The following is a 127,409-nucleotide window of genomic DNA, read 5'->3' as shown; positions in this document are numbered from 1 at the left end:
CCTATTGCAAATCCTTCATTCCATATTGTTCATAATTGTCCTATTTCCTTAGCCAAAGCATAATTAATACAAAACATTATTTCAATGTCACAGTATCAATTGGTATAGAAACCAAAGGGAAGCTGATTCAAACGGTAGTGTTTAGGGTCAACGCATGAATCATAAGCATGTGAGATCCTTCCTTGGACCATCATCCAGTGCGTTGGGAGGTTTAAACTTAACAAATAACTTCAGAATGTGTCCATTGGTTTGGGAATACCTGTTTGGAATTAACTTCCTAGGGCAGAGTAAATGATACCTTCAGTTGATCTAAGCCCGACAGCTGGGCAGAGAGGTACCAAGAATCTTATAAGGTATTATGGATGCCTTCCTTAGCTAACTTGATTATACTGATTAGAATGATAGAGGTTGAGCCTATGCTCATCGTTTTATTTGTCAGCCTGGCTAGGCTATCGTACTCAGTTATTTAATCAACCGATGATCTAGATGCTACTGTGAAGATATGTTGCAGGTATGGTTAGCATCTAAAATCAACTGACTTTAAGCATATTAACCTCTGTAATAAAGACGGCCTCATCTAGTCAGTTGAAGGTCTTAAGGGCAAAAATTAATGAAAGAGAGTGTCAAAAATTTATACAGTTACTCTTTCTCCTAACCCTCCTCAGAGGGACCTGTGGTGACCAGGGTGACTATGTACTGGGTAAAAGGAAATAATCAGACCTTTCACAGATTTCTGGACACTGACTCTGAGCTGACACTAATTCCAGGGGACCTCGAACTTTACTGAAGTCCACAAGTCAAGAGTACAAGCTTATGAAGGGTAGGTGATCCAAGGAGTTTTAGCTTGGGTTCACTTTACATTGGGTAGAATAGGCCCCCAAACCCATCCTGTGGTCATTTACCCAGTTTCAGAATGCATAATTGGAATAGACTCACTCAGAATATGGCAGAATATCCACATTTGTTCCCAACAAGTGGGATGAAAGCTATTACGGCTAAAAAAAAAAAAAAAAAAGGCCAAGTGGAAGACTTCTGTGAAAATAATACACAAATACCATTTTCCTGGAGTGACTGCAGAGATTAGTGCCATCGTCAGTGACTTGAAGGACGCAGAGGTAGTGATTTCCCACATCTTCCTTCAACGCACCGATTTGGCTTATACAGAAAACAGATGGATCTTGGAGAATGATCACGGATTATCACAAACTTAACCAGGTGGTGACCTCAATTGTATCTGCTGTATTAGATGTGATTTTATTGCTTGAGCAAATTAACACAACCTCTGATAAGTAGCTATTGATCTTGCAAGTGCTTTTCCTTGATACTCGTTGTTAGAGACCACCAGAAGCAGTAATGCTTTCAATGAGCAAGGCCACCGATATAACTTCTCTGTCCTACTTCAGGGGCATATCTACTCTCTAGCCCTATGTTGCAATTTAGTCTCCAGGGACCTTGGTCACCTTTCCCTTCCATGGACATTACACTTTTCAGTCACATTGATGACATATGCTGACTAGACCTAGTGAACACAATGTAGCAACTACTCTGAATTTATTGGTAAGAAAGATATTGACATTCAGAAGATGGGAAATAAGTCCAACAAAGATTCAGGGAACTTCTACACTAGTGAAATTTCTAGAGGTTTAGTGCTGTAGGGCATATAGAGAAATTCTTTCTAAGGTTAAAGATAAGTTTGTGGCATCTGGCCTCTCTCTCCACCAAAAAAGAGTCATAATGCCTAGTGGGCCTCTTCGGATTTGGGGTGGCATCATATTCTTCATCTAGGTGTGCCACTCCTTCCCATTTATTGTGACTGAAAGCTCTTTGTTTTGAGTGGGATACAGAACAAAAGAAGGCTCTGCATCGAGTATGGGCTGCCATGCAAGCTGTTCTGCCACTTGGGCTACAGGCTGCAACAAGTTCAATGGTGCCTAAAGTGGTAGTTTTAGAGATGCTGTTTGAGACTTTCATAGGCCCATATAGGTGAGTCACAAAGCAGTCCCTTAGATTGTTGGGGGGACATTTCTGTCATCCTCTGCACACAACTTCTCTCTTTTGCAGAAACAGTTTTTGGCTTGCCCCTGGATCTTAGCAGAGACTGAACACATGACCATGAGTCACAAATTAGCATTTAACCTGAGCTTCCAATTAGAAACTTGGTGTTATCTGATACACTGCTGTTCCAACACTGATTTTGATACTGGTTTTTTCCTCACACCACAAAGCAATTCTCCAACATGAGGTACGTGTCCTACGATTCATCTCCATTCTGACACTATCCACCTGGAGATAGCATCACATCACACAGGTTAAGGTTTCAGTCCTACAACACTGTCCCCTACTTCAGAGACCAATCACAAGTCCAGGTTGTTACTTGTTCTCCTTTAGACTGCAAGTTTCCAGGACCCAGCCTCTAATCTGATCAATTTGCTAGAGCAGCTCACAGAACTCAGAGCAAAATTTACTTACTAGGTCACCAGTTCATTATAAAAGGATATTTATCAGGAACAGCCAGATGGAAGCAATGCACAGGGCAAGGTATGTGGGAAGGGGCACACCACTCTCCCCAAATCTCCGTGTGTTCACCAATCCTGACTCTCAGAGCCTAGTCCTTTTCAGGTTTAATTCAAACTCCAGCTCCTCTCCCCCGCCCCACCAGATGGCTCAAAATTTTAACCCTGTAATCACTTGCCAAATAAGAACACTTTCTTAGGTTACCTGGCTTTCTAAAAAACCTCCTTATTAACATAACAAAAGACACCTTTATTGTTCTCATCTCTTAGGAAATTCCCAGGGTTTTAGGCACTCTAAGCCACGAATAGAGACAAAGACCAAACATATATTTATTCTAAATCAAAACATCACACCCACCAAGCCATAAAGTTGAGCCTGTGCAGCACCACATCCAGTGGAAGGGGTATATGAGATCAGGCTTGGGCAGGCCCTGAGGATACAAATAAGTTCCATAAAAAATTGGCTCTAATGCCCATGGTCCCCAGTCTTGCTATACTCTCTTATCTTTCCCAGTCTGTGCCTATGGACCCATGGTGAGTTCCCTACAACTAGCTCTCAGAGAAGGAGAAATGTTGAGCCAGGTTTATAGACGGTTCTGTGTGACAGACAGGCACCATCCAAAAGTGGACACTTCTCACACTATAGCTCCTTTCTAGGACATCCCTGAAGGACAGTGGCCAAGGAAAATCCTCCAAGTAGGCAGAACTGTAGCAGTGCACTTGATTGTTAATTTTGCTTGGAAAGAGAACTGGCCAGATGTGTTATTATAAACAAATTCATGGCCTGTGTCCAAGGTTTGGCTGCACGGCCAGGAATTTGGAAAGAACATGATGAAAAATTGGTGACAAGGGAAGAGGGATGTGTATAGACCTCTCTAAAGAGGAAAACATGAAGATATCTGTGTCCTATGTGAATGTTCCCCAAAAGGTAACCACAGTGGTGGATATTTTAATAGTAACATAAATAGAATGACCTGACCTGTGGATACCAGTTGGCCTCTCTCCCTAGTCACCCCTCTCATGGCCCAATGTGCTTGTGAAAGAAGCAGCCACATCTGCAGGGATGAAACCTATGCATCTGGCTCAGCAACATCAACTTCCACTCACCAAGACCAACCTGGCTACAATCAGAAACCAACCAATAATGTGAGTCCCGGGTCTCACACCAGTCTTCAGAGTGATCAGTCAGTTACCTGAGGGTAGGTTGATAACATTTCCATCATGCAAGAAGCAGTGCTGAGGAAGGGGGAATTTCCTCCTCTATCTCTCTTGAGTTCTTGCAACTGAACTAATAATAAAATTGACATAAATCAGATTAACAGGGGGAAAGAGAACAAATTTCTTTTCGTGTGCATGAAGGTATAGAGAAGAGAGGCCAGAACCGGAAGCTTTTATAATTTTTCACACAAAGACACAATAAAGTTGTAAGGAATTGACAGGACAAAGACACTTAGAATCTCCTTAGACTCTGGCTATATTTTAATCTATATAGAACCTATAGGAGATGAACAATAAAATAGGCAGATGAAGCTTGACTAGTGTGTTAGGTTCAAATTCTGCTTAAATTTTAAACAGAAAAATTGTGATTGAATTACAGGAAACTAATTTAGAAGAATTGATGGTTCTTCTTGGGTCTGTAGGTTGTCTTCTTACTGCCTAGCACTTAATAACTGAGGACTGTACTCACTGGGTCCCAGAAAATACTGGAGTTCTAAGGCTGACCCTCCAGAGAAACCTTGGTATAAATCCAAAGACACATGTAGTTAACACAACTGGAATTGTACCTACCTAATGTGAGAATGATAGCTTTAGTGTAAAAAGTTCAGGGAAATTCTCCGGATAAAAATAGAGTGTATTAGTTTGCAGGTGCTACTATAACAAAGTATGAAAACTGAGTAGATTTAACAACAGAAGATTATCATCTCACAATTGCAGATGCTAGAAATCTGAAACCAAGGTATCAGCAGGGTCATACTCCCTTGAAGGCACTAAAAAATGGTCTCTTCCATGCCTCTCTCCTAACATCTGATGTTTTGCCAGCAATCTTGGATATTTCTTGGCATGTGGCAACAAAATTCCAATCTCTGTGTGCACATCTGTGTCCACATTTCACCTTTTTATGAGGACACCAGTCATGTTAGAGTAGGAAACCACCCTACTCCAACATGACCCCATCCTAGCTAATTACACCTTGAATGACCCAATTCCAAATAAGGTCACATGCTGAATACTAGAGGTTAGTAATTCAATATGTGAATTTTGAGGAGTTGGGAAGGGAGGACACAAGTCAACCTATATGATACAATATGCTGAGGATGAAAGGAAACAGGCAATATGAATAGATTATGCGATAGCTATTCTGAGAATGTTGATTATATGATAGAATTATGTTGATAGAATATTGTATTGCTTTGGTTTTAAATGAGAAAGATTTTCAAAATTTTAAGGTTCATAGGGAGAAGTTAGTACAAATGCTGAGAGGAATAACTGAGGGATCCCAGTACCAGAGAGGGCGGTACAGGATGGATGGAGAGAAGAAGGATCAGCATCTCAAGTAAAGGAAGAGAGATTCTTCCCTAATATACAGTGAGGAAGGAATAATAGAGAAATACAGAATTGAATAGGTTTGTTCTATTTGTTACTAAAAAGTTCAGATAGTTCCCTCATGAAGGATTTTTCTTCGGTTTCTTCTTATTATTAAATTCAAAGAAGGAATACAGTCATAAACTGAGAATAAGGAGTCACTAGTTGCAAGTTTAAAGAAAGAGAAACGTTTAAGAAAACTGGTACCAAAAGTAAGGGAATGCTAATGGCTGAAGAGGATAACGGGATAGTACTGGTGTGCACAAGTTGAAAGATGGTTAAATATATATGAAAGAAAAATCTACTCATTTGGGTAGACTGTTATAGCCAGTATACAAATGTATAATTAGATTAATTTGTATTTGTATTTTCCAAGTTCTTGTGGCAGAAAAACAATGACACCAAGATGTCCATTTCTTAGGAAGAGAATACTTGAAATTATTAGCCATGACACCGAGTAGGGAAAAGGGTAGGAAGTGAAGTCAGGAGTGATGAATGAATTAGGAGACATAAGGGGGCCTGATGAGACTGACACAGTGCAGGAGTAGGAGCAGCTATGTAATCAAGTACAGGACTTATACCTCCAGTTTCACTTGCATTTTCAATGCGGATGTCATCTGCTGCCAAACTTAAAGGGAGAGGGCACTGGTAAGGGTAAGAATCAATCACAAGGGACAAATATCCAACACACAAATTGATTAAAGACATAAATGTTTATGTTTCACAGAAAAGAATTCTAGAATTGGGCAATAGAATGGCTCCATGGAGTTGTCGGATTCCCAAGTTCATTTTAATTTCTCTGCCATCTGCGTCATATTACATGGTCATATATGTTTTTTGAGTTCCATTAATCATGACACTTTATAGCCAGAAGAAAAGTAAAGAAAAGAAAGACACAATTTTCCTTTAAGGACACATCCTTGTAATTCACCTTTTAATACACCACCATCCTTTGATCACATGCACCAGGGGGGTCTAGGAAATCTAGTACTTACAGGAGGCTGTCATAGGAAAAGGTAATAATGAGAAAGATTACACAATGAAAAGAGGGAGAATTGATATGAGGGACAATCATTAAGTCTGAGTCCCAGAGCTTCATATTGACAATGAACCAGTAGAGAGTAGGGAAAAAATCTATTTATATCTTGCTAGGGGAGAAATGCGATCTTCTTTGGGGCAAAGCAATCATTTCACCTGGAGGGTAGGCTTATGAATTACAACATCAGTACATTCTCCTTCAGCTGAACAGATGGTTAGGGAGCCTGAGTCAGAGGACCAAAGTCTGAAAAGTGGTCTTAGGACACCATAGAATGTGTTCTGGGGAAAGGTGAAAATGTGGGATCCATCCGTCATGTTGTAGAAAGATACATCTCCAGCCTCATAATCCAGGAATATTCCTACCTTAAGGGGTCTTTCTCTTAGAGGAAGAGAAGTTTCCGGGGAGGTGAGGGCCCAGTAGTCCCCGTCATAGAGCCTAATGGCCCAGAAACCATTCTGTGGGGACATAGTGAATACCCCCTCCCTGGTCACATTATCTCTACAAATTCCCAAGTCCCAAGATTGCATGTCCCCAACCTCCACCTCCCAGTAGGCCCTCTCTGAGTTGATGCGCAGCTGACCCAGCACACAGGGAATGGAGTTGAATCTCTGTGTGGATCTGGGAAGATCTTGACAAGTTTCTTGCCAGGTAACCCGCCTCCCTCTTTCAGACACGAGGAGGGCAGGATGGGCAGTGGCTTCATCCAGGGTCACATTTGCTGCAAAGACAAGTGGACTATCAAGTTTCTGGCAATGGTCGTAGGCATGGGCCAGAGGGCTCCCGTTCTGTCAGGACTCCTCTGGCCCTGGGTAGATCTAGCTCACTTTTACCCTGTCAGGAATCCTCCAGCCACCCCACAAAATGCAAGTTCCCTGCTGGATCTTGATAGACTCACCAGCTTTGAATTCTTCTTTCCTCCAATCTATAAGGAAAAAAGTAAACATGAGACCCCACCATCTGAATAAATAAAGCTCCTGTCTGTCCAGAAGACCATGAGTATAAATTCCCTAGGATTATGTCAAGAATAAGAGCAACCAAGGAATATACCCTTTCATAACTTGAACTTCTTTTTACAATCTATTAAATTATGTCTGACTTGAGACCTGACCCATCTTCTGTGTCTTCTAAGTCAACGTTCCTGAAGGATAATTATCTATCATCTATTGAGGATGTTTCCAAGAAAATAGGGAACATGGTGTGTCTGACCTAATAAAATATATTTCATGTTAGTGTCCTCAGATTTTCGCCAATGAAAATCACTCTACATATGCTCAAAACACAATGTAAGGTGCAGTTGAAAAATGAAAAACCTTCTACAATGTAATGTTTTAAATACAGCATTATCTGTTAAAATATTGAGTAACCTATGTGGTTCCTGTTATGTATGCTTTGGATTTTCTTTGATCTTCAGTATATTATTTTGCACGTGGTAGGTGTTCATTGCAAATATCCTAGAGAGTAGGATTGTCTTCATCAGAGTCCATGTTACTCACCAGGATATAATGGAGCACCCCTCCAGGCTGCAAAAGAAAACATAGGAAACCCTTTAGCTTTTTTCCTTCTCCATTTACTCCTGTTATCTTTTCCACTGCTCCCTGTCATTATCCCTTTTCCTCTCTTGAATCCCTCATACTTCCTCTTTCTATCCTGTATTACCTCTGTATTGCATTTTAAGAAACATGATAAATAAAAACGGTCAGGTTTAGTTACAGATAATAAGTTAAAATGGTCAGGTTTAAGACATAGGTAGAAATACAGAAGCAACAAAATGTGGGAGGGACAGAGGTGGAACACAAAGCAGGGAGAATAAGATAAAGACAAGAAGAAAGGAAAGAGGATGGGGTGGGGGGCAGAACATGCTGAATCACTCCTCATTTACGCTTCAGAGAGAATTCATTACAGAAATTTAGAGAAAGAAAAGCAAAGGCTTCTTTGCCCAATATAGACATTTTAATTTTTATGCCTGCCTTCTCTCATACTGCTATAGGGACAGGACCCAAGAGAGATGGAAGAAGGAAGCTTTCTGAGAGACAACCATTTACTTACCTTTCTTGAATTGAGCCTTCCTCCTAGCTGAGAGAAAACACAAAACATCCATAGATATGAGAGGATTTCTTGACTTCATGAGGAAGATGCAATTAAAGCCATACATCTGCTAACAGTTATATCTGCATATTGCTCAAGTAATGCATATTTTTAAAATAATGAGAAATTTCTAAATAAAAAGTTCAATTTGAAGAGTACTATATGATATGTAGGGTCATGAGAATATAAAATATTTGTATAGAGTACTAAAAATTATTTTAAGAATTCTTCATAAGATAGCCTTAAACTATACAGTTACATTACCAAAGAAGTGGGATAGAAAAATCAATATAAAAATATCATGAAGGAAGAGAAATTTGTTGAATACATGTTTGAATGGGTTAAAATAAAAACAAGAGAAGAAAAATAACTAAATTTGGGAAGAGAAACTAAGCAGGCAAAATCAGGAAAACACATTTATAGGCAGTTGCTCACTTGAGGGTATGTTCCAGGAAAGTGTACTGGTCAGTCTCAGACTTACATGTGGCATTGATAATGGACAAATACATAAAAGGTCGACAAGAGGAGAAATTCATAATAGAAAAAGTGTGTAAATCAAAAGGAAAAACTTATCTCTTTAACCAAGTTTGGAGTCTGAACTTTTTATAAAAGTGTGGGCACTCTGTCTTAGAGGACATGTTGGAGAACCCAGTTGAAAGTTCTCTGTCTCATAGAGAAAACATCATTCTTCTTGCCCAACTCCCTTCAGTTAACAAACCTTACAATGAAATTATGGTAATCATCTGGAGGAGAGTAACTTAAGGTAATAGCAAAGGAAGGCAAGGAAATGATGAAAAAAGTATTTCTAGGAAATATAACTGCCCCACCAAAAAAAGGTCAGAAATAGTTACCAATCTCATCCTGAAGTGCTCCTGAAAGATAAATTTAAAAAGACTCAAGTAAATGTAAGGATATCATCAAAGAAAAGGGAAAGAAGAAGAAAATTTTGAGGTGTGGAATTAATAATTCAAAATTGACAACAAAATGCACATTTAAAAAATAATTTTATAACAAATGCTATTTTGGCAGAGTGGACCGAAGTTGATTTTTAGTTTTGCAAATATTTCTGACTATGCCAGATTGAACAAGATGCCTTTCGGTGAAAGTACTATTTTCATAATTAGTGTGACTCGGTCCTGAAAAGGCCTTTTTAGAACATGCTGCAGCAACTGAGAGCGTGGATGACTGATGTCTGGGTAATGGCTTTTGCAAGTCTGATGGTTTCTAATCCTCTTCACCTAACTAAACTGTGAGAAAAATTAATTTAGTTTTCAATAGTGCTTTCAAAATTACCTCTGATTTTATCCTCTAATGAAGAAAGTCAAAGAACTAAAAAAAGAGCATGGTTCTAACCACATTCTTTCCATTCCTGTTCACTTATATTGGGAGTGAAGAATTTCTCAGCAAGCAAATCTTTCATAATCCAAGAGTAAAGAAATGGAATAAAATTTGTGTTGAGAATGACTTATGTATTGGGGGCAACAATAATTTTCAAAAATGAGTTAGTGAAGGAAAATAAATGGTACACATATAAAAGCTAAATGTTAGAAAACTGTGCACTTGTTTTGTGTCTTTTCTATAATAGGAGTCAAGGCTTTATTGATGTCCTTTATAGAAGCTTTGTTCAACTTTCAAGAGAGTAGCTCCTCTGTAGAACTGACATTTTATTAAAACACAGTATTTAGGAGTCCTTATGATTTAAGGATTGCAGATTTTAGGAACTATCTACACTTTTCCTTGTTCTACAGCATTGTTGGAGGAAACCTCTCTGGCAGTGTTATAGCAATTTTGTGGACTTTTTTCCATCTCTGCTGTGTTCGCTAGACTAAAGCATCTATTAATGCTGATCTCTGTCTTCCAAGTTATAACTTTCCTAAATATAGATGCTTTTAGTAATACTTGCTCACTCTAAAAAAGAAAGGCAGGAGTTCCTATCATGGCTCAGTGATACAAATCTGACCAGTATCTGTGAGGATTCAGATTCCATCACTGACCTCGCTCAGTGGGTTAAGGGTCCGGCGTTGCCGTGACTGTGATGTAGGTCGCAGACACGGCTGAGACATGGCCTTGCTGTGGCTCTGGGGTAGGCTGGCAGCTACAGCTCCAATTCGACACCCAGCCTGGGAACATACATATGCCTTGGGCGCAACCCTAAAAAACAAACAGAAAGGATAATAATGTAAGCTTGAACAAAATTGGGGGGGGGGGATTAATCATTCTAAAATTGAATAACACAAAAGGAATCGAAAAGATGTATTGTTTGGAAGTGAAGATGGCTCTAAATATTAAAAAGTCTGCATTGGAGAGAACTGACTATGTTGGAAAGAAATTTAAAATACACAAAATGACACAATTCCGTAGGCCTGGCTTTTGTCTAGAACAACAGGCAAACCTAAGTAACGTGTTTACACCTGGGGCTACTTGGTTCACATGGGTAAGGACCGTGGAAGAGGGCCGCCCTGGTACACTCTTGACCAATATACTACTTAGGCTTTGAAAGGGCAAGGAGCAGAGGGCATTAACCGAGCCGTTTTGGGGCCATCTCCCATCCCTTAAGTCTTTGAAGAGGTATCACTTGTGTAGGAATGGCCCCTCTGACTTGGAATTTCTGACAGAGCCCCTGTGTTTGGATGTTTTCTAGAAATACATGTGGAAGAGAAACCGTCTCCCTATCAGCGTAATGCTTTGTTTGCATCTCACCAACTTCTTCATGAAACTGTGGCAAGTGCCTGAAAGACCCAAGAAGCCAGTCCTCATCGGGAGGGCATGATATGCCTTGCAAAGAGAAGGAATGGCACAGCAGAGGAGGTAGGCAAACAGAAATGGACAGAAGTAACGTGGGACAAGTCCAACGCAAAATATTGAGGTGGAGCCCGTAGACATGACACGCAGGAGAAAGGCATGCCGACACAAGCTACATAGATGAAACGGCAGACAAGATGAAAGGCTGAACCAGTCGCTTTAAAGGGGGTCAAGAGCAATGGGATAATGGGATATCAGAAATGTTACCATTTGTTTTCCGAAGATTGTCTGCAAAAAACAAAAAAGAAAAGAAAAAGAAAAAGGTAAATGCAAATATCATGGGGAAGAACTAGAGGGAGAATTCAGATTTGTTGAAAATTTCATATTTAAAGTTAACCCTCTGCAGTTTCAAGTGACAACCACAGCCACCCGCACACACATCGACTCAGAGATCATCTGCAGTAAGTGAATAGAGGGGAAATGGACTTAATTTCGATTAATTGAAGAAAACGAGAACGATTCGTTGTGGGGTTTAGTTCGCCAAAGCAGTCTTGATCCCTTTGACCATATTTAGGGTCCTGTTGTTCTGCTTGTGCGCTTTAGCATGGCCATGGGCTGGCTGTGCATGTGGAAGTCAGTTCTCATGCTGGGGGTCGGGGGCGCTACCTTGTGTAAAGCTGCCACAAACCCTGTGTGAGGCTATGCTGAGACCCTGTTGGTGTAGGTGATCCTCGGTCAGGTTTCCGGGTGCCTCTTTTCACAACGTGACTGCTACTGATTAAATGGCGACCTTACTGTATTTGAGTGTGTGTTTTACCTCATGCATAAGTGCAGCCTTTCTGAACCAAAGCACATGGGTGCTGAATCCAGGAGAGAGAAAGTTTCCCTGAGAGAGGCTGTTTCTCACCCCATGTTTACTGTGCATCCTCCCATCTGAGAGAAAATATCTGAACGTGCATGTATGAGACAGGTTCTCCAAACTTTATGAAGAAGGCGTGACCAGAGCGCTACATCTCCGAATGACTGCTCCTGGAGCATTTTCAAGTCACGTCCACTCCTGAGTGAAAGAGGCAGATCCCTAAACTCTGTTCCATTGAAAGCACCGCCACCCTTTTCAGAATACTTTGTCACATACAGGCTTATGAAAATTGAAAATAATTCTTGTGTTAGGCTATTAAAGAGAGGTGTGGAATCATCTCAGAACACAACTTTAGACTTTAGTTATGTATTACCAGCGTGATTTCTTGAGGGGGAAAAAGTGCACATAAAGATGCCAAAGGGCGGTCAACTTGGTGAGATAATAAACAAACAGGTAAAATAAAAACGAAAGAAGAGTAAGCACTGTGGTTGTAAATTGAAAACAACCAGGACAAGTCAGGAAACAATATTGATATACACTGGGTCACTTGAGAGGGTGATCGGCAGACGTGAGCTGGCCTGTCTTAAGATAACTTATGCAGGGCATCGGCAGTCGACAGAGTGTGAGCAATCAAAGGAAAAAACTCATCTCTGCAACCAGGGTTGGAAGCGGAACCATTCCATTAAAAACCGGGACAATGTCAAATACGACACAGCGGGCACTGCATCTAGATCTGGTGGCAGAGGACCCAGGTAAAAGGAAGCTTTCTGTGGAATGGAGGAAATAGCATTCTTCTCAGCCTGATTCTCTTCATGTAACAAACCTCGTAATGAGAGGGTGGTAAGTGCCTGGAAGACGGTGACTTAAAGCAATATCAAAGGAAGGAAAGGAAAGAGAGAAAAACCATTTCTAAGAAATACATCCACCCCTCCAAAAAAAAAAGAAAAAAAAAAAAGAGGAAGGCAAAACAAAACAAAACACAAAGAAAAGGAAACGTCAGAAATAAGTTACCGTTTTCATCCCGAAGTTCTCCTGAAAAGGAAATTTACAAATAGTCATGTAAATGTTAAGGAAACCACGACAGATAGTAAAAAGAAGAGGACAATTGCCAGGCATGGAGTTTCTGACTCAGAAGACATATCTAATAAAATGAAGCCATGTTATTTCAGGAGTTCCCACTGTGGTACGGTGGGTTAGGAACCTCACTTCAGTGGCTCGTGTTGCAGTGGAGGTGTGGGTTCGAGCTCTGGCTGGACACAGTGAGTTAAAGGATGTGGCGTTGCCCCAGCAGTAGTGTCGGTTGCAGCTGTGGCTCAGATTCAGTCACTGGACCTGGAACTTCCACATGCCGTGGGTGCCACCATAAAGAAAAAAAAAATGACAACAATTGCTATCTTGGTCGTGGATCAAAGTCAAATCTCTCAGTTTGGCAAATGCTTCTGACGATGCCAGGTTAAACAAGCTGTCTTCCAGTGAAAGCATTACTTTCGTAGTTAGTGTGAAACACACGTATCACTCCCGAAAACGTCATTTTAGAAGATGCCACAGTGCCTGAGCAAGTGGATGACGTATGTCTGGGTACTGGCTTTTGCAAGTGTGATGGTGTCTAATGCTTTGCATGTAACGAAACGATGCTAAACTTAATGTAGTTGTCAAGAGGGCTTTCAAAATTGCCTCTGAAGGTGTCATCTCCTGCAGAAAGGCAAAGACCTGAGCAACAAGGCTCTAATCCTATGCTTTCCATTCTTGTCCACTGACATGGTCGTAAGGACGTTCTCAGCGACAGATCTTTTTTAATACTCCAAGCACAAAGAAATGGAGTCAAATCGATGTTGAGACTGACTCGTGCATTTCAGGGAAATACAATTTTCAAAAATGCGTTGGTGGAGGGAAACGAATGGCACGATTGAATGAGCAAGGTGCCAGAAAGCCATGCTCTAGTTTTATCTCTTTTCTTTTATGTGACTCGAGGCTTTCTTGGGAGTTCCCGTCATGGCTCAGTGGAAGTGAATCTGACTAGTATCCAGGAGGATGCAGGTTCCATCCCGGCCCTCGCTCAGGGGGTTAAGGGTCTGGCGTGGCCATGAGCTGTGGTGTGGTTCGCAGATGTGGCTGGTACCTGGCCTTGCTGCTTCTGTGGTGTAGGCCGGCAGCCACAGCTCCGATTCAGCCCCTAGCCTGGCAACGTCCCTGTGCCGGTGGGTGTGGCCCTTACAAAACAAAAATGGCCAATAATGCCATCTCACCTAAATTTGGGGGAGGAAAACTAATCATTCTAAAAGTGAGTAACACAAAAGGAATCGAAAAGATGTATTACGTGGAACTGAAGGTTGCTCTAAATTTTCAACAGCCTACGTCGGAGAGAACAGACATTTCAGAAATTTAAGATACACAAAATGACACAATTCCGTAGGCCTGGCTTTTGTCTAGAACAACAGGCAAACCTAAGTAACGTGTTTACACCTGGGGCTACTTGGTTCACATGGGTAAGGACCGTGGAAGAGGGCCGCCCTGGTACACTCTTGACCAATATACTACTTAGGCTTTGAAAGGGCAAGGAGCAGAGGGCATTAACCGAGCCGTTTTGGGGCCATCTCCCATCCCTTAAGTCTTTGAAGAGGTATCACTTGTGTAGGAATGGCCCCTCTGACTTGGAATTTCTGACAGAGCCCCTGTGTTTGGATGTTTTCTAGAAATACATGTGGAAGAGAAACCGTCTCCCTATCAGCGTAATGCTTTGTTTGCATCTCACCAACTTCTTCATGAAACTGTGGCAAGTGCCTGAAAGACCCAAGAAGCCAGTCCTCATCGGGAGGGCATGATATGCCTTGCAAAGAGAAGGAATGGCACAGCAGAGGAGGTAGGCAAACAGAAATGGACAGAAGTAACGTGGGACAAGTCCAACGCAAAATATTGAGGTGGAGCCCGTAGACATGACACGCAGGAGAAAGGCATGCCGACACAAGCTACATAGATGAAACGGCAGACAAGATGAAAGGCTGAACCAGTCGCTTTAAAGGGGGTCAAGAGCAATGGGATAATGGGATATCAGAAATGTTACCATTTGTTTTCCGAAGATTGTCTGCAAAAAACAAAAAAGAAAAGAAAAAGAAAAAGGTAAATGCAAATATCATGGGGAAGAACTAGAGGGAGAATTCAGATTTGTTGAAAATTTCATATTTAAAGTTAACCCTCTGCAGTTTCAAGTGACAACCACAGCCACCCGCACACACATCGACTCAGAGATCGTCTGCAGTAAGTGAATAGAGGGGAAATGGACTTAATTTCGATTAATTGAAGAAAACGAGAACGATTCGTTGTGGGGTTTAGTTCGCCAAAGCAGTCTTGATCCCTTTGACCATATTTAGGGTCCTGTTGTTCTGCTTGTGCGCTTTAGCATGGCCATGGGCTGGCTGTGCATGTGGAAGTCAGTTCTCATGCTGGGGGTCGGGGGCGCTACCTTGTGTAAAGCTGCCACAAACCCTGTGTGAGGCTATGCTGAGACCCTGTTGGTGTAGGTGATCCTCGGTCAGGTTTCCGGGTGCCTCTTTTCACAACGTGACTGCTACTGATTAAATGGCGACCTTACTGTATTTGAGTGTGTGTTTTACCTCATGCATAAGTGCAGCCTTTCTGAACCAAAGCACATGGGTGCTGAATCCAGGAGAGAGAAAGTTTCCCTGAGAGAGGCTGTTTCTCACCCCATGTTTACTGTGCATCCTCCCATCTGAGAGAAAATATCTGAACGTGCATGTATGAGACAGGTTCTCCAAACTTTATGAAGAAGGCGTGACCAGAGCGCTACATCTCCGAATGACTGCTCCTGGAGCATTTTCAAGTCACGTCCACTCCTGAGTGAAAGAGGCAGATCCCTAAACTCTGTTCCATTGAAAGCACCGCCACCCTTTTCAGAATACTTTGTCACATACAGGCTTATGAAAATTGAAAATAATTCTTGTGTTAGGCTATTAAAGAGAGGTGTGGAATCATCTCAGAACACAACTTTAGACTTTAGTTATGTATTACCAGCGTGATTTCTTGAGGGGGAAAAAGTGCACATAAAGATGCCAAAGGGCGGTCAACTTGGTGAGATAATAAACAAACAGGTAAAATAAAAACGAAAGAAGAGTAAGCACTGTGGTTGTAAATTGAAAACAACCAGGACAAGTCAGGAAACAATATTGATATACACTGGGTCACTTGAGAGGGTGATCGGCAGACGTGAGCTGGCCTGTCTTAAGATAACTTATGCAGGGCATCGGCAGTCGACAGAGTGTGAGCAATCAAAGGAAAAAACTCATCTCTGCAACCAGGGTTGGAAGCGGAACCATTCCATTAAAAACCGGGACAATGTCAAATACGACACAGCGGGCACTGCATCTAGATCTGGTGGCAGAGGACCCAGGTAAAAGGAAGCTTTCTGTGGAATGGAGGAAATAGCATTCTTCTCAGCCTGATTCTCTTCATGTAACAAACCTCGTAATGAGAGGGTGGTAAGTGCCTGGAAGACGGTGACTTAAAGCAATATCAAAGGAAGGAAAGGAAAGAGAGAAAAACCATTTCTAAGAAATACATCCACCCCTCCAAAAAAAAAAGAAAAAAAAAAAGAGGAAGGCAAAACAAAACAAAACACAAAGAAAAGGAAACGTCAGAAATAAGTTACCGTTTTCATCCCGAAGTTCTCCTGAAAAGGAAATTTACAAATAGTCATGTAAATGTTAAGGAAACCACGACAGATAGTAAAAAGAAGAGGACAATTGCCAGGCATGGAGTTTCTGACTCAGAAGACATATCTAATAAAATGAAGCCATGTTATTTCAGGAGTTCCCACTGTGGTACGGTGGGTTAGGAACCTCACTTCAGTGGCTCGTGTTGCAGTGGAGGTGTGGGTTCGAGCTCTGGCTGGACACAGTGAGTTAAAGGATGTGGCGTTGCCCCAGCAGTAGTGTCGGTTGCAGCTGTGGCTCAGATTCAGTCACTGGACCTGGAACTTCCACATGCCGTGGGTGCCACCATAAAGAAAAAAAAAATGACAACAATTGCTATCTTGGTCGTGGATCAAAGTCAAATCTCTCAGTTTGGCAAATGCTTCTGACGATGCCAGGTTAAACAAGCTGTCTTCCAGTGAAAGCATTACTTTCGTAGTTAGTGTGAAACACACGTATCACTCCCGAAAACGTCATTTTAGAAGATGCCACAGTGCCTGAGCAAGTGGATGACGTATGTCTGGGTACTGGCTTTTGCAAGTGTGATGGTGTCTAATGCTTTGCATGTAACGAAACGATGCTAAACTTAATGTAGTTGTCAAGAGGGCTTTCAAAATTGCCTCTGAAGGTGTCATCTCCTGCAGAAAGGCAAAGACCTGAGCAACAAGGCTCTAATCCTATGCTTTCCATTCTTGTCCACTGACATGGTCGTAAGGACGTTCTCAGCGACAGATCTTTTTTAATACTCCAAGCACAAAGAAATGGAGTCAAATCGATGTTGAGACTGACTCGTGCATTTCAGGGAAATACAATTTTCAAAAATGCGTTGGTGGAGGGAAACGAATGGCACGATTGAATGAGCAAGGTGCCAGAAAGCCATGCTCTAGTTTTATCTCTTTTCTTTTATGTGACTCGAGGCTTTCTTGGGAGTTCCCGTCATGGCTCAGTGGAAGTGAATCTGACTAGTATCCAGGAGGATGCAGGTTCCATCCCGGCCCTCGCTCAGGGGGTTAAGGGTCTGGCGTGGCCATGAGCTGTGGTGTGGTTCGCAGATGTGGCTGGTACCTGGCCTTGCTGCTTCTGTGGTGTAGGCCGGCAGCCACAGCTCCGATTCAGCCCCTAGCCTGGCAACGTCCCTGTGCCGGTGGGTGTGGCCCTTACAAAACAAAAATGGCCAATAATGCCATCTCACCTAAATTTGGGGGAGGAAAACTAATCATTCTAAAAGTGAGTAACACAAAAGGAATCGAAAAGATGTATTACGTGGAACTGAAGGTTGCTCTAAATTTTCAACAGCCTACGTCGGAGAGAACAGACATTTCAGAAATTTAAGATACACAAAATGACACAATTCCGTAGGCCTGGCTTTTGTCTAGAACAACAGGCAAACCTAAGTAACGTGTTTACACCTGGGGCTACTTGGTTCACATGGGTAAGGACCGTGGAAGAGGGCCGCCCTGGTACACTCTTGACCAATATACTACTTAGGCTTTGAAAGGGCAAGGAGCAGAGGGCATTAACCGAGCCGTTTTGGGGCCATCTCCCATCCCTTAAGTCTTTGAAGAGGTATCACTTGTGTAGGAATGGCCCCTCTGACTTGGAATTTCTGACAGAGCCCCTGTGTTTGGATGTTTTCTAGAAATACATGTGGAAGAGAAACCGTCTCCCTATCAGCGTAATGCTTTGTTTGCATCTCACCAACTTCTTCATGAAACTGTGGCAAGTGCCTGAAAGACCCAAGAAGCCAGTCCTCATCGGGAGGGCATGATATGCCTTGCAAAGAGAAGGAATGGCACAGCAGAGGAGGTAGGCAAACAGAAATGGACAGAAGTAACGTGGGACAAGTCCAACGCAAAATATTGAGGTGGAGCCCGTAGACATGACACGCAGGAGAAAGGCATGCCGACACAAGCTACATAGATGAAACGGCAGACAAGATGAAAGGCTGAACCAGTCGCTTTAAAGGGGGTCAAGAGCAATGGGATAATGGGATATCAGAAATGTTACCATTTGTTTTCCGAAGATTGTCTGCAAAAAACAAAAAAGAAAAGAAAAAGAAAAAGGTAAATGCAAATATCATGGGGAAGAACTAGAGGGAGAATTCAGATTTGTTGAAAATTTCATATTTAAAGTTAACCCTCTGCAGTTTCAAGTGACAACCACAGCCACCCGCACACACATCGACTCAGAGATCGTCTGCAGTAAGTGAATAGAGGGGAAATGGACTTAATTTCGATTAATTGAAGAAAACGAGAACGATTCGTTGTGGGGTTTAGTTCGCCAAAGCAGTCTTGATCCCTTTGACCATATTTAGGGTCCTGTTGTTCTGCTTGTGCGCTTTAGCATGGCCATGGGCTGGCTGTGCATGTGGAAGTCAGTTCTCATGCTGGGGGTCGGGGGCGCTACCTTGTGTAAAGCTGCCACAAACCCTGTGTGAGGCTATGCTGAGACCCTGTTGGTGTAGGTGATCCTCGGTCAGGTTTCCGGGTGCCTCTTTTCACAACGTGACTGCTACTGATTAAATGGCGACCTTACTGTATTTGAGTGTGTGTTTTACCTCATGCATAAGTGCAGCCTTTCTGAACCAAAGCACATGGGTGCTGAATCCAGGAGAGAGAAAGTTTCCCTGAGAGAGGCTGTTTCTCACCCCATGTTTACTGTGCATCCTCCCATCTGAGAGAAAATATCTGAACGTGCATGTATGAGACAGGTTCTCCAAACTTTATGAAGAAGGCGTGACCAGAGCGCTACATCTCCGAATGACTGCTCCTGGAGCATTTTCAAGTCACGTCCACTCCTGAGTGAAAGAGGCAGATCCCTAAACTCTGTTCCATTGAAAGCACCGCCACCCTTTTCAGAATACTTTGTCACATACAGGCTTATGAAAATTGAAAATAATTCTTGTGTTAGGCTATTAAAGAGAGGTGTGGAATCATCTCAGAACACAACTTTAGACTTTAGTTATGTATTACCAGCGTGATTTCTTGAGGGGGAAAAAGTGCACATAAAGATGCCAAAGGGCGGTCAACTTGGTGAGATAATAAACAAACAGGTAAAATAAAAACGAAAGAAGAGTAAGCACTGTGGTTGTAAATTGAAAACAACCAGGACAAGTCAGGAAACAATATTGATATACACTGGGTCACTTGAGAGGGTGATCGGCAGACGTGAGCTGGCCTGTCTTAAGATAACTTATGCAGGGCATCGGCAGTCGACAGAGTGTGAGCAATCAAAGGAAAAAACTCATCTCTGCAACCAGGGTTGGAAGCGGAACCATTCCATTAAAAACCGGGACAATGTCAAATACGACACAGCGGGCACTGCATCTAGATCTGGTGGCAGAGGACCCAGGTAAAAGGAAGCTTTCTGTGGAATGGAGGAAATAGCATTCTTCTCAGCCTGATTCTCTTCATGTAACAAACCTCGTAATGAGAGGGTGGTAAGTGCCTGGAAGACGGTGACTTAAAGCAATATCAAAGGAAGGAAAGGAAAGAGAGAAAAAACCATTTCTAAGAAATACATCCACCCCTCCAAAAAAAAAAGAAAAAAAAAAAAGAGGAAGGCAAAACAAAACAAAACACAAAGAAAAGGAAACGTCAGAAATAAGTTACCGTTTTCATCCCGAAGTTCTCCTGAAAAGGAAATTTACAAATAGTCATGTAAATGTTAAGGAAACCACGACAGATAGTAAAAAGAAGAGGACAATTGCCAGGCATGGAGTTTCTGACTCAGAAGACATATCTAATAAAATGAAGCCATGTTATTTCAGGAGTTCCCACTGTGGTACGGTGGGTTAGGAACCTCACTTCAGTGGCTCGTGTTGCAGTGGAGGTGTGGGTTCGAGCTCTGGCTGGACACAGTGAGTTAAAGGATGTGGCGTTGCCCCAGCAGTAGTGTCGGTTGCAGCTGTGGCTCAGATTCAGTCACTGGACCTGGAACTTCCACATGCCGTGGGTGCCACCATAAAGAAAAAAAAAATGACAACAATTGCTATCTTGGTCGTGGATCAAAGTCAAATCTCTCAGTTTGGCAAATGCTTCTGACGATGCCAGGTTAAACAAGCTGTCTTCCAGTGAAAGCATTACTTTCGTAGTTAGTGTGAAACACACGTATCACTCCCGAAAACGTCATTTTAGAAGATGCCACAGTGCCTGAGCAAGTGGATGACGTATGTCTGGGTACTGGCTTTTGCAAGTGTGATGGTGTCTAATGCTTTGCATGTAACGAAACGATGCTAAACTTAATGTAGTTGTCAAGAGGGCTTTCAAAATTGCCTCTGAAGGTGTCATCTCCTGCAGAAAGGCAAAGACCTGAGCAACAAGGCTCTAATCCTATGCTTTCCATTCTTGTCCACTGACATGGTCGTAAGGACGTTCTCAGCGACAGATCTTTTTTAATACTCCAAGCACAAAGAAATGGAGTCAAATCGATGTTGAGACTGACTCGTGCATTTCAGGGAAATACAATTTTCAAAAATGCGTTGGTGGAGGGAAACGAATGGCACGATTGAATGAGCAAGGTGCCAGAAAGCCATGCTCTAGTTTTATCTCTTTTCTTTTATGTGACTCGAGGCTTTCTTGGGAGTTCCCGTCATGGCTCAGTGGAAGTGAATCTGACTAGTATCCAGGAGGATGCAGGTTCCATCCCGGCCCTCGCTCAGGGGGTTAAGGGTCTGGCGTGGCCATGAGCTGTGGTGTGGTTCGCAGATGTGGCTGGTACCTGGCCTTGCTGCTTCTGTGGTGTAGGCCGGCAGCCACAGCTCCGATTCAGCCCCTAGCCTGGCAACGTCCCTGTGCCGGTGGGTGTGGCCCTTACAAAACAAAAATGGCCAATAATGCCATCTCACCTAAATTTGGGGGAGGAAAACTAATCATTCTAAAAGTGAGTAACACAAAAGGAATCGAAAAGATGTATTACGTGGAACTGAAGGTTGCTCTAAATTTTCAACAGCCTACGTCGGAGAGAACAGACATTTCAGAAATTTAAGATACACAAAATGACACAATTCCGTAGGCCTGGCTTTTGTCTAGAACAACAGGCAAACCTAAGTAACGTGTTTACACCTGGGGCTACTTGGTTCACATGGGTAAGGACCGTGGAAGAGGGCCGCCCTGGTACACTCTTGACCAATATACTACTTAGGCTTTGAAAGGGCAAGGAGCAGAGGGCATTAACCGAGCCGTTTTGGGGCCATCTCCCATCCCTTAAGTCTTTGAAGAGGTATCACTTGTGTAGGAATGGCCCCTCTGACTTGGAATTTCTGACAGAGCCCCTGTGTTTGGATGTTTTCTAGAAATACATGTGGAAGAGAAACCGTCTCCCTATCAGCGTAATGCTTTGTTTGCATCTCACCAACTTCTTCATGAAACTGTGGCAAGTGCCTGAAAGACCCAAGAAGCCAGTCCTCATCGGGAGGGCATGATATGCCTTGCAAAGAGAAGGAATGGCACAGCAGAGGAGGTAGGCAAACAGAAATGGACAGAAGTAACGTGGGACAAGTCCAACGCAAAATATTGAGGTGGAGCCCGTAGACATGACACGCAGGAGAAAGGCATGCCGACACAAGCTACATAGATGAAACGGCAGACAAGATGAAAGGCTGAACCAGTCGCTTTAAAGGGGGTCAAGAGCAATGGGATAATGGGATATCAGAAATGTTACCATTTGTTTTCCGAAGATTGTCTGCAAAAAACAAAAAAGAAAAGAAAAAGAAAAAGGTAAATGCAAATATCATGGGGAAGAACTAGAGGGAGAATTCAGATTTGTTGAAAATTTCATATTTAAAGTTAACCCTCTGCAGTTTCAAGTGACAACCACAGCCACCCGCACACACATCGACTCAGAGATCGTCTGCAGTAAGTGAATAGAGGGGAAATGGACTTAATTTCGATTAATTGAAGAAAACGAGAACGATTCGTTGTGGGGTTTAGTTCGCCAAAGCAGTCTTGATCCCTTTGACCATATTTAGGGTCCTGTTGTTCTGCTTGTGCGCTTTAGCATGGCCATGGGCTGGCTGTGCATGTGGAAGTCAGTTCTCATGCTGGGGGTCGGGGGCGCTACCTTGTGTAAAGCTGCCACAAACCCTGTGTGAGGCTATGCTGAGACCCTGTTGGTGTAGGTGATCCTCGGTCAGGTTTCCGGGTGCCTCTTTTCACAACGTGACTGCTACTGATTAAATGGCGACCTTACTGTATTTGAGTGTGTGTTTTACCTCATGCATAAGTGCAGCCTTTCTGAACCAAAGCACATGGGTGCTGAATCCAGGAGAGAGAAAGTTTCCCTGAGAGAGGCTGTTTCTCACCCCATGTTTACTGTGCATCCTCCCATCTGAGAGAAAATATCTGAACGTGCATGTATGAGACAGGTTCTCCAAACTTTATGAAGAAGGCGTGACCAGAGCGCTACATCTCCGAATGACTGCTCCTGGAGCATTTTCAAGTCACGTCCACTCCTGAGTGAAAGAGGCAGATCCCTAAACTCTGTTCCATTGAAAGCACCGCCACCCTTTTCAGAATACTTTGTCACATACAGGCTTATGAAAATTGAAAATAATTCTTGTGTTAGGCTATTAAAGAGAGGTGTGGAATCATCTCAGAACACAACTTTAGACTTTAGTTATGTATTACCAGCGTGATTTCTTGAGGGGGAAAAAGTGCACATAAAGATGCCAAAGGGCGGTCAACTTGGTGAGATAATAAACAAACAGGTAAAATAAAAACGAAAGAAGAGTAAGCACTGTGGTTGTAAATTGAAAACAACCAGGACAAGTCAGGAAACAATATTGATATACACTGGGTCACTTGAGAGGGTGATCGGCAGACGTGAGCTGGCCTGTCTTAAGATAACTTATGCAGGGCATCGGCAGTCGACAGAGTGTGAGCAATCAAAGGAAAAAACTCATCTCTGCAACCAGGGTTGGAAGCGGAACCATTCCATTAAAAACCGGGACAATGTCAAATACGACACAGCGGGCACTGCATCTAGATCTGGTGGCAGAGGACCCAGGTAAAAGGAAGCTTTCTGTGGAATGGAGGAAATAGCATTCTTCTCAGCCTGATTCTCTTCATGTAACAAACCTCGTAATGAGAGGGTGGTAAGTGCCTGGAAGACGGTGACTTAAAGCAATATCAAAGGAAGGAAAGGAAAGAGAGAAAAACCATTTCTAAGAAATACATCCACCCCTCCAAAAAAAAAAGAAAAAAAAAAGAGGAAGGCAAAACAAAACAAAACACAAAGAAAAGGAAACGTCAGAAATAAGTTACCGTTTTCATCCCGAAGTTCTCCTGAAAAGGAAATTTACAAATAGTCATGTAAATGTTAAGGAAACCACGACAGATAGTAAAAAGAAGAGGACAATTGCCAGGCATGGAGTTTCTGACTCAGAAGACATATCTAATAAAATGAAGCCATGTTATTTCAGGAGTTCCCACTGTGGTACGGTGGGTTAGGAACCTCACTTCAGTGGCTCGTGTTGCAGTGGAGGTGTGGGTTCGAGCTCTGGCTGGACACAGTGAGTTAAAGGATGTGGCGTTGCCCCAGCAGTAGTGTCGGTTGCAGCTGTGGCTCAGATTCAGTCACTGGACCTGGAACTTCCACATGCCGTGGGTGCCACCATAAAGAAAAAAAAAATGACAACAATTGCTATCTTGGTCGTGGATCAAAGTCAAATCTCTCAGTTTGGCAAATGCTTCTGACGATGCCAGGTTAAACAAGCTGTCTTCCAGTGAAAGCATTACTTTCGTAGTTAGTGTGAAACACACGTATCACTCCCGAAAACGTCATTTTAGAAGATGCCACAGTGCCTGAGCAAGTGGATGACGTATGTCTGGGTACTGGCTTTTGCAAGTGTGATGGTGTCTAATGCTTTGCATGTAACGAAACGATGCTAAACTTAATGTAGTTGTCAAGAGGGCTTTCAAAATTGCCTCTGAAGGTGTCATCTCCTGCAGAAAGGCAAAGACCTGAGCAACAAGGCTCTAATCCTATGCTTTCCATTCTTGTCCACTGACATGGTCGTAAGGACGTTCTCAGCGACAGATCTTTTTTAATACTCCAAGCACAAAGAAATGGAGTCAAATCGATGTTGAGACTGACTCGTGCATTTCAGGGAAATACAATTTTCAAAAATGCGTTGGTGGAGGGAAACGAATGGCACGATTGAATGAGCAAGGTGCCAGAAAGCCATGCTCTAGTTTTATCTCTTTTCTTTTATGTGACTCGAGGCTTTCTTGGGAGTTCCCGTCATGGCTCAGTGGAAGTGAATCTGACTAGTATCCAGGAGGATGCAGGTTCCATCCCGGCCCTCGCTCAGGGGGTTAAGGGTCTGGCGTGGCCATGAGCTGTGGTGTGGTTCGCAGATGTGGCTGGTACCTGGCCTTGCTGCTTCTGTGGTGTAGGCCGGCAGCCACAGCTCCGATTCAGCCCCTAGCCTGGCAACGTCCCTGTGCCGGTGGGTGTGGCCCTTACAAAACAAAAATGGCCAATAATGCCATCTCACCTAAATTTGGGGGAGGAAAACTAATCATTCTAAAAGTGAGTAACACAAAAGGAATCGAAAAGATGTATTACGTGGAACTGAAGGTTGCTCTAAATTTTCAACAGCCTACGTCGGAGAGAACAGACATTTCAGAAATTTAAGATACACAAAATGACACAATTCCGTAGGCCTGGCTTTTGTCTAGAACAACAGGCAAACCTAAGTAACGTGTTTACACCTGGGGCTACTTGGTTCACATGGGTAAGGACCGTGGAAGAGGGCCGCCCTGGTACACTCTTGACCAATATACTACTTAGGCTTTGAAAGGGCAAGGAGCAGAGGGCATTAACCGAGCCGTTTTGGGGCCATCTCCCATCCCTTAAGTCTTTGAAGAGGTATCACTTGTGTAGGAATGGCCCCTCTGACTTGGAATTTCTGACAGAGCCCCTGTGTTTGGATGTTTTCTAGAAATACATGTGGAAGAGAAACCGTCTCCCTATCAGCGTAATGCTTTGTTTGCATCTCACCAACTTCTTCATGAAACTGTGGCAAGTGCCTGAAAGACCCAAGAAGCCAGTCCTCATCGGGAGGGCATGATATGCCTTGCAAAGAGAAGGAATGGCACAGCAGAGGAGGTAGGCAAACAGAAATGGACAGAAGTAACGTGGGACAAGTCCAACGCAAAATATTGAGGTGGAGCCCGTAGACATGACACGCAGGAGAAAGGCATGCCGACACAAGCTACATAGATGAAACGGCAGACAAGATGAAAGGCTGAACCAGTCGCTTTAAAGGGGGTCAAGAGCAATGGGATAATGGGATATCAGAAATGTTACCATTTGTTTTCCGAAGATTGTCTGCAAAAAACAAAAAAGAAAAGAAAAAGAAAAAGGTAAATGCAAATATCATGGGGAAGAACTAGAGGGAGAATTCAGATTTGTTGAAAATTTCATATTTAAAGTTAACCCTCTGCAGTTTCAAGTGACAACCACAGCCACCCGCACACACATCGACTCAGAGATCGTCTGCAGTAAGTGAATAGAGGGGAAATGGACTTAATTTCGATTAATTGAAGAAAACGAGAACGATTCGTTGTGGGGTTTAGTTCGCCAAAGCAGTCTTGATCCCTTTGACCATATTTAGGGTCCTGTTGTTCTGCTTGTGCGCTTTAGCATGGCCATGGGCTGGCTGTGCATGTGGAAGTCAGTTCTCATGCTGGGGGTCGGGGGCGCTACCTTGTGTAAAGCTGCCACAAACCCTGTGTGAGGCTATGCTGAGACCCTGTTGGTGTAGGTGATCCTCGGTCAGGTTTCCGGGTGCCTCTTTTCACAACGTGACTGCTACTGATTAAATGGCGACCTTACTGTATTTGAGTGTGTGTTTTACCTCATGCATAAGTGCAGCCTTTCTGAACCAAAGCACATGGGTGCTGAATCCAGGAGAGAGAAAGTTTCCCTGAGAGAGGCTGTTTCTCACCCCATGTTTACTGTGCATCCTCCCATCTGAGAGAAAATATCTGAACGTGCATGTATGAGACAGGTTCTCCAAACTTTATGAAGAAGGCGTGACCAGAGCGCTACATCTCCGAATGACTGCTCCTGGAGCATTTTCAAGTCACGTCCACTCCTGAGTGAAAGAGGCAGATCCCTAAACTCTGTTCCATTGAAAGCACCGCCACCCTTTTCAGAATACTTTGTCACATACAGGCTTATGAAAATTGAAAATAATTCTTGTGTTAGGCTATTAAAGAGAGGTGTGGAATCATCTCAGAACACAACTTTAGACTTTAGTTATGTATTACCAGCGTGATTTCTTGAGGGGGAAAAAGTGCACATAAAGATGCCAAAGGGCGGTCAACTTGGTGAGATAATAAACAAACAGGTAAAATAAAAACGAAAGAAGAGTAAGCACTGTGGTTGTAAATTGAAAACAACCAGGACAAGTCAGGAAACAATATTGATATACACTGGGTCACTTGAGAGGGTGATCGGCAGACGTGAGCTGGCCTGTCTTAAGATAACTTATGCAGGGCATCGGCAGTCGACAGAGTGTGAGCAATCAAAGGAAAAAACTCATCTCTGCAACCAGGGTTGGAAGCGGAACCATTCCATTAAAAACCGGGACAATGTCAAATACGACACAGCGGGCACTGCATCTAGATCTGGTGGCAGAGGACCCAGGTAAAAGGAAGCTTTCTGTGGAATGGAGGAAATAGCATTCTTCTCAGCCTGATTCTCTTCATGTAACAAACCTCGTAATGAGAGGGTGGTAAGTGCCTGGAAGACGGTGACTTAAAGCAATATCAAAGGAAGGAAAGGAAAGAGAGAAAAACCATTTCTAAGAAATACATCCACCCCTCCAAAAAAAAAAGAAAAAAAAAAGAGGAAGGCAAAACAAAACAAAACACAAAGAAAAGGAAACGTCAGAAATAAGTTACCGTTTTCATCCCGAAGTTCTCCTGAAAAGGAAATTTACAAATAGTCATGTAAATGTTAAGGAAACCACTGACAGATAGTAAAAAGAAGAGGACAATTGCCAGGCATGGAGTTTCTGACTCAGAAGACATATCTAATAAAATGAAGCCATGTTATTTCAGGAGTTCCCACTGTGGTACGGTGGGTTAGGAACCTCACTTCAGTGGCTCGTGTTGCAGTGGAGGTGTGGGTTCGAGCTCTGGCTGGACACAGTGAGTTAAAGGATGTGGCGTTGCCCCAGCAGTAGTGTCGGTTGCAGCTGTGGCTCAGATTCAGTCACTGGACCTGGAACTTCCACATGCTGTGGGTGCCACCATAAAGAAAAAAAAAATGACAACAATTGCTATCTTGGTCGTGGATCAAAGTCAAATCTCTCAGTTTGGCAAATGCTTCTGACGATGCCAGGTTAAACAAGCTGTCTTCCAGTGAAAGCATTACTTTCGTAGTTAGTGTGAAACACACGTATCACTCCCGAAAACGTCATTTTAGAAGATGCCACAGTGCCTGAGCAAGTGGATGACGTATGTCTGGGTACTGGCTTTTGCAAGTGTGATGGTGTCTAATGCTTTGCATGTAACGAAACGATGCTAAACTTAATGTAGTTGTCAAGAGGGCTTTCAAAATTGCCTCTGAAGGTGTCATCTCCTGCAGAAAGGCAAAGACCTGAGCAACAAGGCTCTAATCCTATGCTTTCCATTCTTGTCCACTGACATGGTCGTAAGGACGTTCTCAGCGACAGATCTTTTTTAATACTCCAAGCACAAAGAAATGGAGTCAAATCGATGTTGAGACTGACTCGTGCATTTCAGGGAAATACAATTTTCAAAAATGCGTTGGTGGAGGGAAACGAATGGCACGATTGAATGAGCAAGGTGCCAGAAAGCCATGCTCTAGTTTTATCTCTTTTCTTTTATGTGACTCGAGGCTTTCTTGGGAGTTCCCGTCATGGCTCAGTGGAAGTGAATCTGACTAGTATCCAGGAGGATGCAGGTTCCATCCCGGCCCTCGCTCAGGGGGTTAAGGGTCTGGCGTGGCCATGAGCTGTGGTGTGGTTCGCAGATGTGGCTGGTACCTGGCCTTGCTGCTTTTGTTGTGTTGTCAGGTGGCTACAGCTCTGATTCGACCTGTAGCCTGGGAACATCTCTATTCCATTGATTTGGCTGTAATTTAAAAAAAATGAAGAAAAAATAAATAGGAATATAAAAAAGGCTTTCATGATGTCCCTAGTAGACCTTTTTTTCAAATTTAAGGAATTAGCTCATCAATAGAAGTGACTTTTTTTTTAAAGGGTAATTCTTGTGCATCCTTTTTTGGGGGGAGATATTAATTCTTTTATGTACTCTGCATAATTTTCCCTGTTGTACAACACTCTTATGTCTACTCTGTCATCTTTCTTCCCTTTCTCCCTATATTCTCCATGCTAAAGCATCTGTTAATGCTTATCTCCTTCTCCCAGTTCCAACTCTCCTAAATTTTGGTGTGTTTAGTACATATTTTCTCCCTTTATTTATTTATTTTTTATGTTTACTTTTCAGGTCTGTACCCACTGGCATATTGAAGTTCCTAGGGTAGGGGTCAAATCAGAGATGCGGCTACTGGCCTACACCACAGCACAGCAATGTGTGATCCAAGCAGTGTCTGCCACCAACAGTACAGCTCACCCTCAATGCCAGATACTTAACCCACTGAGCAGGGCCATGTTTGAACCCACATCCTCATACCAGCCGTAATTGTTACTGCTGAGCCACAACGGGAACTCCTTATTTCCGCACTTAAAGAAAAAGTCAGAGTAATGTAATCTCCCATAAATTTCTATGATGAAAAACTCATCATTCCAAATTGAATAACAGAAAAGGAATAGGAAGAGGTGTTACATGGAAGTGAAGATTCATCTAAATTTAAAAGAGCCTGTGTTGAAGAAAACTGACATAAGAGAACCTTAAAAAACCCACCATAAGACATAGCTAAGTGATAAAATACTAGTCACAGAAAGTCTCTGTCTCCTTAATTATTAGCAATGACTACAATATGAAAGAGGCAATAACGACCTAAACTGAATAGTACATGAAGGTAGGTAACCTGAATTGGAAGGATAAGATGAAGATATAAAATCATGTAAAAACATATCTCTGTGTGTGTTAAGGCAGATGATCATTAAGAGTTTCGACATGAGAGTTTCAGGGTACGAGAAACAGATGAGAGAATAACAGTGGAGTACATTATGGTTACTTGCCATTTAGCAGTGCAGTCTCCCCTGAACAGGAAAGAAAAAAATAAAGAAGATTTCAAGCAACATCATAACATTGGAAAGGAAGGAGAACAAATATTGGGACCCTTTTCATGGTTTGCTCTGTGGTGCATCTTGACCCATGTTTGTAAAAACTGGAACCATAAGGTTCCAAGGGACATCTTACCAATCAAAGTGTGGTTTTCCATCCCCACATCCCTATGTGCAAGGGAACTAAGTTAGGAAGTGAAACTCTAAGAGAAGACAGTGCAGAAATTTGGAGGTAGACCCAATGCCAATCATTCCTCTTTCATTGGGGCATCCTTTTTCATACTAAAATACAAATGTACACACCTGCACATGACAGGTCCTTAGAAAGCAATGAGGAAGCATTCCTCACTTAAAGTTTTCAGTATTGAGAGATGTATTTCAACTTTATTAAGATGTATAATTCTTCTACATATATTTAATGGGATTTGCTGTTTGCTGTTTGGTTAATTGTGCAAATAAAAATGCAAATGAATAAAGAATAATCAATCATACGGTTAGATTTTGTTTAGAAAAATGTAAACATCAGTAACATATTTAGATAACTGGAAATACTTGGTTCACATGTTCAAAGACAGTGGAAAAGTGGCATCCAAGTGTACTCTTGACCGAGTGAATATGAAGGAATTAAGAGCAGCTAGGAACAGTAATGCACAGTACTTTAGAAAGGAATGAGAAAGCATGAGGAGGAGCCAAGAAAAAATAGAAAATTCATTTGCAGAGGCAGAAGCTGAGTTAAAGCCCATGAAGAGCATAGTGAACAATGCAGAGGAATAAATTAGTGACTTTTGAGATAGAATGTTGTAAATCACCCAATCAGGACAGCAGGCAGAATCAAAGTGAAAACACATAAAAACAATATAAGAGGTCTATGGGGTATTATAAAGCAGGCCAATCTGCACATAATAGGGATTCAGAAGGAGAAGACAAAGAAGAGGGGATTGAAAATACATTTGAAGAAATTATGGCTGAAAACTTTCAAAATATAAAGGAAACAGGTATCAAGATAGAGGATTCAAAGAGTGCCTCAGCAAGTTGAACCCAAACAGGCCCACTCCAAGACATATTATAAGAAAAATGGCAACAATTAAAGAGAAGGAGAGGATGCTAAATTCAGCAAGTGAAAAGTAAAGACTTAATTACAAGGGAACCTCCCATAAGTCTATCAGCTGATTTCTCCACAGAAACACTAGAGATCAGAAGAGAGTGCTACGATATATTTAAAGTTCTAAAATGGAAAAATTTGCAGCCCAAAATATTCTATCCAGCAAGAATATCATTAAAACTAGAAGGAAAAATAAAGAATTTCTCTAACAAACAAAAACTAAAAGAATACAGCAATGCTAAGCCCATTCTTAAAAACCTGAAAGGCCCCTGTAATAGGAAAGCAGTAAAAAGATACGGGATGGAGGAAATCACAATTGCAAAGCAATCACTTAAAAAAGCCAGTACACAGATCTAAAAGGCGGGGTGGGGGTTGGGGGGAGACCTATTGTAAAACCACAATAAACACAAGGAACAGCAAAAGGGTAAACAGGGGATTACTTGTTTTAGATCAGTAAAGACAAACACGACTAGTATCCACGAGGATGCAGGTTCAATCCCTGGCCTCACTCAGTGGATCAAGGGTCTAGCGTTGCCGTGGACTGTAGTTAGGTAGCAGACAAGGCCAGGATCTGGCATTGCTGTGGCTGTGGCATAGGCTGGCAGGTATAACTCTGATTCAACCTCTACCTTGAGAACTTCCATATACCAGGGGTGCAGCCCTAAAAAAGCAAAAAATAAAATAAATAAGTAAATAAGTAAATAAATAAAGGATAAACATGAAGATCTTAAAAAAGGACATCAAAATCATAAAATGTGGGGAAGGAAAATAATTAAATCTAGGCTCTTTTTTATAGAATACTTTTGAGCCTATATGACTGTCAGGCTAAAGCAAGCGGATACAAGATAGAATTAACGTACATGAAAAACAGGGCGACCACATCCAAACCAAGCAATACATTCACAACAAATAAAGGAAGAGGACACGAACATAAGATAAAAGGAAATCATCAAGCCAAAAAAGCAAAAACAACAAAGAAGAAACAGAATCAACTGGAAAACAAGCTTTAAAATGGCAATAAATACATATCTATCAATAATTACCTTAAATGTCAAGGGACTGAATGCTCCAGTCAAAATCATAGAGTGGCAGATTGGATAAAAAAACAAAATCCTACAATATGCTGCCTACAAGAGGCTCATTTTAGGGCAAAGTACACATATAACTGGAATACGATGGGATGGAAAAAGATATTTCATGCCAACGGACAAGACAGGAAAGCAGGAGTTGCAATACTCACATCAGACAAAATAGACTTTAAAACGAAGGCCATAAAGAAAGACAAAGAAGGACGCTATTTAGTGGAAAATGGATCCTTTCAAGAAGAGGATGTTACAATCATACCATACAACAAATACTAGCAGACATAAAAACAAATACTAGCAGACATAAAAGGAGAAATGGATGGAGCTACACTAATTGTAGGAGACGTTATCACCCCACTCACATCAATGGACAGATCTTCAAGAAGAAAATCAATGGACAGATCTTCGAGAAGAAAATCAATAAGGCTACAGAAATCCTAAATGACACAATAGAGAAGTTAGACTTAATTGATATTTTTAGGACATTACTGACACAAAATCAGAATAAGCCTTCTTTTCAAGGGCATATGGAACATTCTCAAGGATTGACCACATAATGAGGCACAAAACTAACTTCAAAAAATTTAAGAGAGTAGAATTTTTTTTCTTTTTATGGCTGCATTTGTACCTAATGGAAGTTCCCAGGCTAGGGGTTGAATCAGAGCTACAGCTGCTGGCCTGCACCACAGTCACAGCAATGCCAGATCTGAGCCGCGTCTGCAATTTATACCACATCTCACAGCAATGCGAGATCCTTTAATCTACTGAGCAGGGCCAGATATCAAACCCACCTCCTCACGGATATCACTTGGGTTTGTTTCTGCTGAGCCACAACAAGAACTCCAAGAGTATTGAAATTATTTCAAGCATCTTCTCTGACCCCAAGAGAAGTTTACTAGCTTCATTACTAGTCATGAAACTAGTAATCCACCATAGGAAAAGAAATGAGAAAAAAACTGACTACATGGAGACTAAACAACATGCTACTAAAGAAAACCAATGGATCAGGAATTCCCGTTGTGGCACAGAGAAAGCAAATCTGACTATGAACCATGAGGTTATGGGTTCGAACCCTGGCCTTGCTCAGTGGGTTAAGGAGCCAGCACTGCCACGAGCTGTGGTGTAGTTCATAGACATGGCTTGGATCTGGCACTACTATGGCTGTGGGGTAGGTTGGCAGCTGTAGCTCCAATTAGACCCCTAGTCTGGGAACCTCCATATGCCAAAAAAAAAAAAAAAACAATGGATCAATGAGGAAATTAGATGGGAAATTTAAAAATGTCTCAAGACAAATGATAATGAAAACACAAACATTCAAAATTTATGGGATGACACAAAAGGAGTGCTTAGAGGGAAGTTCATAGTGATACAGGCCTTCCTCAAAAAAACGAAGAAAAAAATCTCAAATCAACAACCTAACCCACCATCTCAATGAATTAGAGAAAGAACAAACAAAACCTAAAATCTGCATAAAAAGGAAATCATAAAGATCAGAGGAAATCAATCAAATAGAGATTCAGAAAAAAATAGAAAAAAATCAATAAATCCAAGAGCTGGTTCCTTGAATATGTAAACAAAATTGACAAACCTCTGGCCAGACTCACCAAGAAGAGGAGAGAAGAAAACCAAATAAACAAAATAGGAAATGAAAAAGAAGTCTCAAAGGATACTACAGATACAAAAATCCATAAGATAATACTATGAACAATTATATGCCAACAAATATGACAACCTAGAAGAAATGGACAACTTTCTAAAGACTTACAGCATGCCAAAACTGAATCAAGAAGAAATAGATCAACAGAACAAACTGATCACTAAAAATGAAATCGAATATGCATTAAAAACATTCCCTACAAACAAAAGTCCAGGACCAGATGGCTTCACAGGCAAATTCTACCAAACATACAAAGAGGAACTTATACCCATCCTTCTTAAACTTCTCCAAAAGAAGAAGGAACACTCCCAAAGACATTCTATGAAGCCACCATCACCCTAATACCAAAACCAAAGATACTACCAAAAAAGAAAATTCTAGGCAAATGTCTTTGATGAATATAGACACAAAAATTATCAACAAAATTTAGCCAACTGAATCCAATAACATATAAAAAAGATCATACACCACAACCAAGTGGGATTCATCCCAGGTTCACAAGGATGGTTCGACATGGCAAATCAATCAATGTCATAAACCACATTAACAAAAGAAAAGTCAAAAACCACATGATCATCTCAATAGATGCAGAAAAAGTATTTGACAAAATCCAACATCCATTCATCATAAAAACATATGGGTATACCAAAGCGGGTATACAGGGAACATACCTTAACATAATAAAAGCCCTTTATGACAAACCCACAGCCAATATAAAACTCAATGGAGAAAAGCTGAAAGCCTTCCTTCTAAAATCTGGAACAAGACAAGGATGCCCACTCTCACCACTTTCATTCAATGGAGTATTGGAAGTCCTAGTCATAGCAATCAGACAAACAAAAGAAATAAAAGGTATCCAATATGGAAGAGAAGAGGTAAAACCGTCACTGTATGGAGATGACATGATACTATATATAGTATAGTAAGGACACTAAGGACTCCACACAAAACTACTTGAACTGATCAATGAATTGTACCAGGATACAAAATTAATATTCAGAAATCAGTTGCACTTCTGTATACTAACAATGAGATATTAGAAAAGTAGTACAAAAATACAATACCTTTTAAAATCATACCCCTAAGCTGGTACAACCACTACAGAGAACAGTATGCAGGTACCTTAGAAAACTATACATACCATACAACTACCATATCACCCAGCAGTCCCACTCTTGGGCATATATCTGGACAAAACTTCCCTTGAAAAAGACACATGCACCCGCACGTTCATTGTAGCACTATTCACAATAGCGAAGACATGGAAATAACCTAACTGTCCATCAACAGATGATTGGATTAGGAAGATGTGGTGCATGTACACAATGGAATGCTTCTCAGCCATAGAAAAGAATGAAATAATGCCATTTGCAGCAACATGGATGGAACTAGAGACTCTCATACTGAGTGAAGTAAGTCAGAAAGAGAAAGACAAATACCATATGATATCACATATCTGGAATCTAATATATGGCACAAATGACCCTTTCAACAGAAAAGAAACTCATGGACTTGGAGAATAGACTTGTGGTTGCCAAGGGGGAGGGGGAAGGAAAGGATGGGGTGCTTAGGGTTAAGAGATGCAGGCTATTGCCTTTGGAATGGATTAGCAATGAGATCCTGCTGTATAGCACAGGGAACTATATCTAGTCACTTTTGATGGAGCATGATGGAGTACAACGTGAGAAAAATAATGTATATATCTATGTGTGACTGGGTCACTTTGTTGTATAGTAGAAAACTGACAGAACACTAAACCAACTATAACAGAAAAAATAAAAATCATTTTAAAGAGAGCAGTTTGGTGAATTAATAGACAAATGAGTAATATAAAGATAAAGAAGAGTAATCACTATGGTTGTAAATTGAAAACAACCCAAGAAAAAAATCCCGTAACAATATTTACATGCACTGCGTCACTTCAGACTATGGTCAACAGGAGTGAACTAGCAAGTCTTAAGGCTACACCTGACACCAGTAATAGACAAAGTGTGTAAATCAAAAGGAAAAACTTACCTCTCTAACCAGGTTTGGAGTCTGAACCTTTCCATTACAAATTGGGAACCAAAAAAAAAAAAAAAAATTGGGAACAATAGCATGTACAAAACAGTGGGCACTCCATCTCAGAGGACATGTTGGAGAACCCAGGTTAAAGAAAATTTTCTATCTCATGGAGAAAACAACATTCTTCTTAGCCCAATTCTCTTCATTTAACAAACCTTATAATGAAATTATGGTAACCATCTGGAAGACAGTAACAAGGCAATATCAAAAGAAGGAAAGGAAACAAAGAAATATTGATTCCTAGGAAATACATCTCCAAAAACAAAAAAACAAAAAAACAAAAACAGGTCAAAAAATTACCAATTTCATCCTGAAGTTGTCCAGAAAAGTAAGTAAAAAATATTCATGTCAATGTCAGGGAAACCATCGCAGAAAGCAGAAAGAAGAGGAAATTTTCCAGCCATGGAATTCCTAATTCAAAAGCGACACTAAAATAACATATTTAATAAAAAAAATAATTTTCTAACAAATCTTATCCTGGTATTAATGGATTGAAATTGATTTTTTAGTTTTGCAGATGTTTCTGACTATGTCATATTGAACAAGCTGTCTTTCAGTCGAAGCATTACTTTTATAATTAGTGTGAAACACATGTATCAATCCTGAAAAGGTCTTTTAGAAGATGCCTCAGCCACTGAGAAAATGGATAACTCATGTCCAGGTAAAGGTTTTTGCAAGTGTAATGGATTCTAATCATTTGCATTTAACAAAACTGTGATAAACATTAATTTAGTTGTCATTTGGGCTTTCAAAATTAGCTCTGATATTGTCATCTACTGAACACTCTGATGTGATCATCTACTGCAGAAAGTCAAAGAACTAAGCAACATGGCTCCAATCACATTCTCTTTCCATTCCTATTAACTTACATGGTGGTAAAGAATTTCTCAGCAAACAAATCTTTTAAAATCAAAGAGCAAAGAAGTGGAATAAAATTGATGTTGAGACTGACCCATGTATTTGGAGGAAACAGAAATTTAAAAAATGAGTCAGTGGAGGGAAATGAACAGGACGATTATATGAGCAAAACATTAGAAAGCTGTGCACTTGTTCTTAATCTTTTCTATAATGTGACAGAAGGCTTTCTTGATGTCCCTTACAGACCTTTTGTGCAAATTTCAAGAGATGAGTTCATCTATAGAACTGACATTGTTTTTTAAAGGACAGTACTTGGACATCCTTATGATTTAAGAATTCATGCTTTTACATACTGCACACACTTTTCCTTGTCCTATAACACTCTTGGAGGAAAACTCTCTGGCAGTGTTATAGCCACTGTGTGGTCTTTTTTACATCTCTCCCTGTGTTCACTAGACTAAAGCATCAATTAATGCTGATCTTTGTCTTCCAAGTTATAACCTTCTTAAATTTAGATGCCTTTAGTACATATTTCCTCACTTAAAAAAAGGGGGGGAAAATAATGTAATCTCACATACATTCCTCTTGAGTAAAAACTCATCATTCTAAATTGAATAACACAAAAGGTATAAATGGGAAGATGTGTTGTGTGAAAGTGAAGATTGATCTAAATTTAAAGGGCCTATGTTGGAGAAAACCGACATATCTGAACCTTAAAATACCCCAAACGTGACACATCTCTTAGTGATAAAATTCTATTCACGGAAAGACCCTGTCTCCTTGATTGCAATGACTAGAAATAAGAAAGAGGCAATAACTGCATAAATTAAGTAAACCTGAATTGGAAGGATAAGATACTGACATAAAATTATGTAAAAACATGTCTCTGCCTGAGTTAAGGCAGATGATCATTAAGAGTTTCAAGGGTATGAGAAATAGATGAGAGAATAACAAGGTACACAGTGGAATACATTATGTTACTTGCCGTTTGCCCGTGCTCTCTCCTCGGAAAAGTAAAAAAAAAAAAAAGAAGAAGAAGAAGAAAAGAAAAATAGAGATGAGGAATTCATTCCATATAAAAGCATAATGTCAGAAAGGAAGGAGAACAAAATTTGGAGCCATTTTCATATTTTGCTCTGTGGTGCAGCGTGACCCATGGTTGTGAAAACTGTAACCACAAGGTTCCAAAGGACATCTTACCAATCAAAGACAGTGTGGTTTTCCATCCCCCTCCTCCCACTCCTCTGTGCAAGAGGAACTAAATTAGGAAGTGAAACTCTAAGAGAATGTAAGGCAGGAATTTGGAGGGAGGCCCAATGTCAACCACTCCTCTGTCACTGGGCCATCCTTGTTCATAATAAAATTCAAATGTACACACATGCACATGACAGGTCCTTAGAAAGTGATGAGGAAGCACCTTTCACGTAAAGTTTTCAGTACTGAGAGATATACTTCAACTTTCTTTAAGACATATAATTCTTCTAAAAGCTTTTAATGGGATTTGCTCTTTGCTGTTTGGGTAATTGTGTAAATAAAAATGTAAAAGAATACAGAACAACCATAGGGTTGGATTTTGTTTAGAAAACAGGCAAACTTAAGTAACATATTTTAGATAACCTGGAATATTTGGTTCACATGATCAAGAACAGTGGAAGAGTGACATCTAAGTTCACTCTTGACCAATGAATAATATCATGTACTACTTAGGCCTTGAAAAAACCTAACTAAGGAATTCCCATTGTGGTGCAGTGGTTAACGAACCTGACTAGGAACAATGAGGTTGCAGGTTTGATCCCTGGCCTTGCTCAGTGGGTTAAGGATCCAGCGTTGCCGTGAGCTGTGGTGTAGGTCGCAGACGTGGCCCGGATCCCGCGGTGCTGTGGCTCTGGTATAGGCCGGCAGCTACAGCTGCAATTGGACCCCTAGCCTGGGAACCTCCATATGCCACGGGAGCAGCCCTAGAAAAGGCAGAAAGACCAAAAATAATAATAATAATAATAATAATTTTTTTTAAAAAACTTAACTCAGCAGTTTTGGTGCTTTCTCTTATCACTTAGGTCTTTGAAGAGGTATCAATTGTGTAGTAATGGTCCCTCTGACTTGGAATACATGACAGAACCACTATGTTTGGATGTTTTCTAGAAATATATCTCTAGAATAGAAATCATCTCCCTTTCAGCTTAATGACTTTTATCTCACCAACTTTTTCATGAAATTGTGGCAAGTGACAGAAGAAGCCAGTCCCTATAGGAAAAGCATGGTATGAAGTGAAGAGAAAAGGAATGGAAATGCAGAGGAGGTGGGCAAACAGAAATTGAACAGAATTAACATGGGACAGGTCCAATGCCAAAATATTGAGGTAGAAATAGTAGACACGCAAGAGAAAGGCAGGCTAACACAAGCTAAACAGATGAAAAGTCAGACAATGCTAAATGTTGAAACAGTTATTTTAAAGGGGATCAAGAAATGGGATATCAGAAATTTTTACCAATTTTTTCCCGAAGTTCTTCTGAAAATAAAAAAAGGAAAGGTAAATGTAAGTGTCATAGGAAAGAACATAAAATTTGAATTAATTCTTGTGTTAGGGTATTAAAGTATCATTTCAGAGGATAACTTTAGAATTTAGTTATTTACTTTCAATGCAATTTACCTCATTGAAAAAAAAGTATGTTAAAGATCCAAAAAGGTTAGTAGATGCAAACTTTTACATTTGGAATGGATAAGCAATGGGGTCCTACTATACAGCACAGGGAGGAATGTCCAGTCTCTTGGGGCAGAACATGATGTAAGATGGTATGTGAAAAAGAATATATGTATGATTGGGTCACTATACTGTACAGCAGAAATTTACACAACACTATAATTCAACTATACTCTAATTTTAAAAATTCAATAGGTAGAGCAATTTGATGAATTAATAATTGAATGCGTAAAAGTGAAAATGAAAAATGGGTTATAACTATGGTCAGAAATTGAAAATAACCAGGCAAAATCAGGCAAAAATATTTACATACAATGAATCACTTGAGAATATAGTCAAGGGAAACAGAATAACAAGTCTTAAGATTATACTTTGCTACAGTATGTTCAGAGTGTTTAAAAGCCAGTAAAAGAAGGAACTTCAACACTGAAGTTTGATCTGCTTTCTTAAGAATTAGTATGTTGGGGTTCCTGTCGTGGCACAACAGAAACGAATCTGACTAGGAACCATGCGGTTGTGAGTTCAATCCCTGGCCTCGCTCAGTGGGTTAAGGATACAGCGTTGCTATGAGCTGTACTGTAAGTCGCAGACAAGGCTCAGATCTGGCATTGCTGTGGCTGTGGTGTAGGCCAGGGGCTGTAGCTCCAATTAGACCCCTAGCCTGGGAACCTCCATATGCTGTGGGTGAGGCCTTAAAAAGACAAAAAGACCAAAAAAAAGAGAGAATTAGTATATTATCATGTGCACAGCAATGAGCTCTCAGATTCAAAGCATGTACTGAAGAATTAAGTAGAGGGAAGTGTTCTAGAAGTCATCTTGAAAGCATATTCTTCTTAACCTCATCATCTTCATCTCAACAACCTTAATATTAAAGTACAGTAAGTACCTGGAAGATAGAAGAATTCTGAAAATATATAGCAAATGAAGGGAAAGGGAGAAAGAAAGATGGAGGAAGAGGATGAGAAGGGATATTAATATGGGAGAATTCCAGGAAGCAAAAAGGAAAGGCACAGAGCAATTTGAAATTCATGAAAACAAAGAGCAAATGTAAGGGTAGGTAAAGAGTTGAAAACTGCCAATATAGCATAAATTGGTAGGATAAATACAATGAGAGGAAGTTAATAAAAGACAAAAATAGAGAGTTTGGAAAAGTACACATGGTCATGAAAAAGGGAGAAAAATAAGTGAATTTTCTCAAATTACTGAATAAGAGGAGAATGTTGAAGAAGTATCAGAGAGACCAATTTTATCCCATAAATGTTTCTTTATGGAAGACATATTGTTTTCCACAACTGTTTTTGGGGGATTGTTTTGTTTTTGCTTTTGTTTTTGTTTTTAGGGCCGCAGGTTCAGCATATGGACATTCTCAGGCTAGGGCTCGAATTGGAGCTACAGCTGCCAGCCTATACCATAACCACAGCAATGCCAGATCGGAGCCACATCTGTGACCTACACTATAGCTCATGGCAATGCCAGATCCCTAACCCTCTGAGCGGGGCCAGGGATGGAACCCTCATCCTCATGGGTTCATTTCGCTGAGCCACAACTGGAACTCTCCAAAACTGTTTTAAAGGTAACAAAAGCAAAATTTTTTACAGATATTGCCTTAATTTTTTTATCCTTTTTCATAAAAGTGACTTTAGGCTTCATTTACATCCCTTCAAAGTTTTTACTAAATATGCAGGTTAGTTCATATTCTTGAGTTCACAGACTTTTTTAAGGCAAAAAGTTGCAAGGGGAGTTTTCTGAAGCTTTTTGCATTTGATACAATATGTGATGTAATATGATATAATGATGTAATCAGATATAATATGTATATCTGCACTGTCTTACTTTACTGAAGAATAGTATTTCTTTGGCTATCATTAGTAAGTCAACAAATAACAAATGCTGGAGAGGGCATGGAGAAAAGGGAACCCTCCTACACTGCTGGAGGGAATGGAAATTGGTACAACCACTATGGAAAACAGTATGGAGGTACTTCGGAAAACTAAATATAGAACTACCACATGATCCAGCAATCTCACTCCTGGGCATATATCCAGAAAAAAACTATCATTCAAAATATACATGCACCTGTATGTTCAATGCAGCACTATACACAATAGCCAAGACATGGAAACAATCTAAATGTCCATCAACAGATGATAGATTAAGAAGATATGGTACATATACACAATGGAATACTCTTGGCAATAAAAAAGAACAAAATAATGCCATTTGCAGCAACATGGGTGCAACTGGAGATTCTCATACTAAGTGAAGTCTTTCTCAGAAGGAGAAAGACAAATACTATACGATATCACTTATATATGGAATCTAAAATTTGGCACAGATGAACCTATCTAACAAACAGAAACAGATCCACAGACATGAAGAACAGACTTATGGTTGCCAGAGGGGAGGGGCATGGAGTGGGATGTACTAAGAGTTTGGGGTTAGTAGATGCAAACTATTACATTTAGAATGGATAAAAAATGAGGTCCCGCTGTATAGCACAGGAAACTATGTCCAATCTCATGTGATAGAACATGATAGAAGATAATATGTGAAAAAGAATATATATACATCATATACGTGACAAAGAATATATATATATTATATATATATAAGAATGTACATATATGTGTACAACTGGGCCACTTTGCTGTACAGCAGAAATTGACAGACAGAACACTATAAATCAACTGTAATAAAAAATTTTTAAATAAAACATAATTTTTAAAAAATATTTCTTGGTGTTTATACTTCTGCATGGCACTTTTCCCCTCTTTCATGCATTTTTTAACACCTCACTCACCTAGTCTTCATCTCTATCTTTCAAGTTTTAGCCATCTTTCAATTACATATCCTCTGGTTTAATTTTCCTTATAGGAATAATTAGGTTCTTATTACCTGTACCCATTCCAGGAAGGAAAACCTTATTATTTCTAAACTAAACATCACAGAAGAAAGAAAAATAAAGCACTACCTGACATGTGAATTTGTTGCTGAATCAAATGACCTTATCTTAAGACAACATTTATCGGAGTTTCCTTCGTGGCTCAGTGGTTAATAAATCCAACTAGGAACTATGAGGTTGCGGGTTCGATTCCTGGCCTCCCTCAGTGGGTTAAGGATCTGGCATTACCATAAGCTGTGGTGTAGATCGCAGACACAGCTTGGATCCTGCATTGCTATGGCTCTGGCATAAACCAGCAGCTACAGCTCCTATTAGACCCCTAGCCTGGGAACCTCCATATGCCGCAGGTGTGGCCCTAGAAAAGATGAGGGAAAAAAAAAGACATTTATCAACATTCATTCATATAGCTATTAAAAATACCATAAATCATAAGTCTACTAGTAATAAGATTTGCCTGATAGAAGTGACTTCTCTACATAAGATTCAAAGGACAGTAAAAGCTATAGAATTAACAATAAGAGAAACTGAATTATGAAATAAAACTACAAACTTTAGTTGTAAAGAGAAAACAAGGCAAAATTATATAAAGTATATGTATCTTGGATTTGAGAAAGATGCTCAACAGTTTAAAAATGCAGAAGAATCAGATGAAACAAAGATTATGTGCCCAGATTGCAATAAATTAGTAATATTTGCTTTTTAATATACCCATCTGAAAAAGAAAGGAAGAACAATATTGGAGAGGAAGAAAAAACTTGAAAACTACAGTTTTATCTCTGGTGCAAAATGACCTACATTTCTGAGAACTAGAACCATAAAGTTCTAAAAGTTTCTTCACCAACCATAAATTATTTTGACTTCTATCTCTTGCTTGCTGTGAAAAGCACATTTTAGTCCTTATTTTAAGAAAACTAAACCAATAGAGGTGGAATAAAACTTTCTCCAGAATAGCCAATGCCAATCATTCATCTTGCATTGAGTCTTTAACCATTTTGAGAAAAAAATACAAACAGATCATTCAAAAGTGATGAATAAACATGCAGTAATGGCACTCATTCACCAATAATTATATCTTTAACATTACTCATATTGTGTGTTCTAAATAAATTAAGGTGATATATTCCTAAATTTTAGTCTATATGAAAACATAAGTAAAATTGAAAAAATACTGTCCAGGTAAGGAAGGATATTAAACTTTATGATTATGTTAGGATCTTATGGAAACACTCTAGACAGTAGCTTCTCATGTCACTCAATCAAAAAAATCAAAAGATATACTCCAGCATATTTTTTGTTCTCTGAATAACATCATGGCTCTATGTATTTATTTATAGTGAAACATAATATACATACTGAGAAGGATATCATATAGATGATAGATAGTTAGATAGTTAGATATAAGTATACAATTTTAAAGACTAATGTAACATTGCACCAGGTTGAGAAGTATAGTATGGTCAGACCCTTAGCACCTCCTTAGTTACCTCTCCAATCACCAATCCCTCCATAACCTCAGAAGTAAATACCATCTTAAATTCTAAAATATTCTAAATTCTTTTTTTTTTTGTCTTTTTGCCATTTCTTGGGCCGCTCCTGCGGCATATGGAGGTTCCCAGGCTAGGGGTTGAATCAGAGCTGTAGCCATCGGCCTACACCACAGCCACAGCAACGCAGGATCCGAGCCGCGTCTGCAACCTACACCACAGCTCACCGCAACGCCGGAACCTTAACCCACTGAGCAAAGCCAGGGATCAAACCCGCAACCTCATGGTTCCTAGTCGGATTCGTTAACCACTGAGCCACGACGGGAACTCCTCTAAATTCTAAAGTAATACTTTGATATTCTTTTAATATGATTTTTGCTGAATTAATAAAGAAAAGTATCAAAACATTGAGAAAAAATTATCTCAATTTCATAAGGATAAAAATAAATCTCTCTATATATAATTATCAACAAACATGTATTTTTGTATAGGAACATCTGAAGATTACACAATAAACTTAACAAGAATTACTGTCTAAAGAGTGTGATTAAGAATTAGAAGGCATGGGAAGATTTTTGTTTTTTACTATTGAGGTTCAGTTTATTTGAATACTTTGCGCTATACATAAAACTTTTATACAACCAAAATTAACAATAACAAAGAACCTAAAATGACTCAGGACTGTACATCTTGCAAATCTAAACCTATGAACTGGCAGCAAATCCCACATATCAGGTTTGCCACACAGGATCCATCCCACCAAATATCTCTGTGAACAATTCTACCAAAATGGACATAGTCTATGTAGACAATGATTTTTTTTCTATAGTTACGAACAACTGTCCTTTCTAACAGAGAATATCTCTGATGATATTAACAACTCAAAAGAAAGATCTCAGCTACATTTCTTTTACTTGACCCTGTAAAAAATTTTTAAAAAGTATAATGGCATATATATTAATAGAGTGCACAATAGTATAGTATAATAGTTATCATAGGCATGGAGACAATGAGATTGTATCAGGATAGTTCTCAGGATACCATTTTTTTTCACAGAACTCCCTTTCTTACAATGTTCTTACTATCTGAAAAAACTCACAGAACTCAAGAAAGTAACAAGGTAATAGGACAAGGTCAAAAATAATGTCATAAGTGCCTCAATAAATGAGAGCCTATAGTTGAAGGTGGAATATAGAAGATGGGCAAGGACGTCAGATTGCATGGATTGGATTCTGGTTGGATTTCAGATTCGAGTTTCTTACTACTAGAAAGTGCTGAGAGTGATAAAGAGATGTATGTAAGAACAAGAAAGAAAGAGAAATGAGAGAAAGAGAATGTGACTATCTTATTTATATAAATACTGTCACTCGAAATAGTGTCATAAAATTTTCATGAAAGACTGGATATGAAATTGTATTCAAAGGATCATGCTATATAAACAAAATTTAAAACTAATACTATTTTGCAGATCATCGCATTTTTCCTTAAAACTTAGATCTTGAGGCACTTACAAAGTCCACTCCCTGTACCACTGTTTAATTTAATTTTATTGAAGTACAGTTGATTTACAGTGTTAATTTCTGCAATCACTATACAGCAAAGTGATTCAGCTGTACATATACGTATACACATATCCATTTCTATGTAGGTTATTACAGAACATTAAGTATATGTCCCTGTGCTATACAGCAAGTCTTCATTGATCATCCATTCCATATACAAAAGTCCTGCACTATTTTTAACTCTGTATTTTTAACCTCAGAATGCATTGCATTTTCCCTGTGATTTCTTACCTTTCTTTTTGTGCTTTCTCCAGATTTTGTAGAGCAAAAAAGGTCCCAGGGCAGTTCCCAAAGTGCAAAGGTTAGCTTTAATTGCAACTTGGATCCAGAAAGTTATCTGAAAGAAAATCCCACAGGTACCTTCATTTAGATCTACTTTGTACTAACATCATTCTTCTGCTCTGCTTACACTGGATTTAATTTGCTCTTCTTTTTCAGTTCCCTAATAGAAGTTTAGATGGTTGGCTTTAGATCTTTCTTTTCTAATACATGCATTCAATGCTACAAATTTTCCTTTAAGCACTGCTTTCACTGAACACTCAAATTTTGATAAGTTCTGTTTTCATTTTTAATTAATTCAAAACATTGCTTAATTTCTCTTGAGAGTTTTTTCTTTGAACTATGTGCTATTTAAAATGTGCTGTCTTGGAGTTCCCTTAGTGGCTCAGTGGTTAATGAATCCGACTAGGAACCATGAGGTTGCAGGTTCGACCCCCTGGCCTTGCTCAGTGGGTTAACGACCTGGTGTTGCTGTGAGCTGTGGTGTAGGTTGCGGACACAGGCTCAGATCCTGCGTTGCTGTGGCTCTGGCGTAGGCCAGCCTCTACAGCTCAGATTAGACCCCTAGCCTGGGAACTTCCATATGCCTCGGGAGCGGCCCTAGAAAAGACGAAAAGACAAAAAGACAAAAAAAATAAAATAAAATAAAATGTGCTGTTTAATCTCCAAGTATTTAGGGCTTTTCCAGCTATCTTTCTGTTATTGGCTTCCAGTTAAATTCCATGGTGGTCTAAGAGCAGATATTTATGATTTCTGTTTTTTCAAATTTATTCAGATGTATCTTATGTCCCAGAAGGTGGTCTACCTTAGTGACTGTTCCACATGACCTTGAGAAGAATGTGTTTTTGGATGCAGTTGGATAAAGTAGTCTGTAGATGTTCATTATATCCAGTTGATTGATGGTATTGCTGAGTTGAACTATATCCTTAGTGATTTTCTGCCTGCTGGATCTGTCTATCTCTAACAGAGAGGTATTGACATTGCAAATTTTAATAATGAGTTTATTTTTTCTTTGCAGTTCTATCAGTTTTTTATTTCCCCAATACATTATTTTTTTTTTTACTGTACAACATGGTGACCCAGTTACACATACATGTATACATTCTTTTTTTCTCATATTATCATGCTCCATCATAAGTGACTAGACATAGTTCCCAGTGCTACACAGCAGGATCTCATTGCTAATCCATTCCAAAGGCAATAGTCTGCATCTATTAACCCCAAGTTTTGATTTGAATATTTTGACAGTCTTGTTAGGCACATCATACTGAGGATCATTGCATCTTCTTGGAGTATTATTTGCCCCTTTATCATTACTTATTCTCATCTTTATTCCTGGTAACTTTCCTTGGTCTGAAGTCTGCTCTGTCTGAAATTAGTATAGCTACTCTCTCTTTTAATTAGAGATGAATGATTTTTATTTTTCCATTATAGTTGGTTTACACTGTTCTGTCAATTTCTAATGTATTTTTAATCTATGTTTCTTCATATTTAAAGTGGATTTCTTATAGCCAACATACAGTTGGGTATTGTTTTTTTATCCACTCTGACAATCTCTATTAAATGCAATGCTGCTATTATAAATTTGAAAACACTATTGTCATTAGATCAATTAAGAATAAGAAAAATAAAAGTTTTTCTTTTACCTTCACTTATTCCTTCTCCAATGTTCTTCCTTTCTTTAAAATTCAAGTTTTTGACCTATATCATTTTCCTTCTCTCTAAAGAACTGCTTTTAACATTTCTTGCTAGGCATATCTACAGGCAACAAATTTTATCAATTCTTCTTTGTCTTAGAAAGTTTTTATTTTTCTTTCACTTTTAAATGGTAATTTCTCAGAGTATAGAATTCCAAGTTAACATTTTTTCTCTCAAGACTAAATATTACACTCTTTTTCTCTTCTTGCTTGCATGGTTTCTAAGGAGAAGTAAAGTGTTTTTTCCTCTGAATTCTTTCAGGATTTTTTCTCTACATTTGATTTTCTGTCCTGTGAAAATGGTGTGCCAAGGTGTAGAGTTTGAGGCATTTATCCTGATAAGTGGTTTCTGAGCTTCCTGGATCTGTGGTTTGGTGTCTGACATTAATTTGGGGATTTTCTTAGTCATTATTGTTTCAAATATCTCTTCTGTTCCCTTCTCTTTCTTCACTTGGACTTTCTATTATGCATATGTTACACTCCTTGTAATTGTCTTACAGTTCTTGAGTATTCTATTCTGAGGGAGGTTTTTAGCCTTTTTTCTGTTTGCTTTTCAATTTTAAAAGTTCCTATTGAGACATCCTCAAAGCCATAGATTTTTTCCTCAGTCTTGTCCGGTCTAATAATTCCATCAAAGTCATTCTTCATTTCTGTTAGTGTTTCTGGTCCTCTAGCTTTTGTTTCTTGGTTATTAGAATTTATATATCTCTGCTTATATTATCAATCTTTTCTTGCATGCTGTATACTTTATTTATTAGATTTCTTGGCATCTTACTTTTAGTGTGTTAAATTCCTGGTTTGATAATTCCAACATCCTTAGTTTCTGATGCTTGCTCTGTCTCTACAAACTGTTTTTCACCATTTAGTGTATCTTGTAATTTTTGCTTGATAGCCATGCATGGATAAAAAGAACTGCTATTTTACAAATAGAATATTGTAATATGTTGATAATGTGTGGGGGCAGGGGAAGTGTTCTATAGGCCTATAACTAGGTCTCAATTTCTGCTGAGCCTATACTCTAGACTATAAATTTCACACATGGGAAGTTCCCATCGTGGCTCAGCAGTAATGAACCTGATTAGTATCTATGAGGTTGCTGGTTTGATCCCTGGCCTCCCTCAGTGGGTTAAGGACCCGATGCTGTGAGCTGTACTGTAGGTTGCAGACGCAGCTCAGATCCTGTGTTGCTGTGGCTGTGACTGTTGTGTAGGCCAGCAGCTACAGCTCCAATTTGATCCCTTGACTGAGAACTTCCACATGCTACAGGTGTGGCCCCAAAACGTGAAAAATAAATAAATAAATAAATTTCACACATGCCTCGTAGTTCTCCCCACCCCTTTGGAGGGGCAGAATGACTTTAGTGGGTTGGAATTGGCTATTTCCCTTCCTCCAGATCAGCTAGTTTCTCCTGAAGGTAGGCCTTGTTAAGATTTGAATGCTCTGGTATATTTCAAAATGGTTCATTTCCCTCTCTTCCTGCCAGAAGCCTGAGAGGATTTTTCTCCTATAATCACTGTGAGAACCTAATTAAGCTCTGAGGTAAAATTCACAAAAGTCTGTGGGCACCCAATATCTGGGTCCCCTTGGAGTTCTCTCTCAACTTATTCATGACCGGCTTCTAAGCAATTCATCAATTCACTTGAGGTTTCCCTACCTCAGCCATGGTTCCTGCAGTTATTTGTACGGAAAGGTTTCTGCTTCATCAAGCTGTGATCCTCTGTATTAACCTACTGGTCTCTCTAATTTGGGGGTAGTGGTTTGCCCTATAATCTCACTTCTCCAATGAATTTTTTTTTAAGGTTTTGATTTTTCAAATTGTTTAGCAAACTACATTTTTCTGGCCAGAGGACCAGGGAAAAGGGCTGCTCTGGCTCAGAGAGTGTGTTGGGGCAAGGAGAGGAGAATTTGCCATTATTTTTCTCTCTCCCCCACAACTCTACCCTGAAGGCAGTCACAATCACTCAAGGACCTGCACAGGCACAGACGTATGTTGGTAGTGCAACCATATAAAATCCCCAAAGAAAATCTTCTCTCTGGCCAGAGAAACCAGGAAAAAGGGTCCAAGGAATGTGAGGGAAGTTCTGATTTTTTCTATGTCCTCTCTTTGTTGCTTCACCCCAAGGGTAACTCCCAGTCAAGTGGAAGAGTGTCACAGACTGAAAGATTCCATGAAGTAATGTGAATAGTCTTAAGATGAGTGAAAACATAGAACTAAGAAGAAAAATTTAAATTATAAAGAAGGAAACAAATGAAAAATTAGAACTAAAACAAAATAATACCTGAAAATTTTTGTTTGTTTTTGTTTTTTATATATATTTTTTATTTCTTTATATATATTTTTTTCTACTGTACAGCATGGTGACCCAGTTACACATACATGTATACATTCTTTTTTCTCACATTATCATGCTCCATTATGAGTGACTAGACAGAGTTCCCAGAGTTACACAGCAGGATCCCATTGCTAATACATCCTGAAGGCAACATTCTACATTTATTTACCCCAAGCTCCCAGTCCATCCTATTCCCTCCCCTTCCCCCTTGGCAACCACAAGTCTATTCTCCAAGTCCATGATTTTCTGTCAAAAGGTTCCTTTGTGCCATATATTAGATTCCAGATATAAGTGATATATAGTATTTTTCTTTCTCTTTCTGACTTAACTTGACTCAGCATGAGAGTCTCTAGTTCCATCCATGTTGCTGCAAATGGCATTATTTTGTTCTTTTTTATGGCTGAGTAGTATTCCATTGTGTATATATATACCACATCTTCCTGATCAAATCATCTATCAGTGGATATTTGGGTTCATTCCATGTTTTGGTTATTGCGAATAGTGCTGCAATGAACATGCGGGTGCATGCGTCTTTTTAGAGGAAGGTTTTGTCCCGATGTATGCCCAAGAGTGGTATTGCTGGGTCATATGATAGTTCTATGTATAACTTTCTAAGGTACCTCTGTACTGTTCTACATAGTGGTTATACCAGCTTACATTCCCACCAACAGTGCAAGAGGGTTCCCTTTTCTCCACACCCCCTCCAGCATTTGTTATTTGTGGACTTATTAATGATGGCTATTCTGGTGTGAGGTGGTATCTCATGGTAGTTTTCATTTGCATTTCTCTAATAATCAGTGATGTTGAGCATTGTTTCAAGTGCTTGTTGGCCATCTGTATATCTTCCTTGGAGAAATGTCTATTCAGGTCCTTTGCCCATCTTTCAATTGGGTCGTTGGCTTTTTTGCTGTTGAGCTGTATAAGTTGAGATTAGGCCCTTGTCAGTTGCATCATTTGAAACTGAAAATTTTTAACTGACTGGATGGACTAAATAGTAGTATGACTAGGTCACATTACTGTACAATAGAAATTGGCACAACATTGTAAATCAACAATACTTTAATTTTTCAAAAGTCAAAAAGAGAAATTGGTACAATACTGTAAATCAACTATAACAAAATTTTTTTAATTATATAAAATACATATTGGTCCTCACTTGAAGCCCTCTTCTAGTTTCCTGGTACAAAAGGAATAAAATCCATAACTCTTTAGCATGACATATAAGGCCCTAGCTGATATGTGGCCTTACCTAAATTTCCAACTTCATGTCCTACCATTTTCATCTTATTTCTATGCACGACCCCCCCAAACTGGACACTTAAGAAGCTGCACTGCCACAGAAGTATGGTGGTAAATATTGTAAATCAACTATAGGCTGACTCTTTAATGTCATGCAGGTCTCATCTCAAATGTCTCTTTGCCAGAGAAACATTTTTGACCATTCAAACCAAGTCATTTCTTCCTCAGTCATTCTGTGACCTATTTCTTTGTTTTACATGGTTCATAACACCTATCAGTGTATGAAAATTCTGGTATACTTGCTGGCTTCCACCACTAAATTTTCTTTTTAAGGGTCTGCCCTCTCTGAAGCAGACCCTCAAACAGCTGGCTTGATGTAGCAGTGTCAAACCTACGGCTGAGTTGTGGGGAGCCTGGTGGTGCTGCTCCATGCTAGTGTGTCCCAGTGTATCCATTACATCGCCATCCTAAGTGGTACTTAGCCTCACACAGCCTCAAGCCTGGATAGCTTAGCTATTCAGTTCTCTCTCTCTCTCTCAGTCACCCATGCCTACCCACTCCAGTGGTTAGGGTGTGTATTTCTTTTTCTTTTTTTTCTTTCTTTCTTTTTTTTTTTTTTTTTTTGCTTTTTAGGACTGCCCCCACAGCATATAGAAGTTCCCAGACTAGGGGTCAAATCAGAGCTGCAGCTGCCAGCCTACACCAAAGTCATAGCAATTCCAGATCCAAGCCATGTCTGTGGCCTACACCACAGCTCACAGCAATGCTGGATCCTTAACCCACTAAGCAAGGACAGGAATCAAACCTGCATTCTCATGGATACTAGTTGGGTTCGTTACTGCTGAGCCACAATGGGAACTCTTTCCACCACTAAAGTTTAAGTTCCATGAAGTTGAGGTTATGTCAACTACCTAATCATTGTTCAAAGTGTGTAGAATGTGCATAGCACCCAGTAGGTGCTACGAACAATTTTGTAGATTGAATGAGTAACTTAACTTGTTAAATGGCAAATAATGTGCATAAGTACCTGAGACATAAAACCCCAAAGAGTTAATGTTATTGTTTCCATCCAAACATTGGCCACAAGCATAATCCCATTTTCTCAGTTCAGTAATAACTGCAGAGCATTTATACATCTCATTATTTATGATGTGTCAATAAACTTATGATTGTATTTGCTGATTATTCCACACAGACTTCTGTCTTTTCAGGATCTCTTCTGAATACTCAGCTCTCTGTTTAAATGTAAATACCTAAAGGAAATCACCCCTGAACACCCTATTTGAAGTAACCAACCACCACTTACTTCTATCCCATTAGTCTGTTTTATTTTCTCCACAGTACTTAAGGGTGTCTAAAATAATGATTTATTTGTTACCTTGTTTGTAATATTGCCCTCCATACCTCTAGAAAGTAAGATATCCAAGAAGACAAGAATTTTATACACCCCATTTGCTGCGATATTTGTAAGACCTACAACAGTGTCTGGCAAATTATAAGATTTCAATAAATGTATGTTTAATGACTGTTCTTATTCCCTAAGTTCTTCCTTGAAGAAAGAAAGAAATCTCAATAGCTCAGATGTTGAAATATATTAAATAATAGCCTAATTGTAGCCAAATGAATGTATTATAATACAATGTAGCATCTATTGTTTAAAGATTAAAAATTAAATATGTATCAGCTTTTCATCATGTTGTTATGTATGGGACATTCTAATTCTGAGCGACTTATCAGACCTAGTTATTGTAACTGCCTTATAATCTCATTCTTTGAAAACATTTGAGACATTATGATATGAATTCTTGGCTCACTAATCAATTCCTAAACTGCATTTCTATTTCTTGATTGGTTTTGTTTGCCAGGAAAAACATCCTTTGGAAGGCAACTCTAGGCATCATGTAACAAAAAAGAACAAACCTGATTCCATATTGAATCTACTCCTTTAGCTCTAATCTTTGTCTTCTGTTGTCTGTGATTAGTCCTATTGGCTCTGCTCTTTTCATAAAAGAATTTTGACAATAGCCCAAAGTATATATAACAGCCTTTCTCAAAGCTCTGCCTCCCAGGCTTGACCTTTAAAGCCATATCACTTTTCATTCAAATAGAGATAAAAAGTTGCTGAACAGAAAATAACATTTGTTCTGTTAGAGGTTTGTAGGAACATTGTGACAGCTATAAAAACAAAGGATTATCAAATCCCCTCTAAGAAGTCTGCAACAACCAGCCACACCCCCTCCCCTTTTAATATAAAAGAAACCTGAATTCTAATTTGAGTAAGGTGGTTCTTTGGGACATTAGTCCACCATTTTCTTGGTCTGCTGGCTCTCAATAAAGTTGCTATTTCTTGCCCCAACATCTCTTCTCTCAATTTATTGACCTACTGTACAGCAGGCAGTATGATCTTGGACTTACTTGGTAACAATCAGTCCAAATATATCTTATTCAAACAATTTTAACTTGCTGAAACTTTTTTTTATGAATTAATTTTGGAGGGTTCAATCATTTATTGCCATATGAGTTCATCAAATATAGTACTGAGTTACCAAAGTTTAAAAAATCAACGCCAGGCAAATGAAGTACACAAGAGACACAGGAAACTAGAAAAACTCTATCACTGGGCACAAAGAGAGAAAAAATGCAAGTCATTTACAGTTCAAGCAACTGTACTGCTTGCAGATTTTCTATACTTTTTAACTTCAGAAGTTCAGAAGTTCTAAATCTGGTAGATGAGAAGTACTAAATTACTAACAAAGTGAAAACTACTGCAGGTCTTGGACAATAAAGAAGATAAGCATAGTTTAATAACACTCCTTTCTTCTTTTCCTAGTCATTACAATTAGTTATTCCCTGTAGGTGAAAACAGACCAAGGAGTTCCCTGATGGCCTAGCAGCTAAGAATTTGGTATCATAACGTGCAGCTCAGGTTACTACTATGGCTCGGGTTCAATCCCTAGCCTGGGAATTTCTGCATGCCATGGCCAAAAAAATAAATTTAAAAAATAAAAATCTGTTTAAAAAAGAAAATATACCCATAGACTTACCATACATATAATTAATTTCAAAAGCAGAAATATTTCTAAGAAAAACCTTCACACACTTAAAAAGAAAATCCTCCACCTTTCAGCTAATAAATGTTTCATTTGCTCATGTGATCAAGAAGCTTACATATTCTCTATTTGCCATGCTATAATTTTCTTCTCCTTCTCCTCTGATTCAATCCATTCTAAATTACAACCAATCTACTACTCACATTTTTGGTGAAGAATCCAATTTGTTTCGAAGTCATTAAAGACTCATTTGAGAGCAAATCTTGATTCCAGAGTGGCATGATTGCAGTTTTCTACTTGTTAATAGTAAGACTCAAATGAGAGTGAAGCAGACCTAAGCCTATACTAGGTGAGATCCTGGCAGTTCAAGACCTTTGCACTGGGTGTGTTTCTCAGTAAGATACATTTTATATCCTGCAGTTCTAAAAAAGAAAGTAGATTTAGCTTAGTCTTCAAAAAAGAAAATTTGCATGTGGCAAGGAGAATGTTTTGTTGACATACATAGTGCAATATTGATTATAAGTACTGAACTGGCAAAATACAACCTAGATTTGTGATAAACTATGCCCAGGAATAATACTGTAATTCTTTAAAGGCTTCAAGGTTAAAGTTGAATCAAATAAACATGGGAAAATAATATAGGTAGTAATTTCAGTAGCCAGCATCTAAAATGAACTTAATAATCCCCAACTTCTGGTATACATTTTTGTGTAGTCCCCTCCCACATTTAACAAGATTGGTCTGTCACTTCTAAGATTAGATTATAAGACATTGGGGCTTCTGTTGTATTACTCTCTCAGTCTCTCTTTTGGATTACTCACTGCAGGAAACCAGCCATTATATCATGAGCAGCCCCCCTGAGGAAGTCCACATGGCTAGGAATTGAAGTCTTGTGACAACAACCATGAGAGTAAGATATCTTAGAAACACATCTTTCAGCCCTGGTCAAGCCTTCAAACAACCAAAACCCCAGTCAACAGCTTGACTGCAATTTCATGCGACCTTAAACAAGAACCACCCAGCTAAGGTACTCTTAGATTCCTGATCCTCAGAAAATGTGTGAGATAATAAATGCTTGTTGTCTTGAGCTGGTAAACTTTGGGATAATTTGTTAACTATCATAGATACAATAATAAGACTGGACTAGCAGATAAATTAAGTTCATAATGGGTGAAGTCAATCATCTTTCATGTCATACCCTCTAAGCACTAACTCCTAAATCAACAGGGGAGTCTTTAGAAAATACATGCAACTATAACTCCTATACACTGCCTGTGTGAGTGTAAATTATTACAGCTACTTTTGAAAACTGTTTTGTAGTATCTACTAAAGCTAAACATAGCCTAGCTGAGACCCAGCAACTGCACTCCCATGGGCAGAAATTGGTGCAAATGCTTGCCAAAAGATATATACAAGAGTGTTCATATAAGCTTTATTTATAAGAACCAAAACATTGCATATAACCCAAATGTTCATATATAGAAAAATAAATAAATCATAGCATATTTATAAAATGGAATATTATGCAGCAATGAAAAGGAATAGACAACAGCTGCACACATGGATGAATCTTTCTACATAATTTTGAGTGAAAAAAGCCAGATGTCAAAGAGCATACACTCTATAATTCCATTTACATGAAGTCTAAGAACAGGGAAAATTAATCTTTGCATAGAAATCAAAACATTAGTTACCTTTGGTGGATGTGATTCAGGAAACAGAACAAAAAGGAACTTTCTAGAGTGCTGGAAATGTTCTATATCTTGATGTATGGTAGAATCTAATTAGCATACCCTCAGATAAAAATACATTGAGCTGTGCACTTAAGATTTGTGCACTTTTCTGCATGTGTGTTAAGATTTGACAGCAACAACAAACTCTGAACTATTAACATGGTTACAGTGCAGATCCAGAATTACCAAGAAGAAAATTTTTCTTTTCATCTTTACGATTGCCTATAATTTTTTTATTTTTATAACAGGTATACACCTTTTTAAATTTAAAAATACAATTTTAAAAAGTGTACCTTACAATTTAAATGTCATTTTATTACAATTATGAACAAGCCAAAAGACAGGGAGGAAATATACTGAAATGTTAAACAATTTTTCTCCAGAAGAAAGAATGATGATTTTTTCCTTATTTTTCCATTTCTCTATTTTCAAAGTTTTCGGTGTTGAGCATGAATTGCTTTAGTTATTTTTTTTTTCTTTTTTGGCCATGGCATACAGAAATTCCCAGGGCCAGGGATCCAACCCTATTCCATGTTCCATATTTAGCAATGACAATGCCGAATCTTTAGCTGCTAGGCCGTTAAGGCAACTCCTGAGTTGCTTTTACAAGAGGGAAAAAAAGTTTTAAAATTGACTGGCAAAATTGTCTTTTGTCATAGCTGTTAACAGAAACACCAGGAAAGGAAGATGAGCCAGAAGATATTTCTGATGAACTTGGGGAATGGTTTACTGACACGGGGTTACATTTTTTAAGGTTTCTACCAGATTTTAAAGTGTTATTTCATGACATTTTAAACAGGTATTACTTGACCTGTAGAACACTGCATGTAGTAAGTATGAAATAAATATTTGTTTAAGGAACAAATATGATCATTAAAGAAATATACGGGTTCATGTGCATTATATATATTATGTTCTAGTATAATCTACAAAAATGTTAAGGTCAATTGTTGTAGCCTAATGAGCCACTGTGAATGAAGAATCTCCAAAGGCAGCTCTTATCTCAAGGCATCCTCTTTATGCTACGATACTTCTCCTACAACTCTCTAGCAACTTTGGCCTATCCAGGCAGATACAAAACACAAAAACAAGCAGAGAAAAAGACCGTAAATGTTCCCCTCTGAAAAGATATATATCTACTATTTTACGATTTAAAAAGGCAAAGCAAAAAAAAAAAAAGACAAAAAAAGGCAAAGCAAAATCACTCTGCAAACATAGAAAATGTTAGAAAAAATACAAAGAAAATTAATTGTCCATAATACCACAAGGAAAGATAATAATTATTACTAACTTAATGTATTTTTTGGCTTTCAGATCAATTTATATGCTAACTTATTTGAACTTCTTTTTTCATGTAACATTATACCATGTGCTTTATGTCATAAATTCTATAAAAATATGATTTTCTGGCTTGTGTAATATATTCAGATATACAATAATTAACCCCTCAGTTTTAGCAAGTTTAGGCTTCTCTTTCTTTTTAAATTTACCACACTGTCCATTTCACCCCTCTGACTAATTTTGGAACTTCTGTCTGACTAACTTCACTTAGCATGATAATCTCTAGGTCAATCCATGTTGCTGTGAATGGCATTATTTCATTGTTTTTTATGGCTGAGTAGTATTCCATTGTATATACATACCACATCTTCTTTATCCATTCTTCTTATGACTCTGTTTCTATTTCGTTATGTTTGTTTGTTTGTTTTATTTTTTAGATTTCACATATAAGTGAAATCATATGGTTTCTTTGTATATTTTTGTATTTTATTTAATTTTTTTAATTGTTATTTCCCCAATATAATTTTTTTTTCTACTGTACAGGATGGTGACCCAGTTACATATAAATATACATTCTATTTTCTCACATTATCATGCTCTGTCATAAGTGACTAGACATAGCCCCAGTGCTACACAGCAGGATCTCGTTGCTAATCCATTATATTTTAAATTACATTAGTTCTTATAGTCATATGAGTTCTTTGTATATTTTGGATATTAAACCCTTATTGGATATATCATTTGCAATATCTTCTCCCATTCAGTAGGTTGCCTTTTCACTTTATTGACAGGTTCCTTTGCTATGCAAAAGCTTTTTAGGTTTTCTTGGTTTTTGGGGGGGAGGTTTAGTTTGAGTTTGGGTTCAGGTTTATGATGGTGGTAGTAGTTACAATGGTAATATCATAGAATTAACATGTTTCCTCCATTAGAATTTTTCTGCACATTTACATTTAGCTACAATTCAGAAACCAGGCTGAGATACTAATCTATTTTGTAAAATGTTATACAATCAAATTCTATATAATTCTATTATAGTATAATATCAATATAGTCAAAATTATATGGTTAATCATTGTAATTGATTATTAGACTTGCAATGGTTCTAATAACTTTGTGATATAACTAGAATGAATCTGTTAATAGATGAGTCAATTAAAATATGGAGTACTTATTTAAATACTAGTAATTTAAATGTATATATGTAAAAAAATTTAATGATTCCTTCCTCATCCACCTAGGCCATAAAAATAGACTAAATAAGGATTTCAACCATCAAAGTTGATTTTAAAAGAGATAGTAGTCCAGAGCTGCCCTAGACTTGGTAGATGGAGAGCACTACTTGGTAAAATTAGAAAGCATTACTCTCCTCCTGTGGTTCACTGCTTAGTCTAAAAAATATCACCATGATAGGCTCCAAGATTGAAATGAAATGTGGCTTTGTAGAGTGAGGGCTTTGGAGTCAGAAAATCTGCCATTTGTTGGCTGGGCAACTTCATATGTCTCAGTCTTAAAAGCACTGCACTGAGAAGGTTACTGAGATTAAATGAGTTTGTACTTAGACAGTATCCACTACAGAGTCTTATAGTTCCTAGCCACTAAATAAAAGGGAGTTTTATTGTTCTCCTTGTTCTCCACAATGGTTTATGAAATCCCATTCACTGGCTCATTCTTCCTAGCACCACAGACCTCTTGCCTTTCCCTTATTATCTAACTCCAAGATCTCAGCTTTGTGGTTCACCCTTCATTTTCAAGGTCCCTCTTTTTAAAAACAGAAATGTCTTTCATTTTTAATTATCGAATATTTATTAAATGCCTAAACTATAGGAAATTCTCTGTCTCAATGGTTTCAAAAATGAAGGAAATACAATCTCTGGTCTCAAAATCTCTGGAAATTAGAAATTATCCCAGAGCCGAGATGGCCTAAGTTGCCTTCCTGAGTTTAAGGTCCTCCTTTTCATTTAAGGTCCTCATCTTCAGTACTTTACATACTGTAAAGTATTCTGAAATTTTTACAGCCTTTTGGTCCTCCTCTTCCACTCCTCTTACGTTCCTCTAAGTTCTAGTTCTTTGTTATGACACAGATTCCAGAACTTTCATAGGCCATACTCCTGTAGTCTGCTTAGGTCTGATCAACCTGAGCCAAACAATTCCTCTGCGACCCTTTGCATCCTTGCCTACAAGGGCGCCCCCCTGCCCCACATCCGAGTTCACGCTGCTCAGAAACAGTGAGCTTGGGCTGTTCATTTTATCGTGATCTTCCTCTGACAAAGAAATCCAGATGACCCTGAACCCACTGAAGATAATACATGGAAAATGGCAGTCTTGGGTATGGACTGACTCCTTCTCTGAGGACTTCTTGACCCTGTTGGCTCAGGGGTCTTATCTTTGGGAACTTTAATACAACTGCTTTACCTTCTTTTCCTGCTGTATTTCAAATTCAATATCCTTTCTTTCACTTTCATTGATTCCTCTGGACGCCTGAGGAAAAAGACCCACATTCAGCTCAGCTCTAGAGTGAGAGTACTGATTTCTCCTTCAGTTTCTAGAGTTTGAACTGGTCAAAGAAAATAGCTATTGGAGTTCCCATTGTGGATCAGAGGTAACGAACTCGACTACTATCCACCAGGATGCAGGTTTGATCCTTGGCCGTGCTCAGTGGGTTAAGGATCTGGAGTTGCCATGAGCTGTGGTATAGTTCACAGACGTGGCTCAGATCCTGCATTGCTGTGGCTATGGTGTAGGCCAGCAGCCTTAGCTCTGATTTGACCACTAGCCTGGGAACTTCCATATGCTGTAGGTGTGGCCCTAAAAAGAAAAAAAAATAGCTATCTTCCAGAGCAATAGGAAAACTCCTTAGCCTGTTATCTCACTTCCTGTAATACTGCTCACTCTGTAATCTTCCTCAACTATTCCCTTTATTTTCCTCATAAATGGAAAGGATCATTTTCTAAATGGCTTAAAGCAAAAACATTTCGGACACAATTCAAGGGGAATACTATTTTCCAAAGCTTGATTCAAGTGCTCCATGTGTTTATCCCTTCCTCCCCTAAGGATTATTTTATATCAGATATGAAATCCTTATCTTGACATAGAGGCCAATCTATTTACTATTCATTGTGGTGGTCCATTCGGGCAAATCTCTGAAGGCTAATTTGGTAAGAAAATTTTCTCGCATGACCTAACACCCAAAAGACTTAGTAGACATTTGCCTAATCTGCCCCAGTTGGAGGCATATCATTACATTTTAAGGTGAATTCGTGTGTTGCTTTTATGCAGTAGTCTTAATCTTCATCTAATTCATTTTCTTGGCCCCTCAGAGTTCAGTTTTCTTCAGCATTTTTCACTGTAACAGGCAGATTTATGGTTAGAGCTTTCATTCCTTCCTTCCATTCTTTCTCCCATCCTTCCTCTCTTCCTACCTCCTTTCTCCCCCTCCTCTCTTTTTTCTTTCCTCTTTCCTCTGTCTGTTTTCTATCTCTTTCCTTTGCAGTCTGCTCCCAAAGCCACCACGGTCTCTGTTCTTCATAACCATAGCAGTATATTTAATTAAGATTTTTCACTCCAATGACATATTAACAAACACTGACTAGAATGTCCCACTGTGGTTTCTCCTATTAACCACAATAACAACCCTCATAAATATATTATTATGAGGGCTTAGTATGTGATAACTAAAATGTCTTTTCCAATGATAAAACATTTTGGTCCTCTGCTTTGGTTTTCATTAATACGAAATGAATGACCTTCAGTCAGGGGCCTGTAAAATTTTTTGATCACTGATTCATGCAAAAATTTTGAGCATTCATTTCTTATATGTGTATATTTATGTTATACTCTTCTACTAATATATATGGTGGGGGGGTTGTTTTTTTGTTTGTTTGTTTTTTTGTCTTTTTGCTATTTCTTGGGCCGCTCCCGCGGTACATGGAGGTTCCCAGGCTGGGGGGTCTAATCAGAGCTGTAGCTGCCCGCCTACGCCAGAGCCACAGCAACGTGGAATCCGAGCCACGTCTGCAACCTACACCACAGCTCACGGCAACGCCGGATCATTAACCCACTGAGCAAAGCCAGGGATCGAACCCGCAACCTCATGGTTCCTAGTCGGATTCATTAACCACTGTGCCACGACAGGAACTCCTAATATATATGTTTTAAAACGGAAAATGTATAAAATTTAAAGCTATAAGATAAAATTCATAAAAATAAAATTATTTTTTCCTCATATCCCAGTGGGTTGCTGTGCATACCACTGGTTCCCTCTAACCTTCTCTTGCCCACAGAGTAGGGGGTTCAATGAGAAGGAGATCTGTCAGATTTTCCACTCTAAATCTAGGGTTCATATCATCTGAGTCACTTAGTATATGACCAAAAGGACCAACAGAAAAGCCAAGAAAATTGACAGGGAAAAAAGTGTGGGGACAGTAAGACAATGAAGAAAAAGGAAGAAAGGAGTTGAGGTAGCAGAAAAGCAAGTGAAGGGAAAATGTCCATCTATACCTAAGAGGCGGCCAGAAGTTGTCTCTGATTATGACTGGGTCTAAATAAACAGGTGCGTTTTTGTTTCAGAAATAATTTTGGCTATCATCCTGACTCTACTGGGATTTGCTATTCTGGCTATTTTGTTAACAAGATGGACGCGACACAAGCAAAATGGTGAGTAACAATGAGTCAAATGGAGATTCCCTGTGAAAGTCACAGAGGAAAGGATGCCACGATTCAGTCTGCACTCATTCTTATTTATCAGATATCTAGAAACTTTGCCAGTATTCTGGGAATCCATTTCAATGCATAAATCAAAGAACCTCTTACCTATTAGTAATTCTTTCTTCACTTTTAAAATCCCAAAGCTCATGCTACCAATAATGCCAACCAAAAAAAAAAAAATCACACTGAGTTTAACAATAGTAATAACAAGAACATTTTGAAAAGAAAATCTGAGCTCTAAGGGAAATTACCTGAGGAAAAGAAAATAGAAGCAAGAAGATACTACATTAGTAGATACTACTAGCCAGTACAACATGGAAAGCATTCAATAATTTTAGTGATTTCGTATTGGGGAGATGGTAAGAAGAAACAAAAATAGAGTAGTACTTATCAGTGAAACAGAGATGGGGCTCACAAAGGCAATGACCTATTTCTATGCCTTGAGATTGCTCCAAGATTTCTCTTAGCACATTTCCTTCTCCCTTGTAGTCAGCTGCATCCCCTCCTTTTTTCTTATCCTCAATGCCTGTGAGCTCTCAGAGAATAGTAAGTAGTATAGAAGGACAGATAAAACAGGGCTGGCTGGAAGCATTAAAAAGAGGTGGGAAACAGTAATGCATCATGCCAAGACCATTTGGGGAGAAAAGAAGCATAGTTCGGAATAAGGAGAGTTAGAATAGGGGGAAGAACACCTCTCCCAAGTAGCTAATAGAAGTATTTTTGCTTAATTCTTCCACAGAAATTGATGTCTCCAGATACAGTTCTGAACAAAGTAAGTACTTATACCCATGAGAAAAAGATAGCAAGCATTTATGGAATTTCCATAAATCAGGGGCCAAATCTGTCTTGTTCACCATTGCATTTCTAGAACTTTACAGAGTGCATCATTCCATAAAGTAACCTTCTAGGTTACTAGGAGAAATCCACCAAAGATTTCTGTGCATCAATAAGTGCCAAACTAGAGTTGGACAGAATTAAATAGTAATGGGTAGATCTGCATGATTCTGAAGCTCTCTTCAGATGCCTCCTATGGTCTGAGGAGTAGTAACAGAGATATCAAACCATTGAAATAGCAGACTCCTCAGGCAATAGAGCAAAAGACCTAATCAACAAGATAGCCAGAGAGAAGAATATAACATAGCTAAGAACAATAAGAGCATACATAATTAAGATAATTATGATTGAGAAGAAGAGCACAGCATTAAAGATTGAAGAGATGAAGCAGATTTTCCATGGCAATATCCAGTGAGATGCCAAAGTTGCAAAAAGCCCAGGATTACTAAGAAAAGAAAAACAGGAGCCAGGTGCTGGGGTAACAAGAGGGAAAAGCAACTTTGAGGTCCCTTCTGATTATTACGTAGCCTGTGTAATATTATGAAAGTGGTGACTAGGATGGTCACTTAGCAGTATCTACTTCTACTACTCATGTACCATCCCTAGTTCTTAAAAAGTAAATTAATTCCCATCATTACTATCAGGTTCATGTTTAGAGTAGACATCAGAGTCTTAAAGCCCCCAGTAATTTTCGAGAAGCAAAATCATGGAGCTCTCTCTCCTTTTTCCTCTAGGTGCTGGTCTTCTGGACTATGAGGATAGTAGAGGTAAACAGATAAAGAACTACTAGAGAATTAATGTAGGACAGCGTTCTTTAGAGATCCATCTCCCTTTGAGCATGATTCATTAGGTCGGCACATCTTTTGATGTTATAATATCCAACTGCCAATCCATCTCTCTCTGCATATATAAACACATGAAAGATTTGCATTTTTTTTCTGAAAAAAAGGCAAATATGTTCCCTTTCTAAGACCAGTAAAATAATTCTTTCCAGTTCCTGTTAATTCCAAGATCTTGGAAAAGTTAAGGAACCTCTCTGAAACAATTTCCTGGATGTGTAAAATGCGGATAAAATATACATTATTCATGGGGTGTCATGATGATTGAAAAGCACACATGAAAAGACAGTTTGTAAGCTATAAAGTATAATAGATGAGCACAACTTATTATCTCCATTTTAGAAGATAAAATTGATACTCCAAGATTTAAGAGACTTACTCGAATTCACCTAGCAAAGGAAGGAGTTGGATAGTGAACCCAACTTGTGGCCCTGAATCCACCACTCATATTCTTACACCATAACTATCCCCACTTGGTACAAGACCAGAAAGGCTTATTTTATACTGAGCATTTATTATAGAGTTACACTCTATCCCACAAATCAGAGCATGTCATCTGACATGACTGAGGAATAATGATAACGCTTATTTGAAATAAGGCATCCAGAAATCTGATGGTTCTAAGGAGATTCTAAGGCACACTCTTACTTTTTTGTAGGGACACACAACAGATACACACACACACACACACACGTATACACACACACTCTTACAGACATACTACAAGCATATAGATTCGTAAACCTAAGAGGAAAGAAAAGAGGAGGTAACTTGGTTACTCCGCTTGTTGCCCATGCCCTCCACTTGATGAACTCTTTAGCCCATTTCCTCTCTTCTTACCTCCGTGATTCATCCGTCAACAAGACCAAGGAGCAAAGGCCCATGGCATTCCCTACATCTCTTCTAAAATGAAATCCAAAGAAAATGAGAACATCTGAGAAACTGGAAAAAATCCCTTTGTTGTTGGATTTAAACAAATGATGAAACATTTCTTGATGGAATATTAATTAACTTAATCTGATTTTTTTTCCTCAAAAGATTTTTCCTCTACAAGATCTAAAAGAGGAAGAGGTAAATAGATTTTCATCTAATAAAAAAATAACATAGACATAGTTGCCAGGGTAAAACCTCATTATATTTTCATCTTATCTTTTAGGATTCTGGCATACATATTCAACAGAAAGTGGTAAATAAATTAGATCCTGAATTTCTAAGAAATTAATACAGAAATTGTTTATGGAAAGTAAGAATCTCATTTTTTTTCCTCAATCCTCTAGACATTTCATATGATGGTCAAGGTAAGTATATTTAGAGATTATGGTAAAATTTTTTAAAAAATCGATATTTGTGTCCTATTACAACATGAGGGGCTGTAAAACTTATCCAGGTAAAAAGCAAGAAACAAAGTAGCATATAGAAGATTGTGACATTCAGAAATGTTCTTTCACAATGTGAGGCACCTTTTTACCCAGTGCTACTCAATTCCTCTCCTATTCACCTCCTAATCAATTAACAAAAGTAATCTAAGTACTCAAGAGGAATTCAGTATCCCAGAGTTCAGAAATGCAAACCAGTCAGTGAGCCTTTCTTAATATAGATGCTAAGAATGGAGGAATAAATCCCTGAAAATTCATCACATTATGGTATGACCTGTTCATTGACTGCATTGAATTTATTTTTAATGGTATTAGCTTTTACAGCAAATCTAAGCACAGTACATGAAAGTGTTCAGCATTTTATATTTTTTAAAATACCTACAGAATCATGAGAAACAAGTAAATTAGTGTAAAACAAAGATGATTTTGTGTGCTTTGGGCTTAATTCTCATCACAATGACAAAGTATGGAAGGGAATCATTCATTTTCAGAAAAGGAGTTGAGGGGAAAAAATACATATTGTCTTTACAGTTCTGAGTGAATTTTTAACTAGTTATACTTTAGTAAACTATCAAATGATACCATTGTGCAACATAATTTGTCACTTCCAGTGTCAAGATTATTTATTTTTACATTTTCATGAAAATAATAGTGATAACATGATAAGTTTTTGTGTAACTTGCTTTGTCTATGTCCAGAGTTTTTAGAAAGTCTATTTCCATGACATCACTAAGGAGCAAGTTTTAAATGATAGGATATATATCCAATCACAATAAGTATATGCATATGGACTCATTATAATTTGCCACTGAACTTGAATTTTCAATCAGCTAAGTAAATATTTTGCCATTTCTTCTTTTATTTGGTCTCAAGTTATTTTATAACTAATATATTAGTCTATGTTAGTGTTTCCATGTATAGCTTATTATTTCTTCTCACTACACTTAGTTACCTCAGTTAACTTTTGTCTGCTTTTTTATGTCATTTGATCATAAACTAAGGCATGAGATTTTGCCTCCGGTCTCTTGCCAGCCTGGATATTTGAGGGTATTGATTAGGTAATCCTCTCTAATGATCTCAAAACTACAGAAAAAGAAAATACAAACTGACTTTGTTTTGTGTTTTCAGAGGGATACAAAGGAAATTATAGTAAGTATTCTCGTTTCTCAACAAAAATTTCCTTCCCATTACTAACATTTCCCAAGATTGAAAATGCTTTAAGGAAAGAGAATCCTATCAGTTTATATGACTACTAAGCAATAGACAAAGTCTCCTAGTGTTGGTTTAGGATGATTTGTCAATAACAAGTTTCCAAATTGACTGAGAGAAAAGAAAAAAAACAGAAAATGGTGAGTGGAGAAAAGGGTGGTCACAAAAGGGGAAAAGAGAAAAAGAGATGGAAAGGAAGGAGGGAGGAAGGGATAAGAACAGAGAAAACTGTAAGCCACAAAGTTTCACAGGAATAGCATCCATCTCTAAAACATGAAACCTTTATAGAGATCGAAAGGATGAGAGATCTGGTGGGCGTGACCTCTAACACTACCACCAGATCAATCATCTCCCTGGGCCTGGGCTTCATCTCCTCAGACAAGTTCAAGAAGTTAATATGCAAAGGTAAGGATCCAAATTCTAATGGTTGTGTCTGTGTGTATGTGTTTTAGCACCATCAGCCAATTCCCTCGGTAAGTTTTTTGTGGTTTCTTTCAAACCTCATGTGTCTGTCTGTGTGTTCGTGCTTTAGCACCATCAGCCAACTCCTTCGGTAAGTTTTTTGTGGTTTCTTTCAATCTGGTTTGCAAGTCCTATAGTTCCTATATTTGTTTTATTCTTCCTCTTAAAGAAGTTTTAAAAATAAAGTACAAAAATAATTAATACTTGTAAATCCACACCTTAGATTTGATTAACTGATATTCTGTCATAATTCTCAACTGACAAATAATATAGAAATCCAGGAGTTCCTGTTGTGGCTCAGCAGTAATGAACCCAACTAGTATCCATGCTGACATGGGTTAGATCTCTGGTCCCAGTCAGTGGGTTAAGGATGCAACATTGCCCTGAGCTGTGGTGTAGGCTGCAGACGCAGCGTGGATCTGGCACTGCCGTGGCTGTGGTATAGGCCAGCAGCCACAGCTCTGATTCAAACCCTAGCCTGGGAATTTCCAAATGCCATGGGTGCAGTCCTTAAAAAAAATAATAATAATAATAATACAGAAATCTTTTGTCCCCATTCCTAGATCTATTCTACTCTCCCCTCTTCCCAGAAAGTTATATGTGTATTATATGTGTATTATAAACTTTATTTTCATATATTTATATAATGTCTCTGTAATCTTAACAATGTATAGTATTATTTTGCATGCATTCTTTTTTAAATTTTACTAAAATGGCATCATTCTATTTTTTCTCTTTTTTTAATAATGATTTTTATTTTTTACACTACAGCTGATTTACAGTGTTCTGTCAATTTTCTACTGCACAGCGAGATGACCCAGTCACACATAAATGTATACATTCTTTTCTCTCACATTATCATTCTCCAATCACAAGTGACCAGACAGTTCCCAGAGCTATACAGCAGGATCCCATTGCTTATCCATTCCAAAGGCAACAGTTTACATCTATTAATCCCACATTCCCAATCCATCCCACTCCGTCCCCCTCCCTCTTGGCAATCACAAGTCTGTTCTCCATGTCCATGATTTTCTTTTCTGTGCAAACGTTCAATTGTGCTGTATGTTAGATTCCAGATAAAGGTGATATCATATGGTTTTTGATATGATATCCTTCTGACTTTCTGTACTCAGTATGAGAATCTCTAGTTCCATCCATGTTGCTGCAAATGGCATTGTTTTGTTCTTTTTATGGCTGAATAGTATTCCATTGTGTATATATACCACATCTTCCTAATCCAATCACCTGTCGATGGACATTTAGGTTGTTTCCATGTCTTGGCTACTGTGAATAGTGCTGCAATGAGCATGCAGGTGCATGTGTCTTTTTCAAGGAAAGTTTTGTCTGGATATATACCCAAGAGTGGGATTGCTGGGTCATATGGTAGTTCTATGTATAGTTTTCTAAGGTACCTGCATACTGTTCTCCATAGGGGTTGTACCAGCTTACATTCCCACCAATAGTGCAGGAGGGTTCCTTTTTCTCCACACACCCTCCAGCATTTGTTATTTGTCGACTTTTTTTTTTGTCTTTTTGTCTTTTCTAGGGCCACACCCATGGCATATGGAGGTTCCCAGGCTAGGGGTCTAATGGGAGCTGTAGCCACCAGCCTATGCCAGAGCCACAGCAACTGGGGATCCCAGCCACATCTGCAACCTACACCACAGGTCACGGCAATGCCAGATCCTTGACCCACTGAGTAAGGCCAGGGATCAAACCCACAACATCATGGTTCCTAGTTGGATTCGTTAACCACTGAGCCACTTATTAATGATGGCTATTCTGACTGGTGTGAGGTGGTATCTCATGGTAGTTTTGATGTGCATTTCTCTAATAATCAGGGATGTTGAGCATTTTTTCATGTGCTTGTTGGCCATCTGTACATCTTCCTTGGAGAAATGTCTATTCAGGCCTTTTGCCCATTTTTCCATTGGGTGATTGGCTTTTTTTGCTGTTGAGTTGTATAAGTTGCTTGTATATTTTAGAGATGAAGCCCTTGTCAGTTGCATCAATTGAAAGTATTTTCTCCCATTCTGTAAGTTGTCTTTTTGTTTGCTTTTTGGTTTCCTTTGCTGTGCAAAAGCTTGTCAGTTTGATTAGTTCCCATTGGTTTATTTTTGCTTCTATTTCTGTTGCTTTGGGAGACTGACCTGAGAAGGCATTTGTAAGCTTGATGTCAGAGAATGTTTTGCCTATGTTCTCCTCCAGAAGTTTGATGGTGTCTTGTCTTATATTTGAGTCTTTCAGCCATTTTGAGTTTAGTTTCGTGCATGGTGTGAGGGTATGTTCCAGTTTCATTGATTTACATGCAGATGTACAGTTTTCCCAACAATAATTGCTAAAAAGACTGTCTTTTTCCCATTGTATGTTCTTGCCTCTTTTGTCAAAGATTAATTGACCATAGGTGTCTGGCTTTATTTCTGGGTTCTCTATTCTGTTCCATTGGTCTGTATGTCTATTTTGGTACCAGTACCAAACTGCCTTTTTTTTTTGTCTTTTTTTTGCTATTTCTTGGGCCGCTCCTGTGGCATATGGAGGTTCCCAGGCTAGGGGGTCTAATCGGAGCTGTAGCCACCAGCCTATGCCAGAGCCACAGCAACGCAGGATCCGAGCCGCGTCCGCAACCTACACCACAGCTCACGGCAACGCCGGATCGTTAACCCACTGAGCAAGGCCAGGGATCGAACCCGCAACCTCATGGTTCCTAGTCGGATTCGTTAACCACTGCGCCACGACAGGAACTCCCCCAAACTGTCTTGATGACTGTGGCTTTGTAACACTGCCTGAAGTCTGGGAGAGTTGTGCCTCCTGCTTGGTTTTTGTTCCTCAGAATTGCTTTGGCAATTCTGGGTCTTTTGTGGTTCCATATAAATTTTTGGATTGTTTGGTCTAGTTCTATGGAAAATGTCATGGGTAATTTGATAGGGATTGCACTGAATCTGTATATTGCTTTGGGTAGCATGGCCATTTTTACAATATTAATTTTTCCAACCTAGAAGCATGGAATATCTTTCCATTTAGTTACAGCTTCTTTAATTTCCTTGATTAATACTTTATTGTTCTCGGCATATAAGTCCTTTACCTCCTTGGTCAGGTTTATTCCCAGGTATTTGATTTTTGGGGGGTGCAATTTTAAAAGGTATTGTATTTTTGTATTCCTTTTCTAATATTTCATTGTTAGTATATAGAAATGTGACTGATTTCTGAATGTTAATCTTATATCCTGCTACTTTGCTGAATTTGTTGATCAGTTCAAGTAATTTTTGGGTTGAGTCCTTGTTATTTTCTATATATAGTGTCATGTCATCTGCATACAGTGACAGTTTTACCTCTTCTCTTCCTGTTTGGATGCCTTTTATTTTGTCTGATTGCGGGGGCTAGGACTTCCAATACTGTGTTGAATAACAGTGATGAGAGTGGGCATCCTTGTCTTGTTCCAGATTTTAATGGGAAGGCTTTCAGCTTTCTCCGTTGAGTATTATATTTGCTATGGGTCTGTCATAAATGGCTTTGACTATATTAAGGTATGTTCCCTCTCTACCCACCTTGGTAAGAGTTTTTATCATGAATGGATGTTGGACTTTGTCAAATCCTCTTTCTGCATCTATTGAAATGATCATGTGGTTTTTGACTTTTTTTTTGTTAATGGGGTGTATGATGTTGATTGATTTGTATATGTTGAACCATCCTTGTGAACCTGGGATGAATACCACCTGATTGTGGTGTTATGATCTTTTTTATATGTTGTCGGATTCGGTTGGCTAAAATTTTGTTGAGAATTTTTGCATCTATATTCATCAAAGATATTGGCCTATAGTTTTCTTTTTTGGTGGTATCTTTTTCTGGTTTTGGAATTAGAGTGATGGTGGCTTCATAGAATATCTTTGGGAGTGTTCCTTCTTCTTTGACCTTTTGAAAAAGCTTAAGGAGGATGGGTATGAGTTCCTCTTTGTATGTTTGGTACAATTTACCTGTGAAGCCATCTGGTCCTGGGCTTTTATTTATAGGGAGTGTTTTTATGACATATTCAATTTCATTTCTAGTGATCAGTCTGTTCAGTTGATCTATTTCTTCTTGATTCTGTTTGGCAGGGTGTAAGTTTCTAGGAAGTTGTCCATTTCTTCTAGGTTGTCAATTTTGTTGGCATTCAGTTGTTCATAGCATTCTCTCATGGTTTTTTGTATTTCTGTAGTATCTGTTGTGACTTCTCCTTTTTCATTTCTGATTTTGTTTATTTGGGTTTTTTCTCTCCTCTTCTTGGTGAGTCTAGCCAGAGGTTTGTAAATTTTGCTGACTTTTTCAAAGAACCAGCTCTAGGTTTGATTGATTTTTTTTCTATTGTTTTTTGAATCTCTATTTTATTGATTTCCTCTTCGATCTTTAGGATTTCCTTCCTTCTGCTGATTTTAGAGTTTTTTGGTTGTTCTTTTTCTAATTCATTTAGGTGGTGGGTTAAGCTGTCGATTTGAGATTTTTCTTCTTTTATAAGGAAGGCCTGTATTGCTATGAATTTCCCTCTGAACACTGCTTTTGCAGCATCCCATAGATTTTGAATGGTTGTGTCTTCATTATCATTTGTCTTGAGGTATTTTTTAATTTCCTTCTTGATTTCTTCATTGACCCATGGGTTTTTTAGTAGCATGTTGTTTAGTCTCCACGTAGTAAGTTTTTTCTCATTTCTTTTCCTGTGGTTGATTTCTAGTTCCATGCCATTGTGGCCAGAGAAGATACTTGAAATAATATCTATACTCTTAAATTTGTTGAGGTTAGCTTTGTGCCCCAGGATGTGGTCAATCCTTGAGAATGTTCCATGTGCACTTGAGAAGAATGTATATTCTGATTTTTTTGGATTTAATGTCCTGAAAATGTTGATTTAAGTCTAACTTTTCTTTGTGTCATTTAGGATCTCTGTTGCCTTATTGATTTTCTGTCTAGAGGATTTACCCATTGATGTGAGTGGAGTGTTAAAGTCTCCTGCTATGATTGTATTCCCATCAATTTTTCCTTTTATGTCTGTTAGTATTTGTATAGGTATCTAGGTGCTCCTATATTAGGGGCATATATATTGACGATTGTAATATCCTCCTCTTGAACAGATCCTTTAACCATTAAATAGTGTCCTTCTTTGTCTTTCTTTATGGCCTTCATTTTAAAGTATATTTTGTCTGATATGAGTATTGCAACTCCTGCTTTCCTGTCTTGTCCATTGACATGAAATATCTTTTCCCATTCCCTCACTTTCAATCTATATGTGTCCTTTTCCCTGAGGTGAGTTTCTTGTAGACAGCAGATTGACTGTTTTTGCTTTTTTATCCAATCTGTCACTCTGTGTCTTTTGACTGGAGCATTCAGTCCATTGACATTTAAGGTGATTATTGATAGATATGTAGTAATTGCCATTTTAAACCTTGTTTTCCAGTTTATTCTATGTTTCTCTTTTCTTCTTTTCTTTTTTTTTTTTTTTTTTTTGATTGGATGGTTTCCATTCATTTTATGTTTGAGTACTTTTCAGTTTTTTTGTGAATGTAATATTTGGTTTTGATTTGTGGTTGCTGTGTTTTTTTAGTACATTAACCCCTTCCTATATCTGCTTGCTTTTGACTGATAGTCATATAGGCTCAAACACAACATTAAAATTTTTAAAAATCTATATTTTCTTATTTTCCTTCCCCATATTATATGATTTTGGTGTCTTTTTTAAAAAAAAAATCTTCATGTTTAGATCTGTATGCTGGCTTATTTAAGTGACTGCTTTCCAGTTGTGGTTTCCTCCATCCTAATTCTTTTTTCTCTTTTTTTTTAATTTAGAGAAGCCCTTTCAGTATTTCTTTTAGAATGGGTTTAGTATTGCTGTACACTTTTTGCTTTTGTTTGTTGGAGAAATTCTTTATTTCCCCTTTTATTTTAAATTATATTCTTGCTGGGTTGAGTATTCTAGGCTGCATAATTTTTCCTTTCAGCACTTTAAATATATCTTGCCACTCCCTTCTGGCCTGTAGTGTTTCTGTAGAGAAATCAGCTGATAGCCTTATGGGGTTTCCCTTATAATTAATGCTTTGCTTTTCTCTTGCTGCCTTTAGAATCCTCTCTTTAACTTTTGCCATTTTTATTATAATATGTCTTGGTGTGGGCCTGTTTGGGTTCAACTTGTTTGGGGCCCTCTGTGCTTCCTGTATCTTGATATCAGTATCCTTTATATTTGGAAAGTTTTCAGCCATAATTTCTTCAAATATATTTTAAATCCCCTTTTCTTTTTATTCTCCTTCTGGAATTCCTATTATGTGTAGATTGGCCCACTTTATCTTACCCCATAAGATATCCCATATCTTATATTGTTTTCATGTTTTTTCATTTGGTTTTATGTCTGCTGTCCTGATTGGGTGATTTCCATTATTCTATCTTCCACGTCACTAATTCGTTCCTCTGCATCATTCATTCTGCTCTTTAATGCCTATAAATTTTCTAATTTTTCTTGGCTCCTTATATTATCTAGTTCCTTTCTAAAGGAATCTGCATTACTGTTCATATCCCCACTTAATTCCTTCAGTATTTTCACTATCTCCCTTTTGAACTAAAAGTATGTCAGACTGCAGAGGTCTGTTTCATTTTTTACTGCTTTAGGTGAATTCTCCTGTTCCTTTAACTGGGAATGGTTTCTGAGCCTCTTCATCCTGCTTGTGTTTTTCTTTTTCTGTGAGTTTTGGGAAGCCAAACTGTAATCTTGTAAGGCTACTTTTATGCAAGAACACCCCTTTGTATTTTGGGGGGGTTACTATTTATTTTTGGTGTAGGAGTTTGAATATTTTCTTCTATTTCTTTGGTGTGAGCAGGCTGTTATCCCCAGGATGCTCAGTGTGTTTTCAGGGAGAAGGAGGCAATGGGTAGACCCAGCAGTCAGTGTGTGGTCATTGGGCTGTCAACAGCAGCAAGGACTTGCAGGAAGGTGGCACAGGCTACTCCTAGTTTCAGGGCCCTGGGAAGTGGTAATAAGCTCTAGGCAGATCTTCAAGGTGACCAGAGCATTTAGCAATAGCAGCAGCAGGGTGTGTGAGTTCCCAGGGAAGTGAGAGCAACAACAGCTTGTATCCAATTGAAATGCCCTCCTCTGAGGTGACTGGAACTGCAGATGGTGCCTGTTCAGGGACCCCTAGTGGGAGCAGGCCATGACCATCTCTAGAGTCAGTGATAACTGCAGTGGTTTACCCCCACCACCTGTAGACCATGCATGAAGCAACCTGTCTCACTTAGCCCACATAGGAGGTGCTGCACAGGCTGTTCCTAGTCGCAGGATCCTGGGAAGTGACAGAGATCAGGCGTGTGGGTACTGCCTAGAATATTTAGCAGTAGCAGGGCAGGTGTATTCCCAGTGGTGTGAGAGCACCAACAGGTGATGTTTGGTCACAATGCCCTCCTCTGTGGTGCCCTTGAGGTGGATAAGGCTGTGAGTGATTTTTGTTCAGGATCCCCAGTGAGTATCCCCATGCCCACCTCTGGAATCAGGGATAACTGCAGCAGTTTGCCTCCACCATCTGCAGACCATACAAGAAGCACCCTGTCCCACTTAGCTCACGCAGGAGGTGCTGCACCAGCTGCTCCTAGTTGTAGGGTCTTGGGACGGGACAGTGACCAAGTGTCTGGGCATTGCCCAGAATGTTTGGCAGTAGCAGCTGCAGGGCAGGTATGTTCCCAGGGGAGTGAAAGCAATAGTGTATGGTCTTGGTTGCAGTGCCCTTTTTTTTATTTTTTGCCAACCCCTGAGGTGACTGGGGTTGCAGATGGAGCCCACTCACAGGCCTCCAGTGATGGCGAGCCACACCTCCCTGTGGCCTCTGAGACGACCGCTGCAGTCTGTCCCTGCCACCTATAGATCATGCAAGAGGCACCATGTCACACATAGGCCCTGATGCCTTTAGCCCACGCAAGAGGTGCCTGGCCACCACTAGCCTGCACAAGAAGTGCCCAGTCTCCCCTAAACGAGCAAGAGGCTTCTCACTGCCCATAGCCTATGCCAGAACTGCCCCTCCCTCTGAGAGCCTGTGGGCATGCGCATGTGCTGGGAGTTTCCTATAGCATCTGCCCCTCCTCTTCTCCCCTCCCCAACAATGGCACCTTGCTTCTCCTGCAGGTCTGGACCTTCTCCTGGGTTCCCTCTGCTGTGGTGTTCCCCTCCCCAGCCTGTTGTGTACCATTCCCCCACCCATGGCACACTGCTCCTTAGCCCCTTAGGCTGTCCCACACCACCAAACCCTGTCCTCTCCCAGGGACTGACCTCCAGAGCCTAAGTCTCAGCACCCACCAGAGCATCTCAGGCTGTGGTGTCCTGGCGGGTGGTTCAGATGATCTGTGTGGCTCTCACTCTGTTTTGCTGTTCTCAGTCCAGCTGCTACACTTTTCTCGCTGACTTTGAGGTCCGTCTGTCTCGGCTGATCTCCCAGTCCGTTAGGTGGCTTCCCAGGATGTAGGTTCCTCTTCTCCTTCACAGCTCCCTCCTGGGAATGCTAGTCCCATCCCAATTCCTTTTCTCTCTCTCTCTTTTTGTCTTTTGTTCTACCCAGTTATGTCAAGAGTTTCTTACCCTTTTTGGAGGTTTAAGTTCTTCTGCCAGCATTCAGTTGATGTTCTGTGCGAGCAGTTTTATATGTAGATGTGTTTTTTGATGTGTTTGTGGGAGAAGGTGAGCGCAACCTCTTACTCCGCCCCCATCTTGCTCCTCCTCATTTTTCTTTTTAATACTGTTCCTTTCCTTTGCATATTTTGATTGTTGTTACATATTTATAAGTTTATTATTGTTCTATCTTCTTTTTTAAAATACTATGTTGTATAATAATACAATGTGCATTCATAGCCTCATGAATATTTTTGGCTAAATTCTGTATTATCTCATATTAATATTGCTCTAAAACTTTTGTTGTAATATGTTTTTACCTGCTATATGTTTTTTTATTCTTTTATTTTGAAACTTAGAGCTTGTTTTTGTCTCAGTTCTGTCTTTTTTAAAAAAGCATACTGCTCGACTTTGTTCTGATTATCCACTGTAAAACTTTGTCTCTTAACAAATAAATTTAGTCTATTTTACAAATTGCTGATATATTTTATTAACTTTTGCCAATTTATATTGTGTTTTCTACTTAGCATGTTTTGTGTTTTCATTTTTAATCTTCTTTCTTTCCCTTTTTTTTTTTTTTTTTTGCTTTTGAGGGCCACACCTGCAGTACGTGGAAGTTCCCAGGCTGAGGTGGAATCAGAGCTACAGGTGCCGGCCTATATTACAGCCACAACAACACAGGATCCAAGCAGTGTCTGAAAATTACACCACAGCTCACAGAAACACCAGGTCCTTAACCCACTGAGCAAGGGCAGGGATCAAACCCACATCCTCATGGATACTAGTCAGATTAATTTCCTCTGTGCCACAACGGGAACTCTTCAATTTTCTTTCTTACCTTCTTTTGGACTGTTAAATTTCCTCGTTCCTTTTGTTTTGCATTACCTGTTTTGGTGCCTTTTTATCCTTACATTCAGAACATGCATACTGCTTAATTTTAGTTTAAAACTCTAATCAGTATCTTTTTCTTCCTCAAGACTAGACAATACCTTTTATTTGATCACTTCCCTTTCAACATCCCCCATGTTGTTTTATAATACAATTTTTAACAAAATCTATTTGCTTTTTAGTCATAGACTTATGAAAACATTTTAGCATGTTTTCCGTTTATGATTGTTTGCTTCATCATGTAACTTTCCTCTTTTACTTCTTGCCCAAAGACAATCCTTTAAAGGTTCTTTAAGCCCTTTGTGTGTGTGAAAATTTTTCTAAGCCTTCGTATGACTGAAAAAGCTTTAATGAGGTTTTTCTGGGTATATAATTAACAATTATTTTCTCTCACACTTTGAAGATTTATTCCATTTTCTTCTGGTATTTACCATAAGATAAGAATATGCTATTAGTTTGATGATTTTCTCTTTATCCTGGTAGTTTGCATTTTAACTATAATATATCTGAGTGTTAAATTCTCCTATACTTTTCTATAATTAAATATATGAGTCCACAAAATGAAAATTCTTGAGTCCAAAGCAGGATAAATGAAGTTAATTATAGAAAATTCTTAACCTGGAGTTCCCGTCGTGGTGCAGTGGTTGACAAATCCGACTAGGAACCATGAGGTTGCGGGTTCGGTCCCTGCCCTTGCTCAGTGGGTTAACGATCCGGCATTGCCGTGAGCTGTGGTGTAGGTTGCAGACGCGGCTCGGATCCCGCGTTGCTGTGGCTCTGGTGTAGGCCGGTGGCTACAGCTCCGATTAGACCCCTAGTCTGGGAACCTCCATATGCCGCGGGAGTGGCCCAAGAAATAGCAAAAAGACAAAAAAAAAAGGAAAAAAAAAAGAAAATTCTTAACCTTAACTGCTATGAATAAGCCCCATACTTATAACCACCTATCTGAAAACTAAAGTCTCTCCTAAAATTACTTTCAAATATTTATAAAGATTCTCCTCACAATTTAAGGTTAGGTGACTTCTCTTTTGTATTTCCTATTTGCATTAAGTCACTCCAGATTTTGTAATAAATAAATCATAAAATTTCAGTGATTCTATTCATAAAATTCTGTTATTATGTAATATCAGATATGCCTGATTAATGGTTAACTCTTCTCTCAGCAATGACTTAGACATTCAAGTACATCTTATATCTCTGCCATCTTCAACTAATGGCTTCTGAGTTCATCATGCCTGCCTTAAATGAGTGGAGGGGAGAAGCTTAGAGATCCCAAGTGGTAGTCTTTTACGAATAAGACTGGATGTTGTCTCATACATCACTTTCAATTAGATTAGCTAGAACACAATCATATGGGCTACGTCTTACCACAAGGGAATTTGGAGGAAATAGTCTAACCATCATGTTGTATTCATTTTCTTTTTTTTTTTTTTTTGCTTTTTTTTGGGCCGCCCCTGCGACATATGGAGGTTCCCAGACTAGGGGTCGAATCGGAGCTGTAGCCACCGGCCTACGCCAGAGCCACAGCAACGCAGGATCCGAGCCGTGTCTGCAACCTACACCACAGCTCACGGCAACGCCGGATCGTTAACCCACTGAGCAAGGGCAGGGACCGAACCCGCAACCTCATGGTTCCTAGTCGGATTCGTTAACCACTGCGCCATGACGGGAACTCCTGTATTCATTTTCTATCACTACTGTAACAAATTGCCTTAATGGCTTAAAACAAAACAAATTTAGTATTTTATAGTTCTGTACGTCAGAAATCTGACTCATGCCTTGCTGGGCTAAAATCAGGGTGTCACCTTGGGTGCATTCCTTTTGGAAGTTCTAGGAGCAAATCTGTTTCCTTGTTTTTCAGCCTCTAGAGGCCACTACCCACATTCCTTGGCTCCTGGTCCCCTTCCTCCATTTTCAAAGCTACTAAAAATAAGCTAAGCTCTCACCTCACTGTGGCCTTCTCCCCTCATCACATCTCTTTCTCTAACTCCTTTCAAACTCCTGTTTCCTCTTTTAAAGGCTGGTAAGATTACGCTGGGCCCACACAGATCACCTAGGACAGTCATCCTATTTCAAGATCAACTGATTAGCAACATTAACTCCATTTACAATCTCAATTCCCTTTTGTCACGTATCCTAACCTGCTCACAGAGTCTAGGGATTAGAGTGTGATCGTGTGGGGGAGGGGAGAGGAGGAGTTCTATATTATCTCTTTATTTCTCTAGATAGATCTTTTGATGAGTTTTCTCAGATTTATCATTCACTAATTCTTTAGTTGAGTCTATTCTGAACTAAATTTTTATACTTTATATAATTTAATGACTATATTTCATACATTTGCTATTTCTATTTTGTCCTTTATCAAATATAGCTGCTTCTGATTAATGGAGTCTATTCCTTGCTTTATCAATTCTATCTATTCATTAGTATATTTGAATATTTGAAACACATTTGTTTGAAAATTCCTTTTGAATTGCTTTCTTACACATGTTGTCCCATTTGTCGGGCCTACTTTTACATCAGCAGGTTTCCTCAAATGTATTTTGACTTTAGTCTGTGAGCTCATTAGTTATCATTTGTATGTTTCTCATAAACTCTCTGTTGTGCAATAATCCCATTATTGCACAGATTTTATAGATTGGATAGTCTTCATAATACTTTCTACATGCATAGTTTCTTCTCTACAAGAGGAATTAAAATATGGGTCTATACCTGTACTCAGCTTACACTGAGGGTTCTACCATTGCTGAAGACTCAGTTTTCAACCATGGCCGGATGTAAAAAGTTGCTTCCTGGCATAAAATTGCTTGATCAACAGGTAGGGATTAGTGATGCCATTTTCACAGACAGAGTTTTTGTGAGACTTATAAGAACATTAGTTCCAGGTATTTACAACACATAAGGCCTGTGGCCTTGATTTTGCTCCTGATTGGGTGTTGACAACCCAGCCTCATTCACCATCAAAAGTGTGGGTTCCCTCTTGATATATGATTCTTGGAGACTTTTCTTTCTAGTTTTCAAGATCAGCTTTATGTTTTAAATCTTTAAAAAATACTGTGCCCAACTTTTCCAAGTGACCAGAAAAGAAGGTAAAATATCCATTTTGACAGCAAGCCCCTTTCCCTGCCTTGACTCTTTATCTTCTAATATTCAGTTACATCCTGATTTTTCTTGTTATTCAGCATCCCCATATGACACAAATGATTTTGAAAGTGGAAACTTTCTGTTGAAGCAGTTATGTAGTAATAATTTGGTGCAACAAAGGATCATTCAGACAAAGAGAAAAAAGAGAAAGAAAATTAAAGGGGGGAAAGAGGAGAGACAGGGGGGAAAAGGGAAAGAACAGAAGTAGCGGGATCAGAGATAAAAGAAGACATGGAGGCAGAAAAAGGTTCTATGGACTAAGAAATTAGCAATGCCCCAAACAGTGCTATTCTTCTTCTAAAAGAAATTAAAGGACGATTGCACAGATCTTATAATCTTACCCTACCATAAGAGTATTACTGATGGAATAAACAAAGTCTGACATTTATACCCAAAAAGCAATCTATAGACGGGTATCCATCTTCCTACCATAATGCATTGCAACTGATAACAGAAAATGGAATGTGACCCACTGTGGCCCTCTTTCCCATAACTTCTTCTAATATAATAACAATGGGAATGTAAGTTTTCCCTGAGACACACAGATCTCATTCTTGTTTCTTTTTCTTTTAGTGCTGCCTCAATCAAGTTTTGGTAAGTCCCTTTACTTTAATTCTGCTGACATTTAGCCCCATTTAATCAAGGTCACATTAGCCCCATTTAATCATTTCCCCATTCAGTGGAAGCTTGAGCTTCACATTTCTCTAATTTATTTTTGCCACATAACCCAAATACCTAACAACCAGATATATAGGAAGTACTAGGAGTATAGAGGTATAGGAAGTGGCTAATCATAAAGACATGTCAGCAGGAAAAAGAAACCATTTTCAAACTTGAGTTGCTGGAAAAACGGAGTAAAAGAAGGAAAACAGCAAGGAGTTAGTAAGGAAGATGAGACTGTAATGGAGATAATACAGTATTGGACATAAATGGTGTTAGCTCTTGAGAATTTCATAGCTTGTGTGGCTGAGGGGAAAGGGAAGCCTTTCCAGAGATGTCCCCAGATCTGGCTGAGCACGTTCCTGGTTGTTTTCCCACCATGAACCCTTGGTGTCTGGAGATCTTGTCCCCCTTATCTGCCCTTTTCTAGGAAGATTCTAAGCCTTTTTGCTTTCCCATTATCATATATTTTATTTTATCAGTTGAGGCTGAAAGGCTCGGGTATACAGGACTTCAGTTTGTGAATTTAGACTAAATGAATCATTAAAAGTTGAGCTGAAAAGAGGACTGTAAAACCCTATCACTAGAGTCTCTAGTTCCATCCATGTATCTTTTTCAGTGAAAGTTTTATTTGGATATATGCCCAAGAGTGGGATTGCTGGATCATATGTTAGTTCCATATTTAGTTTTCTGAGGCACCTCCATACTGTTTTGCTAAATTTCATACTTGAATGTTTTTAGATAGGGTACACATTTTTCAAATGGCCAGCATCCTCATTACCCCCTATAACTAACAGATTCACAATTCATGACAACTGCTATGCCCCTAAAGGCTACTAAGTCTGTGACCCCACAAAGATGATCAGTACTTCTATTTCTATCCAGTATGGAAAATTTGGTTCTCTCTAAGAAAACTAATTCTGACATTTTCATTAGAAAGAATAATGACCGAAACTACATTCTTAATCAAAAAGCACACAATACTTAGTGTTTTGGCAAGATACTCAAGTCTTATAATTGTTATCTACTTCTCCATTCTGAAAGTCAATAAGTGAATATCTTTCACTATCCTGCTTATTTGTCTTCACCTGGACAAGGCCATAAAACTCTTAGTTCAAACATTTCCTTTGTCCTCATTATTCTATATTACTTTAGGTCAGGAATAGAAAATATATATATGCCACCTCTGTTCACACAGAGACATTAGTAATTGATTATATTTCTCTTTCCTGCTCAGCCCACATGCAAACTAAAATTCTTCTCATCTCCAGGGAGTTGCTACTAATTGATCAGAATTAGCATACAACTCAAATATACTTGTCATGCTCAATATAGGCTAATATTCGTAAATCTTACAACTCAAATATATTTGTCATTCTTAATGTAGGCTAATATTCATAAATCTTATCTATCTTAAATATATAGGAACTGTCTTTTCAAATTCTTTATTTAGTAGTGAGCATGACAGTATGTTACTTTCAGTTTATATCATTTAGAAAAACTGACATCCCTTCCAAAGTGCTAAAGTAGACCTTATCATTTATCTGAAAAGCTACTATTCCCAACCCAAACAGGAAAAAACAAACAATAAAAACAGTTACAGGAGTTCCCATTGTGGCTCAGTGGAAACAAATCTGACTAGTATCCATGAGGATGCAGGTTCAATCCCTGGCCTCACTCAGTGGGTTAAGGATCTGGCATCGCCATGAGCTGTGGTGTAGGTTGCAGATGCAGCTCAGATCCATGGCTGTGGCATAAGCCAGCAACTGCAGCTCCAATTAGACCCCTAGCCTGGGAGCCTCCATATGCCATAGGTATGGCCCTAAAAAGACAAAAAAAAAGTTATAAATATACAAGTAAAAAACAGAATATATTGACGAGCACAAGGAATTATAGCCATTATCTTGCAATAACTTTTAATGGATATAATCTGTAAAAATACTGAATCACTATGCCCTATACCTGAAACTAATATAATATTGTAAATCAACTGTACTTCAATTTAAAAAAGAAACTGCAAATTTTTCAACTGTCCTACTAAATATATTTTTTAAAGTAAGATTTCAGCACTTAAACATTGTTCAACAAGGAGAAATAAAATTACATAAGGAACAAAGAGTTGAACAGGTGAAAGAGGAAAAAGTGGAGAGGAAAGGAACAGGAAGGAAGAATTTCAATGTAAATCTCTAGAACGTGAAAATGAAAGACCAAAATAAGCTCTAAGTCCAAGTCATAATTTCAAATATACACAAAACCTTTGGAATCTATGGGGGAAATTAATTTATTTCATGCATACACTTGGTACAGTAAAGAGACTTTTAACATCTTAGAGTAAGACTGGTTATTTCTCAAGGCAGAAACAGTGGTTAGGGACTGCTGACAATCTCACTAAAACTTCAAAGGGTATATAACTAAGGGAATAAAGTAACTAATACAAAAAGAAGAGTTTTTAAGAGTAAAATCATACAGATTAATAAACCAGAAAAACACAGTGAAATGCCCATAATTATGTCCTGTCACAGCATTCAGAACTTTACAGATCACAATAAGGAACAAAAGGGGAAAATAGAAAAGGTAGAATAACCGTAAAATAGAGAATACTTAAATGCATGAAAACTACTTTGCAGAAGAATTTCATTCTTTTGCAGTCACTGAATATATCTTTCCATAACATTTCTAATAGAACTGTTAGCTTTCCTAGCCATCATTATTCTTGAATTTTCACTGTAGCCTTTCAGTATAAAATGGGAGATACAATTTCCATTTCAAAGACTTAAAAATTAATGTTTCAAAGATTTAGAGGCTTACCCAGCCATAGAGCTAGAAAGAAGTAAAGCTAGGACTCTCTAGTCTTGGGTCTTTAACCTCAAGAGTATTGTACCTTACACCTGGGGAAGAAGGAATGGGGTTGCTTACAGTCCATACTCTCTGAAAGCCTAAATCTAAGTGAGATTATATTTGTCAGTTTTCTATTTCTCCCTTTTTTTCTCCTCTTTTGGCTTTAAACAAAGAACATTTGTTTCTTACAGTTCTTATCAATTTTCATTATAGGTGATATAAAAGGCTTAAAAGCAACTCCAGAACTTTTATGTAAGTTTCCCTTATTTTTCAACTCAGTTCCTTTCTATTTGTTATAAACTGTCTACTATGGGGGAGCTGGAGTGAGAGGGTTGAGGAGACATATAAAGATGGAAGAAATGAGAACAACAGAAAAACTACTCATTATTTTACTGCTCCCCTTTTTCTTCACCACTGTGAAGAATTTGAGGCTGATTTCAAAATTCCTCTAAGTAATTGATGATGATTTTCTTATTTTGCAAAGTAGAAACTCTGTTAATTAAAAAAGTATGAATTACAAGTAAAATAAAATTCTGGGATCGGATGGCGTCATTTGTCAAAAACAAACAAATTAGAAGGATTTATACCAAGAAGACTGTAAAAATTGAGAACAAGAAAAATAACTGCAGAGAGTATAATCTTATTGGTCCCCTACAAAAAGATGGGGGGACTGGATGCTTTCTCACTGTCTTCCATGTAAATCTATTGCGTAGTAAATGCTTGATCTGAAACTCCATGAAATGTATATTCTTCAGTCATGGTCTCTCCAAACATACTTGTTTGTATTTATATTTTAGCAGGCACTGCAGGACCCATAAGTAAGTTACCTTTTTCTGTGCTTTAATTCTTCTGTGTTTTGCATGACTACACTGTTAGAATATGTAAGACACTCCTATCTCTGGATGTTTTTGTGTTTTTTTTTTCCCACTGTACAGCAAGGGGGTCAGGTTATCTTTACATGTGTACATTACATTTTTCCCCCAGATCTGGATGTTTTTAATTCCTCCTGCACAAACTTTCAATTCTTTTCTCCTTCTAATACCTTAACAAGTTAAGTGCTTCTGTGAGGAAGTAATATTTTTAATTTTATCAAAATCTTGAGAGTCAATGGTAGAGGCAAGTGCTAGAAATGTTGGAAGGTCTCTTTCTAGAAATCCCAGTAACACACAGAAGAAGAGGGTAGTCCCCAGTTGGCTGATCTAAGATCTCCACAATTTCATTGATGTTTGTGTGGAATTTATATGCCCTACTATTAACACAGAATAAATCTGGAAGTATTCAAGTAGCATTTTTTTTTTCTTTTAGGACCATACTCGCAGCATATGGAGGTTCCCAGGCTAGGGATCTAATAAGAGCTACAGCTGCTGGCCTACGCCAGAGCCACAACAACGCAGGATCTGAGCGGCCTGTGACCTACACCACAGCTCACAGCAACGCCAGATCTTTAACCCACTGAGCGAGACCAGAGATTGAACCTGCAAACCCATGGCTACTAGTCAGATTTGTTTCCACTGCACCACAGCAGGAACTCCCAGGTAGCATTTTAAATGACATGACCACAAACATTTCTGTCAAAAGCACTGGGAAGGAATAAAGAGTGAGGGATAAATAAGAGGCAATTTATTTTAAAATGAAAAAAAAAGTGAATAGAAACAGTGGTACATAAATGCTCCTTATGACTTTGCTGTTTAAAATGGCTCTGAGGACCTGCATTTGGCATCACCTTGGAGTTTGTGAGAAATGCAGAATCTCAGCCTAACACCCATTTTCAGAGCTACTAAATCAGAATCTGCCTTTCACAAGATCCTTAAGTGATCTGTATGCACATTAAAGTTTAGAACCATTGCTTTACAGAATTTCGACCCCTTTGCACTTAGAAAGGAAATAAAAAGTTAAGTGTACTTGATCTGAATTTAACTAGCTCCACTATCCCTAAAGATTCTCCACACAAAAAGTAGCCTTACAGCCAATGACAAGAAAGATAAAACACAATGAGATTTAATTCATTTCTTAACACATTTCTATCCATCACTCCTGAGGATACTCAGAGCTTGAGCACCTGGTGCAGGGCCAACCCTGAAGGGAAGAGGAAGAAGAATGATTTGAGGGTTAGGGCTCATGGCAAATCATACCCTGTGTCTACTCCTCCTGGAGCATTTATACACATGAAACAAGATTAAAATAATCAAAAGTCAAACTTCAAGAATAAATATTGGGGAGGTGTCACAAAAGTACATGTAGCCTAAGAGGTATAAAGGTTGTGTGTGTGAGAGAGAGAAAGAGAAACAAAGAGAAGGCTAGAATTGCTAAGCATGCATATCTAGTGCATCAATCCCTTTACCCACTAACCATACCTATGAATGGCTTGAGTCTATCTAGAAGTTTCTATTCCCTCTTAGATACTAAGATACTTCAGGCCAAGTTATTCTACTGAATAAGGGAACAAAAGTCACCTACAAGAGACAGAAATTCCCACTGCCTCCTTCAGAAGATGAGGCAAAGGATTCTAGATAAACAAGTTCAAATTAGCCCACTTGGAAGAAAGGCAATTTATAATTAAATAGCCTGTGCAATATACTGAGTTTCAAACAGGACACCCATTGGGGAAGGAAAATTGACTGCTGCATCCCTGCAGCTTCGGCTATCAGATCTCAATAATACTGGGGTCCTCAAGATGGGGAATGAATAATAAACTTTATTTGCTTTTCCAGTGAAGTAGAAATTTTAGTCCTGATGTCTGTATTTGTGATACAGAAATAATTTCAATGCAAACTGTATTCTCCTATGCCAAAGAATTATTCTAATTAGTTCTATCTTATTTTTCCCATATTTTAGCTGGAGCTATTGGACCAATAAGTGAGTTCCTTTTCTGTTTCCTAATTCTGACACTCTTTGGTCTTCTATGCAATAGGGAACCCTCTCCTCCCTCTGGCCATTTCCATTTCTACAACTCTAGGCCTTCCCAATCATGCTTCTTGACTTAATTTGAATCTCCTGACACCTCCCGATGCCCAAGCCATCAGAAATAGATACCCAGAACTGTCACTGAGTTTAAGACAAGGAAAATCAAAATAATTCATATTTAAAATAATGGCCAGGAAAAATTCTCTGAGCTATGATAAAAATAATCAAAACAGCTATTTATGGATTTTCCCTAAATTGAGGGAAGAGCTACAAGAAAAACAGGTAGTTTTAGGAGAAGGCAAAAGATTAAACATGATCAAGAAAAATGAGGAAGTGGAAATGAAAAAAAAATAAGGGAACTGACATCTACCTATTCCTAAAGAGTTTCATAGGTGGACAGAGAAAGGGAAAGAGAGGAAGGATGAAAGCAAAGGAGAAGAGCTACAAATCTTCAGCCTATGTTCTCTATGTCCTCTTCTGCCATAGATTTCTCACTTAAGATAAATGCTGAATGACTTGATGTGGTGGGTGGGTTATGAGTCTTCCATGTTAAAATTACCTATAGAGCTGCAGTAATAGTCTTCCCTCTGGTTGAGTTGCTTCACAGATTCTTTAAAAAGAATACTGATGGCATAAGAATACAGTTAATAGCAAACCACACTGTTTTTCCTCCTCTTTGTATTTCAGTGCAATTCACAGCACCTATTCGTAAGTATTGAATTTGTTTTTCTACTCTGGCTCCTTTTATTTCTGACCTATGGGTCTTAAGGACCAATCTGCCCTGTCTTCTTAACGCCATGTTTCTCAACTCCCCAGGCATTTCTACTACACACTTTTCAAAGAAGCTCTGCATAAAGTAGAAAGACTAAAAACTCTATGGGATAACTTAAGAAAATAGAAAAGAAAATGGGAATTCCCATTGTGGCTCAGTGGTTAACAAACCTGATTAGTAACCATGAGGTTGCAGGTTTGATTCCTGGCCTTGCTCGGTAGGTTAAGGATCTGGTGTTGCTGTGAGCTGTGGTGTAGGCTGCAGACGTGGCTCAGATCCAGCATTGCTGTGGCTGTGGTGTAGGCCAGTGGCTACAGCTCCGATTAGACCCCTAGCCTGGGAATCTCCATATGCCGCAGGTGCGGCCCTCAAGACAAAAAAAGAAAAAGAAAAAAGAAAGAAAAGAAAAGAAAAGAAAATGGTCTTTCTAGAAACAGTCTTAATGCTATCAGCAAGAGAAGGCTCGCTTTTCAAATAACAATACGTCCCTAGTGGAATGAAGGAAAAAAAGAAAAATATAAGAAGAAAATATAAACAATAGGAAGTCTGTCCAAGGATTTCCCTTAAAGCAACCTTTGATCTTCCTAAGGTTTTCATTTATGACACTGCCTCTAGAGTGTTGGAGAATGAGTATTTCCTTTACAGTGGTGAAACATAATTACATCTCTCTCACTCTCCCTCTCTGTCTGTCTCTCTCCTTCTCAGCTGGAGCTACGGGACCTATCAGTAAGTTTGGTGTCTAATTTTCCACTGTGGAGGATTTTAATTTCCTGCAGTATATTAAGAATCCTTCCCAGGATTCCATCTTGGGATTTCAGGGATTGGCGGTCCAGATTTTCTTGACCTTTCAGTTTTTTTCTACCTAGCATTCCACAAGTCATCAATGATCCTGTGAATGTACATTCCATTGCTAAATAGAAACTATAGAGGACAAACACTTATAGAAGGTTTCCATTGCTTCCAACATCACACAAATGACTTTTAAAACCAGAGTAAGATGGAAAGAAGTGAAAATATAGGAGAAAGGAAGAAAATTAAGTTTAAATTTAGGAAAAGGATTTTTCTAATCCTCTACAGGGGTTTTAATGAACCAACAGGGTAATCTCTACTTAGTACCTTTGCTAATTACCCTCTCAGTGGATCCATTAGATAAGGAGACCCTTATATGTATCATATTGTCTTAATATCCCAGCAAGAAAGTCAACATCCCCACTACCCAACTGCAGTTGACTCGAAGTTTAGTGGTGCATAGTCTTACTAGGAAAAGCAAATAAATGAGAACTATAGTCTCTAGAACCTGAAAGCACCTAATGATTTCTTTCACTGATTTCTCTTTTATTTTTTTTATTTTTATTCTTTTACTGATTTCTCTTTTATTTTTTTAGAGCTCTCTCAAAAAACCATTGGTAAGTCACCAAGTCTCAAATTATAGTGCCTTTTGGTCCTTTACAATGCTTACAACATCAGTCTGTCTTTATTTCAATGACTCATGCCCATAGACTCCAGTATCAAATGTTTCTGCTGCCTCATAATCCCACTCAGAATTCCTAGAGGTTGGATTCACCCAGGTTCTGCAATAAAAAGATATTAACTATGAAGCTGAAATAAAAAGTGAAAAAAATACTCTCCTAGAGTGGGTTCCTTCTGAGCTCTTCCCACTCAAATATATAATCTAGTTTCAAAGGCCCAATATGTAATAGAAATTTTCTGTGCAAATAAATTTTAAATATTAGATTATCTTCATTTTGTAAAATAATGCAAAATTTAAGTTTCTTTTAATTTCTCATTGTTTTGAAAAGTACTCTCCAGGACAAATTAGGTTCTATTTTCACCAACTTTTAGAAACTTGCCCTATTGTATTTTTCCATAGAAACATTATGAATAATGGTTAGGTTCCAAGATACCTTTGTCCATAATTTCATGTTTATAAAACTAAGAACAAACAGTCATAGCTTCATACAGTGGATTATAGTGTTCCTAGCAAAAACTGAGAATTTTTTTTAAATTATAAAACTAAAGAAATATGATTTGAAATTTCCCTATATACATCTGACAGAATGAATATGAGTCCTATATTTGTACCTAGTCACATTCATTGAATGATTACTATAATTCTTTACAGTTTTTCTAAATCTCACATGCATTATTTTTTTGGATATACAGAACATTCCAATAGCAGTAAGTAAAGCAGATATTATATAGCCATCTTTAGGGATGAGGAAACTGAGGCTCAAAGAGTCATTTCCAAAAAAAAAAATAAGAGAAGTGCTTAGTTAATAATGAAGTTAGAACTGAAGTTTTCCTGACTTTTAGTCAACTTTTTTAAAAAGTTATACTGGGGAGTTCCCATCGTGGCTCAGTTGTTAACAAACCCAACTAGGAACCATGAAGTTGCGGGTTTGATCCCTAGTCTCACTCAGTGGGTTGAGGATCCGGCATCGCCGTGAGCTATGGTGTAGGTTGCAGATGCAGCTCAGATCCATGGCTGTGGCATAAGCCAGCAACTACAGCTCCAATTAGACCCCTAGCCTGGGAACCTCCATATGCCATGGGTGCAACGCTAAAAAGACAAAAGACAAAAAAATAAATAAATAAAAAATAAAAAGTTATATTGAAATATAGTTTATTTACAGTGTAATAATTTTTGCTATACAACAAAGTGATTCAGTTATTTATATATATATACACACATCCATTATTTTTCAGATTCTTTTCCCATAGAGATTATCAGAGACTATTGGGTAGAGTTGCCTGTGCTATACAGCAGGTCCCCTGTTAGCCAACCATTCTATACACCACCGAGTCCATATACCAATCCCAAACCCCCAATCCATCCCCTCCCTCAACCTGTCCTCTTTGGTAACCATAAGTTGTTTCTCAATGTTTGTTAGTCTGTTTTGGGTTCTGCAAATAAGTTCATTTGTGTCCTTTTTTTATCTTTTTTTTTTTTTGCTTTTTTTTAGGGCCACACCCATGGCACATGGAGGTTCCCAGGCTAGGGGTCTAATCGGAGCCACAGCTGCTGGCCTACAGCACAGCCACAGCAACGCAGGATCCAAGCTGCATCTACGACCTACACCCCAGCTCAAGGCAATGCCACATCCTTAACCCACTGAGCAAGGTCAGGGATCGAACCCACAACCTCATGGTTCCTAGTCGGATTCATTTTCCCTGCACCACGACAGGAACTCCTGTATCCTTTTTTTAGATTCCATGTATAAGTGATATCATATGATGTTTGTCTTTCTCTATCTGACTTACTTCACCTAGTATGATAATCTCTAGGTCCATCCATGTTGCTGCAAATGGCATTATTTTATTATTTTGTATGGCTCAGTGATTTAATTGATTTCTTTCCACTACCATATTGGGTGTTAAAATGGGTTATTAACAATGAATAAAATGAACTTCTAATGTTATAATTCAGGGTTGACAAAAAGGCCTCTAGGAAAGGAGGTAAAAGTACAATAATTGTAAACAGTAAAAGAGAGAGAACGAAGATATGAATCAAAAAGAGGGAAAAAATATAGGAAGAAAAGTGGAAGAAGAAAGATTAAGTAAATTGGCAGACTGGAGAAGAAAGTATAAATGAATAAAGCTGGTAAAGAGAAGAAAAGGAAGGGTACAACAAGCCACAAATTTAAAAGTGGAAAAGTGGGGAGAAAACATGGGAAAACTAAAGAAACCAAATAAAATTGAAATGATCATCTGTCCAAGGATTTAGTGCCTTATACCAGGAAGGCAGGTGTCCTAGGAGTCCTACTCCAGGATCAAGGGCTCTTTTTTCTAGGTCAGTCAAAGCAAATATTAAATTACTTTTGCAAAATACCTGAATGTTTAGCTTGTCTATAGCTCATAGTCCAGGATATCCAGAACTGGTAAGCCTCTTCCCAGCTTTTTTACACAGAAGGAAAAAAAAATAAAGCTATAGGTTTAGGGCTTATGGGTCAGAACTGGAATATCTCCCATCATTAGTGCCATGAAGGGAGGGGTTATGGAGAAGAGAGATATTTCAATACCCACTGGGAGGAGGAGTGGTCTTTTCAGATTCAATTATGCAGACTCACAATATTACCACAGTCTTCACCTGGCACCAGTAGGACCTGAAGCAGAAAGCACAGTTTGCCAGCAGGGCAGCATCAGCCATCCCTCTTCTGAGGCAGTAGTCCTGACAGTGGTCTATGCATGTGTCAATAGACCCATCCAGGAACTATTCCCTTTGGCCTCCCATAGGCTGAGTATGGAAGCTACCCTGACTTAGAAACCCCAGGAGCCAAAATCTCCCCTAAGAACTCTCTACATATAACCTAAATGGATCCCATAAGGACATGCCCAAATACATGGTCACTACATTCAAGGAAGCCCAAAGCTATGGCTTTCTAATAGATATTTATCATTCTCCCAGGAGTTCTTTATTGGCCTAGCAGTTAAGAATCCAGTGTTGTCACTGCAGTGGCTCAGGTTATTAATGTGGCTTGGGTTCAGTCCCTGGCCCAGGAATTCTTGTATGCTGTGAGTGCAGCCAATTAAATAAATAAATAAATATAGTTCTCCCAGTTCAAGTGCAGTTTACTGTTCAAGGACCATCCTTATGTAAAAAGAATGTTGCCAAGTAATATAAAAATTTACAATATTTATCAGGTTACTAAAGGATCAGAGCTAGAAAATCAACTGGAGATCAAATTCTCATTAAAAACTGAGGGCTTTCTTGACCCTTTGCCCACAGACACTAAAACTAATCACACAGTATTTGACTATCTCTCAGTCCTCAATAAACTGGAAGCTGTGAGGAGACTAGATCCATACCTTCCTACCCTTATACCTACCCCTAGACCATACTGTTTGGTCAGAAGTATTTTAGTACAGGATGATCCCTTTAAAAAGTAGTATCTTCCTGTTACTGACAGGAAAGACAAGTACAAAGTTTCACTGTTCTCTGATATCTCCTAGGATGACAATGATCCTAGAGAGATTCTCACTCAAGCTGAAGTATTACAGTATATTTTAATATCCTTTTTGCTCTATAGTTAACATAGCTCCCTGATGTTCTCATTACTGATATAACTTCTCTCTTACTCTACCTCCCAAAGTCCCATCTCTAGAATAAAATTAGTAAAAATTCTTCATCTGAACACCCATACTAATATATCAATTTGGATTTCTTTTTAGTACAAACTCCAGGACCTATTGGTAAGTCATCTGTGTGTTTATCAACTCTTTTATATTACACAAATTTATAACAGTGGTAATAGTGATAATTCTAATAGTGATCATTGTGGTTTGTCAATAATCATTAGAAGACTGTTCCAAAGCAAAGATGTAACAGAAAAAATGTGGGGGAGGATACAATAAATGTGTAAGAAAATAAGGGAAAGATGTCTGAGAGAGTGAAAAAAAAATTATGTGAAGGAAAGAAGATAAGGGAAAATGGCGGGAAAAGAATACATTTAAGATTTCGCCTTGAACACGTGTAGTGGACTACAACAATGAAATGGTTATCTTTCCAACTAAAACAGGGTTACAAGTCTCCTAGAGGAAGATCTGATCCTTAGAGTCCAGGAGTAATGCAGTTAAAAATATCTAATTCTGAGGTTGGGATTCAGTAATTCCTGGGAAACATTTTCACTGCTCTCCTTTGAGAAAAAAAAAATCAATAGTACATGTTCTTTTCATGTTCAACAACCAGAGTAATTTAACTTTATTTCTATTTTTAGTACAATATCCTGGATCCAGTGGTAAGTCCCTTATCTGTTTCTTTCCTCTGGTGTTCTTTGATTGCCTATAATGTCTAGAGGGCCTATTCCCTGTCTTAAATGTATCTATTGCCATAAGGATGGTGGCAGTTTTTTGGTTTTTGTTTTTTGTACTTTAGGGCCACACCCATGGCATATGGAGTTTCCCAGGCTAGGGGTCTAATTGGAGCTATAGCTGCCAGCTCTGGTGTTGCCAGAGCCACAGCAACACCAGATCCAAGCCACGTCTGCAACCTACAGCACAGCTCACGGCAACGCCGGGTCCTTAACCCACTGAGCAAGGCCAGGGATCAAATCCACGACCTCATGGTTCCTAGTCGGATTCGTTAACCACCGAGCCACAACAGGAACTCCAGGATGGTAGTTTTAGACATGTAGTCATACTTCTCAGTTTCTACCTGCTGAGAATTTTTCCAGGGTTATTTTATATAGAAAAACAGTATGAAAATTCCTCAGTAATGTTCATAATGACTTATATGAAAATATATAAAATTTTCTAATGTAACAGAGAAAGAAAAATAAGGCTAACTTTCCAGTTCTGAAGTGCTTTGTAGTTAATAAAGGCCCTACTCAAAGATAATGGGAACAATGAAGGGAAAATGAGAAAAGGAAGGCAAAATTTTAAAATAAATGTAAAAGAAGGGAAAAAAACAAATTTAAATATTCCAAAGTTTTACCAGGTTTCTTCCAGTTTCCTGGGGGAAGTCTACCAAGGAATACTCTCAAGATCTAGTCTGCCTGAGTTCCCCAGTCTTTTCTCCCAAGTTCTTTCTTCACATCCCAACCTGCCCTCTCACCTCAAACAACTAAAAACACACATATGCTTTAGGGAACAGGATATGACGTAGTTGGGCTGCAGTTACAGAAACTGACAGACTTATCAGGCAACTACAACCACGAGTAGAAGAAAGTGGAAGGTAGGTTTGAACTGTGACTAGGGAGGGCAAGGCCAATGTCAAAATCTATAGCCAAGACATGGAATCAACCCAAATGTCCACTGACAGATTGGATCAGGAAGATGTGGTATATATACACAATGGAATACTACTCAGCCATAAAAAAGAACAAAATAATGCCACCATTTGCAGCGGCATGGATGAAACTAGAGAACTCATCCTGAATGAAGTAAGTCAGAAAGAGAAAGAAAAATACCATATGATATCACTTATATCTGGAATCTAACCTATGACACAAAGGAACCTTTTTCCACAGAAAAGAAAATCATGGACTTGGAGAATAGACTTATGGTTGCCAAAGGGGAAGGGGAGGGACTGGGAGCTTGGGGTAAACAGATGCAGAATGTGTGTGAAGGCACTTCCTAAGTTGTAAAGTGCTCAAACCATGTGTTGGAATTATTAATAAAATGAAAGCTGAATTGTTTTTAAAAAAAAAAAAATCTGGAGTGTGGAGTTCCCCTTGTGGTGCAATGGAAACGAATCTGATTAGTAACCATGAGATTATGGGTTTGACCCTGACCTTGCTCAGTGGGTTAAGGATCCAGCGTTGCCGTGAGTTGTGGTGTAAGTCGCAGACTCAGCCCGGATCCTGTGTTGCTGTGGCTGTGGTGTAGGCTGGCAGCTGTAGCTCCAATTCAACCCCTAGCCTAGGAATCTCCATATGCTGCAGGTATGGCCCTAAAAAGAAAAAAAAAAATCTAGAGTGTCAAAACCAATCCCATGTTGAAAATTGAGTCTACAAATTAAGCAATAGCATCCCAAAGTTTAAGCCAAATAAGAGGAAAACAGAAGGCAAGCCAGGAGTACTCAGACACTCCTTCAACTAGCTGAGCTCCTACCACATAACAGAAACCGAGCTGAGCAATGGGTATAAAGTTATGAATAAGAGAGAGAAAGATGTGGTTGATCTCTGGTGCTGTGGAGTTTATAGGCCTGTAAGATAGCTTAGAAAAAGTAACTCAAAATGTGGAGATGGCAGGCAGCCTCCCACACAATCATACTATGCCCCCTGAAACTGGATGGTGCCTGCCCTAAATGCTGATTCTAAATATGCTTCTTGTTGTGGATGGATATGAGCCATCAGTTAGTAACTATTCCCCTAAATCACGTCTGCCTTTTTAAGTACTTTTGATTATCACCAAGACTTAAAAGTTCTCATTATTCTTATAAGGGAAAAGCTGTAAATTAATTCACCTCAGAGGATCTCACTGTGGCTGAAGGAAGGGGTCCATCTGGCCCAAACTCCCATAATAGTCACCATGTGCCAGAGAATCTATATAGACACGTGGGTTCCCTTCTCCTTCTTTTCTTCCCTGCTTAATTCCCTCTCCCCTATGTGTAAACACCTTTAAATATATAGTAATATATAAATGAATTATATTGATATATTTATTCCTTCCTAACTTTCCCCTAAATTACAGGTGATTTGAAAAAAATTATAAAATTCACTGATTAATTTTTTCATTAACAAAAATAAGTGCTCCAAATGGGACTACTAAAGAGGAGTGGGAAGAAAACTTTTTAAATCAATTAAAATGATAGGTAGAAAAGAGACTAGTGAAAACAAATATTGCAAAAGTACATAGAGTACAAATTTAAGACCTTACAAACTTCTAGAAATGTTTCAAACATTTACTAGACCTGAAAGGAATGGAAAGGATGGCCTCTCTTCTGCCCCAAACAGAGGATGCAGCCCTGAGGATACAAAGCACGGGGGTGGGTGCTTAAGCCCAGACAGTGCACTGAGCTAACAGGAAGGTTTCAGAGGCCCCTTCATCCTCTACTGTTACTCTTTTTAAGCCCTCTTGGTTCTGTAACACTGATTCCTCCTTTTTTTCCTTCCATTTTTCCACTAGCTGAAACTTCAGAAATGATCAGTAAGTTCCATGCCTATTGTTACACAATAGCTACCTTCAGCTTCCTGCAAGGTCTGGGTAGAGAAATTTATGCTTCCCTGGCTTTTGCTTATTCCACTATTTAGTTGCACCTCCCCCCAAGAATAAATGAATAAATAAATGAATAAATGAAGGGAATACAAACCCCACTTTATAATCCAAAATATATAGTGTACTGTATATTATATATAAATATATATAAGATATACATATATTACATTATATTTTAAATCAGAAGAAACTATCTGAAGTTTATTGTGACTTGTCAGCAAAGGAGGGAGTATATTTATGTGAGTGAATGAGACCTTATGCCAGATAGTAGAAATAAGGAGGAGAAAAGTGAAGGCATCACAGTTTAAATTACCAACTCCCAGTAAGATTTTAAGCAGTTGACCAGCCACTGCAAAAAGGGAAGCGATAGATCATCTTTTTCCTGCAGCCTCCCAGACCAAGCAGGAGGCAGAATCCCACAAGGCATGACATGGCAATTGTATTCCCCACCACAGTGCACTAGAACACCTACAAGGGTTTGATTCTTCTCCATGGATATTTCTGATAATCTCTCTCAGAACAGTAGCTGGAAAACTAGTTCTTATTTCACCAGACTTTCCACACTGATTTCTCTTTGTTTTTCAGCTACAGGATCATCCAGTAAGTTTGCCTATCTCAGTTTGCAATGGCACTCAATTGTCTCCAGCAGTATCTAACAGATCTACTTGAACCAAAATTTATCCATCTCTATTGGGATTGCAATAGCTGAAAGCTCCTATTTCCTTGACCCCTTATTTTTCCATTACTTTCCACTAGAATTCCACTAGGTTATATAAGTTTCTAAAATCTTCAGTGAGTCACGTGAAAATTAAAGAGCAAGGAAAAAAGGTTCTCCATGGATCTATAGATTGTCAATTAGGGACTTTCTGTACAAAAGGGAAAAATGAACAGGAGAAAAAGATATAAATAAAATTGCTGTTTCCCACCAGGGCCATCTATACAAATTAAAAGTAGTAAGCTATTTGTCTTTCTACTGTACACTTAACAAAATCCAACAGCAATGTCTACTGGAACTTGAGTTCTAGTACAGGAATTTGAAACTCATTTTTCCCTTTTGCTTCTCTATTAACCAGTGTCCCACCAGTTGATTATAAGTTTTCTGGAAAGTTCAAATATCTATGAGCAGAAAAACTTTTTTTTTTTTGTCTTTTTGCTATTTCTTGGGCCACTCCCGCAGCATATGGAGGTTCCCAGGCTAGGGGTCGAATCGGAGCTGTAGCCACCGGCCTACGCCAGAGCCACAGCAACGCGGGATCCGAGCAGCGTCTGCAACCTACACCACAGCTCACGGCAATGCCGGATCATTAACCCACTGAGCAAGAGCAGGGATCGAACCTGCAACCTCATGGTTCCTAGTTGGATTCGTTAACCACTGAACCACAACAGGAACTCCCAGAAAAGCTTTTCACGCAGCTATATTACTAGGAAATTTACCAATAGAAAAAATGAATAGAAGAGTAAACATGAAGAGGAGAATAAAAAAATTCCTGTTTGCTTTTCAGTGGGATCAACTCCTCACGCAATCAGTAAGTCTGTGTATTCATTTGATTGTCTGCCATAGGATTTAGCTGATTTCTGTGAGGTCCAAAATTCTTTATTTGCCCATATTGGGATACAGAGGGCCTGAGATACAGCTCTACCTCTTGCTACCAAATTATCAAAATCCCTCCAGGTTATTAATGATGTATTGGAAAGTTCTGACACTACTAATTACATAAATATGAAGAGGGGAGAAAAAAGTTTTGCTTAGACCAGCAAGAGACTATCTACAGAAAAGGAAAAAGTGATGGGAGAGAAAGGAGAGGATAAGAAGTTTCTAACACAATTTTCATTTAGACCTCCTACCCTACCTAATCTGTTTCTCCACATTTGAACTCCAAGATACCTTTGGAGAAAAATTCCCCTGACTATATAAGAATTTTAGGGGCTAGAAGTTCCTATTTCCCTGCATTCACATTGCCGATAATCCTTTCAGCTTTTTAATAATTTTGTGGGAAAAAAAACAAATTCTACTGATTTACATAAAAAAGAGCAGAGAGGGAAGTTTCCCAGCAGTTAAAGATGACATATTACAAAGGACTTTTCAAACTGGAAAACAAAGTGAATGGAGGCAAAGGGAAGAAAAATAACAACTTCCTCTGTTCTGTTTTCCAGCTGGATCATTTCCACAAGCCCTCAGTAAGTCATTTCATGTTTCTTCTACTGTGGGGTCCTATTACCTCTCTTTTCCTCAGCTGTGCTGGGATTTCTGGGCATGGAGTACATGCTTCCTTAACCACTTTACCTTCCCGTGGTCAAAATTCAATTTTTTTTTTGGAAGGTTCAAATCCCACTGACTTAAAAATAAAGTCCAAAGGTAACATTTTTTTCTTATTGTTATAATGGCCTACCAAGAAGGAACTTTCTAAAAAGCAGAGGGAAATATAGTGGCAGAGAAAAGGGTTGTGAAGATATTTTTCTGTCTTTCAGATGCTCCACCTTCAACGCCCAAAGGTAAGTTTAGCCTGTTTTTCAACTGTTTTCTGTTGTTGTTGTTACTGTTCTCTGCAAAGCCAAGGGAACTGTCCCTGCTATTCTCATTTATAACTCTTGTGTAGCAACCTGAGATTCACAGCTCTCAAATCCCTTTGCCTTCCGGTCACCAAGCTTCTCTCCCTGTGAAGCCAACTTACATTTACTTAATTGCAAACATATATTTACTTTGCATCTCCTATGTGATAAGAACTATATAAATGTTTTAAGTTATGCCATTTAATCCCCAATATGACTTCACTGACTTTTTGGTAAAGGATAAGAAACTGAGACCACATCCTTGCCCAAGAATACAAAGTCATGAGCAGAGAGGATTAGATGGCAGAATAGAAGGACTGGAGCTCAACTTCTCTCCTAAAAACAACAAGATTCACAACTAAAGCCTGAGCAATCTCCACCCAAATGGACCGGAAACCTTAAAAAAGATACCCTACTCCTGAAGAAAAAGAGGAGGACACATCAAGAGGTAGAAGGGGCGATTTCATGATATAAACAACCCCACACCTCCAGAGTGGGAAGCTCCACAGACTGAAAACTAACTGGTTCACAGACTCACCTACAGGAGTGAGCCCCACATCAAACCCTCGAATGTGGGGATCCGGCACTGGGAGAAAGAGCCCCTGGAGCATCTGGCATTGAAGGCCAGTGGGGCTTGTGTGCAGGAGATCCACACGACTGGGGGAAACGGAGACCCCATTCTTAAAAGGTGCACACAGACTTTTACGTGCACTGGGTCCCAGGGCAAAGCAAAGTCTCCATAGGAATCTGGGTCAAACCTGACTGCAGTTCTTGGAGGACATCCTGGGAAAGCAAGGGTGAATGTGGCTTCTTGTGGGGAAAGGACATTGGAAGCAAAGCTCTTGGGAATATTCATCAGTGTGCCTTTCTCTGGAGGTGGCCATTTTGGGAAAATCTGGCCCTGCCCATCAGTCAGCACTGAGAAGCCCCAGGCCAAACAACAATCCAGGTGGGATGATAGCCCCGCCCATCAGTAAACAGGCTGCCCAAAGACCCCCCAGGCACACAGCCACCTCTAATCTCATCCAGAGACAAAGCCCCACCCACCAGAGGGATAGGAATCAGCAGACACCAGAAGTAAAAGAGGCTACAACTCTATTATCTATAAAAAGGTCACCACACCAACAGCCTATAAAAATGAAAAGGCAGAGAACTATAACTCAGATGAGGGAGAAAGGAAAAACCCCAGAAAATCAGCTAAGTGATCAGGAGATTCTCAGCCTCCAGGAAAAAAGCTTTAGACTGTTGATGCTGAAGATGATGCAAGACATTGGAAATAAACTGGAGGCAAAGATGGATAACTTACAGGAAACACTGAGCAAAGAGATACAAGATATAAAACTTAAGCAAGAAGAGATGCAAAATACAATAACTGAAATAAAAGATTCATTAGAAGCCACCCACAGCAGAATACAGGAGGCAGAAGAACGAATAAGTGAGGTGGAGGACAGATTAGTAGAAATCATGGATGCAGAACAGAAGAGAGAAAAAAGATTGAAAACAAATGAAGAGAGTCTCAGAGAACTCTGGGACAATGTTAAATGCACCAACATCCATATTAGAGGGGTGCCAGAAGGAGAAGAGAGAGAGAAGGAGACAGAAAAAACATTCCAAGAGATAATAGCCAAAAACTTCCCTAACATGGGAAAGGAACCACTCACTCAAATCCAGGAAGCACAACGAGTACCATGTAAAATACACCCAAGGAGGAATACACCGAGACACATATTAATCAAACTGACCAAAATTAAAGACAAAGAGAAAATCTTGAAAGCAGCTAGGGAAAAGAAATACATAACATACAAGGGAACCCCAATAAGGTTATCCGCAGATTTTTCAGCAGCAACTCTGCAGGCCAGAAGGGAGTGGCATGATATACTTCACGTGATGAAAGGAAAAAACCTCCAACCAAGATTGCTGTATCCAGCAAGGCTCTCATTCAGATTTGAAGGAGAAATCAAAACCTTCACAGATACGCAAAAGCTGAGAGGATTCAGCAGCACTAAACCAGCCTTACAACAAATACTAAAGGAACTTCTCTAGGCAGAAAAGAAAAGACAGCAACAGGAAACAAAATTCCACAAATGACAAGGCTCACCAGTGAAGGTATATATACAGTAAAGATACGAAATCATCCATGCACAATTATACCACCAAAATCAGAAAAATCATGAGAAGAGGTGAGTACAAATGCAGGACACTGGAGATGAACTAGCAATTAAGAGAACAACAACTTAAAACAATCTCATAGACATATAGACTCATATCAAAACTTCAGAATAACTGCAAACCAAAAATCTACAATTGATACACTAACAAGGAATCTCTGGAGAAGAAATATATCTCATAGTAAAAAAGTGCATAATCCACCATGAAGGGGGTCATTTGACATCATTCTTGGAATGCTGAAGTCTTCTTAGATCTGATTCTGATTTCCTCTCCATCAAAGAATTTATGACAATTATAATTAAATAATGCAACTGTACAATTAAATAATACAGTTCTACAATTGTATTATTAATAACCATTTCTCTCCATGGTACAATGTAAGGTCTACAATGTCTTGCTTATCACATTACCGAGAATGGTGTAATGCCTATATTGAAGGAATCAATAAGATGTAACAAATTGTGAGGACATATTTATATAGTTACACTGTTTTTTAACCAATTTGTGCATTTTATATTTTACTTATTTTCAGAGGGTGTATTATTTTTGTTATTCTTACCAGTTAAGTTATTCTTTTTATTATGCTATATAAAACATTTAATGGTATATAAGGCTTCCTTCTTTATAAATTTTACTTGCACAATATACACAATTTTAATACAGTGCTAATTTTTAAAGAAAAATTGAAATGTAATAGATAATACTAAATAGTAAAGATGAAAGCCATACAAAATAGAATAGAATAAATTTCCTATTTGTCTCAGCATATTTTCCATTCCACTTCTCCAGAGGGAGTCACTTAATCTGTTTCTTAAGATCCATGATATAATAATCTGTGTGAATGTAACTGTGTTTAAATATGTGTATTTTATTCCGTAAAAAAAATAAAAATAAAATTTCAAAAAAAATAAAATACAATAAAAAAAGAATACAAAGCCATAAAATCTTCATTTAAACACAGAGCTATGTGGCAAACTTCTCCCCTACACAAATATACCTCCTTAAAAAGAAACGTGTTCTTTTCAAATAGATATACACTGATATCTAATTTGTTTTTTGTAGGTCTGCCTCTGGCACCCATAAGTAAGTATTACATCTGTTTCTCTACTTTGGTTCTCCCTGGTCTTTTTCAAAGTCTGAGAGACTTTGTTCTGTTAAAATGATTTAACTTTCTCTTTGCTCTCTTGCTTCCTTATTACTCAGCTTCCTCTACATTATAGATAATTTAAGACAATACTGATGAGAAGGAGTAAAAAAAAGCATTTGTCAACAAAAAAACTGAATATTATGAAAAAACAGAAGTAGGCAGAATTGCTGAGAGAGAAAGGAAGTCCAAAATGATGTTTAAATGGAGACAGACTTGAGTGTTTCCTCAAAAAATACACTGCTATTCAAAGGAAACAGAAAAATCTAGTGGTCTTTACCTGCTACTATACCCAAAGTTGTTCAAGTCCAATAAATGAAAAAGGCTTTTAAGGAAACCCTGCTTGGACTTCTTCATTACACCATCACTTCTTATATCTATGTTTGCGTTGCAACCTCACTTTAGGGCCATTTGGGATGCTTTCTTTCTAGTCCCAAGCAAGTTCTTCCCTCTCAGACAGGCAGAATATATTACCTAATACAATGTTTTTCCTATTTAAGAAAAATTACATGAATTTCTTTTTTTTTTTTAGTGATTTCACAAAGAACCTCAAGTAAGTTGTTTACTTCTCAACCTCTCATATGTGAGACCTTTTTCTGAGCTTAGATGTTTCTATTTTAACAGCAAAAAAGATTGAGAATCATTTTTCTCATACTTATTTGCTTCCACATTACCCAAAGTCCTCCAGATAAGGACTGAAAAACAATATTTTTTATTCATAATTATAGGAGTTCCCATTATTTCAGTTCTTAGCTCAGTTTCTCAGGTAACAGACACCAACAGTGATTCAATATTTAAATCAGATCAAGCACTGATAATGGTGATATTTAATATAGAATTCATGAAGCCACACTGTACACTACATTCTAATATTCCATAATTCAAATTTGGTTCTCAAATCTATATTGTAAGTGATCTTTATGCAATCCCAATATCCCCTGGGGTTCTTCAGATTGAAATTAAATCACACTAATGTTAAAACCCAAGTTCCTGCCAAGGTTAAAAATTCAGATGCCAACGAAGCCCAGGCAAGTAATGTTAATAAGTGAGGAATTGTGGAGAATGGGAAGGTCACATAACAGTCTAAAGAATGTAGCTGCTACTCAGCTCCAGCCAGTTTTACCATGAAAAACTGAAGATCTATAGCTGTCAAAGCAACTCACTTAATCCATATTTTAGGTAAAATCTCTCAATTTTTAAAACACTGTAGACATCTAGATCATTTTGACAGATTATAAAGAGGCTTTTATACCCCCCCAACACACACACATACAGCTCCATCTAAACACATTCTGAATGTATTTTTTATTATAATAACAATTTTAATAAGGTTAAAACACAAGGATTGGTATTTGAGGAGGGAGAATTAGAACTGTTAACATAGAATGAGCTAGTGTCCTTCTGAAGTTCCCATCTACAAATCCTTTTCAAATCCTGTGCAAGGAAGTTGATTAGTTAAAAATTCTTACCATGCAGACGATACTATAGACTGTACAGAGTCAATAGTACAGGCCCAAGAATGAGGTTGGAAACCTCATATACCCATGTTCAGGCACAGGCATCGTAATTGGAAACAGGGACCAATGCCCACCTGAGGTCAGCAGAAGGGATTAGTGGTCGTGCATCCAGAAAATATAATCCACAAACTAAATGGAATGAATAATATCCTTTTCAGTGGAGACATCAAGGATGGGCAGGAAAGAGATGTCAATATCCAAGGCCTAAGGGATTTGGAAGAAGAAAAGTTATGCCAAAGGAAATAGGGAATATGCCACCTTCTTTTTGGCTGACTTGGTCTTGGCAGCTAATTTTTTAGATAAAAATATACAGCCAAGCTTAAGCATAAAAACAGGGGGAGGGTGTTGGAATAACTTCCAAGGAGCGGAAACTGAATAGGAATACATCATGAAGAGAAGGTAAGGTGAAGCCCTCAGCAGGAAAGGTGAGGGGATTGAGGAACGCAGATAGCATAGTAGAAACAGAGATAGAGTTTCAACACCTGCTAGTATTGGCAGCCAAAACCGCAGGACCCAACATGGTGAGAACTTGAATTGGGCCTCCCTGAATGAAGAGGGAAGTAGAAAACACTGCTTATCCAAGGGAAAGAGCCAGATAACTTTACCCATCTGTCATAGATATGAAAACAAGCCACCTGCACAGGTCTGGACTTAAAACTACCCAGGGTACATAACCCAGCTAAAAGTGTGCTATCCATGCAGTGTAGGAATCCTAAGCCCAAATGACTGAATTCGGTTTGGTGATGGTATACCCAGGTAGCTATGGGCAAGAGCAACCACAAAACTGCCCACAGGAAGGGATCCACAATACAAAGTATTTGCAGGATAAAACATCCACAAATTCCCATGGAATAAGTGACTACCTTCAAAATATGAAATATATGAGGAAGTCCAGTAACATATGGGTGAGACTTTGTAAGCCCCCACCACCTGAAGAATTCCAACCCAGAGAAATATAACCACAGCAGTCTGAGGACCAAAATAAGTATTTTAAATCTTCAAAGATATTAATGTACTTCTTTAAATATATACTGGGTGCTTGTTTTAGGCCAGGTATTATCCTAGGCACTGAGAATATAGCAGTGAAAAAGATAAAGCCCTTGCACTCAAGGAGTTTACATTTTAGGTTAAATCAGTAAAATAATAGCAAATAAACATATAATAGATATCAGGTAGATAAATACCATAAAGAAAGATAAAGTAAGGGAACAGATTAGGCTAGAGAAACGTAGTATGGAAAAGGAAGAAAGAGTGTTCCAAGCACAAGGAACAAGTACAAAGCACCTACCTGTGGGCATGAGGGTGGTGGTGCAGGGTGCACATTGTGGCCCAGCTAGAATGAAAAGGAGGCAGAATGTAGATGATGAGGTCAGAGGGACAGGTCCCAGAGTATGTGGGGCCTTGCAGTCCTTGAAAAATGGCAGATTTTATTCTAGAATAAAAAACTTCTAGAGTCATAAGCTCTGCTTTATAATGTTAAAAGATCACTCTGGCTGTGATACGGAGGATTCCCTGGAATAACAAGAGTAGCGGACTCAAGAGAAAAAGCAGGAAGACCAGTTAGGAGGACTAGAATTGTAGAAATACCAGTCACAGGTAAACGTGGCAAGAAGTGGTCAGACTAGAGATGGGGAGAAGTTTTCAGATTCCATTTAAGTTTAGGGCAGGGCCCACTGTTGGATGAAATATGAGTTTAAGGGGGAAATAAGGCTCAAGGGTTATTTCTATGTTTGGGGCCGAAGCAATGGGGAGATTGGGTGCATGAGGAGAATAGAGAGAAAGAATTATTCTGATGCTGCTCGTAGTAGGGAGAATTTCTTCATTGATTCAGCAGGCATTTGTTAAATGCCTACTCTCACAGAGACCATGCTAAGTGTAGGGATTGGTGAAAAGAACATAGAACCTGCTCTCAGAGAAGGAAGCGACAAGGAGGGCAAACCAAATGAGGAACAGTGGTGAGGATTACAGAGATCAAGGACGTGAGTGCGGATTGGGAGAGAAAAACAGCAAAGGAAGACTAAGAAAGTAGCTCAACTGAAATAGGCAGGGATGTGACACATTTCCTGATTTCACACAATCAGAGACTTAGATGGGAAAAGAAAGAGTGAATTCCATCACTGGCTGTGGACCATTTCTTCCATAACATTCCCAAGGCAAAGTGGTCCTTGTTTAATCTCCCTTCTTTTCGCAACTATTCAGTCTGTGATGTTCATCCTTGAAACGACATCAGAGAAAATGTGTTTCTATTCCATCAGACAATCACACTAACTTATTCCTTTACTTTTCTATTAAAGCAAGACCTGAGAAACCTAAAAGTAAGTCCCATGTTTCTCTCAATTCTATTGTTATCATTGGTTTCTTATGGTAGCTAGAGACCCTTTTGTGACTATTTTTTAGTGTGAATGTGCCGAGGCTTAAGGTTTCTACTTCTGCCCCTATAGTTTATTTTTTTATCAGCATTTCTCTCCTTTCAGCTTGTTACTCTATTCTTATTTTCAGTAGCTTATTCTATTTTCAACTATCAATATCCATTTGGAGGCTATAATTGATACTAACTGGTATTTAATGTGGTACTATAATAATAAACAGTATGTATTAAGTACTTACAGTTTATCAGGCACTGTACTCAGGGCTTTATATATGCATATTCATTATATCAGATAAGTATTACTATTCCTGTTATAAAGAAGGAACTAGTGAGACTAAGTAACTTGCCCATGATTCCACAATTATAAGCATCAGAGGCTAGAGTACAAATTTAGATTGATTTATCTGAATCTAAAGTCAAGTAGTGCCTCCACCCCATTCAAACGGTGAGAAGTATGGTCACCAGCCCCAGGATAATTTGTGTTATGGGAAAAGAGAAACTTTTCTAAAAAATAGTAATTAGCAAATAGGAATTATAGTAATTATCATAATAAATCAATACAATCATTCCAAAGAAGTGATGGGAAAAAAAGAGGAATAAAAAGAAGGTGGCAATAAAGTATAACTGACATAAGAAGCTTACCAGTTGATGCTTTTTGAAATGTTGAATTAGCAGAGAGAAATTAGAAGAAATAGCTTCTTTCAATGATTCCACTCTTATCCCTTCTTTCCAAAAGCCAACCAAATTAAAAGGGACTTGAGCAGAATAATTTGAAGATATTTATTTTCCCACTATATTTAACTGATTCTAGATAGTTTGGTAGTCTCTCGAAGCCTTGTTTTTTAAATTTTCAGCATAAAAAGTTTGAAAAGTAACTCTGTTCTTCTCCTCTTATTCATTTACTTATTTTATTTCTTTTTGACAGTAAGGCAAGAAGAACCAAGTAAGTTATATATCTATTTATCAATTCTAGAGTTGATTCCTATATTGAGTATATCCTTTTCTGTACATGTAAGACCTTGATATTCAGGTTTTTCAATTTCTCTATTTCTACTGATTAACATCCTCTAAAGTTACTTATGAATATTTTGAAAGTAAAAAATCCACAGATGGCAAATTAAATAATTAACTGGTTAAAGGTGACCTGGAATTAGAAATAATGATTTTGAGTATTTTTTATAAATTGTCACCTATGGGAAAAAATGTTAGCTGTTAATGTTTTTATTATTAGAGTTTATAAATTCTTTTGATAGGAAATTTAAAAGTAGAAGATGACAGAAATAAAACTGAATTGGCAAAGTTAAATTCATTGAGATCTTACTCATTCCAAAAAATATATAATTATTGAGGGTCTACCATGTGCCTGGCACTGAGAATACAGCAGGGACCCAAAAACAGATGATACCACCCTCCGAGTTTATATATAAACATGAACATTCTTTTTTTTTTTTTTGTCTTTTTGCTATTTCTTTGGGCCACTCCCGCGGCATATGGAGGTTCCCAGGGTAGGGGTCGAATCGGAGCTGTAGCCCCTGGCCTACGCCAGAGCCACAGCAACGCAGGAACCGAGCCGCGTCTGCGACCTACACCACAGCTCACGGCAATGCCGGATCCTTAACCCACTGAGCAAGGGCAGGGACCGAACCCGCAACCTCATGGTTCCTAGTCGGATTCGTTAACCACTGCTCCACGACAGGAACGCCAACATGAACATTCTTAACATGTTCCTCACCCAGAGAAGTTGAGGAAAATAGGAAGAAAAAAAGAACAATTCATTTTTGTTATTCTTCTAGAAATGGAGCTGCTGCATCTGACAAATATGTTTTAGTAGTATTTAGAAATAGAGTATATTTTCATCTTTATTTACTGAACAGTGGCAATGACAGCTATGTTTTCTGTATCCACATTAATGACAGACACCTGCAATTGTAAGAACTTCCCTTTCTATCTGATATTTCTTATGCATTCAGGGTGGGCTTATTCCTAAATGTGGTTGTTTCCATTTTCAAAGGAAAAAATGATATTTATATTTCTCATACCTTCACCTCAGAATCCTGCCAGAATATTTATGATTTTATACAAAACACAGATTACAAAGATAGGTGGAAAAAATAAACATGGTTAATTTTTTCCTAGTAAGTTGAAATGTCCTACTAAAAGCAAACTAGACTTTGCATACTTAAAAAGACTTATGACAAGGATGTGATAGAAATCATATATTTTTGCCTGAGGAGGGAGGCAGGAAAAATGAAGTCTGTCTTCATTTCTGACAGCTGGAAATGCTCATGTTCATTGATCTTTGCATAGCAAAGACCAGCTTCTTCCCACTTGGATCACTGAATAATATCTGGAAAATGAAACTAGTAAACAGAAATAATTAAGACTGTCATGAAAATCTTGGGATTAGCTCTACTGACTTTTCAAGAAAACAATACGTTTTCAACTAAATATAAATCAGAAATGACAGAGGAATGTGGGAAAACTCATGAAAGAGTAAACAATAGGAGAAAGGAATAGAAGGAAAATGGGAGCAACATTTCAAAGAAATGAGGCTTTTACAGCTCTGTGGTATTTTAATTTCCAAGAGATACCAGATGATAAAAGGAAAATAACTCACCCCTTCCTACCCTTTCAAAATGACTGTGTTACTGTAGAAGGGAGACTAAAGTAACTCAAGCAAAAGACTTGGAGCTTGCTCTTCCTCTTTCATTCCAGAAATTCCTGTCTGGAAACAATATCTAGAATTCTATTCTATTTCAATGTCAATTCCGTTATCAACATCAACCCATACTAATAATTTGTGTTTGGATTTTAGCACATGTAGCAGTACCCATCAGTAAGTTCCTTTTCTTTTCATAAATATGGTACAAATTGGGATCCCAGACTAAAAATTTTTTCCAAATCTAACCAATTGCATTTAATGCTTCTATTTATAAATATTCCTTCTTCCTCTTACTTGGCAACCTGCTGCATTATTAATTTCTCAATGAAAAGAATAAATATTTGACTAAGAGACTAAGTATAAAAAACATTTTGTTTCCTAAAAAATCTCAAACATCTTTTACTAACAAATAAAACTTTTCATAATATAAAAAGGAAAGATACATAGGGTGGGACATAATAAATATGGAGATACCAATAAGGAGTAGAGGAAAAATCAGTATGATATGTTCAGTGTGGGAAAAGGAAAAGGAATAACTGCAATTAGCATTGAAATTTTTGAAAGTTCTCTGCATAATTTAAATTTTCTAAACTACATGAGAAAGAAAAACATGACATAAGCACATATGTACCAGCCTACTCTGCCTTTCTTCTATCTACATTGAAATACAATGAAGCCAGTTGCATCAGACAAGGACGATCCCTTTACCACCAAAGGAATGCTAATTCCTCTTATTGCATTATGTATGTCTTTCTGGGGGAGGTTTGGTGTTTTCTAAACATGTCTGTTGCCTTAGAAAGAGCAAGGAAGGAAACAATATTCTTGATTCTAAAATATATTTTTATTTCATGTTGTTTTGCCAGTTACTCCAGTACCTATTGGTAAGTTGATATTCATCTATTTCTTTTCTCTTTTTTTTTTTCCTTTTCTAGGGCCACTTCTCACAGCATATGGAGGTTCCCAGGCTAGGGGTCTAATCAGAGCTGTAGCCGCCGGCCTACACCAGAGCCACAGCAACATGGGATCTGAGCCACATCTGCGACCTACACTACAGCTCACAGCAATGCTAGATCCTTAACCCACTGAGCAAGGCCAGGGATCGAACCTACAACCTCATGGTTGCTAGTCGGATTTCTTAACCACTGTGCCATGACGGGACTCCTGATATTCATCTATTTCTTAATTCCAATGTCTTTTAGAAAATTTTAAAGGATTTAACATTCACATTTTCCAACCCCTTTTGTCTCTCTCCATTATCTAGTATCCTTAAGTTACTGATGAATTTAGAAACTATAGTATGCCTGGTGACTGGTAAAAATGAAATAAAGTATAGAAAATAAAGACGCTGAAATAGTATTTTTCAAAAATATAAATATAATAAGCTATGTTGGCAATGCTTTGGTAAAAATTATGCATTGATATATCATTGATTCCACTTAATTAATATAAACCTTTTAGAAAGCAAATGTGCAGTGTGTTGCAAGATACATAGAATATAGTATCCTTTAAACTCACAATTCTGTTTCCATACGTATACTCCAAGGAATGAGTCTATATATGGAATAAAACCATTTTCATGATGTTAACTGGTAAAAAGAAACATTAAGGTAATATTCTGCAGTGGTTAAGAAAGGAATCAGACAGACCTAGGTTCAAATCTCAATTAAAACACTTACCAGACATGTGGCTGTGGGTAAATTATTTAATGTACCTTAAAATTTAAGTTGTATTATCTTTATTTGATATTGTAATTAGTCATTTCCTTGCAAATATGGTGTTCTCATTCTCCTTACTCCACATTACTGGAACAAGTAATTTATTTATAAATTAATGGAAAGTATAAACCCCTACTTAAAGAAAAAAATAGACAAGAGGAAACAAGTGCTTGTGAAAGTTTAAACATTTTATCAACAAAAATCAAGCCATGGGGTAAATCTGAGGATGGAGAGGGACAGCAGGAAATCAGTTCTCTCAGCCAAAAGAGAGAAGGCAAGAAAAGTCATGAGAGCCAAGTTCAAATCTGGCAATATCTGTTACTTTTCTCCTCCTATAAATCAAGAGTCTTCTTTAACATGCTTTTCAGTGAGATTTTCAAGAGAAACGTTTTTTTCAAAAATTACTAATGAATGTGAAATTCTTTTTTTCCAATTTTCTAAGAAACATGTGTATGTATGATATGCTCCCCATCCTTACCTATGTCTCTTAAAATAGACTTAAAATTTTCATGTTCCAATTACTATAGGACAATACCCTCACTATTTTAGTCAGAGACTGTGTTATTATTTCAATGTAACACCCTCAGAGTGATCTATTTTTACATTTTTGACACAGGATTCTGAAGCATCTCTAGTGTTTAGTTCTTTATTTGGCAGTCATACAGCACATCTTCTAGGCTGACATTAGCCAAGTGCAGTCACTTCAGGTGTTGTGAGAAAGCTGCATATTTTTATCTGATGATAAAAATGTTTGTCTATTTTTACTATTTCCCAAAACAACAGCATTAAGACAAACCTTCACTAGATGGAAGTATGACTTTGGGATGAGATTTTATGTATAAATTCACCAGCTGCCCATTTTTCAGATGCTTTTCATAGTCACTCCATACACAAGGCCAATCATTTTTATCTAATGACGATATTTCAACTCTTTTCTAAATGACGTATGAGCAAAGAATAAATCTTTAATTTATTGTAATGTCTTTATAGTCACCATTAACTTACAACTCATTAATAATGCTTATATATAATAATTGTGTGAAATTAATACTTTATCCTAACTGGGAACTAATATCTAAATATTAACAACTTCTGTATCATAGTAATAATAATTACTGCATGCTATCCCCCAAGCACTCCTATTACTTGCAGTTTATATGAAGTTGTGGGTATGGTGATGCTTCCACCTTTGTCCTTCAACCTTAGGTTACTGGGCAAAAACAGCAGAGGGGTTGATTATGATGTTTCATTACGGTCTCCTTCTTAGGAGGGAGAGTGATCTCTGGAATTCTTTTCCTCTTCCACTATAGAGAATATGATTAGTAACTGAATTTTTGGAAACTTTAATTCTAGTTAGGTTGATTAATTAGTTCTTTTCCAAACCCACCAACATGCTGTCTAGTTGGCAACCCTATTGTGCCTTGACCTCCCACAAGGTTCCAGTCCCATGCTTTGACTGGCTGTAATCACTTCTGCCAATGCAAATTTAAGTGGCATATTTCCCCATCTCTTTTGCTTTTAAATTTTTCTGCATTTCTCAAAATTATTGATGTTAAATGAAAAATCTATTGATGCAAAGAATAAAGAGAACACACAGGAGTTCCCACTGTGGTGCAGTGGGTTAAGGATCTGGTATTGCCTGCAGCTGTCGCACAGGTCAACTGCAGCTCAGATCTGATCTCTGGCCTGGGAACTTTCATATGCCACAGGTGTGGCCAAAAAAAAAAAGAGAGAGAATGAACATAATGTCGCCTAATTTTTGATAGAACAAATGTCCTAAAGTAATAAAGACTTTAGCTCAGATGTTTTTAAAATATGTCAAGGAATAAGTAAACTAAGTGACAGACCTAGAAGAATTATATAAGGGAAAGTGAAGAACAGAAGATACACATTACGAGATTACAGACTGAAATAGGGAGAGACATAAAAGGAGCAAAATTTAAATAAATACAGCAAGCTCTTGAAGTTTTTAAATTTTCATAAATACTGAGCAGGAAGAGGGGCTAAACTCATCTCCATTTTGCCCACTCTAAAGATATGAAAGATTTAGGACTATAAAAGATCAGAAAACTGAAGCTCTTGAGATTTCTCACTTGTCATTATAACTGATCCTTGCTTTGCCCTATTCTAATACTCCTGAGAGACATGCAAGTAAGAATCCTTGTCTTATATGATTACATGTTTTATATATGTTATTTCTTAAAGCTGATTTAAAATTCTGATTAAACCCCAGAGATTATTAGAAAGAAATAAACATTGAAAAATTATCACGACACAAGTTTTTAAATTGAAAATTGTAAATAAACTTTCAGTACTGCAAAAGGAGTATGATGAGAGTTAACATGGTGGTTTGAAAGGGAGAGAGAATGCTAAAAGACAGAAAAAAAATCAAGAGGGAACTTAAAGCAGTAAAATCAAACTGGTAACCAGTCTCCTGAAAGATTGTGATCTTTGCCCTAGTTAAGAATGTTAAAAACAAAAATTAGGAGTTCTCATCGTGGCTCAGCAGTTAACAAGTCTGACTATCATCCATGAGGACGGAAGTTTGATCCCTGGCCTCCTTGCTCAGTGGGTTGAGGATCCAGCACTGCTGTGAGCTATGGTTGTAGGTTGCAGACCCAGCTCAGATCCTGCATTGCTGTGGCTGTGGTATAGGCCAGCAGCTACAGCTCTGATTCGACCCTAACCTGGGAATCTCCATATGCCATGGGTGCAGCCCTAAAAAAAAGCAAAAAAAAAAAACCAAAAAACAAAACCAAACAAAAATTATTTCATTAGAAAGTGAATTTCACTCATATCTATTAAGTAGGGCTTCCAAAATGGCCTTGATATTGAGTTATTTAAGTGGTGTTAATATTGAATCCATAAGGGAGAGCATATTCATATAGGACATAATGTTCCCCAAAAGTCTGTTTTCTGATGTTCCAAGTGGATTTTTCAATGGGATCTGTGTACATAATTTTTAAAAAATAATAATATGCTTTATTTTCTTTTTCAGTTATTAGTCCAGTAGCAGCCGGTAAGTTCCAATTGTCTTTCTTTCTTGGTTTCTTATAATCATCTGCAACATCTGGGTTCCTTTATTTGCACTCATACTTTTGACATCTGACCAGTCTGAACCCTGAAAGCCATAGTATTTTCCCCCTCTTTTCTTCTACATTTCCTGGTATTATTTTAAGTTAGAAATAGTTTTGGGATTCGTGTGTGTGGCAGGAGGGGGTTGTTGGGCTTTTGGGGAGATTGGGGTTTTTGCTTTGGGTTTTTTTTTCAGTTTTGTTTTTAATAAATTAAAGGCCCATAGAAACAGGAGACCACATGTCAAGGACAAAGAAAAAAAGTTGTTCATTTGGTTAGAGAATTAAGTAACAGAAGAGAAACAGAGGGAAACAATAATGAAAAATTACATCACTGGAAAGACCATAGAAGTAAAACACTAAGAAATTTATACTTTAATCTGAGGCTATAAACTCACAAAACAAAATTCCAAAAGATAAAAGGTGGAAAAATAAATAAATGAATATAGGTGAAAGTATAAGGAGGGACAGACTGCACAATGTTAAACAAAGAAAAGGAACTAGAGTTGAATATAAAAGGAGAAATTGATCTTTGTCCTCTCCTTCATAAAGGTTATTATCTCTAAACTTGAACCACCATTGCTGCTCAGAGAGTAAATTAGGAGGTTTACTCTGGAAACCTTTTCCGACATTCCCTCCTTGAGAGAATAGAATTGGGACTCACCTTTCATAACACTCAAGCAAAATTTTTAAAAATGTACTTGTTTTCATTTTCAAAAAAAAGTTGGCCTAAATGTATCAACTAAAAAGCAAAGACTGGAGTTCCCGTCGTGGCACAGTGGTTAACGAATCCAACTAGGAACCATGAGGTTGCGGGTTCGGTCCCTACCCTTGCTCAGTGGGTTAACGATCCGGCATTGCCGTGAGCTGTAGTGTAGGTTGCAGACGCGGCTCGGATCCCGAGTTGCTGTGGCTCTGGCGTAGGCCGGTGGCTACAGCTCCGATTCAACCCCTAGCCTGGGAACCTCCATATGCCGCGGGAGCGGTCCAAGAAATAGCAAAAAGACAAAAAAAAAAAGCAAAGACTACAAAACTCTGATGAACAAAATCAAAGAACTAAATAAATGGAAAGATAGTCCACACTCACAGATGGAAAGACTCAATATAGTCAAGATGCCGGTTCTTCCCAAATTAATCTTTAAATGCAATGAAATTCCAATCAAAATCCCAGCAAGATATTTTGTAAATGCTGAAAAAAGCAGGATTGGCTAATTTTAAGGACAGTGAAATAATGTGCATGATACTATAATGATAGATATATGTCATTAAACATTTTACCAAACCCACAGAAAGTATAACACCAAGAGTGAATCATTATGTAAATCATGGACTTTGGATGAGTATGATGTGTTAAACTAAGTTCATCATTTTAACAAATGTACCATGCTTGTGGGGGATTACTGAGGAAAGTTGTGCATATGTGGGGGCAGAGGGTATGTGGGAAATCTTTTACCCACTTCTTAGTATTGCTATGAACCTAAAACTGCTCTAAAAAATATATTTTTTTAAAAAAATTAACAGGGTAAATTTTTTTTAAATAACCCAACCATGTGTTGTTTATAAAAAACTTACTTCAAATTTAACAATAAAAATAAAAGAAATATCAAGTATATACCATGAAGATATTAATTTTTTAAAAGCAGGAGTGGCTAAATTAATATCACACAAAGTAGACTTTAAAGCAAAAATTTACCAGGGACAAAGAGAGACATTAAATAATGATTTTTTAAATATGAATATACCAAGAAGACATAGAAATCCCAAAAGTGCATGCATCAAACAGAGTTTTGAAAACTATAGGGAAGTAAGCTGATAGGAATGAAAAGAGAAATAGTAAACTCACAATTAGCGCTGGGAAATTCAACACCCCATTCTCAGCAATTGATAGAACTACTTGATAGAATATGAAAGAGGTGAGAGAATTAGCCATGCAGATATCTAAAGGGAGTACTTCAGGCAGAGAAGACAATGAGCAAACCACTCTGGGGGTAGGAACTTTTCCATACTATTTGAAGAAAAGCAAGAAAGCAAGTGCAGTTGGAGCAGAATGAGAAAAAGAGAAGCTATCAGAGAGCTAAGAGGGGACAGATGTTCTAGATCCGTCCTTTGAAAGGAACTGTAATGACTATTTGGCTTAAACACAGATGGGGAGTCACTGGTGGATCTTAACCACCATGACCTGTTCTGACTGAAACTTAGAAGGAACCCTGTGGCTACTATATTGGGAACTTAGTGAAAGACAACGGTTAAAGCAGCCAGATCAAAGAAAGCTTTGACAGTAACTTGGGTCACAGTGAGTCATAAAAGTAGTGAGAAGTATCAGGTTCTTATAAAACACTGAGGGATCTGCTGTCCCACTGTATTCTATTGGGGTCTTGATGGTACCACAAAAGAAAGAATTAGAGAAATGGAAGTAGGAAAGAACTGTGTTTTTGATCCAAAAATACTACCATTAATATAATTTCTTGGGAGTTCCTATCATGGCTCAGTGATTAATGAATCCGACTAGGAACCATAAGGTAGCAGGTTTGATCCCTGGCCTCACTCAGTGGGTTAAGGATCCGACATTGCCATGAGCTGTGGTGCAGATCACAGACACGGCTCAGATCCTGCATTGCTGTGGCTCTGGCATAGGCCGGCAGCTACAGCTCCAATTAGACCCCTAGCCTGGGAACCTCCATATGCAGGAGGTGTGGCCCTAGAAAAGACCAAAATATATATATATATATATATATATGTGTGTGTATGTGTGTGTGTGTATATATATATATATATATATATATATATATATATATATCTTCTTGTTTTGATTTTCAGAAATACATCAAGTACCTACTAGTAAGTTTATAATCTATTTTGAGTATTTTAGTTTCCTCTAGGGTAGAGGTGGGTAAACTTTTCTGTAGAGGACAGATAATAAATATTTTAAGTTTTGCAAGCCATAAGGTCTCTGTCACAACTACTCAAATCTGCTGTTGTAACACAAAAGCAATCACACCTAATATGTAAAAGAAACAGATTGGGGTGTCCTGATAAGACATTATTTGTAGACACTGAAATTTGAATTTCATATAATCTCACATATTACAAAATATTATTCTTATTTTTTTAACCATTTAAAAATGCATGATCCATCCTTTATTTATTCCCTGGGCTGTACTTTGCTAACACCTGCTCTGCTCCAGAATTTAAATACCCATTTTAATCTGGGGTAACCATTAAATTTACCAAGTATCATGTTTCTAAAAATTTCATGCTTTCTTATCATTTTGTGCATTTTAAAGTTAGGTGTACCAAGAAACATCAATATAAGAGATAACACACATTTCAGTACCTAGCAGAAAATAGTTCTTAAGTATTTTATAAAACAGTGTCTGTGAATAAAGTTAGCCCACATCTTCTAAGTAAGACCATTATACATCCCCATCTCATGAACTGTAATCTTGAAACTCTAGACAAAATTGTTAATGATTAATAAAAAGTAAAGGCAATTTAAAGTATCTAATCACAGTGACATTAGCATCATGGCAGTTCAACATATGTAAATCAATAAAGGTAACACATAACTTTAATACAATGAAAAACAAAAATCATTTGATCATTTCAATAAATCTAGGGAAAACATTTGACAAAATACATCATCCTTTCATGATAAAAATCCTGGACAGATTGAGTATAGAAGGAGTATACCTCAGCATAATAAAATGTATATATAACAAACCCACAGGTAAGACTATACTCAAGGAGAAAAATTGGAAGCTTTTCCTCTAGGATCAGAAACCAGATGAAGATGCCCTCTCAGATCACTCTTACTCAATATAGCATTGGAAGTCCTGGATAGAGCAATTAGGCAAGACAAAGAAATAAAAGACATCCAAATCAGAAAGAACGATGTAAAATTGTCACTATTTGCAGCCGATGTGATTTTGTATATAGAAAATCCCAAAGACTCAACAAAAAAACTTTTGGAACTAATGGACAATATTAGTAAAACTGCAGGATATAAAATACAGGATAAAAAATACAGGAATCAATTGCATTTCTACACACTAACAATGAAATATCTGAAAAAGAATAGGAAAACTTTCCATTCACAATAGCATCAAAAACAATAAAATACCTAGGAATAAATGTAGCCAAGGAAGTGAAAGATCTATACAACAGAAACTATAAGACTTAGCTGAAAGAAATCGAAGATAGAAATGGAAACATATCCTGTGTTCATGGATCAGAAGAATGAATACTGCTGAAAGTTCATACTACCCAAAGCCTTCTATACATGAGGATTCAACACAATACTCATTAAACTGGCATACTTCACATTCTCCACAGAAATAGGAAAAAACAGTCTTAAAATTGGTACAGAAATATAAAGGCCTCAAATAGCCAAAGCAGTCCTGAGGGGAAAAAAAAACAAGCCAGAGATTTCACACTTCCTGATTTCAAACTATACTACAAAGCTATAGTAATTAAAATAGTATGGTAGTGGCATAAAAGCAGACACATAGACCATTGAAACAGAAATAGAGAGCCCAGAAACTAAACCCCTCCACAGTCAATTAATATTTGACAAGTGAGCCAAGAACAGCCAATGGGAAAAAGTCTCTTCAGCAATGTATATCACCTCACACGAGATAGAATGGCTATAATCAAGAATGTGAGTTAACAAGTGTTGGCAAGGATATGGAGAAAAGGGAGCCGTTGTGCACTGTTGATGGGAATGTAAACTGGTTCAACTACTACGGAAAACAACAAGGAGATTCCTCAAAAAGTTAAAAATAAATCTACCATATGATCCAGCAATTCCTCTTCTTCTGGTATGTACCCAAAGATAATGAAACAGGACGGCAAAGAGATAAATGTTCTCTCAGGTTTACTGAGCATCATTCACAGTATCCAAGATGTGCAAGAAACCTAAGTGTCCATCATGATAAGTGGATAAAGAAGATGTGGTATACAGTCATCTCTTTGAATCCATGAGTACAGCATTTATGGATTCAACTAACTATGGATAGAAAATATTCAGAAAAAAAAAGCAACTTCCCAAAAGACTTGAATTTGCTGCACACCAGCAACTACTTACATAGCATTTACATAGTATTAGGTATTGTAAGTAATCTACAGATGGTTTAAAGTATCTAGGAGGATATTTGTAAGTTATACACAAATACTACATCATTTTATATAAGAAATTTGAGCTCTGCAGATTTGGGGGAGGGGGATGCAGAAGGGGAATGAAGTATCCCCTGCAGATACTGAGGGATGACTGTATGTATACAATGAAATATTATTCACAGCCATGAGAAAGAAGGACATCTCACCGTTTGCAACAACATGAATGGACCATAGCATATTATGCTATGTGGATAAATAAGACAGAGGAAGAAAACTATTGTATGATGTCATCTATACATGGAATCTAAAAAGCCAAACTGGTAAAAACAGAAATAAAATGGTGGTTACTAGGGAATTGGGGGTGTGGGTATAGGACAGATGTTTAAGGGTACAAACTTGAAACAAGCAGTAAATAAGCCTCGGAGATCTGATACACAGTATAATATAGACAAAAATATAATTGTCAAATTTGCTGAGACTAGAACATAATTCAGAATTCTAACTACTAAAAAGAAAGGATCACTATGTAATGTGATAGAGGTGTTAATTATCACTACAATGTCATATTACAATATATAAATGTATCAAATTAACATGTATATTGAAAATTTACATAATGTTATATTTCAGTTAAGAATTTTTTTAAATAAAGTAGCTAATCACAACAGAACAAGAGAAAAGGAAAAGGAATGGAGATTGCCCGTATTTAAATGAGTGGAACTTAAAAATTGTTTATGACACAGATTCAACCAGTGCAGAGGCCTGAAGTTTGGATAAAAAGGGAAAACCCAATACCTACTGTTGTGTTTATCTTTGTCTCTTTCAGTGGACAGTTCTGGAAAAATCAGTAAGTTTGGATCATTTCTGTACCTTACCCATTTCTGTGTCTAGATCCTTCAAGTTTTTGTTTGCAAATATTTTTGTATTTCAACATCTCCTACCTTGGAGTAGTCAATATTTCTTAAATAAGTAGTCAATATTTCTTAAATAAGTATTTCTCATACTTCTGTTTCCTTTTCTCTATTTTCTGTTTGTAACTAAATAAAATGGTCCTGTATTTGGTTCTTGTTATTTATTACCAAATATTATTGGCAGCATATATTCCTAGATAGTCTATCACAAAAGAGCCATTTTCCTTGTGCCAAGTTCTGGCAATAGATAATTTTTACTAAAAAGGAAAATCCCCTATGATTGACATAAAGAATAGATGTCAGAACAAGATAGTGATTTTGATAACTAACCAAAAAATCACATTTTTCAAACTGAACTGAAGCCGAATGGGTAAAAAAAATGACTTGGGAGAGAACAATGTAAGATAGAAAATGTAATAGTTTGCGTTTTGGTAAAATAAATATTACTTACCCAATGATTCAATCCCATTCACTAAATGGCTTCCTAAAGATAAGCTTCTCTGTGGAGTCAGATACGGAGCTTTCCCAGTAGCACTCCTGAGGATGAAACAGAGGGTTATTTTTTTATTATTAAAGGTTAGTTGATTTACAGTGTTGTGCCAATTTCTGCTCTACAGCATAGTGACCCAGTCATACATGTATATACATTTTTTTTCTCTAGGGTTTTATACTCCCTGGAGGTCCTATTTCTGCATTTACCAACAAAGGGTATCATTAGGAATTGCATTCCTGAATTACAAAATTCCCACTGATCATTCTTTTGTGTTTTCTTTTTAGCACTATGTCCTATGGGTAAGTTCATTATCTATTCTCAACTCTAATATTTTATGTATAGTTATTTTCTGGTATGGTTGCTTCTACTCCCAAAATAATCTGTGCTTCCAAGAAGATTTTAAACGTCCCTGTTCTCCAGAATCCTCCGATTTTTTAAACTATTTTTTGTAGAGATTGCTATAGAAGAGATCAAGTTTGTACTAAAGAGTATCATATTCTCTGGCTATCTTCTAGGCTCTGAAAAAGAATTTCCTTACTGACTCCCAGCAAAACATAATGAAAGATTGATTTCTGAATTCTGTTAGTTCTTTGCTGGTAATTTAGAACTTTTTCTTAGTTATAAGTGAAGGTCAAGTGAATCTCACTAATAATAAAAAGAAAACTAGCTAAGAAAAAAAACTTACACACATCCTGTTGCCTTCTAAATAATTTACCTTGGAGGGATTATTAGGCACTGAGCACCTACTATACATTGTACACTGTGCTAGGCATTTTCAAAAACAGTTCTCTTTTCTGACTATAGCCCTGCCTGGTAGCTATTATTATCCCTCACTTTATGAATCAGGAAACTGGTCCAAACATGCCAAAGTTTAAAGTGTTGGTAAACAGCAGTGTCAGGATCTAAACCCAGGACTTCTGTCTCCAAAGTACACACCCTGGAGTTCCCGTTGTGGCTCAGCAGTAACAAACCTGACTAGTATTCATGAGAACAAGGGTTTGATTCCTGGCCTTGCTCAGTGGATTAAAGATCCCACGTTGCTGTGAGCTGTAGTATAGGTCACAGATGCAACGAGTTGCTGTGGCTGTGGCTGTGGCACAGGCCAGCAGCTGCAGCTCCAATTCAATGGGAACCGCCATATGCCACAGGTATGTCCCTTAAAAAAAAAGTACACCCCTTTCCACGTCAACACATTGCTCCTATACTGAACCACAAATGACATCTTTTTGTGATTAGATCTGAAACTTTACCTATAAATCAAAAGTTTGTAAATACAAATATACATCTGCTTAAAAAGCTATATAATTAAATGTATATAAAGAATCCTTTTAAAAAGAGAAGACATCATTTAAATCTGCTTGGCTTTTAACTTTTTTATTTCAGATTTCTCTGTATCAGAATTATTTAATTAATGCTTCAGTTCTTCAAGGAAATCATATAAAACAAAATAGAATATTCTTAAGCTGTAAATATATAATCATAAAAAGCAAACATTACTTAAATGTAATAAGATACATTTCAAGCATCTCAAACATTATAAACACTGACAAACATAAAATATGTCACTGATCATACATAAGCCTCACTGTTATCTCTCAGTTAACACTTAAGAGGATGGGTTTGTGAGTGGGGGAGGAGGTAGAATTGAAAGGGACAATTATTTTCTTTTGATCCAGAAAACAAGAAACTGTGTGCATTCAGAGCAGTCATGATGTGTCTGCCTCCCTCAAACGCCCTCCCCACATGAGGAAGGTGATAAGACCATGAATGTTTTCTTAAAAAATAAAGGCTATGGGAAGGGATCACAGATGAATTCATTTTTAATGAATTTTTCTTAGCTTCCAGGAAAAAAATCAGCTTAATCTTTTAAATTTTTTTCTTTGGAAAGATATGGTCTTATTGACAATATTTCAAATATATAGGAAGTTAAAGTTTAATTCATTGTTCAAAAAAAGATTTAAAACAGATCAGCTCATCAAACCTCATCATCTCAAACCAAGTTTCTTGTTTTCTCACCTCCACATTCAGCAAATAAATATATGACCTTTTAAAATGTTAACTCAAAGCCCAAGAACTATAATGATTCATATCTCTAATGCTTAACAGACCTTTTAACAGGTCTTTTAGAGTCTACATTTGATTGTGTACTCTCTGACAGTCATGGGATTGAGAACCTAATAAGATTAATCAAGCCATGGTCTATTTTGTACATTATTTTTAATATCATATATTTAGAATTATTAAGACTACTGCCTGCAATAAATGGACTTTCAACTAGGGCTTATAAAAAATTTTATATTATGGAGATTATAAGGTTCAAGGGAAAGAAAAGATTTATGCATTATCTAGAAATTTGAGAGAAGGGAGAGAGGAACTTAGAATGTGGTAGAATAATGACTTGTGGCTTATTTCTGCAATGAAAGATGTGAATCTCACTTTATGGGATAACTAGTTTTCTAAAAAATAGACCCTAGAAAACCTAATTTCTGATAATTAAGTTTAAAATAGAAAATATTTAGCAAGGCAAGTGAAACAATCCAGAGTATGGAAATATTATTGGAAGTGACTGGAGGTATTTTAGATTAGAAGCTTAAGTGGAAAAAACATGCTCTTTACCATATCACATCCCCAAACATAAGTGTCTAATGGTAATACAGTCAAACATCAAAATATTCTGGAATTTGTCAATGCAAAAATGCCTGGATGCATTACCACTGATTTTCACTAGAAAACTGGAAATAGGTTTGTCTAGAATAAAATATCAGTACCCATATCTTATTGAACAGCACTAGGGAGAAAAAATATATGAAAGGGCTCAGAAAGTGGTACTGCAAAGTTCCTAATGTAATTTTTATTTTGGTTAAAAGTTTAAAATACCAAACAGAAAAACTGGACTACAACATCTCTTTTGATTTACAGATGTGTCTCACTTTTTACAATTAGTAAAATTCAGTTATGTATATGTCAATTTTTCAAACAGCAAACCCTAAAAAGCTTTCTATGTTAAAATAAAAAGATAAATAATTATATTTTAAGCAATAAATCTTTCTGTAATGCAAGTAACCATTTCCCTAAATTATTTGGTTGGAACTAAGAATGTCTTGTCTTGATAGATCAGAGAGAGTTTTTGCCTATACTATATCATTTGATAGTAACAACAGCCAACATTTATTGACTACATACTGTGTTCCATGCCCTTAGATATTATTTAATCGCCCTTATATTTCTGTGAAGTAGCTATTGCTATTGCTCCCATTTTGCAGATAAAAAAGTGAAGCTTGCCCAAGATCACCCAGCAAGCTAGGTATGGAGCTAGATTTAAACCAGTCTGCCTCTAAAGGCTATGCACCTTAAACATTGTCTAGAATCCTTAAATAACTCTACAAGTGGGCCAAGCAGACTAAAAATGAAGAAAGTTGAGTCTTTGGGAATTGACTGATTTACCCAAATAAACCCAGCTAACAGAGATACTAAATCCATGTGTTCTGATTTAACTTTTAAATTCAGTGTTCTTTCTACTCCAGTAAATACTAAATATTAGGTTTGCTCAAAGTAAGGCATATCTCTGCATGGAGCTATAGAAGCAATTACTTCACACAATTTCCCTTGGTAGCATAGATGTCATTTTTTCTTAATTGAGAAGATCAAATCATTTTTTTTTAAATAGCAGAAGCTAACAAATTCTAGTTTATTCAATCACACAGAAGTTGAGATACAGCAGAGTTAATTTATCTATACATGACAAAAGGAACCTGAAATTTCTGCATAGTGTGTTAGCAGATATCACAAGAAGCAGTCCAGGGTACTGGTTAAAACTGAGCTGACTACTCATGTTCAAATTACAGCTCATGATCACATTCACATTCATTTAAACTTTTTGTGTACTGGGACACAAAAATAACCTAAACAAATTTAAGAATATAGAAATTACTTCAAGCATCTTCTCTGACCACAATGCCATGAAACTAGAAATCAATCACTGGAAAAGAAATTTTTAAAAAAATTGACTACATAGAGTCTAAGCAGCAGGCTACTAACCTTTTTGTGCCTCAGTTTATTTATCTATAAAATAAATAATAGTACCTACCCTATATGATTTTTGTGAGAATTAAATGAGTTAAGACATAAAGTGCTCAGAACAGTTACTGCCTCATTTATGGTAAGCATGTAATAATTATCAGCTAATGCTAGTATTACTTTTCCACAATAAGTTATGCTTTTATTCAATTAGGAAAGCATAATTTTAGTTTTCTTTTTCTATTTTAAGCAACCATAATTTTTCTGAAATTGAATTCTATTTCTTTTCAGAATACATCCTCTTTTAGCTGTTAAGCATTCTTCATTAGCCATAATATACTGAACAAATGGCAGTTCATTTTACCTTTTCTTTCATCAATCTTTTAATTTATTGAAAGAAGCCTGGAATGTTGTCAATACTTATACAAGTTTATATGTAGAGTTCCACCATTTTATATTTTCAGAAAAATCTCAAGTTATCTCCAATTTTTCAGTTTTTAAGACAAAAAAAGAGAAACCAGTATCGGGGGGGGGAAGTAAGAATAAAGAGAAATTACTTGCTATCTGAATCATGCACTTTTGTTGTGTGCTCAGTTATATTTCCAGGTTACATGGATGGAGAACTTGCAAAAAAATCAGATCCCAAATACCAGATTCTAAAAAGTGAAGGCACTACAAAGTTTCGGAGTAGCCAAGAAGAAAACAAGAGAGCACCATTGGATACTGACAATTCTTTGCCATCAATGCAAAAAATAGAATCAAAAAGCAAATCAGAAGACACTGACTTGGAGGAAGGTAAGATAGAAATGGAGGTCAAGGTAGAGGACAGTGATGCTGGGATAATGAAAAAACAGAAATCCCAAGTAAATGTAAGTGTCACGAGCATGCCAAAAGAAGAGGAAGCCCAAGTAGAGAAGATAGAGGTTGAAATACCACAAGGGCAGGAAGCCCAAAAAGAAGAGAGTGAGGCTGAAATACCACAAGGGCAGGAAGCCCAAGGAAAGAAGAGTGAGGTTAAATTACCACAAAGACAGGGATCCCAAGTAAAGAAGAGTAAGACTGGAACACCACAAGGACAGGAGTCCCAGGTAAAGAAGAGTGAGACTGGAACACCACAAGGACAGGGGTCCCAGGTAAAGAAGAGTGAGACTGGAATACCACAAGGACAGGGGTCCCAAGTAAAGAAGAGTGAGACTGGAATACCACAAGGACAGGGGTCCCAAGTAAAGAAGAGTGAGACTGGAATACCACAAGGACAGGGGTCCCAGGAAAAGAAGAGTGAGACTGGAACACCACAAGGACAGGGGTCCCAGAAAAAGAAGAGACAGACTGGAACACCACAAGGACAGGGGTCCCAGGTAAAGAAGAGTGAGACTGGAATACCACAAGGACAGGGGTCCCAGGTAAAAAAGAGTGAGACTGGAATACCACAAGGACAGGGGTCCCAGGTAAAGAAGAGTGAGACTGGAATACCACAAGGACAGGGGTCCCAAGTAAAGAAGAATTCTAAGGATCAAGAAAAGCAAGACAATGAAAAGGGAGATGTAGGAAAGAATAAAGATACAGAAGAAAATGATGCTGAAAACAAGGAAGATGATGGAGGAGAGAACAAAGTCAAAAGAAAGAATGAATCAAAAATCAAGGGTAAAAGAGCAGAAAGTTTATTAAGACACAAAAGCAAGTAAATCTTCCTTTACTTGTAAAGTACAACAAAGAAAGATAAAGGTAAATAAAAAGAAAGCCTATAAGACAACTGATTATTATGATTCCATTCTCCAAATATGTCATAACCTAGCCATTACCTAATTGTATCATAATTGTAGAATCCCTTTAATCTCCATAAAGAGTTTCTGCTCTATGGAAGTTTCACCATCTTTAGACCTTTTGGCCACAAACCTCAGCTTCCAACTGTTTTATAATTTGATACTTAACATTACTTGATCAAGAAAGACTGGATACTTTCTGAAATAAAACATGCTGATTTTTAAAAGTATAATAAGTCCCTTTACGAGTATTTTATCTTTGTGACAGCCCAAACAATCAACCAACCAATAATTCCTCCTTGGGGGCTTAATGTTTGCAAGGCACTGCTCTAGTGATAAGGGGTATACAGAAAAATATGAGTCCCTATAAATCAAATAGCTTGTAACACATATAGTGATATAATATGTATAAACATGACAGTTTTTTTAAAGTAAAATTTAAGCATCAAAATGTAGTTTAGATGGGCAATATAATACAAGTTAGCAATTTCTTAGGATAAGAAAGTAAAGGAGAGACCTTCATGGGGAAGGGTGCAGTGGCTTATGATGTGTCTCAAAAGATAGATGAGATGTCCATATGCTAAGTGAAGTAGAAAGAGTAGAAGAAAAGCAAAAGAATTAAAGATTATCATGTCATGTTCCAGGGAAAGCAGGCAATTTTATTGTTGCAACAAGCTCATGAGAAGCATTTGGTGGTATAATTTGAAAAGGAGGATTACAAGAAGATTATGAAGGGATTTTAAAAACAAATCAGAAATTTATATTTTACTCGTCAGGCAACTGGAAGCCTTTCGAGGTGGTTGAGAAGGAGAATGAAGTGACTAAGTTTGCATTTTTTAAATGTTGATGTTATGATTGTGAAAAATATATTGAAGAGGAGAAATATTATACATAGTAAATCTAGTTACGAGGTGCTTAAGAGTAGTTAGGTGATGGAAAGAGAATAAAGAGAAGAGGTATATTTTCTCAAAAAAGAATCACTACTTCATAAAGATTGACTACATATGAGTAAAGAAAAAATAATCGATGACTCCATAACTATTGAAACAGGGTGACAGACTTATCAATGACAAATGAGCTAATCTTTAGAACAGAAAGGGAGTAATAAATGATTGTGTTCAAGGGGACAAACAATAATACTTGTCATTTGAGGAGTCTGGAGTCAGTCCAACAGAGGTCGCAATTGAATCCATGAGTAAATGATCTCTCCAAAGAAAAAAAGTACAAAGCTAGCAAAAGCAGAGGTCTAAGAACTGAGTCCATTACATGTAACATGGTAAAGAATGAAATTAACTGAAGTATGGAAAGATACAAGGAGAATCTGTATAATGAATGTTATGATAATTAAGGAAGATGAGACTTTCAAAAAGAAAGGATGATTAAAGGAGAGCTGAGACTTCAAGGAGAATAAGGACTGAAAGAGACCATTGTAGTTGCTATTTTGGTCATAGCTGATAAACTCTGTAAAAGGAATTTTCAAAAAAAAAGATAGCTAGGAGAAGGAACTTAAGAAAACAGAATAGAGAGACACAAATAATTAGCTGCAGGATATGCTTTACAATAAAGTCAATTTTAGTCTGATCTAAAAATATGGTTTTTAGGAATTTTATTTTCATACTACCATGGTCTGTGCTTAGCCTATACTCTGAATATTACATTCAGCTCTGTCGCAAGATGTGGATTAACTAGAGTGCCTTCAGAAGAGAAAGACTATGATGGTAAGGGGACTCAATTTCAAATGAGCAGAAAGTTTCACAGCTTCACCTGGGGTGGTAGAAGGGACACACAAGGAGACAAGGAGAATTATTTTCAAATATATAGGTTCATCATGGATTAGAATATTTTGTATAACCCCAAAGAAATAAGACCAGTGAATGGAAGTTCAAGTTAACAGATTTTTAAGAAAAAATATGAAGAAATGAGATGCCTACAAGAGTCTGAGCAAGAGTTGAAAAGTGCATAATCATTCAGTGGGAATGCAGCAGAGGAGATGCTAAAGAATCAGCTGAATGGTTGGAATAGATTATCTATGGTTTCTTCCAAATATGAGTCTATAATTAAGAGTATATAATTATTTTGGACTAACTAGATGTCTTCCAAGGAAACTCTTCAAACTAACATGCTAGGATCCTTTAAAGAGGTTTGACCAAAGAGAGAGAGAGAGCAATCACCCTTTAGTCCCTATCTAAAGTATAAAATACTTCATAAATGGTTCATGCTATTTAACCACAAGCTAAAGAGAGAAGCTCCACAGCTTCTAGCACAACCCAAACCACTGTGTGGATCCCTACCATGTGCTCAGGGCCCTGCAACAAGTGTAGAAGCCTAATTTTAGAAGTTGCAAAACTCTAAGACCTTTGATAAACCACATGGATTTATTTGCAAGACTGAATTGAAAACAAATGGAAGGGAGGAGTGAGGGAAAATATTGAACATGAAATTTTTATATTGTAAGTTAAATATATGTCTCTGGAATATAAACATTTAGAGATTTTTACCAACCTTAGTTGATGTCTCTTGCATGTATTATGCTTATTATTATGGGGAAATGTGACAGGAAGACTTTTCATATAGGTAGAAATATTTAGGTTTTCATGATCCTATGTCATTTTTCTATAGTTCTCTCTGGTTCATCTAGCAGCTAGCTAGTAGGATTTAGAAGGCTCCAACAAATGTAGCTTCTCTAGGATTTAAGAAGCAGTGATCCTGCTGAGGCAACAACTGAAAAAACAGTAGACAGACCTTAACAATCTAGCTCAGCTGACTCCATTATCTAAGAGTATATCCCTCTGAAGGAAGGATTCAGAAGAGATGAATTCATAGAAGCCTCCCTGTATCTTCTCCATAACTTCTAATTTGCAGTCAAAACATTTTTTAATCCCCATTGGGTTTCTCTGAAGGCAAATAAGGCAAACAATAGGAAATTCCAACTATGAAAAGTGTGTAAACTACTCTGTAAAGGCCACCAAAAAAACAGGCCAGTTAAAACAACTGTTAATCCTCTCTTAAAGATAAAGGTATGGAAGTCTTAATGTACCTCAGAAAAAGGGGAAAGAGTAAGCTATCGAAATAGCAGAATGTTTAGCAAAACTATGCAAGTATTAGTAAAATAAATATATGTACTTCCAACATCATTTAGATATAAAGGTGGTAATGTAGGACTTAACAGAAAATAGTACTAAATTTTACTTTACAAACAAGCTACCACAAATGTCTAGTGCCCCATTCACAAGAACAAG

At 38.0% G+C, this 127,409-nt stretch overlaps 2 protein-coding genes across 2 annotated transcripts; one reads left to right on the top strand and one right to left on the bottom strand.

The window, feature by feature from the left end:
* Nucleotides 1-6,013: 6,013 nt before the first annotated feature.
* On the bottom strand, nt 6,014-27,961 carry LOC125136588 (butyrophilin subfamily 1 member A1-like). The gene is made up of 16 exons (XM_047797444.1): nt 27,916-27,961; nt 27,441-27,461; nt 25,840-25,860; nt 23,790-23,810; nt 22,189-22,209; nt 20,139-20,159; nt 18,535-18,555; nt 16,485-16,505; nt 14,883-14,903; nt 12,833-12,853; nt 11,230-11,250; nt 9,072-9,092; nt 8,182-8,208; nt 7,629-7,655; nt 7,031-7,057; nt 6,014-6,853 (listed from the first exon to the last, which is right to left on the bottom strand). Exons 1-16 carry the CDS (start codon nt 27,959-27,961, stop codon nt 6,282-6,284), a joined length of 930 nt encoding a protein of 309 aa, XP_047653400.1. The 3' UTR covers nt 6,014-6,281.
* Nucleotides 27,962-27,969: 8 nt separating this feature from the next.
* On the top strand, nt 27,970-124,092 carry TSBP1 (testis expressed basic protein 1). The gene is made up of 17 exons (XM_047797442.1): nt 27,970-28,050; nt 56,161-56,300; nt 61,332-61,435; nt 62,226-62,258; nt 63,055-63,087; nt 64,198-64,230; nt 64,316-64,345; nt 66,033-66,149; nt 85,933-85,953; nt 86,723-86,743; nt 87,403-87,423; nt 91,187-91,207; nt 97,142-97,165; nt 111,796-111,816; nt 117,813-117,833; nt 118,675-118,689; nt 123,002-124,092. The coding sequence occupies exons 1-17, from the start codon at nt 27,970-27,972 to the stop codon at nt 124,090-124,092; spliced, it is 1,827 nt and encodes a 608-aa protein (XP_047653398.1).
* The last annotated feature ends 3,317 nt before the right edge of the window (nt 124,093-127,409 follow it).

The sequence above is a fragment of the Phacochoerus africanus genome, chromosome 9 (assembly GCF_016906955.1).
Source record: "Phacochoerus africanus isolate WHEZ1 chromosome 9, ROS_Pafr_v1, whole genome shotgun sequence".
NCBI lineage: Eukaryota > Metazoa > Chordata > Mammalia > Artiodactyla > Suidae > Phacochoerus > Phacochoerus africanus.
The sequence above is the reverse complement of the archived record's forward strand: the minus strand, read 5'-3'. Positions and strand labels throughout refer to the sequence as shown.

Excerpts from the sequence above, each read along its gene's own strand:
- TSBP1 (XM_047797442.1), top strand. The coding sequence starts at position 27,970 with ATGCCACAGTGCCTGAGCAAGTGGATGACGTATGTCTGGGTACTGGCT. Across the intron at positions 66,150-85,932 it reads CAAGAAGTTAATATGCAAAG|TGCAATTCACAGCACCTATT; the intron begins GTAAGGATCCAA and ends TTTGTATTTCAG. Across the intron at positions 87,424-91,186 it reads GCTCTCTCAAAAAACCATTG|TACAAACTCCAGGACCTATT; the intron begins GTAAGTCACCAA and ends ATTTCTTTTTAG.
- LOC125136588 (XM_047797444.1), bottom strand. The coding sequence starts at position 27,961 with ATGACGTTTTCGGGAGTGATACGTGTGTTTCACACTAACTACGAAA. Across the intron at positions 8,209-9,071 it reads AGCACTTCAGGATGAGATTG|CTAGGAGGAAGGCTCAATTC; the intron begins GTAACTATTTCT and ends GTTTTCTCTCAG. Across the intron at positions 6,854-7,030 it reads GAAAGAAGAATTCAAAGCTG|CAAATGTGACCCTGGATGAA; the intron begins GTGAGTCTATCA and ends TTGTCTTTGCAG.